Source organism: Salvelinus alpinus, chromosome 4 (genome assembly GCF_045679555.1).
Source record: "Salvelinus alpinus chromosome 4, SLU_Salpinus.1, whole genome shotgun sequence".
Lineage (NCBI taxonomy): Eukaryota > Metazoa > Chordata > Actinopteri > Salmoniformes > Salmonidae > Salvelinus > Salvelinus alpinus.
The window spans coordinates 30125765-30229399 of record NC_092089.1 but is presented as its reverse complement, the minus strand read 5'-3'; the positions used below and the strand labels follow the sequence as shown (position 1 = coordinate 30229399).

Here is a 103635-nt window from a genome sequence, read left to right as displayed (position 1 = left end):
CGAAGACGAAGAACACTTTACAAACTAAACAAAACAACAAACCGACGAACGTGAAGCTATATAAACAATGTGCATACATGCAACATAGACATAGACAATCACCCACGAACTACCTAATGAATACGGCTGCCTAAATATGGTTCCCAATCAGAGACAACGATAGACAGCTGTCTCTAATTGAGAACCAATCTAGGCAACCATAGACATACATACACCTAGACTAGACACTGCCCCATAAACATACAAAACCCCTAGACAATACAAAACACATACATCCCCCATGACACACCCTGACCTAACTAAAATAATAAAGAAAACAAAGATAACTAAGGCCAGGGCGTGACAAGTACAGGACAGAGGCATCCTGAACAGAGGTCATCTTTGTCTAACATGTTTATATGCTAATTAATTTTCTCTTTGCAGACCGATGGCAACTTTGTGCTCTACGGTTGGGGTCGGGTTGTCTGGGCATCAAACACTGAGAACAAAGATGCTCAGAGGCTCATCCTCCAACAGGATGGCAACCTGGTCATCTACACCACACAGGACCATCCCATTTGGGCAAGTAACACCGGCCGTCGCAACAATACAGAAAGAGGTCACCTCACCCTCACTGACGAAGGTACCCTGGAGCTCTACGGAGAACGAGTGGTGATCTGGACATCATAACATCATTGCATCCTCATACCTGTCTACTGTAACACCGACCGGCCCAACAATGCACAAAGAGGTCACCTCACCCTCACTGACGAAGCTGCCCTGATGCTCTACAGTCCCAGAAATGTGGTCTGGTGCTCTCATGAAGACACTAGTAATGAGGCAGAGTAACATCTTCACTTTATCATACCTGTCTATACCACTAAATGTCTATTCAAAAGCCTAGAGGCTTTTTCAAATCAAAATCAAATGTTATTAGTCACATGCGCCGAAAACAACAGGTGTAGTTACGAGCCCCTAACCAACAATGCAGTTTAAAAAAATACGGATAAGAATAAGAAATAAAAGTAACAAGTAATTAAAGAGCAGCAGAAAAATACCAATAGCAAGACTATATACAGGGGGGTGCCGGTACAGAGTCAATGTGCGGGGGCACCGGTTAGTTGAGGTAATATGTACATGTAGGTAGAGTTATTAAAGTGACTATGCATAGATGATAACAACAGAGTAGCAGCGGTGTAAAAGGGGGGGAGCAATGCAAATAGTCTGATTTGATTAGGTGTTCAGGAGTCTTATGGCTTGGAGGTAGAAGCTGTTTAGAAGCCTCTTGGACCTAGACTTGCCCTGCGGTACCAGAGAGAACAGTCTATGACTAGGGTTGCTGGAGTCTTTGACAATTATTAGGGCCTTCCTCTGACACCGCCTGATATAGAGGTCCTGGATGGCAGGACCTCCTCCAAAATCCCCACGAGTTTGATGTTCAGCCTACAACTCCTGCCCTCTAAATTGAGAATTGTAACCCTTTGATTTGGTCAAATAAAGAATATATTGACTTTTAAAGTAGTGGTTTGTGTTATAATTCTGTGCATTGTGACTGTGCTGATTCTCAATATTTTCTGTAGACAATAAACATCACTACTAACTTTTCATTGTGGAGATTGTAGCTTTTTTGGCTCACATAAAATGATACATGAGACCTCAGAAATATTGTATCATGCAAATAAATGGAGGGATACACACATATACATGGATTACAACGTTACAGCTATGTGTGAGGTTGTGTCTGTGTTTGTCAGTTAGTGGGTGTCTGTATCAGTGTGTGTATTGATTGTTCATGATTATGGGTGTGTGTGTGAGTGGGAGGCTGTGTGTCCATGTGTGATGTTACAGGAAGGCACACAGTCTCTCCAGTACAGAAGGGTTTCTGTTGCTGAGGAAGATCATCCTCATCTTTCTTCCCTTCCTCTGTCTGACCTGATGGAGAGAGAAATCTCTCAATCAGTTTAACATGTCACAATCTAAACCATCACAAACAGTGCCAGTGGTGAAAGTGAATATCTCTTACTGTGTGGGTGTTGTAGCCAGTGGCGGTCCAGGTAGTAGAGGTAACAGCTCTCAAACTCCTTCTCACTGAGGGCGCTGGTGCACATGAGTATGGAGTAGAATTTTCAGATCTCATCTCCAAGAATTTGGAAATCTTACATTTTTACATTTTCATTTCCAAGTTTGCCCCCAAAAATATATACACGTTGTTTAGTATATAACACAGGCACTAACTAACAGTGAAAAAGTGAAATATGATGACGGAAACCAACAGAACATCTAATGCAAAGTTTACAAAGACCCAGGCCCAACAAGCAGCAGCTAGCACCATTTTGAGTACTGATGACTACAACTCTACAGCTACCCAGCAACAAGATTCTGCCACGGCCATGTGTCAACAAATGAAAGAGTCTGTAATAAACTATCAACGATCGTTGAACAGGCTCGAAACAATGTTTGAGTCTCAAGACAGCACAGGCCGAACTGAAGGGCTGCATGGACACAGCCGATGAGGCCCTGTCTGATCATGACACCCGGATCGGAGGCCTGGAAAACACCTGAGTGAAGAACGAGCAAAGGTTCTCAATTTAGAGGGCAGGAGTCGCAGGCTGAACATCAAACTCGTGGGGATTTTGGCGGACGAAGAGCAAGGGAAACCCACAGAGTTTGTGTCTAAGCTCATTTCCAAGCTGCTGGGCGACAACAACTTCCCAAAGCCCCTCATCATTGACTGTGCATACCACTCTCTACAGACGAAGCCCTCACCAGGTGCCAAGCCACGCATCATAATCGCAAGGGTACATCACTTTCAGGAAAAGGAACTCATTCTATGACTTGGATGACAGCGAGCTATGGAATACAAAGGCCAAAAGGTTCTCATCTTCTCAGACTACACCATGGAGGTGATGGAGCAACAGCGCACATTCCGAGATGTGATGCAGACCATGAGAGAGGCGGAGGTGAAATAGAGCTTGCGTTTTCCAGCAAAGCGAAATGTTCATCACAAAGGCATGCCAAGAGTCTTCACCAAGCCCAAAGAGGCTGCAAGCTACAAATCAAAACTACAGCAAACCGCCTGAAAGACTGAAATCCCTCGCCACAAAATTCTGGGATATTGACTGAGCAAACAGTGGATTTTATGTTTATTCATGAACGCTAACATATTAATTTGTTTTCCAACAACCGCGGAGAGGGCTGTTAGTAAAGTGTAACTGTTGTTGGCATGCTAGCGTAGCATTGGTCTGTTCTAGCCATCATGACCGGCGGTCTTCATTTACATGAGATGGGGAAAACAGTGCTTAATTTGGGGAAGCATTCGGGAGGGCGGGTTTCTCTGGGGTCTGTTACTGTGTTCTGTTTATTTTAATTCGAACATGTTCATTTGAAATGTTCTTGGAAATGCCAGGAAATTATCATGGTAATCAGTCAGATGTTAAAGGTGTCATATTAGTATCCTGGAATGTGCACGGTCTCGGGCACACGCGCAAAAGGGGTATGGTATTTAAGCAATTGAAATCACTTGGTGCTGACATCATTTTCCTGCAAGAAACGCACATAAAAGCCACAGTGCAGCGGCATCTGAGATCCAACTGGATTTCTCAAGTTTATCAATCACCCTTCTCTTCCAAGGCTAGAGGTGTTGATATTCACTTTTGTAAAAACATCCCTTTTCAACTCTCGTCCTTGTCTACAGACCCACACGGTAAGTATATCATAGTATCAGGGAAAATGAACTATTTCCCTGTCACCCTATTGAACGTTTATGGCCCAAATATTGATGACCCACATTTCTTTCGTAATGTTTTTGATTTACTCCCAGATCTTAGTACCACTAACCTAATAATCAGAGGCGATTTTAATTGTTACATTGATCTGTATCTTGACAGACTGTCTACACGTACTCCACCAAAAGGTTCTAAATAATCTAATCAAATCCAGGAATCTAGTGGACATCTGGTAACTGCAACATCCCACAGACAGACTACTCATTCTACTCTCATGTTCCCAAGTATTATTCTACAATCGACTACTTCCTAATAGATTCCAAATTGATACCCAATGTGCTCAATTCGAAATTACATAGCATCTTAATAAGTGACCACAGTCCAATTATCTTGTGCCTCAATCTTGCTTTACCAAAACAGAATTACAGTTGCCGTTTTAACCCCTCCTTGCTCACAGACCAAGAATTAATTGACTGCATGACAGCCAAGTTCAAGTCCGGGCCCAGGCTGGGCCACTCAAGGACATTCAGAGACTTGTCCCGAAGCCATTCCTGCGTTGTCGGGCTGTATGCTTAGAGTTGTTGGGCTGTATGCTTAGAGTCGTTGTCCTGTTGGAAGGTGAACCTTCTCCCCAGTCTGAGGTCCTGAGTGCTCTGGAGCAGGTTTCATTAAGAATCTCTCTGTACTTTGCTCCGTTCATCTTTCCCTCGATCCTGCCTAGTCTCCCAGTCCCTGCCGCTGAAAAACATCCCCACAGCATGATTCTGCCACCACCATGCTTCACCGTAGGGATGGTGCCAGGTTTCCTCCAGACGTGATGCTTGGCATTCAGGACAGAGTTCAATCTTGGTTTCATCAGGCTAGCGAATTTAGTTTATTATGGTCTGAGAGTCCTTTAGGTGCCTTTTGGCAAACTCCAAATTGCTGTCATGTGCCTTTTACTGAGGAGTGGCTTCCGTCTGGCCACTCTACCATAAAGGCCTGATTGGTGTAGTGCTGCAGAGATGGTTGTCCTCTGGAAGATTCTCCCATCTCCACAGAGGAACTCTGGAGCTCTGTCAGAGTGACCATCAGGTTCTTGGTCACCTCCCTGACCAAGGGCCTTCTTCCCTGATTGCTCAGTTTGGCCGGGCGGCCAAAGAGGAAGAGTCTTGGTGGTTCCAAACTTCTTCCATTTAAGAATGATGAAGGCCACTGTGTTCTTGGGGACCTTCAATGCTGCATGAATGTTTTGGTACCCTTCCCCACATCTGTGCCTCAACACTATTTTGTCTCGGAGCTCTACGGACAATTCCTTCGACCTCATGGCTTGGTTTTTGCTCTGACACGCACTGTCAACTGTGGGACCTTGTATAGACAGGTGTGTGCCTTTCCAAATCATGTCAAATCAATTGAATTTGCCACAGGTGGACTCCAATCAAGTTGTAGAAACATCTCAAGGATGATCAATGGAAACATGATGCACCTGAGCTCAATTTCGAGTCTCATAGCAAAGGTTCTGAATACTTATGTAAATAAGGTATCTGGGTTTTTTATCTGATAAATTTGCAAAAAAAAATGAAAAACCTGTTTTAACTTTCTCTTTATGCGGTATTGTGTGTAGATTGATGAGGGAAAAACGTTTTTAATCTACTTTAGAATAAGGCTGTAACATAACTAAATGTGGAAAAAGTCAAGGGGTCTGAATACTTTCTGAATGCACTGTATATTCTTCCAGATCCGATGCTTCTAGTTCTGATGTATCAGCCTTCTTATATTCCACCAGCCTGACAAAACTTGATGATAGGGCCAAAAAATAACTGCCAAAACTTGATGATAGTGCCAAAAATAACTGCCAAAATTATTGAACTCAAATTTCAAGAGAAAATAATCGAGGCAATAAAAGCTTTCCCACATGGAAAGGCTGCAGGCCCTGATGGTTTCAGCTCTGAATTTTATAAAACATTCAGTGAAGCTCCCGCTCCCCTCTTACTCAGGATGATCACTGATTCAACAGAAAATAATATTTTGCCAAAATCATTGTATGAAGGCAATATTTGCCAAAGCCAGAGAGGTAACAGATCCTACAAATTATAGACCGATAGCATTGCTTAATTTCAATAAAAAAATATTACCAATGTGCTTGAACATGTAGAAAACATTATTCATCCGGATCAAGCAGGGTTCATCTCTGGAAGGTTCTCTTTTTATAATGTGCGCGGGCTGCTTAACATTCTATATGCAAATCGTGGTAAAGGCTCCAAAGCGGCTATTATATCGCTAGATGCTCAAAAAGCGTTTGACCAAACAGAATCGTCATACATGTTCGAAACACTCACTAGGTTTGGATTTGGTCACTTATTAATCACCTGGGTCAAAATGCTCTATGCCTGCACACCATCCTTTATTCTGACCTCCAGTGACAAATCCAGTCCTTACGAACAACATAGATCTGTCCAGCAGGGCTGGCCACTCTGTCCTCCGCTCTTCGCTACTTCCCTTGAACCACTAGCGATACAAATAAGGGATCATCCTAATTTCCAAGGTCTTAAAGTAGGAAACAAAGAAAGCCGTGTTTTGTAATATGCAGACGATGTGCTTCTATACCTCTCGTACCCAGTAGCCTCTGTTCCTAACCTACAAGACTTAATCAATTCATTTGGCAAACTATCTGGCCATTTAATAAATTGGGGGAAACATGATCTCATGCGTATCTCAGATAATATTACAGCAAGCGAGCTAGAGAGGATACCATTTAAAATGGTGCATGACCACTTAATTTACCGGGGACTAAAAATACCTAGAAATCCAAAAACTCATCTTCAAGCTTAAGTTCTGCTGGTAGCCAGAATTTTCAAATGCTTCTTACCTCTTCATTTTTTAAGACATTGGACTCGACAATCTTGCCATTTGCCTGGGGGTTACAAAAACCATCGTATTTGTTAAGCCCACTTGCAAAAGCCCAAGGAAAGTGGTGGTATAGGCCTACCCATCTTTAAGCATTACTACTGGGCTGCAAATGCCAGGGCATTATTAACATACTGCCATCTGCTTTTCCCTGATAAGTCCCTGATAAATTTCCTCTCTTCCAGCCTTGTTTTTCTCCAAATCAGAGTGCCCAAACAAACTGACAGGCGACAACTTTGTTTTGAGAAATTCTTTAAGAATTTTAAACCAGATTAAGCATGTTTATAATGTGCCTGATACCTCTGTATACACCCTGATATGATTGAATCATTATTTTGTTCCATCTCGGTCTGATAAGGTGTTTGTTGAATGGAGGGAGAAGGGACTGGCCACAATTGAAGACTTATAAGCATATCAATAAAATAAATTCAAACTCTCCCATTCACATTTTTTCCATTAATTACAAGTCAGACATTCTATCAAAGGGAAAATTCTAAATGTTGATTCCCTCCCTTTACAACATTCATTTTATGATTTGCTACAGCGCCCTCCCAACTCAAAACACCTCATCTCACATGTTGTCTCCAACTACACAGAGGCCTCTACTAGTCATCTCAAGGAGACCTGGGGTAAAAGAGTTAAATATTGAGCTCTCAGATGATCTACGGGGAGAAGCCCTGTTTAGAATTCACTCCTGTTCCATCAATGCTAGATATCAATTGATACAATACAAAGTCGTGCATAGACTTCATTACATCAAAACCAAATGACATAGAATTTACCCCCAGGTCTCCCCACTGTGTGACAAATGTAAAGCCTCAGAGGGTTCATTAACTCATCTTTTTTGTCTCGGCCCCCTACTTAATAATTTTTGCAGGAACATCTTTGATTGATATTCAAAGGTATATGAGAGGGCCATTGAACCTGACCCAGAACTTGCTCTCTTTGGTTGCTCAGAGTCTGTTCTAAGATCGTCCTATGAGGAACAACAGGCTCTGATGTTTGGAATGGTGGCTGCAAAAAAGAAAAATCCTCACAGAATCAAAGTCACCCACCCCCCTTGCTTCCATAGATGGCTAGCAGAAATGATTAACAGCATTTCCTTGGAAAATATTAGTTTTATTCAGGACCTCCTCCTCCAGCAGATCTATCATGATTTAGAGACCTTCTGGACAGAGACTGACTGTGAACACTAGGAACGCTTACTGTTGTTGTAACTGTCATTGTTGTTCTATTCTTGTCACATGTCTTGCTTAAGCAATACTTCACTTCATATGTCTGGCAGCTGTATTTTTTTGTCATTGTTTTGTACTAAATTGCAAAAGAAAATCCTTTAAAATAAAATATACAGTGGGGCAAAAAAGTATTTAGTGAGCCACGAATTGTGCAAGTTCTCCCACTTAAAAAGATGAGAGAGGCCTGTAATTTTCATCATAGAAGGGAAGGGTGATTGATAAAAACTTTGTTTTTCTGCAAAGGGACCAGGACGACTGATCTGTGTAAAGGACAGAATGAATGGGGCCATGTATCGTGAGATTTTGAGTGAAAACCTCCTTCCATCAGCAAGGGCATTGAAGATGAAACGTGGCTGGGTCTTTCAGCATGACAATGATCCCAAACACACCGCCCGGGCAACGAAGGAATGGCTTCGTAAGAAGCATTTCAAGGTCCTGGAGTGGCCTAGTCAGTCTCCAGATCTCAACCCCATAGAAAATCTTTGGAGGGAGTTGAAAGTCCGTGTTGCCCAGCAACAGCCCCAAAACATCACTGCTCTAGAGGAGATCTGCATGGAGGAATGGGCCAAAATACCAGCAACAGTGTGTGAAAACCTTGTGAAGACTTACAGAAAACGTTTGATCTCTGTCATTGCCAACAAAGTATTGAGATAAACTTTTGTTATTGACCAAATACTTATTTTCCACCATAATTTGCAAATAAATTCATAAAAAATCCTACAATGTGATTTTCTGGATTTGTCATAGTTGAAGTGTACCTATGATGAAAATTACAGGCCTCTCTCATATTTTTAAGTGGGAGAACTTGCACAATTGGTGGCTGACTAAATACTTTTTTGCCCCACTGTATATACAAAAGATATATATAAACTCCTCACTGTAGTTGGAGACTGGTACTGGGACAAACGGGTCCATGCTGTCAAAGCCCTCCTGTAGGAGGAACACAGAGGATGAGGATAGAAGTTTTTATAGGTGAACTTCTGTTTCTATTTGACTGGTCATACAATAACATGAAACATGATGCATGTAAACACGTCAGAAGGGTCTTGTCAAATAACATTGAGATCATTCCCTTAGTCCCTTCCCCCTAATAGCCCTGATCTAAAGACACCAAACGACTGGAGGTCGTTTTTGGACTGGACATACAACAACATTAATCACAACACAACAGTAGTAGGCCTGATTACCAACAATGACGAGACAGCCTACAGGGAGGAGGTGAGGGCCCTGACGGAGTGGTGCCAGGAAAATAACCTCTCCCTTAAGGTCAACAAAACGAAGGAGCTGATCGTTCACTTCAGGAAACAGCAGAGGGAGCACGCCCCTATCCACATCGACGGGACCGCAGTGAAGCTGAAAAGCTTCAAGTTCCTTGACGTACACATCACTGACAATCTGAAATGGTCCACCCACACAGACAGTTGTGGTGAAGACGGCACAACACCGCCTCTTTAACCTCAGGTGACTGAAGAAATTCAGCTTGGTCCCTAAGACCCTCACAAACTTTAACAGATGCACAATTGAGAGCAGCCCGTCGTACTGTATCACCGCCTGGTACGGCAACTGCACCGCCCGCAACCGCAGGGCTCTCCAGAGAGTGATGCGGTCTGCACAACGCACACTGTCTGCCCTCCAGGACACCTACAGCACCCGATGTCACAGGAAGGGCAAAAAGTTAATTGAGGACATCAACCAACCAAGCCACTGCCTGTTCACCCGGCTACCATCCAGAAGGCAACGTCAGTACAGGTGCATCAAAGCTGGGACCGAGAGACTGAAAAACAGCTTCTACCCCCAAGCAATAAGACTGTTAAATAACCATCACTAGCAGGACACCTTAGAGGCTGCTGCCCTAGTCACTTTAATAATGTTTACATACTGCTTTACTCATTTCATGTGTATACTGTATTATATTCTACTGTATTTTAGTCAATGCCTCTCCGACATTGCTTGTCCTAATATTTATATATTTCTTAATTCCATTCTTTTACTTTTAGATTTGTGTGTACCCCTGACTTCGCATTAGACATACAGTTGAAGTCAGAAGTTTGAGTACATTTTTGCCAAATACATTTAAACTCCGTTTTTCACGATCCCTGACATTTAATCCTAGTAACAATTCCCTGTCTTAGGTCAGTTAGGATCACCACTTTATTTTAAGAATGTAAAATGTCAGAATAATAGTAGAGAGAATGATTTATTTCAGATTTTATTTCTTTCATCTCATTTCCAGTGGGTCAGAAGTTTACATGCACTCAATTAGTATTTGGTAACATTGCCTTTAAATAGTACAACTTGGGTCAATCGTTTTGGGTAGACTTTCACAAGCTTCCCACAATAAGTTGGGTGAATTTTGGCCCATTCCTCCTGACAGAGCTGGTGGAACCGAGTCAGGTTTGTAGGCCTCCTTGCTCGCACACGCTTTTTCAGTTCTGCCCACAAATTTTCTATAGGATTGAGTTCAGGGCTTTGTGATGGCCACTTCAATACCTTGACTTTGTTGTCCTTAAGCCATTTTGCCACAACTTTGGAAGTATGCTTGGGGTCATTGTTCATTTGGAAGACCCATTTGCGACCAAGCTTTAACTTCCTGACTGATGTCTTGAGATGTTGCTTCAATATATCCACATAATTTTCCTTCCTCGTGATGCCATCTATTTTGTGAAGTGCACCAGTCCCTCCTGCAGCAAAGCACCCCCACAACATGATGCTGCCACCCCCGTGCTTCACGGTTGGGATGGTGTTCTTTAGCTTGCAAGCCTCACCCTTTTCCCTCCAAACATAAAGATGGTCATTATGGCCAAACAGTTCTATTTTTGTTTCATCAGACCAGAGGACATTTCTCCAAAAAGTACGATCTTTGTCCCAATGTGCAGTTGCAAACTATAGTCTGGCTTTTTTATGGCGGTTTTGGAGCAATGGCTTCTTCCTTGCTGAGCGGCCTTTCATGTTATGTCGATAGAGGACTCGTTTTACTGTGGATATAGATATTTTTGTACCTGTTTCCTCCAGCATCTTCACAAGGTCCTTTGCTGTTGTTCTGGAATTGAGTTGCACTTTTCGCACCAAAGTACGTTCATCTCTAGACACAACGCGTCTCCTTCCTGAGCGATATGGCGGCTGCGTGGTCTCATGGTGTTTATCCTTTTGTAATATTGTTTGTACAGATGAACGTGGTACCTTCAGGCGTTTGGAAATTGCTCCCAATGATGAACCAGACTTGTGGAGGTCTACCATTTTTTTCTGAGGTCTTGGCTGATTTCCTTTGATTTTCCCATGATGTCAAGCAAAGAGGCACTAAGTTTGAAGGTAGGCCTTGAAATACATCCACAGGTACACCTTCAATTGACTCAAATTATGTCAATTAGCCTATCAGAAGCTTCTAGAGCCATGACATCATTTTCTGGAATTTTCCAAGCTGTTTATAGTCACAGTCAACTTAGTGTATGTAAACTTCTGACCCACTGGAATTGTGATACAGTGAATTATAAGTGAAATAATCTGTAAACAATTGTTGGAAAAATTACTTGCGTCATGCACAAAGTAGATGTCCTAACTGACTTATCAAAACTATAGTTTGTTAACAAGAAATTTGTGGAGTGGTCAAAAAACGAGTTTGAATAACTCCAACCTAAGTGTATGTAAACTTCCGACTTCACCTGTAGATCATCTTCCTCAAGTTATAAACCAACGCCAACTCCTCTGGAGCGAGCGGGCAGGCAGGCAGTCTGTCTGTCTGTCTGTCTGTCTGTCTGTCTGACTGTCTGACTGTCTGACTGTCTGACAGAGAGAGAGAAAAAGAGGATGAAATGGAGGGAGAGAAAGAGACAGCTTCTATCTCAAGGCCATCAGACTGTTAAATAGCCATCACTAGCCGGATACCACCCATTTACTCAACCCTGCACCTTAGAGGCTGCTGCCCTAGTCACATTAATAATGTTTACATACTGCTTTACTTATTTCATGTGTGTATACTGTATTCTATTCTACTGTATTTTAGTCAATGCCACTCTGACATTTTAGATTTATGTGTATTGTTGTAAGGAAGCTAGGAACACAAGCATTTCACTACACCCACAATAACATGTGCTAAATATGTGTATGTGACCAATAATTAATTTGAACAGGAGGTAATCATTTTCCCTGAGCTCTCCAATAGACATAGAGGATAACCACTCCATGCAGTTCTCACCCAGTCATTGTTGATCATCTTCCTCAAGTTATGAACCAACGTCAACTCCTCTGGAGCCTCTGGACACCAAAATGGAAGCAATAAATCAGCATCACAGTGACTGACTATTTAGAATGTATTAGTACAGGGCTCTGGTCCTCCTCGAGCAAGGTCCTCCCCTAGAGACCGTTGACTCCATCTACAGCCAAAGCCAGCCTGAAGCCCCCGTCAGCCCTCTCTCCCCACAGCCTGTAGCCTCATCTCCCTCAGCACTACTGCTCACAATGCGTTTAAACTGTGATACATGGTATGGTGTTCTTATAAGAGAAGTGCACTGAACCAATCATCTGGCAGAACTGGAGCCCAGACTAATATAAGGCAAGTTGACACTGAACGATCCATGTCCACTAGCTCCCCTAGTGGCTGTCCCTCAGTGCTCTCTCACTGCCATTTACCATCTGGACAAAAGGAACACCTTTTTGAGAATGCTGTTCGTTGACTACAGCTCAGCGTTCAACACCACAGTACCCTCCGAGCTCATCACTAAGCTAAGGACTGGGCCGCCCCCAGGTGGTGAGGGTAGGCAACAACACATCCGCCACTCTGACCCTCAATACAGGGGTCCCTCAGGGATAGGTGCTTAGTCCCCTCCTGTACTCCCTGTTCACACACGACTGCGTGGCCGAGCGCAACACCAACACCATCATTAAATTTGCTGACGACACAATGGTAGTAGGCCTGATCACTGACAACGATGAGACAGCCTACGGGGAGGAGGTCAGAGACCTGGCAGTGTGGTGCCAGAACAACAACCTCTCCCTCGACATCAGCAAGACAAATGAGCTGATCGTGAATTACAGGAAAAAGAGGGCTGATCATACCCCCGTCTACATCGATGGGGCTGTAGTGGAGGGGATCGTGAGCTTCAAGTTCCTCGGTGTCCACATCACTAAGGAATTATCATGGCCCACACACACCAACACCGTCATGAAGAGGGCACGACAATGCCTCTTCCGCCTCAGGAGGCTGAAAAGATTCAGCATGGTCCCTCAGATCCTCAAAACGTTATAGAGCTGTACCATTGAGAGCATCTTGACTGGCTGCATCACCGCTTGGTATGGCATCTGCTTGGCATCTTACGGCAAGGTGCTACACAGGGTAGTGCATACGACCCAGTACATCACTGGAGCCGAGGTCCCCGCCATCCATGACCTCTATACCAGGCTGTGTCAGAGGAAGGCCCTAAAAATTGTCTAAGACTCCAGCCACCCAAGTCATAGACGGTTCTCTCTGCTACCGCACGGCAAGCGGTACCGATGCACCAAGTTTGGAACAAACAGGACCCTGAACAGCTTCTACCCCCAAGCCATAAGACTGCTAAATAGTTAACAATAGCTATCCGAACTATCTGCATTTACCCTTATTGCACTAACTCTTTTGACTCATTACATATGCTGCTGTTGCTGTTAATTATCTATCCTGTTGCCTAGTCACTTTATCCCTACCTATATGTACATATCTATCTCAATTACCACGTACCCCTGCACATTGACATAGTACTGGTTCCCCCGTGTATATAGCCAAGTTATCGTTACTCACTGTGTATTTATTACTTGTTATTTTACTGCTGCTCTTTAATTACTTGTTTTTAGTTGTCTTTTTTCTCTCTGCGTTGTTGGTAAGGGCTCAAAAGTAAGCCTTTCACTGTTAATCTACACCTGTTGTTTATGAAGCATGTGGAAAATACAATTTGATTAGATTTCTTTGGATTTGCCACTGTTTTTTAACCATTTACATGTACATACTGACCCAACTTATATTGCCTGTCAAAAGACTGTTGATACTATTTGTGCTTTCTGAACTATAATCATTTGAAATTTGCTTAAAATCTCCATAGACTTCAAAGGGAAATGTGGGATTTGCCACTGCTCTTGATCCGTTTCAGCTAAAGACCAACACAACGTTCAAATGTGCAGAATGACTCGACATAGATAACGTCAACACAGCTTTTTGCTCCCATTCATACTTTATAAACTGTAAAGCTTGTTGTATCCCCATTCATTTTAATGGCAGATTGCAGGCTTCAACATTCTTAACTGAAATTCCTGCCACAGAACTTTCAGAATGTTCAAACTAAAACTTAAAAACACATTATATTGCTTAAGATACTATCTGACCCGGCGCCAGGATAAAGTGACTAAGGGGGGCAGTTGAAATCGGCAATGGGGGGGTTTTGCATTGGAATTATATTGAATTCTGATTATACTGTATAATCACACTATACCACAATACACATAAAGTTCAAATGCCGAGACTCCGAGATCATTGAAATGCTTTTGAAATCTGTGATGCGCTGTATTAGCACAAGGGACTGCCCTACAGCTAGGCCTTTTTGGTAATTAATAATACCTAAAAGATCGATAGGGCAATTCACCTATTACAAACAGCCTATGTGAATGCAGTTATACACACAGCTGCTTTACCAAAAATAATGCTAACTAAATGCTGAAAGTTGTAGCCTAGTAGCCATGCCTTGCATGCAAACAAAAATACTGAATAACAGTTTGGCTTAGAATACCGAAAACTGCGAGCAGAACAAAACAAAGGAACAGTGGTACCAACTAGTAGGAGTAGTAAACAAAATATCAGATGAATAAAGGCATGACACAATCTATATTTAGGCTAGTTACATTAACAGTAAATAAACGCAGTAAACCAAAGATGAACGGAGATCCAAAACATAGCCTACAGCAGGTTCCCCAACTGGCGGCCCACGGGACGAATTTGTCTGTTAAGTAATACTGCAAGACAGCACAGCAAATAAATGTACTTTTTGGCCTAAATTAAAACCTACAGGGTTGGGTCAAATCCAATACAACACAGAGTGAAACCCTTTTCTATTTTCAAGTATTGTGGTGGCAGCATCATGTTATGGGTATGCTTGTCATTGGCAGGGATTGGGGAGTTTGTCAGGATCAAAAGAAATATGAAAGGAACAAAGCCCAGGTAAAAAGTTAGTCTTCGGAAAACCTGACCCTGGGATAGTTTTATTTTTCAGCTAGACAATTGCACACATTTTAATGCCAAAGACACACCAGAATAGATTGCCAAGAGGTGACAAGGTTTAAATATCACTTCCCATCAATAATCCCCAACCAACAATGCACTAAGCCAGAGTAATTTTGACAAAATCCATGGATATACTGTGTTACCCTAAGAGTTGTGCAAAATTGGTAGAATCTTAATAAAAATTATTTACAGATGTAATGGCTGCCAAAGGTGCTTCCACCAAGTACTACCCTGAGGAGGGGGGTGGGGGGGGTTACCTATCAAATTGACATTTTCTAGAAAATGTTCACTTTTAAAATGTGGATTAGGTTGTGTAGATCTGTAGGAAAAAATCTAATGTAAACCGTTCTTAGCAAAATGTGAAAAAAGTTCAAGGGGGTGTAGCCTCTCTTTTGGCACTGTATATTTTGCTGACGTACACCAGTGGGTTTTGGCGTACACTATGCTAATATGAAAACATTTAATTTAGGAAATGGTATCACCCTCTAACTTAATTATCCCTTTTACTTAAAAATAATAATTTAAAAGTAAGTGGATCAAGGGAATGCACACAGCAGTACAGAGGCATCCTTTTACGCCAATTCAGTTTATATCTGCAGGCCGATGGCAACTTTGTGCTCTACAGTTGGAGTCGGGTTCTCTGGGAATCAAACTCTGGACACAGATGCTCATCCTCCAACAGGATGGCAACCTGGTCATCTACACCAGGGTTTCCCAAACTTGGTCCTGCTGAGTCAGCTGTGTAGTGCCAGGGCAAAAAAACGAAATGTGCAACCAGGGGGGCCCCAGGACCGAGTTTGGGAAACCCTGATCTACACCACACTGGGCCATCCCACAGGCCACCCAACAATGCACAAAGCGGTCAACTCACCCTCACTGACGAAGATGCCCTGATGCTCTACAGTCCCAGAAATGTGGTCTGATGCTCTACAGTCCCAGAAATGTGGTCTGGAGGTCTCGTGAGGACACTAGTAATGAGGCAGAGTAACATCTTCACTTTATCATACCGGTCTATATCTACCACTAAAATGTGTATTCAAAAGCCTTGATGCTTTTTAACCCTTTGATTTGGTAAAATAAAATGTATTGACTTTTAAAGTAGTGGTTTGTGTTGTAATTCTGCACATTGTGTCAGATACGCTCTATATTCAAGACAAACATCACTACTAACTTTTCATCATGAAGAGAATAGCTTTATTGGCTCATATAAGAGAACATGAGATCTGACTGTTTTTCATGTACATTTTTATTATGAAAAAGACACTATACACTATCATGCATCACACCAGAATCATTTATGGAGGGATACACACATATACATGGATTATAACATTGCAGTTATGTGTGAGTCTGTATTGGTGTTCGTCCCATAGAAAATGATAGAGGCCGCTAGTGGCCTTGATGGTGTGTGGGTAGCACTATCGAGGGCTTCCACCATGCAATTTCAAAGTAGTCAACTGAGTGGGGATTCCTATGGGTTGTAGCCTCAATAGGGCTGCCCATGCTGTCACAGACGCTGTAAAGGCACAGATATAAAGATGAGTCCTCTATCTATCTCTATGGTTTGTCCATGATTATGGGTGTGTGTGAGTGGGAGGGTGTGGGTCCATGTGTGATGTTACAGGAAGGCACATAGTCTCTCCAGTACAGAAGGGTTTCTGTTGCTGAGGAAGATCAGTTCTTTCTTTCCTTCCTCTGTCTGACCTGACGGAGAGAGAGAAATCTCTCAATCAGTTCAACATGTCACAATCTAAACCATCACAAACAGTGCCAGTGGTGAAAGTGAATATCTCTTACTGTGTGGGTGTTGTAGCCAGTGGCGGTCCAGGTAGTAGAGGTAACAGCTCTCAAACTCCTTCTCACTGTAGTTGGAGACTGGTACTGGGACAAACGGGTCCATGCTGTCAAAGCCCTCCTGTAGGAGGAACACAGAGGATGAGGATAGAAGTTTTTATAGGTGAACTTCTGTTTCTATTTGACTGGTCATACAATAACATGAAACATGATGCATGTAAACACGTCAGAAGGGTCTTGTCCAAAAACATCTAGATCATTCCCGCCCCTTAGCCCTTGTTAGCCCAGATCAATAGACACCAGGGGTTAGAGGTCATTTTTGGACTGGACATACAACAACATTAACCAGGATGTAATCATGACCCCTGACCTCTCCCAGCAGCTCCTGGGGCAGGTAGGCAGAGCTTGGAGCGTAGAGAGACCCTGTCTGAGACAGAGTGGCGATGACCGCCCCTCCACACTAAGGAGAGAGAGAGAGGGACAGAGAGAGATAGGGGTGGTGGTGTAAATCACAATCATGTAATTTTTTTATGTCTATTAGACATAGAGGATAACCACTCCATGCAGTTCTCACCCAGTCATTGTTGATCATCTTCCTCAAGTTATGAACCAACGTCAACTCCTCTGGAGCCACCTGACAGACAGGAGAAGAGGAGAGACAGAAAAAGTAGAGAGAAGGGAAAAGTGACAGGAAAAGAGGATGAAATGGAGGGGAGAGAAAGAGATAGGTCAGTCAAGTAAGCAACCTTTACACAGAAATTACAAAGACACAAAAATGGAAGCAATAGAAACCAACATATATTTTTTATAGATCCACAGTGAGAGGTGAATGAATGTATAGGTGTATAAGTACAGGGCTCTTGTCCTCCTTCTTGACCGTGGTCCTTCCCCAGAGACCGTTGACTCCATCAACAGCCACAGCCAGCCTGAAGCCCCCCTCTGTCCCCCCAGCCTGTAGCCTCAGCTCCTTTAGAACCGCCCCCACCACATCACTGCTGCTCTTCACACGAGACACTCCCTGGGGTGAAAAAAACACAGCTTAACAATGATACGTGGTATGAGATTCTTAAGAGAAGTGCACTGAACCAATTATGTTGCAGAACTGGAGCCCAGATGCAAGGCGTCCGCATGATTCCCAGCCAAAACAGGTGGGAACAGTTTGTGCATATATTATGACCACATTGTGATGTTGCAAGCCGAAGTCGGTAGCTGAAGTCTACGCCCCTTCGTTGGTGATTGGTCAACAGTAGGGATTCTGCAATAAAGTCTTTGTTGTCATTCAACAAGAGATTACTTGTTTTCATGCACATTTTTTCATTGAAAAATACTGCACAATACATCTTAGATATAAAATTGCACGACTAAGATCCCCTTGGCAAAAACGTCATAACAGATGAAGTTATTTTAGATTCATTCTGACTACGGCATCTCAAAAATGGACAAACAGCACTACTGACACTTTCTCATTTTTCAAGTGAAGGTCTTTTAAGGGAGCATGCGAGCACACTGGTTCGGTTCGCCTAGCCAAGTTCGACCAAACTGAAGGATGCTGACGCCTTAATAAAGGGCACGTTGACACTGGACTCACCATGTCCACCAGCTCCCCTAGTGGCCGACCCTCCTCAGTGCTCTCCCTCTTAGTCCACACGTACCGCTGCCTCAACTTGATCTAAAACAACAAGGGGAGACACAGTCACAAATACAGGATGCCTCAAGGAGTAAAAAATATGCACCAAAGGCCAGGTAGCTTTTCCTATGGTTCACAAAGGGCACCTATTGGTAGTTGGGTAAAAATACAAATAAAACAGACATTGAATATCCCTTTGAGTATGGTGGAGCTAATATTGATGCACCATCCAAAGTGTAAAATTAAACCCACTTCCCCACAACGATACAGGCGGCAATCCTAACGTAGTTTCCGGAGAGGCAGGAACCGCTCAGGGTATTCACCATGAGGCGATTAAAAAAAAAAGGTGATTTAAAAAAAGTTAGAGTTTAAAGGCTGTGATAGGAGATAGAGGATGGATCAAATTTGTAGTTATTTCACAATACTAACCTAATTGATAGAGTGAAAAGGAAGCCATCCTGTTTGCAATAAGGCACTAAAGTAATACTGAAAAAAAATGTGGCATGAAATTAACTTTTTGTCCTGAATACAAAGCGTTATGTTTGGGGTAAATCCAACACAACAAACACATCACTGAGTATCATGTCATATTTTCAAGAATGGTGGTGGCTGCATCATCTTATGTGTATGCTTGTCATAGGCAAGGCCTCTGGTGTTTTTTTAGGATAAACAGAAATAGACACTGGGAAACAAACACAAAGCCAGCTATACACTGGAATTGCTTACCAAGATGACATTGAATGTTCCTGAGCGGCCTAGTTACAGTGTTAACTTACAATCAGCTTGAAAATCTATGGTAATACTTGAAAATGGCTGTCTAGCAATGATGAACAACCAACTTCACAGAGCTTGACAATTTCCCCCCCAAGAATAATAGGCAAATATTGTACAATCCAGGTGGGCAAAGCTCTCAGAGACTTACCCAGAAAGACTCACAGCTGACATGTATTAACTCAAATCAAAATATTACGGTTTTATTTTCGATGAATTAAAAAAATAAAATGTTTCTTCCACTTTGAGAACTTGTGTAGATTGTTGACAAAAAACAACAATTAAATCAATTTTAATCCCGCTTTGTAACAACAAAAATGTGGAAAAGGTCAAGGTGTGTGAATACTTCCTGAAGGCCCTGTATCTTACTTCTAATGTTAGGATTAGGGTATGGTAAACTGATCCTAGATTTGTTTCTACAGGCAACACGTACAGTACCCGGCGAAAGTTTGGACACACCTACTCATTCCAAGGTTTCTTTAAAAAAAAAAACTATTTTCCACATTGTAGAATAATAGTGAAGACATAAAAACTATTAAATAACATATGGAATCATGTAGTAACCAAAAAAGTGTTAGTCAAATCAGAAAATATTTTAGATTATTCCAAGTAGCCACCCTTTGCCTTGATGACAGCTTTGCACTCTGTGTGTACAGACTTTTGACTGGCACTGTACCTGGCGCCCACTATCTATCTGAGGAGGAGGAGCTACCTTGGAGAGGAAGTGTTCATTGGTAGTTCTGAAGTTGCGTAGCCAGTTGGAGGCCTGTATTGGCTGGTCAAAGCGGGAGGTGTGGTAGGAGGAGGGCAACAACTCCTTACAGTTCTTCACCCACAGGTGGGCTATAGAGAGGAGATTATTATCACAATCATTATTATCATCATTATTTTGTGTGTCTGTGTGTATGCCATGTTGGTGTGTGTGTGTGTGTTACTCACCATCTGGTATGTGTAGTACTAGCCATCCCTGTGTGGAGCAGTGGTGGACAGTATGACAGAGAGACATGGTCTTCCCACTGCCCTTCACCCCATCTACACAACCAGTCAAGGTCAACACCAACATAATTAAACACAACACAGGTAGACAACACTGGTCATAGAGAGGTACGGGGATGACTGTGTGTAAATTAAATGTGTAAAGGTACATTGAGGTGTGATCAGGTGTATTAGGTAGGGTAGGATACAGAGTAGGTAGCGCAGGGTGGGCTTGCTGTAGTCGGCTCTCTTCAGGTGAGATATCAGCTCCAGAGCTGGCTGCCTCACCATCACACAGCCCTCGTTAAACGTCTTCACCTGGACACGGTTACAGACAGTCAGTCATACTGTAATATACACACACACACACACACACACACACACACACACACACACACACACACACACACACACACACACACACAATACCTGTTGTTGGTATCGTGGAGGCAGGCCATGGGGGAAGACAGTGTGGAAGTGGGAGGGGGGCACAGTGTAGTACTGCCCTAGGTGCTGTTCTGACTGACAGGCCTGGGGACAGAGAGATGAAACATCAGTACCCTCCACACTTACTACCACATGCTACAGAATAAAGTGTGATTGATCTTCCACCTACCGGGTCGTTCTCCTGTGTTCTGAAGATGGAGAATGTCTCCGGTCTCGTCTCCATGCCAACCGCCTCCTGCTGCTGGCCACACCCACTGCCATGGAGCGGCCGCACCTGCGCTACCTGTCCGTGACATCATCACATTCCACAGGTAAGAGGCAGGTGTATATGTTGAGCGTCTATCATAGTCCAAAACGTGTACGCCTAAGCACAGCAGTGTTCTAGAATTTAGGACCGTTAGAAGGAACTACAGTACAGTGGTGAAGCACAAAACACATTTTTACTAGTACCAGCACATCTCCAGAAAGACATGTACTGTATATGTATAGTGCTGACTTTTCAAAATGCATTGATCACATGGAAACTGACAACCCAATGCATCTTAAATGTTAATAAATATTCATAGCTAGCACTAGCTCAAGATGTACTCTTAAGAAGCCTAACGTCACCGTTACTCCTTAAGGTCCACGGACCTTATGTTATTTTCAGACTGGCTCTGGCAGCCAAAACCTCTATCTAAACGCCAATCGATTCTCAAATGCGATACTAGAAAAATAAAGCCATTTACTTTTATATCACTTCAAAATAATTAAATAAAAGCAAAATACACACATACTGTACACCACAGGAGGATGATGGCACCTTAATTGGGGAGGACAGGCTCGTGGTAACGGCTGGAGCGTAATAAGTGGAATGGTATCAAATAAATAAAACATGGCTTCCAGGTGTTTGATGCCATTCCATTAGCTCCTTTCCAGTCATTATTATGAACCGTCCTCCCCTCAGCGGCCTCCACTACTGTATATTGTTTTTAAATGTTTTATTTCACCTTTATTTAACCAGTTAGGCTAATTGAAAATAAGTTCTCATTTACAACTGCGACCTGGCCAAAATAAAGCCAAGCAGTGCGACACAAACAGAGCTACACAGGGAATGAACAAACATGTAGTCAATAATACAATAGAAAAAAAGTCTATATACAGTGTGTGCAAATGAGGTAGGATAAGGGAGGTAAGGCAATAAATAGGCTATAGTGGCAAAATAATTACAATATAGCAATTAAACACTGGAGTGATAGATGTGCAAGTGTGCAAGTAGAGATACTGGGGTGCAAAGGAGCAAAATAAGTCAAATAAATAACAGTATGGGGGATGAGGTAGTTGGATGGGCTATTTACAGATGGGTTATGTACAGGTGCAGTGATCTGCTCTGATAGCTGATGCTTAAAGGGAGATATGGGTCTCCAGCTTCAGTGATTTTTGCAATTCGTTCCAGTCATTGGCAGCAGAGAACTGGAAGGAAAGGCGGCCAGAGGAGGAATTAGCTTTGGGGATGACCAGTGAGATATACCTGCTGGAGCGCGTGCTACGGGTGGGTGCTGCTATGGTGACCTGTGAGCTGAGAAAAGGCGGGGCTTTACCTAGCAAAGACTTATAGATGACCTGGAGCCAGTGGGTTTAAAGACGAATATGATGCGAGGGCCAGCCATCAATAGCATACAGGTCGCACTGGTGGGTAGTATATGCGGCTTTGGTGACAAAACGGATGGCACTGTGATACACTACTCAGCAAATTGGATGTAGTCTGTAGGAGGCTAATTTGTAAATGACATCGCCGAAGTCGAGGATCGGCAGGATAGTCAGTTTTACGAGGGTATGTTTGGCAGCATGAGTGAAGGATGCTTTGTTGCGAAATAGGAAGCCAATTCTAGATGCTTAATGTGAGTCTAGAAGGAGAGTTTCTCTCAAATTTGGACTCATCAGACCAAAAGGACAGATTTCTACCAGTCTAATGTCCATTGCTCGTGTTTCTTGGCCCAAGCAAGTCTCTTCTTCTTATTGGTGTCCTTTCGTAGTGGTTTCTTTGCAGCAATTCGACTTGGTCTTTTACCAAATAGGGTTATCTTCAGTATACCACCCCTGCCTTGTCACAACACAACTGATTGGCTCAAACACATTAAGGAAAGAAATTCCACAAATAAACTTTTACCAAGGTACACCTCTCGATTGAAATGCATTCCAGGTGACTATGTCATGAAGCTGGTTGAGAGAATGGCAAGTGTGCAGAGGTTTGAGCTTTTCATTGTTTTGATTGTCTTCACTATTATTCTACACCTTAGAAAATAGTAAAAATAAAGAAAAACCCTGGAATGAGTAGGTGTGTCCAAACTTTTGACTGGTACTGTATATATTTTTTTATTGTTCCTCACTGATATGAAAGATAAGGAAGCGATGCATGTTAATGTTCAGACAGAGCGTTGGGGCTCTTAACTAAACATCCCCATACAGAAGACACCTTCGTCCAATGACTTATGTGTAATGGAAATGAGAGTTGAGAGTCAGCACATAACAATTAGGTATAAGGGAGTATTAGTGCAAGCCTCAAGCTCTCTTCATGCTAATACTCAATCATAGACACTTACCGACAGTTGTGGCTGCTTTGTGTGATGTATTGTTGTCTCTACCTTCTTGCCAATTTGTGCTGTTGTCTGTGCCCAAAAATGTTTGTACCATGTTTTGTGCTGCTACCATGCTGTGTTGTCATGTGTTGCTGCCTTGCAGTGTTGTTTTCGTAGGTCTCTCTTTGTGTAGTCTCTCTTGTCGTGATGTGTGTTTTGTCCTATATATATATATTTTTTTTGCCTTTTGGTAGGCCGTCATTGTAAATAAGAATTTGTTCTTAACTGATTTGCCTATTTAAATAAATGTCATGGGATGTCATGGGATCTTGCACCATGGACTCACCGTTTGTCGTAATCTGAAGGATAGTCTGTGAAGGGCCATGGTCTGGAACATGAATAAGTACATAAACCCAGGTCAGTTTACACAGTTACACTGGTGCCATCTGTACTATTGCAGGGGGGACCTTCACTGTAAAATAATGACTATGTTATTAGGACTAGCAATGTAATCTTAGCTCAATAGCTAGATAACCTTGCATTAGCTAGCTAGATATCTGCTAGCAAGACACTGTAACATGCATCCTTGTTTTACTGTAGGTACACAACAACAATTTACCAACCAATTAATTCATTAAATTCAAAATTAAGATCCAAACAGGCAAGGTCATGTAGTTTTAGACGGTTCAGGTCTATTTTGAAAACACTGAAGAGTTGCACAATTTCGGTCGAACTGTCACGGTGCTAAATCTGTGGCAGTCGCCATTTTGGTTTGTAGACGAAGGATGTTACGTAGAGAGCTCAAATATGCGCATGGTTTGCGCAAATCCAGATGTCATCCACAGTTTTTTTTTAGAGCTAGGTGGTTTTATTTAGAACCAGTCTGATTTAAATTATATATATATATATATATATATATAATTTAATATATATATATATATTAAATATAATATATATATAGATATATATATATATACAAAATAAATACAGTCTACAGTTGGATAGCCGAATGGTGGGTGATGAGAATAGTTGGCCTAAAATAGATTTAAGTCAATGGACCTAGGATTTAGGCCTATAGGTTTCCAATGGTTATGACAGGAGGGGGGGAAAAACTCTACAAACATTCTCAGGATGATTCTATGCAAGATGGTCCCATAAATTTCAAAGTGGAGTATGCGGGAATGAAAACAAAAAATATATTATTTTCGTTTGTAAACATAATTATAGCCTTAGGCCTAATATTTGACATTCAACCACAATAATGCTCGATAGAGATCATTTTTAAAATGAAAAACAATTTTTAAACAATTAAAAAACAGTAGGCTTTGGCTTTATAGGCTTACAGTCTACTGGATCTCCCATTGCGCACATCAATCACCCTTCTCTCCCTCCCTTCTCTCCCGCCTCTTGGAGCTCCTGAAAGAGTGTGCGGTGTGTTGCTTTCAGCTTGTTTGAGACTGCTGTAACCTTCTACTCAGTGCTTCTACTACGGGCGCTTTCCACTCAGAAGCCCCCGTTTTGTGAATGGGCTTCAGTCCGCTCTGACTTCAACCGTGCCCGGGTAGCGCAAGGAACGAATTCAGATATGCAAACAGGTAACTGCTTGGGAAAGAAAGGCCAAGAGAAAGCAAGGCTTGATATGTCGTCGCCATTTTGTTCGTTTTTTTTAATATCATTATGTATTTCTAAATAATTTAGGCTATTTTGTGAACATAAGTTTTAGATACTTTTTCAAATCATTTAGATGCACATTGAACTGTTGAGGTATTTTGTTGTTTCGGTCAACTGCACATATAGCTTCTGAATAGATTTTCTCATGAAAGTTGCCTTTGCTAAGAGATTGCTGGCGTATGTGCTCATCATTTATTACGAGAGAAGCTCGCAACGATGCAATCGAATAGAAAGCCTAGCTGTCAACAATGTTTTGGCACAGAATGACGCAGCCTCACGGGGGGCGTTCACCGTTCTCGAGCACAGTGCACGATCTGATCAGTCTGAAGGAAACAATGTAGCCTAACTTTCCCTTTTCCTGGCTGGCTGAGAAACAGTTACAAAATAAACAAAACAAAACTGGCCGGCGAGTGAAACCCCACCTCCCCCATTTTTTATTACAAAATAAAACATAGGATTTTGTTTATGTAAAAAAAAAAAAATCACAAGGAATTCAGCTACACATTTGTTTAATTTAGGAAATATGTTCCCAAGTATACCACAAATTAAAAAAGAGACATGTCTTTTGTATGTGATCATGTCTCAATGTAATCAAGGTATGAAATTATTGTTATTTTCAAAATACAATATATTATTGGAATTAGTTGTGGTGAATTTGCATCATTATTATAATTATGTCCCGGCCCATAACCATCGACTCCGCCGCTGAATCTAGTTTCGCCTGCAGTACTGTAACTAGCTCTCCACCTAGCTGTCGAGACAAGTTACTACGGAGAATGCTACTGTAGTGTCTTCAACCGAGCGCTATGAAAACCGCGCGCAAATGTTGTTCTCTTCTGTATCCAGCCAGCCTATGCGTAGGGTTTCCTAGGAGGAGTAGGCCTAGCGACTTTAGTTATGTAACCAAACCAATATCTGAATACATCGCATGATTGTTGACGGTTGTCAGGAGGATAGGACAGTATCACCAAGCTCTCGTATCCTGTCTAATGTAGGCTAAACGCAGTTCTGGGACGCGCACGCTCGGTAAGTAGCACGAATATGTCGAATTTTGTAACATATCAAACCATCATGTTATGTTAGTTAGTAAGTATATGCTAGCGTGCTGTATCACAGCGTTGCAACAATATTGCATCTATCATATAATTTATTATGGGGGTGTGGGACCAGGGTTGAATTTTCCCTGCACAGACTGTGATAATATTTATTAAGCCAATGTTGCTGACACAAGTATTATAAGGCAGACAGAGGACAGATGAGGGAGAGGAAAGGGGCATGGACTCATCACACACAAAAAGACTATCATCATAGAGATTTGTGATAACTGACAGACATGTAGTAGTTTAATGGTTAAATTCGTTGTGCAATTATATGTTTTATTGGCAGATGTTCTGTGAAATAGGCTATATGAATGACAACAACAACAATGGCACGTGTCATGTCATCACCTACGTTATGTGTGCACTGTGCGTAATGCCTACAAGCTACCATAGTTCACACGATGCATCGCCATTCGCAAAATAAACTAGTGCGTAATGTTGACATGACAGTGACACAGTAAACGCGGGTAGATCACACAAGTGAGTGCGGTACTGGACATCCCTCCCCTACGCTCTAGATCAGCCAGCCAGTGTAGCGACCAGGGTACACAATGTACGACCCATCGACCAAGAGCCTGAAACAGCCAGTAATAACTGTGAAGAGAAGGGCAGAGAGTGCGCGTGTGTGTCACAACATTAGCTCTCTGAGATACATTGCTAACGAACATGTTAAGACTCCTGGAGGGTACTGATAATCTATTATTGAGAATATAATTGTATTGGATTCATCGTTTGTGTGTTTCTCCTAAAGGTTTGAACCAAGAGTTTGATATCAGACCATTTCTTACATTAATATATCACTTTGATTTATCTTGCCTTCCAGGTCTCCTACTTGGTCATTTTGTAAATATATATTATTTTCTGTAACTACTACATGTTCCCATCTCATTGATATCAGATGATTGGAGATGCACTAGTAGTTTCCACACCCACCATGTGTCATGTGCGTAATGGTCATGTGAGGTGAAATGTGCATATGTTGGGATGTGAACACTCAGTTTGTTTGTTTGACCTTACGAAGATCCGTTTCAGATGGAAACGTTGTCAATAAAGCGGTGAATTGGGAGCTTTAACAGTGTGCAGGCCTTCTTGTTCTTTACTAGTGTTCTTTATTAGCCCAGCACCTATGTTTTTAAGGATGTGCGTATGACCACAAACTTTTCTCTGTGTGTGTCTCATCAGAGTAGCGGTACCACTTAGTATACTGCAATACTATCTCAACCGATCACTATCATGTACACTACATGACCAAAAGTATATAGACACCTGCTCGTCGAACATCTCATTCCAAAATCATAGGCATTAATATGGAGCTGGTCCCCCCCCCCCCCCCCCTGCCCCCCTTTGCTGCTATAACAGCCTCCACTCTTCTGGAAGGCTTTTCATTAGATGTTGGAACATTGATGTGGGGACTTGCTTCCATTCAGCCACAAGAGCATTAATGAGGTCGGACACTGATGTTGGGCGATTAGGACTGGCTCGCAGTCTGCGTTCCAATTCATCCCAAAGGTGTTCGATGGGGTTGAGGTCAGGGCACTGTGCAGGCCAGTGAAGTTCTTCCACACCGATCTTGACAAACCATTTCTGTATTGACACCACTTGTGTTTGGTTGCTCGGCTTGTGTTTGGCTGCTCGGCCAGGGAAACCCATTTAATGAAGCTCCTGACGAACAGTTATTGTGTTGACGTTGCTTTCAGAGGCAGTTTGGAACTCGGTAGTGAGCGTTGCAGCTGAGGACAGACGATTTTTATGTGCTACACACTTCAGCACTCGGGGTCCCATTCTGTCAGCTTGTGTGGCTTACCACTTTGTGGCTGAGCCGTTGTTGCTCCTAGATGTTTCCACTTTACAATAACAGCACTTACAGTTGACCGGAGCAGCTCTAGCAGGGCAGAAATTTGGTGAACTAACTTGATGGAAAAGTGGCATCCTATGACGGTGCCACGTTGAAAGTCACTGCGCTCTTCAGTAAGGCCATTCTACTGACAATGTTTGTCTGTGGAGATTGCATGGCTGTGTGCGCAATTTTATACACCTGTCAGCAACGGATGTGGCTGAAATTGCAGAATCCCCTCATTTGAAGGGGTGTCCACATACTTTTGTATATATAGCGTATAATGGGATGCTCTGTCAGTAGTGTGTTGTCATAGAGATGCTAATGTACTAGTAGTTATGGCTGATAACAGTGACAGTCTGATGGAGATAGTTGGATATGAGAGGGCCATTACAATGATTGAACCCACTGCTTGTTGAGTGCTGAGGATCACAATGATAATAGTGTCAAGTCTATCCATCACTGACATCCGCAATAGCTGTAGACCCGCTGCTTAAAACTTCTTGCGACTACAGGGGGTGCTGTTCCGCATTAGCATATTTGTGTCTCCAAATTAAACTGCCTCGTGCTAAATTCTTGATCGTACAATATGCATATTATTGTTATTATTGGATAGAAAACACCTTCTAGTTTCTATAGAAGTTGGAATTTTGTCTCTGAGTGGTACAGAACAATTTCTACAGCACTTTTCATGACAGGGTTCAGATTTCAGAAATTTTTACCTCTGATCTGGGGTCTGTTTATAAGGCCACAGTGAATGCTATGAAGAAACCGACACTGCCTACGTCTTCCTCTGGGTGTCTGTACGTCATCACGTTTTCAATGAAATCGATGGGACGTTCACAGCCATTATAAATGACAAAAATGTACAGAGACCCCCCTTTCTCAACGTGCGCCTCAAGCGTGAAGGCCATCGGACCTGCCTCGTTCCAAATCGTTTTCTAACCAGCAATATTTCTCCGGTCATGTTTTCAGTCGTTATAGTTGTTAAAAACATCATAATGTAGTGAATTTGAAACGTTTTATAGCAATTTATATCCGTTTAGTGCGATTCTGAGGAATTTATTTGTCGTGCACTCTGAAAGTTTGGACACGTTTTAGGGTGTCGGTCGTTGGTGGTGGACATTTCGAAGGACAGAGGACATCTATCGACCAAAAGACGTTTATAACATAGAAAGGATACATTGCCCAAGAATCTGATGAAAGAACAGCTCAAAGTAAGCAATATTTAATATGATAAATCGTGTTTCTGTCGAAATATTTTAAACGCATATTTCGCCATTTTGTTTGGTATAGCTTCACTTGGCCAACCCTGTATTGAAAAGTAAGGATAATTTTAAAAATGTAAATCAGCGGTTGCATTAAGAACTAATTTGTCTTTCGATTGCTGTCAACCCTGTATTTTTTAGTCAAGTATATGATTAGCTTTCAATTAAACTAGATCACTCTGATAGATGACGTCAGACATATTGAGGCTTGATTTCCTAGTATTTTTATTGTGTAACCACGGTTTTGTATGGCTAAATATGCACCTTTTCGAACAAACTGTATATGTATATTGTAAAATGATGTTACAGGAGTGTCATCGGAAGAATTCTGAGAAGGTTAGTGAAAAAATTAATATATTTTGGCGGTGATTACGTTATAGCGCTCTTTGGCTGGAATCGATGCTCTTGTAACGTTTTCACATGTGGTATGCTAACTTATCGATTTATTGTGTTTTCGCTGTAAAACGCTTAGAAAATCTGAAATATGGTCTGAAATCACAAGAACTGGGTCTTTCCATTGCTATGCTTTGTCTATTCTTATGAAATGTTTTATGATGAGTAAATTGGTCATACACGTTGCTCTATCTAGTAATTCTAGTCAATTTGTGATGGTCGGTGCAATTGTAAACTGTGATTTCTACCTGAAATATGCACTTTTTTCTAACAAAAACTATCCTATACCATGAATATGTTATCAGACTGTCATCTGATGGGTTTTTTTATAGGTTATTGGCTATCAATATCTTAGTTGAGCCGAATTGGTGATAGCACCTGAAGGAGTAAGAAACTGATGGAGTTAGAATAGTGGTGTATTTTGCTAACGTGGTTAGCTAATAGATTTACATATTTTGTCTTCCCTGTAAAACATTTTAAAAATCTGAAATGGTGGCTTTATTCACAAGATCTGTATCTTTCATCTGGTGTCTTGGACTTGTGATTTAATGATATTTAGATGCTACTATCTACTTCTGAAGCTATGCTAGCTATGCTAATCAGTGTGTGGGGGGTGGGGGGTGCTCCCGGATCCGGGATTGATACTCGTGAAAGGTTAAAGGCAGACTGAGCGAAATTACTTTGCCACGAGCAGCACTGGAGATATTGAGATGAGCAAGATGCAAGACTTCACTCTCACTCAGTCACACACAGTATCTGCGCATGTGCAGGGGTTCGCTTCACGCTGTTCACAGCATGGTAGCCAGGGCATCAATACAGAGAAGTTGAGCCAATGCTTAATTACAGTAGTTGTTGCGAAAATTAACCCACTATGCTGTTTACTTTCTGCATCTACGTCATATCGCTGAGTCTACTTTTAATGTTGAGATATCGTCGACTGCTGGTTAGTTAGCGCGACAGACACTTCCTTGGAACAGACAGACAGACTGTTTATAGGACTGAGGGTCATAACATTAATATTTAGTCATAGTGAATAATACGATGAGCTTTTTTCTGTTCTGTATGTATTGGCCACACCTCTTTCCTCAGTCTATCTACATGTAGGCTACGTGTGGGCCTGCTGTTGACTCATGGCACTTGTACTTGTGTTATCTAAACACATAATGTTGCCTATTCTATAATGCCATATTCTGAAAATTAAAGGTATTTCAACCTGTCACTCAATCTAGCCAACTTGACATTGTATTGACAAACAGGGCTATACTATATTGTACTGTAAAACATCTCACCATGTCTTCATGTCACTGTGACCTCCACAATATGTATTCTCTCTCTCTCTGTCTCTGTATCTGTCTCTCTCTCTCTGTCTCTCTATCTGGGTCAGGCTACAGTAGTGGTCACTGTAGAGGTGACCAGTAGTCAGAGAGATACTGAGCTCTATATGATAACATGGTCTAACTGGAAGCCTCTTCAGAGGAGAAGGACAAGGCACTGTTGAGAGACAGATGAGTTGTTTCATAAGAGGCTCTCCATAGAGTAAAGAATGTACAACAGGGTGTGTTTTATTAGGAGAGAGAGAGAGAGAGAGAGAGAGAGAGAGAGAGAAATATGATAGGGAAAGAGTTATAGGAGATGGTGTTTGTTTTGGCGTGTATTGGTCAGCACATAGACTACAGAGCAAGTGTGTATGTGTGAGACAGAGGGAGAGTAGAGTAAAGTATGGCTGTTCAGGGGAACGTTATTGTTGGGTGTGTTACTTGCCATAGCATCACATTAAAAGTCCATTTACAATGGGGTCAATGAAAAGCTTACTTGACTTAGAGGAAACCAGGGGAGGGGGAGGAATTCACACTCGTTTCCAAAAATACGTTTTGCCCGTTCCTACGGATTTGTGTTACACCACTACTGAGAGGGGAGGAGGGGAAAGTTCTGGAGGATGTGAATGGAAGGATTGAGGTTGAAGAGGAGAAAAAGACTGAAGAGAAGAGGGGGAGGAAATCTGTTTTTCATTAACATGGATACGGTGCCTGGTGCTGGGTTGACCGTTTTACTGTGTGGTCTGTTCAGAGAGAGAGAGGGAGTTGACCGTTTTACTGTGTGGTCTGTTCAGAGAGAGAGAGGGTTGACCGTTTTACTGTGTGGTCTGTTCAGAGAGAGAGAGAGTTGACCGTTTTACTGTGTGGTCTGTTCAGAGAGAGAGAGAGTTGACCGTTTTACTGTGTGGTCTGTTCAGAGAGAGAGAGAGAGTTGACCGTTTTACTGTGTGGTCTGTTCAGAGAGAGAGAGTTGACCGTTTTACTGTGTGGTCTGTTCAGAGAGAGAGAGAGAGTTGACCGTTTTACTGTGTGGTCTGTTCAGAGAGAGAGAGAGTTGACCGTTTTACTGTGTGGTCTGTTCAGAGAGAGAGAGAGAGAGTTGACCGTTTTACTGTGTGGTCTGTTCAGAGAGAGTTGACCGTTTTACTGTGTGGTCTGTTCAGAGAGAGAGAGAGTTGCAAAGGGTTGCTGACAGACATGAAACAGAGAAGGTTGGAGAGAAAAGAGAGAAAGGCGGAGTACAGTAGAGGGGAGGGAGGGAGGGAGGGAGGGAGGGAGGGAGGGAGGGAGGGAGGGAGGGAGAGAGAGAGAGAGAGAGAGAGAGAGAGAGAGAGAGAGGGAGGGAGAGAGAGTTGCAAAGGGTTGCTGACAGACATGAAACAGAGAAGGTTGGAGAGAAAAGAGAGAAAGGCGGAGTACAGTAGATGGGAGGGAGGGAGGGAGGGAGAGAGAGAGGGAGGGAGAGAGGGAGGGAGAGAGGGAGAGAGGGAGGGAGGGAGAAAGGTAGCAGGATTGTGGTGTGGAGAGAAGTAGAAGTTGGTATCGAGCATGAGCCCTTAGATCTGTGATCCCTTCACGAACGAAAGAAAGAAAGATGGAGGAAGGGAGGAATGATACCTTTTTAAAGAATTTGAAAAGAGTTTTCCAGTAAGTGCAGGCATTCTTAGAAAAGGCTGCTCTGCTGAGTATGATTGGTCCCCTGGGGTTCCGTTCAGTGAGGTCATCAGTGAGGTCATCATCTGAATCATCTCCTGAGTGACTTTACTGCCATCTGCTTCATACGACCACACACACACACACACACACACACACACACACACACACACACACACACACACACACACACACACACACACACACACACACACACACACACACACACACACACACACACACACACACACACACACACACACACACCATACACACGCAGCTAGGGAAATTGTATTGCAGCATTTTCTTCAGGACTTTGGACGGAGAGAGCGGAGGAAAGAGAGGGAGCTGACTCCAGTTGTAGGGTTTGGTATAGTGTCGGGCTGCCAGGCTGGGTGATGCTGTGGTCAGCTGCAGTGGAGAACAGGACATAGCCTACTTGTAAGCTGACATTTAGCTGGTGTCTTTTTGTCTGTTGTAAGCATTATAGTAAGTGCCATAGAGGCAGTATAGTTTCTGTGTTTTCACGTTCTTGTAAAGTACTTTACATTTGGATTGTCATTCGGTTGTTTTTCAGTAAAGCTGACAGAGACTTCTCCTGTTGTTGTTGTATTGCTGCTACTAATGTCTGATGTCAGTGAAATGACCTCTTTCTCTGTCTGTTTCTCTCTTTCACTCCATCCTTCTCAGTTCAAGCCTGACTGACAGACAGAGAGGGACAGAGCGCTGGACAGTTGGGTCAAGAAAGCCTTTTGATATTTAATCTCTGGACATTACCTGTTCCCTTCCACCCTGGGTGCTGCACCCCCCACCCCTCCCCCCTCACATCTCTGATGGACCAGAGAGCGAAGGGGGGCCCATCTCTACCTCCACCATCCTCACCGCCTCTCCTCCCCACAGCCCCACCACAGCAGTACCCAGAGAAAGAGGTAGGCGGTGGGACGAGGAAGAGGATAGAGAAGGAAGGAGGTGGTGCAGTACTGGAGGTGCTCATTGAGGGGTGCTGTGGTGCTGCAGGGCAGAGACAGCTCCCATTCCCAGGCAGTGAGAGGAGCTGCACTGAAGGCAATGTGAGGCTGAGGATCGGAGTCCAAACGGCCAAACGCACCAAGAAACCCCCCAGGACCCTGGAGGGCTACGAGTGTAAGCCCCCCATCAGGACGTACCAGAGGCCTGGGAGGGGGGCAGCAGGGAGGGGGAGTCAGGAGGGAGGGGGGAGTGGGCAGGGGAACAGCCCTCAGGAGGAGGGGGACGGAGAGCAGAACCAGGGGTCAGACCCCAGCACCACCCAGACCAGGAAGATACACTCCTCCTCGCCTCCGTCTTCATCATCATCATCATCAGCCCCTACAACCACCCCTCCCAGCCCAGCCAACCCTCAGACTGCGCCAACCAAACAGGTAAGAAGAGAACCACTACTACCTCACTGAATACCTGACTTGTTAACCGCTTACTACTCATTTATTACAGTGACTAGTACTTCAGTTCTGTTTTATACATCGGGTCCCCTACAAATCTCTCCAGTGTGAAGAACTATTCACATTTGACACAATTCTATATTATTACAAATTTATCATTTATGTAGGCTTGTGCATGATATGCATTAGTGTTCAGTATGTGTGCTTCCTATTCATCCCCCAGCAGGCGTGTTATCCGGTCCAGAACACTCAGCGGTTCCTAATAATAATAAGGTCAAGTGAGTGATCGTCTGGATAGAGAAACTTAAACAGCAGCAGTAGTTGTGTATTAGAATATAGAGAACATCGCGCACCTTCATAGTCCAGAGAACAGGACTATTTTTTTAATTTAATTTTAAAATTTTATTTATTTTACCCAATTTCGTGGTATCCAATTGTTAGTAATTACTATCTTGTCTCATCGCTACAACTCCCGTATGGGCTCGGGAGAGACGAAGGTCGAAAGCCATGCGTCCTCCGAAACACAACCCAACCAAGCCACACTGCTTCTTAACACAGCGCGCCTCCAACCCGGAAGCCAGCCGCACCAATGTGTCGGAGGAAACACCGTGCACCTGGCTGCCTTGGTTAGCGCGCACTGCGCCCGGCCCGCCACAGGAGTCGCTGGAGCGCGATGAGACAAGGATATCCCTACCGGCCAAACCCTCCCTAACCCGGACGACGCTAGGCCAATTGTGCGTCGCCCCACGGACCTCCCGGTCGCGGCCGGCTGCGACAGAGCCTGGGCGCGAACCCAGAGACTCTGGTGGCACAGCTAGCGCTGCGATGCAGTGCCCTAGACCACTGCGCCACCCAAGGAGGCACCAGAGAACAGGACTATTAATAGTCACACAGCACAGCAACTATTAGCAGCTGATCCAGACATTGGTCCATCAGCTCTTATGACAATCACCCACCCCAGAGAGTAGATTATTGCTTTAGCTGCAAACACACCAGTCAGGCTGCAACAACGCAGCTCCCAAATTACAGGACAAGCATAAAATGCCAAGCCTCCTCATCTCTATTCGTGGCCATTTATAGCTACCAATAGCACAGCTGCCTCTCTCTCTTTCTCGATCGCTCTCTAGTTCTCTCTCTACCCTATCTCTTTCTCTCTGTCTATTTTTACCTCCCCTCTTTTCTCTACCTGCTCTCATTTCTCTTTCTCTCCACCTCTCTCTCTTTCTCGATCGCTCAATTTCTCCTCTTGCCGGGTCAACCTCATTTCAGTCTCCATCACCTCAGCTTCTCTCCTCCCATTTGTCCTAATTTCTCTCTCTTGCTTTCTCTCGCTCTCTCTCTTTGTCTCTCTCGCTCTCTCTCTCTTTTCCTCTCTCTTCCTCTCACGCTCTCTCTCTTCCTCTCTTCCTCTCTTTCTGTTTCTTTCTCTATCTCTCTCTTTGTCATTGTGTCCTTTAGCTGTCTTCCAACAGGCTTGCACCAGCACCCCACCCTTACTGTTTCTCTCTCTTGTTTGCTCTCCTTTTCCCTCCCTCTTTCTCTTTCCTCTCCCTGTCCTCTCTCTGACCCACTAATGCTAATGAACTATGCAGCTCTGAAACACATTACATTTCCATACCTCTACTTCCTTGTCAACAAGGGCACAATGCTGTCAATTATTAGAAAATAGCAATTGTGTAATACATTAACAGAACTCTATCATAGGTCTAACCGGGATTCTTTTGGAGAAATATTTCTTTAAAATATTTTTGATTATATTAAAATCTTTACCTGTAAATTACCTAGATCTTTTCTGATAGATGACATAATAAATGACCAATCTGATCTGATAACAATGTGTTTATAACCATGTTTTCATCCCAGCAGGTCCCTGTGAACCTGGGCTATAAGAAGTCAGACACCCTTCCGGAGAAACCAAGGCACCCTGACCCACCTGATGCCCACAGCAAACTACTCTCACCTGCCCAAATGGACCAGGCAACCCCCTCTGACCCCACAGCTTCATCCCCCCATTCCCCCCCTCCCTCATCACCCCATTCCCCCTTGGTAAAGGACCCTAGCGGTGAGGCAGGTGTTAAGGGTGAGGGACGTATGCTGAATGGGGGAGTACCTACAGTCACCTGCCATCCTACCAGACTCACAAAGGTCAAAGGTCACAAACAGAACTGTTCTTCCTCAGCCGCCCCCACTAACGTGAACTCAACAACAAGACCTCCAGCCTCCAGCCCCCATCAGGCTGACCTTGCAGCCCAGGACAGGACTACAGGCTTCAGCTGCCCTCCTACACCGCCAACATCCACACCCCTACTTCCAGACCAGAGAGGAGCCCCAGTGGCTGATGGGAGACTGAGTCCTGCTGCCTCCCTCACCAGCCTGAGCAAGGGACCATTACTACCGTCCTCTGTGGGAAATGAGAGAGGGAAGGAGGAGAAAGCCAAGAAGAAGAAAGAGAGAGATGACAAAGCGAGGGGTGAGAAAGGGAAGGGTAAGCGAGGGGAGAAGGGGAGAGGGAAGGAGGACAGAGGGAGGAATGAGAGTCCAAAGATGGACAGAGATGAGAGAGGGAAGGAGGGAACTGGGATGGATGAGAGCGGGAGGGATATGACGGGGAAGGAGGAGAGAAATGGGGACGAGGACAAGGAAAGAGAGAAGCCCAGAGACTTGAGGATGAATAAATCGCCCTCTTCTACAAAGTGTCAGATGTTGTCTGATGTTCAAAGCAGGAAGACGGGTACACCCAGCCCAGACCTGACCAGCGGAACAGGGGAATCAGATGATACTGGTGCCCCCTCAAGACCCACCGTCTCTCCCTCCAACCCATCCACTGCCTCCTCTCCCCTCACCTCCCTCCCTCCTCCCCCTCTCTCTCTCCACTCTTCCTCTCCTCCTACCTCCCCCCGAGAGCAGGACAGCCGTCCGCTGAAGAAGCGTAAGACCCGACGGCCAAGCTGGACCAGGCTGGTGAACCGGGCACAGAGACTGGCAGAGAACCCAGGTGGCCCCCAAGATGCCCCCTTAGTTGCCCCACAGACCCCCACTACCCCCCAGACATCCCCCACTACCCCCCAGACACCCGCAACTACCAACTCACCCAACCTTTGGTCAGCTGAGTCATGCCTAGCCCCTTCCGTTCCCCCACCCTCCAGTCTGTCCTCCCTCTCCCCCTCTACCTCCACCCCTGTGAGACCCAGACCAGCAGGGCGACCCCCATCCCCCACCCAGTCTCACATGTTGACCTCTGACCCTAGCCCTTCACCTGGACCTGACCGTTCAGTCTCTCAGGCCAGAAAAAGGGGTCGCCCCAAATCCCTAACCTCGAGCTTGGACGAACCCCAACCCAGACACTCCCCCAAACCTACCCGAGCTGAGATGCTCCCTCATGGGCATGATGAGACTCCGGACCCCCATGTGCTCAACCCATTGCTGGATCACAGTCCCACCCTCACCAATCCCTCTAGCCCCAACCCCACGCCCAGGAAACGAGGTCGCCCCAAACGGCTGCCCCCCTCCCCCCTCCTCCCCAAACAGACTCTCCAGGACCAGAACAGGGGTGCACTGACCCCCTCTGGAGGTGATGAGGGGGGTAAAGACTTCCCCTCTGAAAAGGGGAACAGGAAGCTGAGGATGAGGAGCATCATCGGAGAGATGAAGAGGAGGAAGAAGAGGAGGCTACTCAGGGAAATGCTTTCTGGGTGTGGAGGGGGGAAGGAGGGGAGAGGAAGAGAGGGAGGTAGAGAGAACGCTCGTGGGTGTGCAGGAGGGGTGTGTGGGTCGGCCACAGCACCCTCCCTGTCCTCCTCCTTTGGGGGTAAACTAGGTCCCCAGATCAACGTGAGTAAGAGGGGGACCATCTACATGGGGAAGAGGAGAGGACGCAAACCCAAAGCTCCAGCTATCTCTAACCCTGCCTCTCAGTCCACACTGTTCACCAGTCTCTCTAGTCCCTCTCTCTTCTCCTCTCCCCAGCCCCAGCCCCATCCTCTCCTCTCTCACCCATTCCCCTCCCCATCTCTCACCCACTCCAGTGGAGCCCAGAGCCCTTACAGTGATGGAGGCTGCACAGAACCAGCTCCCTCCCTCTTCCTCCCCCACACCTTCTCCCTCCCCTCACCCTCCTCCTCCTGCGCATCGCCACGTCCTCTCTCCTCCTCCTTCTCCTCCTCCTCATCCCTCTCTCCCTCCCTTAAGAGGAGTTCTCCAGGTCAGGGACGACATCCCCTCTTCCACCATCCCTCCAGCAGACTCTCTTCTCCTCCTCTTCCTCACCCTCTTTACCCCCATCTGCCTGTCTTCCCCACACACCTGAAAGAGACCACACACTCACCTATCAGTAAATCACACAGCAAGGAGATGTTGCCTAGTGACAGTGTGATTGGAATGGACCACAACACTATCTCAGAGCGGGGGGAGAGGAGGGGCCGAGGGAGAGGGGGGGTAACCATGGGAATGACCTCAGATGTCACTAGGTCAGTGTTCCGGACAGGTTTAGGGGTCAACCTGAAGGGTCAGAGACAACTCTCGCCCTCCATGTTACTAGAACACCCCCCCCCTGTACCCTCACCCATCAGAGTATCAGCCTCACCCCCCTCTCCCCCCTCTGCCTCCCCCAGACACACACCTCCTTCTGACTTAGTGGAACCCAGAGACAGGCACAGGCGGAGGGGGTATGAATGTCCCTATACCTGCCCCCCCTGCCCCTGCCTAGGGCACAACCAGCGCTCCCACCTGGCCCTCTGCCCCTGCCTAGGGCACAACACACACAAGAGACAGAAACACAAACGCAAGAGGAAGTACCAGCACCTGCTCATGCATGCGCACGACCCAGACTTCCTCTCTGAACTGGACGATCTCATTGGGCAGTTCAGCGAGGTCCGCATCGGGCGCCACCGTGATTGGGCCAGAGCTGGATTGGGGCAGGATCTCGATGAGAGTGGGGGGAAAAGACGCCACTCTTCCTTATTGTCATCGCAAAATTTCCGCTCAAACGTTTACAGAATCAACTTGAGTGGATACTACTCGCCTCACCCCCTGTCTTACCCCCCTCACCCCTCCCTCTCCCCGCTCCACCCCCACCCCTGCCACGGCCTGCCTTATGGCAGCAGCAAGCCAGAGCAGAGGTTGAGGTGTGGCTGTCCCACCAAGCCCTGTGAGTCCCTAGACCAGGGTGACTGTGGCCAGGGGCGGAGGTGTGCCTTACAGGGTATCACAGGGCACCTCCACCCCTCCTCTCTCAGTACCCCCTTGTCCTCTTCCACCACCCCAATGCCTCTGGGTTTTGGCTACTACAGAGGCTATCCTCTGACCATGGCCCATTACCCAAACCCACACCCCTCCTTTCCCCTGCCTCCCCCTCACCCCTACGCCCCCCACCACCCCCACCTCCAACCCCCTCACCTCCTCCTCAACCCAGCCCGGTTCCACAGGAGGAGGAGCAGGCAGCTGAGGGAGGCTGGGTTGGGTGGAGGTGGAGGTGAGGACGTGGGGGTTAGGGGTGAGGGAAAGAGGGCCGAGGTCCGTTCCTGTCCAGCAGGGTCCATCCCTGGTCGGTCCTGTGTCTATGGGGGGAGTGAACACAAGCTCAGACACAAACATCGTCACAGACAGCGTGATCGTGACGGAAAGGAAGAAGAGGACGAGAGAGTTGCAGGGTCACAGCTAAGGTCAGAGTTCACCACAGGGTCAGGAGGAAGTAGAAAGACTGGAGGACAAGGGAGTGCTGGGTTGATGGAGTCTCCATGGCAACATAGGCACAGCAAATACCCCTCTTCTTTCTTCTCTGCTTCTGCTAAACCAGCCTCTTCATCATCATCATCATCAGAGAGGCTCAAACACACACCCCTCACCTGTCTAGGCTCCTCTCACCTGTCCTCGTTTGGGGAGGGCTGGGGGGTCCGGCAGAACCCCTGGCTGAGGAGAGGGGGGCTGGGGGCAGGATACAGACCCCCCGATCCCACCTGGGGCACTCTGACAGAAGGGCAGAGGATGACCGCTGTGGGGGGGTCAGAGAGAGAGGCGGGGGAGAGACACACACCCTGTCACAGCACCTTCACCCCCCCGACACACACCAACCTCTTCACCTCCTCTGCCACCAGTGGGAGGGGCATGAGGAGCGGAAGAGACAATTGGAGACCAGGGAGTCAAGACGGGTCACTGAGGAGTGAGAAGCCATCACAGACAGAGAGGAGAGGCACAGGTGAGACTGGGGAATGTTGTGAGTGAGTGAGTGAGTGAGTGAGTGAGTGAGTGAGTGAGTGAGTGAGTGAGTGAGTGAGTGAGTGAGTGAGTGAGTGAGTGAGTGAGTGAGTGAGTGAGTGAGTGAGTGAGTGAGTGAGTGAGTGAGTGAGTGAGTGAGTGGGAGAGAGAGAGAGAGAGAGAGGGGGGGGGGGGGGATTTAGAAACACCTTTCCTTCCTGGTGTATGAAGATGGATAGAATGACAGAACGAGAGGAAGATGTAAACCTTTCCAGTGTAAGGAAGGAGGGATGATAAAGAGAGAAAGGGAGAGATGGATGGATAGAGTACCTTCCCAGCGTAGTGGATGGCGAAGTCGGCCTCTTGTCGTATTTGTCGTGGTTTGAAGAGAGAGAGAGAGAGAATTATTGAAGCCAGGCACCCAGGCTAGACATACTACAGTGACAGCAGGTTTTCACATAGCAGAGACAGTAGTAAGGTTGGTAGACTGTCCTTCTCTCAGGTGTATGTAATCAGTACATCAGACATTATATTGGGGAGGAAATTAGTCTCTGTTTTTTTTATTACCACAGCAAGTTAGAGACTTGAACAGAGAACCTGCATGACACATGAACTGTCACACATACACACACACGCAAGCACACATGATTTCCCCCTCATTTGTTGGTTCATTCTCACAGTCTGTTAATAACCCTTCCAGTCCGATCTGCCAGAGATCTTAGAAATGTCTCTGGTTGTGAAGTTGGCCGCCAGCTGTGCTGTTTGAGCCCTGGGCTATGAAGCTATGAGCAGAACACAGTCATTAGTTAACCACCAGTCTCTATGTATAGTCCTGTTCATGTGTCACTGTCTCAGCTGCTGCTTGTCTGCCTGCCTGCATGGCCAACATACTGTACACTGTCTGCCTGGCTGGCTGGTCAACATACTGTACTGTACACTGCCTGGCTGGCTGGCTGGCCAACATACGGTACTGTACACTGCCTGGCTGGCTGGCCAACATACTGTACTGTACACTGCCTGACTGGCTGGCTGGCTGGCCAACATACTATACTGTATACTGCCTGGCTGTCCAACATACGGTACTGTACACTGCCTGGCTGGCTGGCTGGCCAACATACAGTACTGTACACTGCCTGGCTGGCTGGCCAACATACGGTAGTGTACACTGCCTGGCTGGCTGGCTGGCCAACATACGGTACTGTACACTGCCTGGCTGGCTGGCTGGCCAACATACTGTACTGTACACTGCCTGGCTGGGCTGGCTGGCTGGATGGCTGGCCAACATACTGTACACTTCCTGACTGGCTGGCTGGTCAACATACTGTACTGTACACTGCCTGGCTGGCTGGCCAACATACTATGCTGTACACTGCCTGGCTGGCCAACATACGGTACTGTACACTGCCTGGCTGGCTGGCTGGCCAACATACGGTACTGTACACTGCCTGGCTGGCTGGCCAACATACGGTACTGTACAATGCCTGGCTGGCTGGCTGGCCAACATACTGTACTGTACACTGCCTGGCTGGCTGGCCAACATATGGTACTGTACACTGCCTGGCTGGCTGGCCAACATACGGTACTGTACAATGCCTGGCTGCCTGGCTGGCCAACATACTGTACTGTACACTGCCTGGCTGGCTGGCCAACATACTGTACTGTACACTGCCTGCCTGGCTGGCTGGCCAACATACGGTACTATACACTGCCTGGCTGGCTGGCTGGCCAACATACTGTACTGTACACTGCCTGGCTGGCTGGCCAACATACTGTGCTGTACACTGCCTGCCTGGCTGGCCAACATACGGTACTGTACACTGCCTGGCTGGCTGGCTGGCTGGCCAACATACTGTACTGTATACTGCCTGGCTGGCTGGCCAACATACTGTACTGTACACTGCCTGGCTGGCTGGCCAACATACTGTACTGTACACTGCCTGGCTGGCTGACCAACATACTGTACTGTACACTGCCTGGCTGGCTGACCAACATACGGTACTGTACACTGCCTGGCTGGCTGACCAACATACTGTACTGTACACTGCCTGGCTGGCTGACCAACATACGGTACTGTACACTGCCTGGCTGGCTGGCCAACATACTGTACTGTACACTGCCTGGCTGGCTGGCCAACATACTGTACTGTACACTGCCTGGCTGGCTGACCAACATACTGTACTGTACACTGGCTGGCTGGCTGGCCAACATACTATACTGTACACTCCCTGTCTGGCTGGCTGGCCAACATACGGTAGTGTACACTGCCTGGCTGGCTGGCTGGCCAACATACGGTACTGTACACTGCCTGGCTGGCTGGCTGGCCAACATACTGTACTGTACACTGCCTGGCTGGCTGGCTGGCTGGATGGCTGGCCAACATACTGTACACTTCCTGACTGGCTGGCTGGTCAACATACTGTACTGTACACTGCCTGGCTGGCTGGCCAACATACTATGCTGTACACTGCCTGGCTGGCCAACATACGGTACTGTACACTGCCTGGCTGGCTGGCTGGCCAACATACGGTACTGTACACTGCCTGGCTGGCTGGCCAACATACGGTACTGTACAATGCCTGGCTGGCTGGCTGGCCAACATACTGTACTGTACACTGCCTGGCTGGCTGGCCAACATATGGTACTGTACACTGCCTGGCTGGCTGGCCAACATACGGTACTGTACAATGCCTGGCTGCCTGGCTGGCCAACATACTGTACTGTACACTGCCTGGCTGGCTGGCCAACATACTGTACTGTACACTGCCTGCCTGGCTGGCTGGCCAACATACGGTACTATACACTGCCTGGCTGGCTGGCTGGCCAACATACTGTACTGTACACTGCCTGGCTGGCTGGCCAACATACTGTGCTGTACACTGCCTGCCTGGCTGGCCAACATACGGTACTGTACACTGCCTGGCTGGCTGGCTGGCTGGCCAACATACTGTACTGTACACTGCCTGGCTGGCTGGCCAACATACTGTACTGTACACTGCCTGGCTGGCTGGCCAACATACTGTACTGTACACTGCCTGGCTGGCTGACCAACATACTGTACTGTACACTGCCTGGCTGGCTGACCAACATACGGTACTGTACACTGCCTGGCTGGCTGGCCAACATACTGTACTGTACACTGCCTGGCTGGCTGGCCAACATACTGTACTGTACACTGCCTGGCTGGCTGACCAACATACTGTACTGTACACTGGCTGGCTGGCTGGCCAACATACTATACTGTACACTCCCTGTCTGGCTGGCTGGCCAACATACTGTACTGTACACTGCCTGGCTGGCTGGCTGGCCAACATACTGTACATTGCCTGACTGGCTGGCTGGTCAACATACTGTACTGTACACTGCCTGCCTGACTGGCTGGCTGGCTGGTTAACATACTGTACTGTACACTGCCTGCCTGGCTGGCTGGCTGGCTGGCTGGCCAACATACTATGCTGTACACTGCCTGGCTGGCCAACATACGGTACTGTACACTGCCTGGCTGGCTGGCTGGCCAACATACAGTACTGTACACTGCCTGGCTGGCCAACATACGGTACTGTACAATGTCTGCCTGGCTGGCTGGCCAACATACGGTACTATACACTGCCTGGCTGGCTGGCTGGCTGGCCAACATACTGTACTGTACACTGCCTGGCTGGCTGGCTGGCTAACATACTGTACTGTACACTGCCTGGTTGGCTGGCCAACATACTGTACTGTACACTGCCTGGTTGGCTGGCCAACATACTGTTCTGTACACTGCCTGGTTGGCTGGCCAACATACTGTTCTGTACACTGGCTGGCTGGCCAACATACTGTACTGTACACTGCCTGCCTGGCTGGCCAACATACTGTTCTGTACACTGCCTGGCTGACCAACATACTGTACTGTACACTGCCTGCCTGGCTGGCCAACATACTGTACTGTACACTGCCTGGCTGGCCAACATACTGTACTGTACACTGCCTGGCTGGCTGACCAACATACTGTACTGTACACTGCCTGGCTGGCTGACCAACGTACTGTACACTGCCTGGCTGGCTGACCAACATACTGTACTGTACACTGCCTGCCTGGCTGGCCAACATATGGTACTGTACACTGCCTGGCTGGCTGGCTGGCCAACATACAGTACTGTACACTGCCTGGCTGCCTGGCCAACATACGGTACTGTACAATGTCTGCCTGGCTGGCTGGCCAACATACGGTACTATACACTGCCTGGCTGGCTGGCTGGCCAACATACTGTACTGTACACTGCCTGGCTGGCTGGCTGGATGGCTGGATGGCTGGCCAACATACTGTACACTTCCTGACTGGCTGGCTGGTCAACATACTGTACTGTACACTGCCTGGCTGGCTGGCCAACATACTATGCTGTACACTGCCTGGCTGGCCAACATACGGTACTGTACACTGCCTGGCTGGCTGGCTGGCCAACATACGGTACTGTACACTGCCTGGCTGGCTGGCCAACATACGGTACTGTACAATGCCTGGCTGGCTGGCTGGCCAACATACTGTACTGTACACTGCCTGGCTGGCTGGCCAACATAAGGTACTGTACACTGCCTGGCTGGCTGGCCAACATACGGTACTGTACAATGCCTGGCTGCCTGGCTGGCCAACATACTGTACTGTACACTGCCTGGCTGGCTGGCCAACATACGGTACTGTACACTGCCTGGCTGGCTGGCCAACATACGGTACTATACACTGCCTGGCTGGCTGGCCAACATACTGTACTGTACACTGCCTGGCTGGCTGGCCAACATACTGTACTGTACACTGCCTGCCTGGCTGGCTGGCCAACATACGGTACTATACACTGCCTGGCTGGCTGGCCAACATACTGTACTGTACACTGCCTGGCTGGCTGGCCAACATACTGTACTGTACACTGCCTGGCTGGCTGACCAACATACTGTACTGTACACTGGCTGGCTGGCTGGCCAACATACTATACTGTACACTCCCTGTCTGGCTGGCTGGCCAACATACTGTACTGTACACTGCCTGGCTGGCTGGCTGGCCAACATACTGTACATTGCCTGACTGGCTGGCTGGTCAACATACTGTACTGTACACTGCCTGCCTGACTGGCTGGCTGGCTGGTTAACATACTGTACTGTACACTGCCTGCCTGGCTGGCTGGCTGGCTGGCCAACATACTATGCTGTACACTGCCTGGCTGGCCAACATACGGTACTGTACACTGCCTGGCTGGCTGGCTGGCCAACATACAGTACTGTACACTGCCTGGCTGGCCAACATACGGTACTGTACAATGTCTGCCTGGCTGGCTGGCCAACATACGGTACTATACACTGCCTGGCTGGCTGGCTGGCTGGCCAACATACTGTACTGTACACTGCCTGGCTGGCTGGCTGGCTAACATACTGTACTGTACACTGCCTGGTTGGCTGGCCAACATACTGTACTGTACACTGCCTGGTTGGCTGGCCAACATACTGTTCTGTACACTGCCTGGTTGGCTGGCCAACATACTGTTCTGTACACTGCCTGGCTGGCCAACATACTGTACTGTACACTGCCTGCCTGGCTGGCCAACATACTGTTCTGTACACTGCCTGGCTGACCAACATACTGTACTGTACACTGCCTGCCTGGCTGGCCAACATACTGTACTGTACACTGCCTGGCTGGCCAACATACTGTACTGTACACTGCCTGGCTGGCTGACCAACATACTGTACTGTACACTGCCTGGCTGGCTGACCAACGTACTGTACACTGCCTGGCTGGCTGACCAACATACTGTACTGTACACTGCCTGCCTGGCTGGCCAACATATGGTACTGTACACTGCCTGGCTGGCTGGCTGGCCAACATACAGTACTGTACACTGCCTGGCTGGCTGGCCAACATACGGTACTGTACAATGTCTGCCTGGCTGGCTGGCCAACATACGGTACTATACACTGCCTGGCTGGCTGGCTGGCCAACATACTGTACTGTACACTGCCTGGCTGGCTGGCTGGCTGGATGGCTGGCCAACATACTGTACACTTCCTGACTGGCTGCCTGGTCAACATACTGTACTGTACACTGCCTGGCTGGCTGGCTGGCCAACATACAGTACTGTACACTGCCTGGCTGGCTGGCCAACATACGGTACTGTACAATGTCTGCCTGGCTGGCTGGCCAACATACGGTACTATACACTGCCTGGCTGGCTGGCTGGCTGGCCAACATACTGTACTGTACACTGCCTGGCTGGCTGGCTGGCTGGCTAACATACTGTTCTGTACACTGCCTGGCTGACCAACATACTGTACTGTACACTGCCTGCCTGGCTGGCCAACATACTGTACTGTACACTGCCTGCCTGGCTGGCCAACATACTGTACTGTACACTGCCTGGCTGGCCAACATACTGTACTGTACACTGCCTGGCTGGCTGACCAACATACTGTACTGTGCACTGCCTGGCTGGCTGACCAACATACTGTACTGTACACTGCCTGCCTGGCTGGCCAACATACTGTACTGTACACTGCCTGCCTGGCTGGCCAACATACTGTACTGTACACTGCCTGGCTGGCCAACATACTGTACTGTACACTGCCTGGCTGGCTGACCAACATACTGTACTGTACACTGCCTGGCTGGCTGACCAACATACTGTACTGTACACTGCCTGGCTGGCCAACATACTGTACTGTACACTGCCTGGCTGGCTGGCTGGCTAACATACTGTACTGTACACTGCCTGGTTGGCTGGCCAACATACTGTTCTGTACACTGCCTGGCTGACCAACATACTGTACTGTACACTGCCTGCCTGGCTGGCCAACATACTGTACTGTACACTGCCTGGCTGGCTAGCCAACATACTGTACTGTACACTGCCTGGCTGACCAACATACTGTACTGTACACTGCCTGCCTGGCTGGCCAACATACTGTACTTTACACTGCCTGGCTGGCTAGCCAACATACTGTACTGTACACTGCCTGGCTGGCTGGCCAACATACGGTACTGTACACTGCCTGGCTGGCTGGCTGGCCAACATACTGTACTGTACACTGCCTGGCTGGCTGGCTGGCTGGCCAACATACAGTACTGTACACTGCCTGGCTGGCTGGCTGGCCAACATACGGTACTGTACACTGCCTGGCTGGCTGGCTGACCAACATACAGTACTGTACACTGCCTGGCTGGCTGGCTGGCTGGCCAACATACAGTACTGTACACTGCCTGGCTGGCTGGCTGGCCAACATACTGTACTGTACACTGCCTGCCTGGCTGGGTGGCCAACATACTGTACTGTACACTGCCTGGCTGGCTGGCCAACATACGGTACTGTACACTGCCTGCCTGGCTGGCTGGCCAACATACGGTACTGTACACTGCCTGGCTGGCTGGCTTGCCAACATACGGTACTGTACACTGCCTGCCTGGCTGGCTGGCCAACATACGGTACTGTACACTGCCTGGCTGACTGGCTGACCAACATACGGTACTGTACACTGCCTGCCTGGCTGGCTGGCCAACATAGGGTACTGTACACTGCCTGGCTGGCTGGCTGACCAACATACGGTACTGTACACTGCCTGCCTGGCTGGCTGGCCAACATACGGTACTGTACACTGCCTGGCTGACTGGCTGACCAACATACGGTACTGTACACTGCCTGGCTTGCTGGCTGACCAACATTCGGTACTGTACACTGCCTGCCTGGCTGGCTGGCCAACATACTGTACACTGCCTGCCTGGCTGGCTGGCCAACATACGGTACTGTACACTGCCTGGCTGACTGGCTGACCAACATACGGTACTGTACACTGCCTGCCTGGCTGGCTGGCCAACATAGGGTACTGTACACTGCCTGGCTGGCTGGCTGACCAACATACGGTACTGTACACTGCCTGCCTGGCTGGCTGGCCAACATACGGTACTGTACACTGCCTGGCTGACTGGCTGACCAACATACGGTACTGTACACTGCCTGGCTTGCTGGCTGACCAACATTCGGTACTGTACACTGCCTGCCTGGCTGGCTGGCCAACATACTGTACACTGCCTGCCTGGCTGGCTGGCCAACATACGGTACTGTACACTGCCTGCCTGGCTGGCTGGCTGGCCAACATACAGTAAGTGTAATACTATAAAGCTAGGTGTTATTTTAGATTCTGAACTCCATTTTGAATCACACATTAGGAATGTGACCAAAATAGCTTTTTGCCTCCTGAGGAACATTGCCAAGGTGCGTCCGTTTCTCTCTCAGGCTGATACAGAGAGACTCATCTATGATTTTATTACAAACAGGCTTGACTACTGTAATGCTCTCATGTCTGGTCTACCCAAGAAAGCCATTGGTCAACTGCAAAACATACAGAATGCTGCAGCACGGGTACTAACCAAGACCAGACTGAGAGAACACATTACACCGGTTTTAAGGTCTCTGCACTGCGAGTTTTAGAATTCATTTAAAGATTATTCTATTGGTTTTTAAAACAATCCACGATTGTGCACCCCAATGCATGTCAATTAAGTTATGTACCCAGTAGGTCCTCTGGCACTGGCCTTTAACTATCCCAAAGCCTAGGACCAAGAGGCATGGAGAGGCAGCCTTTAGTTATTATGCCCCCTGCCTCTGGAATAGCCTGCCAGAGAACCTGAGGGGGGCCGAAACTGTGGACATATTTAAAATAGATCTTAAAACACCTTTGCTTTTCCTTAGGGTGCTTTTTAGTCATTCAGGTTTTATTGTTATTCTTTAGTTTTTTATCCTTTTATGTTTGTGGTGTAGTAAATATTTTATTTTCATATGTTTTATTTTTTATGTGAAGCACATTGCGTTGCATTCAATGTCTGAAATGTGCTGTGTAAATAAAGCTTCATTTAATTTGACTTGCTGTACTTTGCCTGGCTGGCTGGCCAACATATTGTACAGTACACTGGCTGGCTGGCCACTGCCTGGCTGGCTGGCCAACATATTGTACAGTACACTGGCTGGCTGGCCACTGCCTGGCTGGCTGGCTGGCTGGCTGGCTGGCTGGCCAACATACTGTACTGTACACTGCCTGGCTGGCCAACATACTGTACTGTACACTGCCTGGCTGGCTGGCCAACATACTGTACTGTACACTGCCTGGCTGGCTGGCCAACATACTGTACTGTACACTGCCTGGCTGGCTGGCCAACATACTGTACTGTACACTGCCTGGCTGGCTGGCCAACATACTGTACTGTACACTGCCTGCCTGGCTGGCCAACATATAATACTGTACACTGCCTGGCTGGCTGGCCAACATATAATACTGTACACTGCCTGGCTGGCTGGCTGGCCAACATATAATACTGTACACTGCCTGCCTGTCTGGCTGAGTGGCTGGCCAACATACTTTACTATACACTGCCTGGCTGGCTGACCAACCTATAATACTGTACACTGCCTGCCTGGCTGGCTGGCCAACATACTGTACAGTACACTGGCTGGCTGGCCACTGCCTGGCTGGCTGGCCAACATACTGTACAGTACACTGGCTGGCTGGCCACTGCCTGGCTGGCCAACATACTGAACTGTACACTGCCTGGCTGGCCAACATACTGTACAGGCCACTGCCTGGCTGGCTGGCTGGCCAACGTACTGTACTGTACACTGCCTGGCTGGCCAACATACTGTACTGTACACTGCCTGGCTGGCTGGCCAACATACTGTACTGTACACTGCCTGGCTGGCTGGCCAACATACTGTACTGTACACTGCCTGCCTGGCTGGCCAACATATAATACTGTACACTGCCTGGCTGGCTGGCTGGCCAACATATAATACTGTACACTGCCTGCCTGTCTGGCTGAGTGGCTGGCCAACATACTTTACTATACACTGCCTGGCTGGCTGACCAACCTATAATACTGTACACTGCCTGCCTGGCTGGCTGGCCAACATACTGTACAGTACACTGGCTGGCTGGCCACTGCCTGGCTGGCTGGCCAACATACTGTACAGTACACTGCCTGGCTGGCCAACATACTGTACAGTACACTGGCTGGCTGGCCGCTGGCTGGCCAACATACTGTACAGTACACTGGCTGGCTGGCCACTGCCTGGCTGGCTGGCCAACATATGGTACTGTACACTGCCTGGCTGGCTGGCCAACATACTGTACTGTACACTGCCTGGCTGAGTGGCTGGCCAACATACTTTACTGTACACTGCCTGGCTGGCTGGCTGGCCAACATACTTTACTATACACTGCCTGGCTGGCTGGCTGGCCAACATACTTTACTGTACACTGCCTGGCTGAGTGGCTGGCCAACATACTGTACTGTACACTGCCTGGCTGGCTGGCTGGCCAACATACTGTACAGTACACTGCCTGGCTGTCTGGCCAACAATACAGTACACTGCCTACCTGCCTGGCTGGCTGGTCAACATACTATACTGTACACTGCCTGGCTGGCTGGCCAACATACTGTACTCTACACTGCCTGGCTGGCTAACATACTGTCCTGTACACTGGCTGGCTGGCCAACATACAGTCCTGTTCACTGGCTGGCTGGCTGGCCAACATACTGTCCTGTATACTGGCTGGCTGGCTGGCCAACATACAGTCCTGTACACTGGCCGGTTGGCTGGCCAACATACTGTCCTGTACACTGGCTGGCTGGCTGGCCAACATACTGTCCTGTACACTGGCTGGCTGGAAAAACCCTAGAAGGAAAGGCTGCTCAGTCAGTGTTAATGTTGGGGAATTTTGGAAAGATGGGAAGAAAGGAGATACTTGAGGAGAAGTGATGGATAGAGGGATGGCGGGGGACTGATAGTGAGGGAGGGCAGAGGGAGGGAGGTAGAGAGTTGTTTTTGAGAGGGGAGGAGGGAGGATGGATTTGTTTGGCAGTCGCACATCATCTAACCAGACACATATGTGACTGAGCACACACACACACAGCCCACACACACATTCTAATGTATAATTTGTGTGTGTGGGTGTTTGCGTGTGTGTGGGTGTTTTCGCCCGCGCGTGTGTGTATACGTGTGTGTATACGTGTGTGTATACGTGTGTGTGTGTATACGTGTGTGTGTATACGTGTGTGTGTGTGTGTGTGTGTGTGTGTGTGTGTGTGTGTGTGTGTGTGTGTGTGTGTGTGTGTGTGTGTGTGTGTGTGTGTGTGTGTGTGTGTGTGTGTGTGTGTATACCAGAGGGGGCTTGTGGGAGGAGATATAGGTGAACGGGCTCTTTGTAATGCCTGGAATGGAATCAGTAGAATGGTGCCAAACACATCAAATACATGAAAAGATTGACTCTGTTCCAATGATTCTATTCCAGCCACTACAATGAGCCCGTCCTCCTAAAGCTCACTCCACCAGCCTCCTCTGGTGCATACCGTGCGTGTGTGTGTGTGTGTGTGTGTGTGCTTGACTGCTTGTTGTGATTCCCAGAAGGGGAGTATATGATTTGAGGGGAATACCAGGCAGCAGTGCAAAGGAAGTGTAGAGTCACCCCATCCCAGGGACACACTGAGACAGACTGCTGCTGTTTCAGTTACTGATACATATACACCTCTCCTCTCTCTCTCTTCCCCTCTCTTTATTTCCCAATCATTCCATTTCTCTTCCCTCTGTCTCCCACCTCTCTCTCATCTCTCTCTCTCGCTCCCTGTCCTCGCTCCAATGACTTCTCTCTGGACTCAAGACCCACACTATGACCTGAGCAGAAGGCAACTGAAGTGGCTGAGAACCGGTCAAAGTTTTGGGGCTAAGAGAGGGCCTGGAAGACCCAGGAAGAAACCTCTAGCCTCCCCTTTGGTCTCCCCCTTCCTCTGTCCTACAAGCCAACCAAACCCTCCAACTGAGACAGACGTCCAGAACAGAGACAGAAACAGAGGGGGAGGAGATTCAGTACAAGAGGTGATTGAAGCTGTGATTCAGAGCCAGAGGAGGAGAAGACGGAAGAGGAGGCGCATTGAGAAAGAGGAGGTCGAGCATCCATCCTGTCTCCAAAGGTAAGCCGTCACAACTCACCCTTATCCCAACTGACTCAGCGAGTGCCCTCGCAGATGGTCGCAAAGTTTAACGCAACAACATTTCACTCCCACAGCGATCAAAACGTTACTGAGAAAGTCTAGAAAATGCATGCTATTTTACATACCCTGCAACTAGCTGCTAGATATGCACTGAAGACTTAATACCTCACACAGACAAAGTATATTAACACATGGTTGACAGCACTGTGTGCTAAGCCAGTGCCCTTTCTCTCTCTTTTTCTTTCTCTCTATCCTATCTCTCGCTCTCTCACTATTCCTTCCTCTTAGTTCTGGTGAAGGTGAGCCAGTCACCCACACCCCCTCCATATGCACAGGCCAATCAGAGCTAACCCAAACTCCATCCCTAACCCCGGCCAGCCAATCAGATAAGGGAGCTGACCAGTTGCCTAGGAAGAGGTTTCAGAGGGCGGGACTCTACTCAGATGACTACAAAACTACAGAGTGAGTTATCATGCACCCGTTCATACAAACTAACTTCACATACTCTGAATTGATTTCACAAATGGTGTGTATTCTATTCATTTCATTGTGTAAATGTGTCTCTTCCCCAGTCCCTCCTCTCAGAACCAGCTGAACAGAGAGAGACTGGAATATACACCAGGAGAACAAGACTACAGCCTCCTGCCTGCTCCCATACATGTTGGTGAGGGAGTTTTATTTATTTTTTAAATGATTTCACCTTTATTTAACCAGGTAGGCCAGTTGAGAACAAGTTCTCATTTACAACTGCGACCTGGCCAAGATAAAGCAAAGCAGTGCAACACAAACAACAACACAGAGTTACACATGGAATAAACAAGCATACAGTCAATAACACAATAGAAAAAAAAGTCTATATACATTGCGTGCAAATGGCGTAAGGAGGTAAGGCAATAAATAGGCCATAGTAGCGAAGTAATTACAATTTAGAAAATTAACACTGGAGTGATAGATGTGCAGATGATGATGTGCAAGTAGAAATACTGGTGTGCAAAAGAGCAAAAAAAGTACATTTAAAACAATATGGGGATGAGGTAGGTTGTTAGATGGGCTGTGTACAGCTGCAGCGATCAGTAAGCTACTCAGATAGCTGATGTTTAAAGTTAGTGAGGGAGATATAAGTCTCCAACTTCAGCGATTTTTGCAATTCGTTCCAGTCATTGGCAGCAGAGAACAGGAAGGAAAGGCGGCCAAAGGGGGTGTTGGCTTTGGGGATGACCAGTGAGAAAAACTTGCTGGAGCGCGTGCTACGGGTGGGTGTTGTTAGGGTGACCAGTGAGCTGAGATAAGGCGGAGCTTTACCTAGCAGACTTATAGATGACCTGAAGCCAGTGGGTCTGGCGACGAATATGTAGCGAGGGCCAGCCGAGGAGAGCATACAGGTCGCAGTGGTGGGTGGTATATGGGGCTTTGGTGACAAAACGGATGGCACTGTGATAGACTGCATCCAGTTTGCTGAGTAGTGTTGGAGGCTATTTTGTAGATGACATCGCCGAAGTCGAGGATCGGTAGGATAGTCCGTTTTACGAGGGTATGTTTGGCAGCATGAGTGAAGGAGGCTTTGTTGCGAAATAGGAAGCCGATTCTGGATTTAATTTTGGATTGGAGATGCTTAATGTGAGTCTGGAAGGAGAGTTTACAGTCTAACCAGACACCTAGGTATTTGTAGTTGTCCACATATTCTAGGTCAAAACCGTCCAGATTAGTGATGCTGGTCAGACGGGCGGGTGTGGGCAGCGATCGGCGATGCAGTGAAGTGCATGCATTTAGTTTTACTAGCGTTTAAGAGCAGTTGGAGGCCACGGAAGGAGTGTTGTATGGCATTGAGGCTCGTTTGGGGGTTTGTTAACACTGTGTCCAAAGAAGGGCCAGATGTATACAGAATGGTGTCGTCTGCGTAGAGGTGGATCAAGGAATCACCCGCAGCAACAGCGTCATCGTTGATATATACAGAGAAAAGAGTCGGCCCGAGAATTGAACCCTTGTGGTACCCCCATAGAGACTGCCAGAGGTCCGGACAACAGGCCCTCCGATTTGACACTCTGAACTCTATCTGAGAAGTAGTTGGTGAAACAGGCAAGGCAGTCATTTGAGAAACCAAGGCTGTTGAATCTGCCGATAAGAATGTGGTGATTGACAGAGTCGAAAGCCTTGGCCAGGTCGACGAATACAGCTGCCCAGTACTGTTTTTTATCGATGGCGGTTATGATATCGTTTAGTACCTTGAGCGTGGCTGAGGTGCACCCATGACCAGCTCGGAAACTGGATGGCACAGCGGAGAAGGTACGGTGGGATTCGAAATGGTCAGTGATCTGTTTGTTAACTTGGCTTTCGAAGACTTTTGAAAGGCAGGGCAGGATGGATATAGGTCTGTAACAGTTTGGGTCTAGAGTGTCACCCCCTTTGAAGAGGGGGATGACCGCGGCAGCTTTCCAATCTTTAGGAATCTCGGACGATACGAAAGAGAGGTTGAACAGACTGGTAATAGGGGTTGCAACAATGGCGGCAGATCATTTTAGAAAGAGAGGGTCCAGATTGTCTATCCCAGCTGATTTATACGGGTCCAGGTTTTGCAGCTCTTTCAGAACATCTGCTATCTGGATTTGGGTAAAGGAGAAGCTGGGGAGGCTTGGGCAAGTAGCTGCAGGGCAAGTAGCTGCAGGGGGTGCGGAGCTGTTGGCCGGAGTTGGGGTAGCTAGGAGGAAAGCATGGCCAGCTGTAGAGAAATGCTTATTGAAATTATCGATTATCGAGGATTTGTCAGTGGTGACAGTGTTTCCTAGCCTCAGTGCAGTGGGCAGCTGGGAGGAGGTGCTCTTATTCTCCATGGACTTTACAGTGTCCCAAAACTTTTTGGAGTTAGAGCTACAGGATGCAAATTTCTGTTGGAAAAATCTAGCCTTTGCTTTCCTAACTGACTGCGTGTATTGGTTTGTGACTTCCCTGAAAAGTTGCATATCGCGGGGACATTTCGATGCTAGTGCAGTCTGCCACAGGATGTTTTTGTTCTGGTCAAGGGCAGTCAGGTCTGGAGTGAACCAAAGGCTACATCTGTTCTTAGTTCTACATTTTTTGAAAGGGGCATGCTTATTTAAGATGGTGAGGAAATTACTTTTAAAGAACGACCAGGCATCCTCTACTGACGGGATGAGGTCACTATCCTTCCAGGATACCCGGGCCAGGTCGATTAGAAAGGCCTGCTCGCAGAAGTGTTTTAGGGAGCGTTTGACAGTGATGAGGGGTGGTCGTTTGACCGCGGACCCAGTACGCAAGCAGGGAATGAGGCAGTGATCGCTGTGATCCTGATTGAAAACAGCAGAGGTGTATTTGGAGGGCAAGTTGGTCAGGATAATATCTATGAGGGTGCCCATGTTTTCGGATTTAGGGTTGTACCTGGTGGTTTCTTTGATAATTTGTGTGAGATTGATGGCATCTAGCTTAGATTGTAGGACTGCCGGGGTGTTAAGCATATCCCAGTTTAGGTCACCTAACAGAACGGTGTGTGTGTGTGTGTGTGTGTGTGTGTGTGTGTGTGTGTGTGTGTGTGTGTGTGTGTGTGTCAGGTTTTTAACACCCCCCTTTCTCTCACAGGGAAGTACCTAAGAATGAGACGTATTGACTTTCAGTTGCCCTTTGACGTCATGTGGCTCTTCAGGCACAACCAGGTGTGTAACACACACACATTGCACAAACACACACACACAGAATAAACTCACTCACTTGAATGACCATGTCTCTGTGTGTTCCAGCTCCACAAAGAGCCAGATGTTCCTCTGACCAGAGAGATCTCATCCTGTGAGTACCCTAAAGTCACAGCTGGCTCCTGTATGTGCATACCGTACACAACCTTTATACTGTAGTGTGTACATCAATACTTGACTTCAACATGACTTACCACCCTACTTGGTTGAGGGGGGGGGGGACATCCCACTGTTGCAGTGACACGTTGAAAGTGTTCAGTCTGTGTGGAGGGGTCCATACCTCATTATCTCTCTGTCTGTCTTTGTTTTCCTCCCAGACCAACCAAAAGAGAAGAGCCTATCCAGTCACCAGACAGGGGTGTCCCTCCCTCCCTCTCCCCAAGAGGAGTGTTCCAGTCACCAGACAGGGGTGTCCCTCCCTCCCTCTCCCCAGGAGGAGTGTTCCAGTCACCAGACAGGGGTGTCCCTCCCTCCCTCTCCCCAGGAGGAGGGTTCCAGTCCCAGTAGGAAGCTGTTTCCCTACCTGGACATGGAGCCTATGACCACCAGTGACGGGTAAAGACAGAAGACAACCTGCCATGTTAATACACATGGAGGTGCAGACTAGTAGTTCCTGTGCATTTCTCAAAATAATGATCTTATTTATGTATTTGTTTGATTGTCAGGGTGTTCGTCCTGAAGCACCACGTGTTCCTTTTGAGGAACTGGGAGAGGGTCAGAGACAGACAGATACGCCTGAGGAGGGGGAGAGAGGAGGAACGAGAGAAAGATGGAGGAGGAGTTTCCAGCTATGTAGCTACTGGGGACAACAACAGCCACATCATGTCAGGTCCATGAAGCAAGTGTGTGTGTTAGTTTAAGTTTTTGTAGGTGTGTGTGTGTGTGCCTGTGTGTCAGTGTGTTTTATTTTAAATGTGTTCATTGTCTTTCAGTAGTATTGTACTGAGTGTATGTTTATATGGACATAGATGTGTGTGTGTTCATCTCAGTGCTCAGTTTAGCTCTCTGTTTTACAGTATTTATTGAGCCATATCATGTTCAGCATTACACACACAGCAGTTTTCCAACCACAGAATAAGTGCTTTCCCATTTCTGTCATGTCTTCACTGCCGTCCAAGAACATCCAGCTAGGTTCAGCTTTCCCCATAAACTATCAACCAAAATGTATTTCCAGCAAACAGTCTCCAGCAAAGAACAGACACTCATAAGGGAATTTTAAGGACATCTACTGAATATATATATATATATACACACACACACACACACACACACACACACACACACACACACACACACACACATACACACATACACATACACATGGGCACATACACGTACGCTCATGCGCATACACGCACGCGTACATGCATAACATGACTATAAATGTACACATGTAAATGTTCTTTCCCCTCCCTCTAGGTCGACAAATGGCGGGGAAGAAGAAGGTTGTGTGGACTAGTGAGCCCCTTCGTGATCCCCAGTGCCCCCATAACCCCCTCAGCACCACGCCCCATGTGAGTGCTCTCCTCTGAGTACTCGACTCTGTACTGTAACTGTAAAGATATTCACTCATTAGTGTCTCCCATGAGGGCTGTCTTGAAGTATTCATATGGAGTTCTTTGTCTGTGTCACTAATTGTTATAACTAACTCCTAATGTCGCATCTACCCCACCACAGCTCACTGAGAACAGACAAGAGGAGAAGAAACAGGTGGAGGAGGAGGGCTGGAGGGAGGTCAGGAAGGAGCGACTGAACAACATACTCTTGAAGCTGCGGCAGACATGATTGGTGAGAGAGGACAAGGAAGGAAGGAGGGGGGAAATCTCAGCTCAGTCTCTCTTCTTCTTCCAAGTAGCTCAGTTCAGCTAACTTTGCACTAGTGTTGGGGGGAAAAGCTTCCCTGAAATGATTTGTTATAAAGATGATTTTGGGCTTTGTTTCTGAGAGGAATGAGGGTGTTGTTGTTTACTGTACCATTGAGAATGATTGAGAATGATTGACAGACGGTCAGCAGACCAGTGACAGTCTGATTTAATAGTCAGAGAGGGCGGAAGGGATGGATGGAGACCATAGAGTCTTAAGGCTGGATTAAATTCGTATTGTGGAAGATCCGCGTTATAGCTCGATTTAAATGTAAAGGAAATGTTCCCGTGTTCTCGCTGACTACATTCACGGTAAACGCTGCATGTCGGCTCAATCTGAAATTACCATGACAATATAATTTTTTACAATTTTACCCCCTTTTTTGTGATATCCAATTGCGATGCAATTACGATCTTGTCTCATCGCTGTAACTACCCAATGGGCTCGGACATGTGAAGGTCGAGTCATGCGTCCTCCAAAACGTGACCCAAGCCGCGCTTCTTAACACCTGCTTGCTTAACCCGGAATGTGTCGGAGGAAACACCGGCCAACTGACGACTGTCAGCTTGCAGGTGCCTGGCCTGCCACAAGGAGTCGCTAGAGCGCGATGAGACAAGTAAAGCCCCCCCCCGAGCCAAACCTTTCACTAACCCGGACAACCCTGGGCCAATTGTGCGCCGCCCTATGGGACTCCCGGTCACAGCCGGTTGTGACACAGCCTGGGATCGAACCCCAGGCTGTAGTGACACCGCAACACTGCGATGCAGTGCCATAGACCGCTGCCATACACCGCTGCCATAGACCGCTGCACCACTTGGGAGGCCTACCTCTAAATTTTTATGCAGATCTTCTGCGATACTTCCGCGATACACAGCCCTTCGGGTTTGATTCAATCCCTGATGCTGAAGTTCGGCGCTATAGCGTGATTCAGGTGTAAAAGTGATTTTCAATTGAGCCGACATATGCAGTTTTTACCGTGAATTCAGTCTCCGCTAACGCGGGAACATTGCCTTTAATGTTCTCTTCAGCTCTACGTATTGAATCGAGCCTTTAATGTAAAAGTGCCATGTTGTAAATAAACTGACGCCTAAGTGAGTTCAATCTCCAAAAGCAATACGTCCTGTAAGGATTTCAGTACAATAACTTTAATATCACTACCAGTACCAGCTAGAGACCCTTCTATGTATCAAACCAAGTAGTTTTTATTGCCTTAGTGAATATGATCATTTCAAGATCGTTATATTGTACCAATGATAATGCAGTAACATTGACCTAAGTAATGTAATGAATCAATTTCATAATTGATAGTTATTATCTAAGCGTTAAAGTTAATAGTTAAAGGCCTTCATTTTGCTACAAAGTGTTAAATATTGCTATGATTGTATATGACTTTCTTTTCTTCACCTGTTTACTTTTTCTGACTGATGGAATGTTCTCTTTTTATTTGGTCAGACAATCAGGAAAATTAATTGAATCTGAGATTTGTAACCATTCACTTGTACAGTTCTCTTTGGTGCAGTTTCTAGTTTGACTTTGAACACTAAGTTGAATGTTTTATAGTTGACCTGTGTATTTGCTTCACTCACTATTGCCAATGGGGGATTAGGAATATTATAGCATTCATCAATATAGTGAAGGGTTATTTATGTAGTTTGCATGAAATGTAACTTTGGGCTGGATTCAATCCGTATCGCGGAAGATCGCATTAAAGTGTAAAGGTAATTTCCGATTAAGCCGACATATGCAGTGTTTATCGTGAATGCAGTCTCCACGAACGCGGGAACATTGCCTTTAAATTTAAAAGGAGCTATAACGCAGATCTCCCGTGATACTTCTGCGATGCGGTGAGAATCCAGCCCTTTGTTGTACAATTTAAATTGCTGCTTATAACCTGTCTTTGGAGAAAATACCACAGTTCATCTGACAGAATGTAATTTCAAACATTGACCTTATTATCAATAACAATAAAATTGCGTTTTTGTTTACAAAGCATTGTGGACTTGTTATATTCTAAACCACTTAACCCTTCATACTATCACAGGCCCATGAATATCGCTGCTCCTCCATCCTTATGAAGACGCTGCATAACTGGTGGGATATTCATTACACGTAATGGAGCGACTGCTAAATAACCAAAATGTAAATGTGTGATATACAGCACCATCTGTTGGTGTAAAGCTGAATGACTCCAATGGCCAGGTGATACAGCGTTTTCCTCCATCTCGACCCTCATCTGAGGACGTGACCTCAAGAGGACGGACAGGCAGGACTGAGGCCCTTCTCTCCTCCTTACCTTCAGCAAATCACTGATCTGTATGTGATTATATAGGCTATGTGTAAATGGAGACTGGTGGGAGGAGCTATAGGCGGACGGGTTCATTGTAATGGCTGGAATGGAACGGTACTAAACAAACATATGGCAACCAGTCCGTTCCATCAATTCCATTCCAGCCATTACAATGAACCTGTCCGCATATAGCTCCTCCCACGAGCCTCCACTGCATGTGTGAGCTAAAGCTGCCTAGCCAATCCCTCCCTCTCAGGTCTGTGGGTACTTTAATGAGGAAATCATTTAAAGTATTCAAACAGGGATAGTTTCTCATTTCAGAGAGTAAGTCCTTCCCTCATGCACTCCCCTTCACTGCTCTGACAGAAGTGGCTAGGTCAGATGAAAACATACACTAAGCTCTTTGATTGGAATGGCTTTAATATCGTGGTACCACATACTTTCTAGGCAAGCATTCGCCATAGCTCGATGGAATAGAGCAGGGTTATTCAACTCTGACCCTACGAGGTCCGGAGCCTGCTGCTTTTCTGTTCTACCTGATAATGAATTGCACCCACCTGGTGTCCCAGGTCTAAATCAGTCCCTCATTAGAGGGGAACAATAAAAAAAACACAGTGGAACTGGCTTTGAGGTCCAGAGATGAGTTTGAGGGGAATAGAGAAGAAATGAGACACATGAGAGACTTTGAGGTTTATGTTGATTATTTATTGGGTATTTACAAACAAGCACATGCGGGAGTCGGACACTGACTGACGCTACAGGGACACGGTACACTATGGAACAGTGAGGTACAGGGCAGGCTACATCACACCAGAGATACAGAACCCACTGCTACAGACACACACACACCAGTGGAGGCTGCTGAGGGGAGGACGGCTCATAATAATGGCTAGAACGGAGCAAATGGAAAGGCATTAAACACCTGGCAACCAGGTGTTTAATGTATTTGATACCATTCCACATATTCCGCTCCAGCCATTACCACAAGCCCGTCCTCCCCAATTAAGGTGCCACCAACCTCCTGTGATACACACACACACACACACACACAAAACCCCAGATCGATAGAGAGATAGACGTGAGGGGACAAATACAACAGAGGTATATACCTTTCAGGGACTCCAGGGTCAATAAATACCACATCCAATAAATGTACAACTTTTCATACAAATCAATGCATTTATCATGGATCATCTCACACAATGGAAAATATACCCGAATCAACAACAAAAAAGAACTATAAAATCCTTGTCAACATACTGAGATTGTTACCATCACAGACCATGTGTAATTCCTGAAGTTAGGTTTACCCTTCACCTGCATCTAGGCATGGCACATTGAATGGTGGGCCTTGCTGACACTAACTAGCTCCTCCCTCATACAGCCTAATTTACTACAAGCTGTAATTAAAATACATTATAGATAGCTCTAAAACGACTCATGTCAATTTACAGGCCTAAGAAAGTAGTTGTCTAGCTTGTTTTGATGCCGTGACCCAGCTAAAGCCTTTAGAAAACCAGTGGTTTAGTGTGACTGGCCATGACACACAGTGGCTCCACGGTTGGTAAACATCTATTCTAGCTACACATTGTCTTGAGACACGCAGCGATTTGGATTAGTTAGTTAGGTTGGTGACATACTAGCCAGTGCCATACCATTGCATTTGGTGGAAGATTTGGTAAAGTAGCCTGTGTAATGCAAGTGCAAAGTTACAATGTTTCCAATCTAATGTTGTCATAGGGTTGTCATAGGGACACTAACCCTGTGCTACACCACAGAGGATTGTTGGCATGGTAACCTTTTATATTTTTTCTGACCAATCAAAAGAGCGATATTCCCATTGAATTTGAATTTATGGGTAATATGTTTTATTCTTCATTCCTCAAGTAACCTGAACTCTTCAAGAAGCGCCATGTCACCCGCAAGTGACAAAACAAAAAAAACAGCAAACAAACAGTTCCTTTAAACCAGAAGCCTTTGAGAAGTACATCATATGCATCATCATTACCAAGCCTACAGAATAACTACCAACCAAATCAGAAGATAAACATAGTAATAAACATGATTAATTTAACGTTATTCTACTACCACCATCGTTACTACGGTATTAAAATGATGACCTTACACGGGTTAGCATGACAGGTAGGGAAAGAAGGAACATATGAGAGCTGAGGTATGGTTGGGGGAAGGGCAGCCTCTTCCTCAAACACATAGGCTTGACAGTCGTGGTACCTTCCTACACATACGGTACATCAGGAAGTAGCTTACTGCTTCATCTGAAAGCTTGGATAGTCTCGGTCAGGAACGTACAACTATGGCCCTGGAAACCCACATTGTCTACTGGTCTCAGTAGCCTTTTGAATTAACTTGTAGTCAGACTTAGTAACGCCCAGGTAACCAGTAAAGTTAGATATCTGGGGAATCAAAGATACTAATTGATCTATGAGGTAAAGGAAAAGTAGCCAGACTAGAGTAGATCATCCCTGGGCTGAGTAGGAAGAGACAGGTCTCAAGTCCCTCAGACTGTTTATCTGTCTGTTTATCTGTCTGTTTGTCTGTTTATCTGTCTGTCTGTTTATCTGTCTGTTTGTCTGTTTATCTGTCTGTTTGCCTGTCTGTTTATCTGTCTGTTTGTCTGTCTGTCTGCCTGTTTATCTGTCTGTTTGTCTGTCTGTTTGTCTGTCTGTTTGTCTGTCTGTTTGTCTGTTTATCTGTCTGTTTATCTGTCTGTTCATCTGTCTGTTTGTCTGTCTGTTTGTTTGTCTGTTTATCTGTCTGTTTGTTTGTCTGTTTATCTGTCTGTTTGTCTGTTTATCTGTCTGTTTGTCTGTCTGTTTATCTGTTTGTTTGTTTGTCTGTTTATCTGTCTGATTATCTGTCTGTTTATCTGTCTGTTCATCTGTCTGTTCATCTGTCTGTTCATCTGTCTGTTTGTTTGTCTGTTTGTCTGTCTGTTTGTCTGTTTGTCTGTCTGTTTGTCTGTTTATCTGTTTATCTGTCTGTCTCAAAGCATTGATATTTCCATAAGCACGGAGTAGTATGTGTTAGTGAGGTTTAAGAGGTGTGGACTGATTGAAGTCACAGCATTGCTATGCCAGTAATACTTATATACTGTTGGATACTAGAATGTCCTTTAGATAGATATGTGTCATAGAAATAGATACTCTTCTGCATTCGAGGGTTGGGCTCAATTCGAATTGAAGGCTGCCAATTCAGGAAGTGATTTGAATTTAAAATCAGCTCATTAAAAAACATAAATAGCTTCTCCTTTTCAATTCATTAAGAAGTCATTAAAAATAGAGGACCCTATTTCAATCATCGAATTGGAATTTCAGTTTACTTCCTGAATTGACTGCCATATTGAGCCCAACCCTGCTGCATTCACTCAAAGCATTCATTATACAATAAATACAGTGTAAAGGTATGAGACTAAATCTATCAGGTTATGATGAAGATATGAAGGATATGAAGTCAAGACAATGCATACAACACACACTAAGATGAAGCCACTGGATTCCAATAATTGACAAAAACACTGGAGCTGTCCGTGTGTATAATGACTATAGAGTAGTGACTGGTGAGGTGGGGATAAAAGGCCAGATCACTTATCAATTTGATTCATGATCAACCTTATCTATAGTAACGTTTGACTATCTGTTTTCTCTTGGTTATCTATCTATCTATCTCGGTTAAAGTAATCTATATTCATATACCTATATATCATGTATGTATATTTATGCAGTCAAATAGTTATCATTTTTAAACTGACTATTAATTGTAGTGGGAACATGTCAAACACACACACACACACACACACACACACACACACACACACACACACAGAGAGAGAGAGAGAGAGAGAGAGAGAGAGACCAAGCGAAAGAGGTGAGAGATCAATAGGGGTGAAAGGTCACATAGAACACAGAAAACAACTACATTTCACTATGGTACTGCGTTACGTAACAGGGGCTACGCTCCAATACTCTACCATGGCTCCCTTCACCGGTTAGCCTAGCGGCAAGGTCTGGGTCTGAGACCAAGGAGTTGGCTAGAGCAGAAACCTGGCTACCAGGCTATAAATCTTCCCATAGTGACTGCTGATCTGAAAGTGTCTGGATAAGCTGAATGCATTGGTTGCATGTTTCGTCACAATATTGTTTTAACGTTCGTTTGGACTGATGCCCGACTGAGCATTATACTCAATGCATCGTCAATAAGCGCGGATGAAGATTTCATCGAAAGTGCATTTCAGTGGCCTGGAAATACAATGACATTCAAAAACAGGCAAATAATTATTAGGAAAATCTTTCGTCATCATTTTGATGTCACCAGATAGACTTTAGATACAGTATAACATTAACTAACTAGCTTAAATTGAGGGGAGGCCACCTGATTGTAACTAGCTAACGTTAGCTTTGCTAGCTATTTTTGCTAGATGATGATGTTGCCATCTGTCTAAAGTACATTTGACGACATGATCATGCTGGAAAAGTTGTTTCCTACTACATATTTGACTACTTTAGCAACGTCACCTTATTTCCACAGGCACTATATTGTAATTTAGACTAAACAGTAGTTAAGCCCAGTCGTTCTGAACTGAGTCTATCACCACTTTAGGGCACCGCCGATGGCGGCTTGAGAAAGTTCATAACAATGGCATGACGTGACGGAGGTGCAACCTATGAATAGAATTCTACAAAGCTTTATCCTTCTCAGATCAGTGGTCACCAAGAGAGATGATGAATGCAGGACATTTAAAGGGATAGTCCACACCAAGATAAGTGTTTGTCTGAAGTTTTCACACTTCAAAAGTGGTCTGAAGTCGTGCTGGGTCCATATTCCACACCATCTGGTGAGCTAATTTAAATCTTCATTAAATCCCCCTAATTAGATGGCATTAGATGGTACCGTTCTTTAGGGATTGAGTTTTGCAGATTTCTACCAGTGCATATAGTGGGATCTACACAACAGATGGTGCTGTGTAAGGACTGAACTAAATCACTTAGACCAGAGATCATCAACTAGATTCAGCCACGGATGGTCAGGGGGCTGGAACATAATCACAAATCATTTGTAGATGCAAATTGACCGCAAGAAGCCCAAACAGATATAATATTTGACTAAAATATAATCATTTCAAACCTTGCTTAGATTTGTAAACAATCACATCTCTCTATCTCTAATACTTTGGAACAGATTTCCAACATTTACTGATTTTAGTATTTTATGTCCAACAAGTAACCCTAACCCTTTGCTCAGAAAACTTGAGGGCCAAATAAAATCATGGGCCGCCAGTTGGGGAACCGTGACATACGACTTTGGACCACTTTAGAGATATAAAAATGTGATTTGAACTTAGATTCGGGGGTGAACTATTTCTCTGAGAGCATTGGGACTTCGCCACAGCCTCTCTATGGTTGCCTAAATACATTATAGCTTTATGACTTCATTTTCCCTCCCCCAGATATATTCAAACAATCAAAACTCTCATCAGGTGTCTGAAATCACAGGATCAGTGAGGCGTAGCCAATGGGTACTAGCCCCTCTCGGTCTCCCTGACGACAGCGAATCCAGTCGTGATCGACACCCCCTAAAACCACTAACTCCTCCCCTTTCTGGAAGCTTAGCTCCGCCCCTGTGCCAGAGCGGTCGCATAGTGTTCTGACTGACCTGAGAAAGAGAGAAAAATAAGTGATACTGCTGTGAAAAAAGTATCATAAGAATGACGTAAGACCGTCATAGACAGTCATGACAACTGAACTGATGTCTGAACTGAACAAATTAAACATGTAATCTAGATATATTTCCAAATATTTACAATACCTGAGGGGTCTTGGGTTGTCCCATGTCTCCTCCATCTCTCTCTCTACCACCTCTTCCACCTGCTGGGGCTCCAGCGCCCTCCTCTGGTTAGCGCTGGAACTGCTGCTCACCATCCGGGTCAGAACAGACACCCCTGGAGACAACCACTGAGACGGACGTCTGGGGAGGGAGAGAGATACATCAGTGATAAGAGTAAGATACTTCAACTGTCTAGTATCAGAAAACTCTATCATACAAACACGTACACACACACCAGCGCACCTGGTTGGAAGTGTGGGTATCGTGGGGTTATTGGAGGCTCCAAACAGCCGTCCCAAACCCCAGGGGACTGCCAATGCTCCATCGACCTGAGGAGGGTCACTCCTGGCCTGGGTTCTGGTCTGGGGCTCTGGGGGGTCTCTGGATGTCCCCTCCTGATTCTGTACTGCAGACAGGCTGAGTTCAGCCAGGTTCTGGCCCAGCTTGCCCCTCCAGCGTAACACAGCCCCCCATCCCTGCTGGATCACCTAGGGAGAGAATAACAGCTCAGAAAAGTGCTGTGTGGTACGGACAGTCACCCATGCATTCAAACAAAGAGACAAACACACACACATTGAATTGTGCTCACCTGTCCTGCCTGTTGAGAGAGACTGGCCTCCTCAACATTAGGAGGTGCTAACTCCCTAATTTCTTTCTCCTGAACCCACATCAGCTGAGGACTTGTCTCCGCAAGACCCCCAGAGACCTTCGCAGGCCCCACACTGAGACTCGCTGGCTTCAGTGACTCCACCAACCCTCCCACCCCTGAGTTGGCCAGGGACGACGAGCTCGCATTATGATTGGTCACCTCGGGTTCTGTTCTCCCAAAGTCCAGCTCTGATAGGCTCTCGAGATAGCTGCTGCCCCTGCCTTGGGAAGCGAACCCCCGGGGCGAGAGCCTGAATCCCAGGTCCTGATTGGGTGGGCTGGGGATCTCTGGGCCGTGATTGGCTGGATCCAGGTGGTGGTGCTGGAAGAGCAGGTCGAGGTTAAGGGTCAGGAGACTAAGGGGCTGCAGCAGGAGGAGGAGCTCCTCAAACAGAGGCTGGCAGGAAGTCAACGACAAACGCATGAAGGAGGAGGGCCGGTAGAATGTCACCAACACATCTGACAGAGAGAGAGGGAGGCGAAGGAGAGAGAGAGACAGAGGGGGAGAGAGGGAGAGAGGGGGGGTGGGGTGAAGGGAGGAGTGAGAAACAATGTTGTAACATATTAATATACAAACAGATGGATTGCGGACATGAACTTCAGGCTTCAGAGACTTACCACTGCATGACTGGAGATGGGACAGCCAGAAATCCATAAGCTTGATGCTGAACCAGAGAGACAAGAAGCAGGTGAGAATTGGAATTTAAAAAGTCAAACAGAAAAACCCAAGGAGAGAAGTGTCAGGTCTTACTTGAGGAGGCCGAGGAGGAAGGCGTTGAACCTGTGTTTGTTCTGCCGGAGCTGGGGCTGCTCTCCTATTCTGGCCTGGAGGCTGTACAGGGACTGAGTGCTGGGCCCTGGAGGGAGAAGGGGAGCAGAGATGAGAGAAAGAAAGGCTTTGGTTAAGCTTTGGCACAGAGAAACAAATCAATATCTAATCAACATGTTATGTTACCTTTGACCTGAATTGACTGAAATTGAAATGAACAAGTACTGAGTCAATGAAATAACCCTGATCAGCAGAGTAGTGGGAAGGAGAGAATAAGCGGGAATAGAGGGGAGAGAGTGATAATCAGAGAGAGTGAGATAGAGAGAAGGATGACTCAACACTGCAGAATAATGAGTGCCAGACTAGAGCGAGAGAGGAGAGGAGGAGAGAGAGACTGAAAGTACTATGAACCCACATGATGTCTGGGAGGGTGAGAGAGATACACATTGGAGAGAAGGAAAGAGGAAGAGAGAGATTGGCTATGTACTTCCATCATGTCTGAGAAAGAGAAACAGAGAGAGATGGATATAGAGAGAGATATATAAATAGATGGAAAGGCAGGGGGTATAACACCCACAGCCCTCCTATGCTGTCTATGCTCTCTTGTAACCCACCTCTGTACTGTGCTCCAGAGTTCCTACCTGGCCTGGTGGAGGCCTGGACCAGTCCCCAGGCTGAGTTTGGCCTCCTGCCCGAGATCAAATCACTCTGGTGGGGCTTGAGGCCGTCAGAGAGCAGGCTCCGCAGGGCGGGGCACAAACACTGCAGCACCAGCCGGCCCAGAGACGGATTCACACTGCTGTCTCCTGATAGGGCCTAGAAAGGGGAGGAGGAGAGGAGAAAGGAGAGTGGCAAAATAGAGGCAAGAGAGAGGGAAGAGGGAATAAATAGGGGAGGAGAGAGGGAAGAGAGGAGAGGGAAGAGAGGAGAGAGAGGGGAAGAGAGGAGAGATAAAGGGGAGAGGGGAGAAATAGAAGAGGAGAGAGAGGGAAGAAATAGAGGAGAGAGAGAATAAAGGAGAGGGGATGGGAGAAATAGGAGAGAAAGTGGGAAGATAGGAGAAATGGCAGAAGAGAGAGATTGAAGAGGGTATAAATAGGGGAGGAGAGAGGTAAGAGAGGAGAGAGGAGAAATGGGAGAGAAGAGAGGGAGGAGGGGAGAAATAGAGAAGAGAGGAGAGGGGGAGAAATAGAGGAGAGAGAGGGAAGAAAGGAGAGGGTGTTATGGATAGGAGAAGGATGAAAACAGAGAGATGGAGATGAGAAAAGGAGTAGAGAGAAATATGTGGGAAAGAGCGGTGTGGAAGGATGGAGTTAGTACCCAGAGGTTCTGACTACTGAGCCAAAGATAGAAGACAACCTAGCACCTTGTTAATGGAGGCAGACTATGGATATCTGAAGACAACCTAGCACCTTGTTAATGGAGGCAGACTAGGGATATCTGAAGACAACCTAGCACCTTGTTAATGGAGGCAGACTAGGGATATCTGAAGACAACCTAGCACCTTGTTAATGGAGGCAGACTAGGGATATCTGAAGACAACCTAGCACCTTGTTAATGGAGGCAGACTAGGGATATCTGAAGACAACCTAGCACCTTGTTAATGGAGGCAGACTAGGGATATCTGAAGACAACCTAGCACCTTGTTAATGGAGGCAGACTAGGGATATCTGAAGACAACCTAGCACCTTGTTAATGGAGGCAGACTAGGGATATCTGAAGACAACCTAGCACCTTGTTAATGGAGGCAGACTAGGGATATCTGAAGACAACCTAGCACCTTGTTAATGGAGGCAGACTAGGGATATCTGAAGACAACCTAGCACCTTGTTAATGGAGGCAGACTAGGGATATCTGAAGACAACCTAGCACCTTGTTAATGGAGGCAGACTAGGGATATCTGAAGACAACCTAGCACCTTGTTAATGGAGGCAGACTAGGGATATCTGAAGACAACCTAGCACCTTGTTAATGGAGGCAGACTAGGGATATCTGAAGACAACCTAGCACCTTGTTAATGGAGGCAGACTAGGGATATCTGAAGACAACCTAGCACCTTGTTAATGGAGGCAGACTAGGGATATCTGAAGACAACCTAGCACCTTGTTAATGGAGGCAGACTAGGGATATCTGAAGACAACCTAGCACCTTGTTAATGGAGGCAGACTAGGGGAGAGGAAGAGGGAGAGACAGAAAGAGACAGACAGATATGTCCTGTTATTCAATGGGTGATTCATATATGGAGGATTCATATATAGATATAGAGCCACTAACAGGCTGTTTGAGCCATCAAGTGTCACAAGTTATTAAGTTCCAATGAGCTGAATGCAACCACCGGTGCTACAGGCCTACGTCTAATTTCAGAGACACGGATACAGAAATCCTATAAGGAAATGAAGTCTTTTGGGAGTTTGAGCTGGTTGATCTTATGTCTGTCTGTTTTTCACTTTGCCTGTCGGTGTGGAAACCCTGTCATAGCAACAGTTGACAGTACGTCGTTAGGAGCGGTAGCTAGGTATTATAAACGCGGGGGTGGAGGTTTGTACTGATTGGATTACCTCCCCTGATCTAAAACCAAAATGTGAAATCGGAGGAAGATGATTGGCCCTATTGAAATGAATATACTTGATTGATCCACAGAGGAGAAGCTGGGTTTGCTGCCAGCATCAGACAACAGCGAACAGTAGAAACAAACAGGCATGCCCTCAGAAATACATCATTAAAGTACAGACATAATGAATATAAACTCAAGCCCATTTTCCATCTCACATAATGTGGTGTGTATACCATGTTACTAAAGAGACAGTGTTAAACATGGTGTTAAACATGGTGTTAAACGCAGAGACAGTGGAAACTGACCTTCTGCACCAGGGTCCGTGAGGAGCTGAACTGAGCCAAAATGGCCTCCACTGCCACACTGACTGCACTGAGCAGAGCTGTGGACAGGAGCAGTTAGACATACACAAACAGCATTTCTCTAACAGTGTAAATGTACATGAATAAATGTACTGTATGTACTGTATATCACTAAGACTGTATATAGCATGGTGCTTGCAACGCCAGGGTTGTGGGTTCGATTCCCACGGGGAACCAGTATGAACATGTATGCACTTAAGTCACTCTGGATAAAAGCGTCTGCTAAATGATTAAAATGTAAATATATACAGGTATATCGTACCTCTTTTTTCCAGCAGGCACAGAGAGGACAGCCCTAGGCCTCTCAGAGGGGCCTTCATGTCATCGCCCATCCAGGAAGTCCTGCCTCTCTGTACAGAGCCGGCGAATGAGACGCTACGAACCGCTGAGATTGACAGAGATAGAGGAAGGATCACTTACAACCTACTCTACTCTAATCTAATCAGTGGTGGACTCACAGACAGGAAGAGCAATGTTACTTGGTATTTCTGTATTACTGTTTCAGTATTAGTGATATTAGTTGTTAAAGCAGTGGTAGAGTAGCTGTACTATCAGTAGTAGTGTAGTAGTGATAGCATAGTGATAGCATAGTGATAGCATAGTGATAGCATAGCTTAGTTTGTTGAAACATCCCAGTCAAATATTTTTCACAGATTCTAAAATGGTTGTCTTGTACAATTTGCTTTTCCAATATTCTACACAGGACATGGTCCCTTCTGAGGGTGATACATTATGTGAATGGGAAGCGAATGCATTAACCTCGACAGACACAGGAAGCATAAAACCTATTGGAGAAGACCGCCATGCAGAAGTCAGCTATCAGTCACAGGTTGGTGGCACCTTAGTTGGGGAGGACGGCTCGTGGGCATGTCTGGAGAGGAATGACTGGAATGGTATCAAATACATCAAACACCTGGTTCCCATGTGTTTGATGCCATTCGCTCCGTTCCCGCCATTATTATGAGCCGTCCTCCCCTCAGCAGCCTCCTGTGGTATCAGTACGGTGTGAGAACATTCCTTAGTCTGACCTCATGATGAAACATTTAGACACTATAGAAGGTTAGTGTTCAGCCCAGTTTATAGCCATTCACCGCTACATTAAACACATGGTGTATAGTCATGCATACACTACAGAGTGATAATAATCCTCACAGTGATTATCATGGTTCAACAGAGGCTGAAGGTCATAGCTTTATTAAGGTGAGGTGTCTATTTCAGCACTCCATGCAACACAGACACACAACAGCATGGACAGACAGACTGACAGAGTGACAGACAGACAGAGATATAGATAGACAGACAGACTACAGACAAACAGACAGACTGATATACAAACAGACAGACAGACAGAGACTGACAGGGCGATAGATATACACACTCAGACAGACTACAGACAGAGACTGACAGGGAGATAGATATACACACTCAGACAGACTACAGACAGAGACTGACAGGGAGATAGATATACACACTCAGACAGACTACAGACAGAGACTGACAGGGCGATAGATATACACACTCAGACAGACTACAGACAGAGACTGACAGGGCGATAGAGATGTAGATAGACAGACTAACAGACAGGCGAGCAGGGTGTTAGACAGACTAACAGAGTGACAGACAGGCGAGCAGGGTGTTAGAAAGACTGACAGACAGGCGAGCAGGGTGTTAGACAGACTGACAGACAGCCGAGCAGGGTGTTAGACAGACTGACAGAGTGACAGACAGGCGAGCAGGTTGTTAGACAGAGTGACAGACAGACGAGCAGGGTGTTAGACAGACAGACAGTGACAGACAGGCGAGCAGGGTGTTAGACAGAGTGACAGACAGGCGAGCAGGGTGTTAGACGGGGAGGGAGTGTGAGAGAGAGGGCTCTTACTCAGCGCAGGCGGCAGCGGCGGAGCCTGGATGAGTTTTGGGGGGTCTGAGGTTTTCCTGGGGGGGATAGGGGGGTAGAGAAAGGGGTAGTAGAGGGGGGCGGCCAGGGCAGGGAGGGTGTGAGAGCGGGGGAACAGGGGTGAGCTGAGGCAGGACACGTCCAGGCCCGGAGGGGGGGCTCCAGAGCGATGGGGGGGGTCGAGAGCCCCGATAGGGGAGAGGCGGGGAGGGGCACCCCTGTGGATGGGACAGTTTTTGGGGTGGTAGAGGTACCAGGTAGGGAGGCGAGGGAGATCTTTAGAGGTTCTGCTCTGGCCAGGGCGAGAGGTGTGTGTGTGTGTGTCAGTGCGACCAAGGGAACCGACGGTGTGTGTTTTGGCATATGCCATCATCATCGCGTCAACGTTTTTATATGGGGTGGTGCAGCCTTGAGTGTGTGTGTCATTGCTGACGAGTGTGTGTGAGCCAGTGTGAGGCTGTTTATCAGTGACGTTAGCGGTGCAGTAGAGGGAGTCAAAGTCAGTGATGGATTCAGAGCCAAAGCCATACTCCAGCTTTTCTTTAGTCTTGGAGTCATTCACATAACGATACAAACTATCAATGTTGCTCTTGAAGTCCTTTCCAAAACGATGTGCAGAGTCTAGGCCTCCATCCTTCTTAAAATAGTCACTATATCCAGAATCAATATCATTCTTAGAATAAGTTCCATGGCTGTCTTCATTTAAATCTGTGTGAGTGTATGGTGTAGCAAAGGGGTTAGATAACTGGGTAGTGTAGGGGTTAGGGGCCGTGGCTGTGGACTGGGTAGTGTAGGGGTTAGGGGCCGTGGCCTGGGTAGTGTAGGGGTTAGGGGCCGTGGCCTGGGTAGTGTAGGGGTTAGGGGCCGTGGCTGTGGACTGGGTTTCAGTGTGGCTGTGAGGTTGGGTCCTGGGGACTGGTCTCGTATGAGCACCACAGTATCCTGGGCGGTAAGGGGGGATTACAGAGTGGAGGAAATAGGAGGAGGGCTGGGAGTGGGCCAGGGAGAGAGGGGGTGAGGACACTGCCCAGTCAAAAGGGGCAAAGGGCAGAAGGGGAGAAGGGAGAGGAGTATGAGTAACAGGGGCAGGTTGAGGTGGAAATGGGGATTTGAGGTGGACAAGGGGGGCATTCAGGGGGTAGGAGTGTGAGTAAGTGGTGTGTGTGGGTGGGGGGGGCAGGTTGGGGGTAGTGGCAGGTTGGGGGCCAGTAGGGGTAGTTGGGGGCAGGTAGGGGTAGTTGGGGGCAGGTAGGGGCAGTTGGGGGCAGGTAGGGGTAGTTGGGGGCAGGTAGGGGTAGTTGGGGGCAGGTAGGGGTAGTTGGGGGCAGGTAGGGGTAGTTTGGGGGCAGGTAGGGGTAGTTTGGGGGCAGGTAGGGGTAGTTTGGGGGCAGGTAGGGGTAGTTGGGGGGCAGGTAGGGGTAGTTGGGGGGCAGGTAGGGGTAGTTGGGGGCAGGTAGGGGTAGTTGGGGGCAGGTAGGGGTAGTTTGGGGGCAGGTAGGGGTAGGTAGGGGTAGTTGGGGGCAGGTAGGGGTAGTTTGGGGGCAGGTAGGGGTAGTTGGGGGCAGGTAGGGGTAGTTTGGGGGCAGGTAGGGGTAGTTTGGGTGCAGGTAGGGGTAGTTTGGGGGCAGGTAGGGGTAGTTGGGGGCAGGTAGGGGTAGTTTGGGGGCAGGTAGGGGTAGTTGGGGGCAGGTAGGGGGGGTTGGGGTAGTTGGGGGCCGGAGGACAAGCGAAAGCGGAGGAGAGGAGAAGGTAAAGCAGAGCCATGGACAAACGTTGGAAGGAAGGATGGGATAGAGGGATGAGAACAAGGAGAGGAGCAAAAATGTATGTTGCAAATAAATTGGGAGAGAGAGAGAGATGGAGAGAATGTTAGTGTCTGTTGAGAGAAGAATGCAATGTAAACCAGTAAACCACCACAACATGCAGTAACGCAGTACACCACCCAGTACCCACACAACAACATATGTCCAATAGTCTGACCCAACAGACGCACACAGACTGACCACAATACATCACAGAGTCAATGGAGGTGGTTCATGAACAGAGGAGTCGAAGTTCAGGTTTAGAGAAGCCTTTCTCTTTCGTTTCCTACTCTCACAGTCATTCACCATTATTTCAACCACGCTCAAACCTTTAAGCTAGTGGTTTCACGTTCTACTCTTCCGTCAGTGTGTATTCTGTATTATAAAACGGATATGTGCAAGTGACTGGCAAAGATGAGGTTATCACTGTCCATAGCTGGTGCCAATCTCTCTCTGTACAGTAGTGGTATGCTGTTCTCTCTCTCTCTGTACAGTAGTGGTATGCTGTTCTCTATCTCTCTGTACAGTAGTGGTATGCTGTTCTCTATCTCTGTACAGTAGTGGTATGCTGTTCTCTCTCTCTGTACAGTAGTGGTATGCTGTTCTCTCTCTCTCTGTACAGTAGTGGTATGCTGTTCTCTCTCTCTCTACAGTAGTGGTATGCTGTTCTCTATCTCTCTGTACAGTAGTGGTATGCTGTCCTCTCTCTCTCTCTGTACAGTAGTGGTATGCTGTTCTCTCTCTCTCTGTACAGTAGTGGTATGCTGTTCTCTCTCTCTCTGTACAGTAGTGGTATGCTGTTCTCTCTCTCTGTACAGTAGTGGTATGCTGTTCTCTCTCTCTCTGTACAGTAATGGTATGCTGTCCTCTCTCTCTCTCTGTACAGTAGTGGTATGCTGTCCTCTCTCTCTCTGTACAGTAGTGGTATGCTGTCCTCTCTCTCTCTCTCTCTCTGTACAGTAGTGGTATGCTGTCCTCTCTCTCTCGCTCTGTACAGTAGTGGTATGCTGTCCTCTCTCTCTCTCTGTACAGTAGTGGTATGCTGTCCTCTCTCTCTCTCTGTACAGTAGTGGTATGCTGTCCTCTCTCTCTGTACAGTAGTGGTATGCTGTCCTCTCTCTCTCTGTACAGTAATGGTATGCTGTCCTCTCTCTCTCTCTGTACAGTAGTGGTATGCTGTCCTCTATCTTCACCTTCTCTCTCTCTCTTTTTCTTTCCCTCTCTCTAGCAGAGAAGAGTACCGTTGGTTACGCTGAGTCAGGCTATGGAGAGTTCTGTTCTTGCCTGGCTGCGCACTGTCTATCTCTCTGTCTCCTTGGAGATGATTGGATAATAGCCTATGCTGACTAGAAGTCCATTCTGCACAGAAATACATTGTCTTATTTAATATCACTGTGACAGAGAGATAGAGGCTCCACAGAGCGTGTCAACTACCATACCTTGGTTTAGCCTTGAGTTGATCGGACTGTCTCTCAGATGCAGCCACACATTACACTTCCTGTTCTTTTTTGTGCTACTGTGAAATAAGTCTCTGCCATTGGTTGGTAGATGGAGCCCCTCCTCTTTGGTTCTTAAAGCTGTACACGCACACGTGACAAATAGTCTGGTCTGGATTGTATTATTTGTTTACAGTCTGTGGGTAGAAGTTGGCCCTACATAACCTTGGATAAGTTTATCCTACTGCTGTGACGGGCTGACCACACAGAACTCCTTCTATGTTTACAAATACCATACAACTTGGCTTTTACATACACACAGAGGGAAGCACACTACACACACATTCACACACACACAAACATTCAGCATTTCTCCTGAAATGTACATTGTGACTTTGATTAGAAAAATATATATTTCAGACAATAATCACATAATGAAATTACTTAATGTAAATTGTTATCAAAACAATAAAGCTGTGTAATTGAAATACAGATGAATAGAGGTATTCAGCCTATGGAACTAAGAACTAGAGGTCGACCGATTAATCGGAATGGACGATTAATTAGGGCCGATTTCAAGTTTTCATAACAATCGGTAATCAGCATTTTTGGACACCGATATTGGCCGATTACATTGCACTCCATGAGGAGACTGCGTGGCAGGCTGACTACCTGTTATGCGAGTGCAGCAAGGAGCCAAGGTAAGTTGCTAGCTAGCATTAAACGTATCTTATAAAAAAACAATCAATCTTAACATAATCACTAGTTAACTACACGTGGTTGATGATATTACTAGTTTATCTAGCTTGTTATGCGTTGCATATAATCGATGCGGTGTGTGTTAATTTATCATTGAATCACAGCCTACTTCGCCAAACGGGTGATTTAACAAGCGCATTCGCGAAAAAAGCACTGTCGTTGCACCAATGTGTACCAAATTTTAGTTAATATTGCCTGCTAACATGAATTTCTTTTAACTAGGGAAATTGTGTCACTTCTCTTGCGTTCTGTGCAACAGAGTCAGGGTATATGCAGCAGTTTGGGCCGCCTGGCTCGTTGCGAACTGTGTGAAGACTATTTCTTACTAACAAAGACAGCCAACTTCGCCAAACGGGGGATGATTTAACAAAAGCGCATTTGCGAAAAATAAACAATCGTTGCACGAATGTACCTAACCATAAACATCAATGCCTTTCTTAAAATCAATACACAGAAGTATATATTTTTAAACCTGCATATTTAGTTAAAAGAAATTCATGTTAGCAGGCAATATTAAATTAGGGAAATTGTGTCACTTCTCTTGCGTTCATTGCACACAGGGTCAGGGTATATGCAACAGTTTGGGCCGTAAGGCTCATTGTGAACTAATTTGCCTGAATTTTACGTAATTATGACATAACATTGAAGGTTGTGCAATGTAACAGCAATATTTAGACTTATGGATGCCACCCGTTAGATGAAATACGGAATGGTTCCGTATTTCACTGAAAGAATAAACATTTTGTTTTCGAAATGATAGTTTCCGGATTTGACCATATTAATGACCTAAGGCTCATTTTTCTGTGTGTTATTATGTTATAATTAAGTCTATGATTTGATAGCGCAGTCTGACTGAGCGATGGTAGGCAGCAGCAGGCTCGTAAGCATTCATTCAAACAGCACTTTCCTGCGTTTTCCAGCAGCTCTTCCCAATGCTTGAAGCACAGGGCTGTTTATGACTTCAAGCCTATCAACTCCCGAGATTAGGCTGGCAATACTAAAGTATAATCACCATTAGGTGCAAAAACCTGACTTACCCAGTTGCGGCTCACTTTTTGGAGGCAGGCCACTTGATTTCGTCTCTGCGTTATATTGGCATCGAACATGTCACCCTCCCTAGGAGAGGGGGTGACCTTGATAATTTATTGTTAAAACGAGAGGCTGCCTGGATCTTTAACTTAAAGACCCTTGCTCCCTTCGGTCTCAACGTAGACTTTGATCTGAAGCCATTCTTGTGATTATTGGGACTTTGCCATTGTAATTGTTTGTAAGCTTGTGTAGTCTGAAATGAATCTATGATCGTATGCTATCCATTTGTTTTTTGTATGCTGCTCTTTGTATGCCATTTTAATATTTGAGAATTAACCAATGATATTAGGCCACTCTTGGCCATGATTACAGACACCTGTGTGTCTTGACACTATATAAACGAGTCATCCCGCAGTGTTTGTGATTATACCCTGATGAAGACAGCTTGGCTGTCGAAACGTTGGTAATAAAATGTTTGCATCTGAGCTCTTAGAGTGTGAGGCTCTCCTTTATTTTTAAGTTTTCTACTCCGCTAGCCAGCACCTCGCCTAAATAGGTGTGCGTTTCTTTTTATTCTAGATTGGCAATACTAAAGTACCTATTAGAACATCCAATAGTCAAAGGTATATGAAATACAAATGGTATAGAGAGAAATAGTCCTATAATAACCTCAACCTAAAACTTCTTACCTGGGAATATTGAAGACTCATGTTAATAAAAGGAACCACCAGCTTTCATATGTTCTCATGTTCTGAGCAAGGAACTTAAACGTTAGCTTTTTTACATGGCACATATTGCACTTTTACTTTCTTCTCCAACACTTTGTTTTTGTATTATTTAAACCAAATTGAACATGTTTCATTATTTATTTGAGACTAAATGGATTTTATTGATGTATTATATTAAGTTAAAATAAAAGTGTTCATTGTTCATTCAGTATTGTTGTAATTGTCATTATTACAAATATATATATATATTTTTTAAATCGGCCGATTAATCGGTATCGCCTTTTTTTGGTCCTCCAATAATCGGTATTGGTATCGGCGTTGAAAAATCATAATCGTCGACCTCTACTAAGAACCACTCTAAAGGTAGCCTATAGTATGAGTAATCAGATTTGAGCTGAATCTCAGCCACTCTGGGAAGGGGAGAACAGTCTGGAAAAAATAAAGATGGAAGATAGAGGAAAAAGGAGTGAGTGAGAGGTCAAGGACAGAAGAGAGACAGGAGGAGGTAGGCAACAAAACATGAACCAATGACTCACCAGATAGTGGAGAGAGAGAGGGCATGATAGAGGGAAGGGGAGACAGAGAGAACGGAGTACAGTGTATAAACAGTGAAAAGGATAGAAAGAGAATGAGGGAGGAGGAAAGAGACAGAAAGAGGAAGAGAGATATACAGAGAGAGAGCTAGAGGGAGATGGGGAGAGAGAGAGAGAGAGAGGGAGATGGGGGGAGAGAGAGGGTGAGCTAGAGGGAGAGAGCTGTGGATACTCCATTACTTTCCCCCGGTCTGCAGATTACATGAATAATTTAATAAGGCAGTGATGACATCACACCAGGCCCACAGGAAGCACTGAAGAAATTCCACCATCTCTTTCTCCCTCTCTCCCACTCTGCCCCATACACTTACCTGTCCATCCCTGAAAAAGAATGAGTGCAGCCCATCTAATCCTATCTCTCTCCTCCTTTCCATCTCCATCATCTATCTGTCCATCCTAGATAGAAACGACATTCCACTGCACCCATCTATGTATGCATCTCTCTCTTGTTCCCCTTCTCTGTCCCTCTACTCTGGAATGCGGAGAATTCTCCCCGTGTTTTTGTCACCCTTCTCTCTGCTGGTTTAGTTTTTATTCCCAAGAGAGGACAGTTTCAGACGTGGTGTTGTGTACATAATATTAGATGGAAGGTGGCTTCAGTGAATACTGTAGTTTGTTACTACCTCCACATTTTCACCCCAAATCAGCACCTCAGTCAGCAACTAGGCCTATAGTCATCATCATCATCATCATCTAACTCACCTGTAGTTCTTGACTCCCAGGTTCTTCCTCCATCAGCTGTTCCTCTCACCTGCACCTCTTCTTCCTCTACCTCTTCTTTCCTCTTTTCTCCCTCCTCTTTTCTCTGTCCATCCATCCTCCACAGGTTCCCTTCACTGGCTGAGCACCCAATCTGCTGCGAGGGACATAACTCTGGTTGTCCAATCGCATCCTCTGCTTTCTGGAACATTTCCCTAAAAGCAGCCAATGAGGTGAAGGGAGGTGGTTGCAGGAAGGTGGCCTGGGCCTGGGAGGTGTACTCCCATTGGATTCCGTCGCTGTCCGTCTTTTCCCTTCTCCACTTGAGGTTGTAGAGGAAGTCAGGGTCAGGGGTTACGACTGTGGGATCAGGATCCGGTTCAGTTATTAGTTGGTAGGCCGGGGAGCTGTGTTTGCTACGGTTACGCAGTTCCTTGAAGGTCATCACTTTTGAACCCGACCCTGACGTTGACCCAGATGAAGAGGTTGACCCGGAAGTAGATTTCTTCAGGGTTTCCTCATTGGATTTTCTAACTTCCAAGGGCGGGGGTAGGGTCAGGGTTTCACCATCGGGGGAGAAAGCCATGAGCCAATCAAATCGCTCAGGGCGTAAAGAGTTGGCGAGAACTTTGAGGGGGGGCAGGGTAGGGGGGACAGGGGGTAAGGGACGCGGGGGAGGAGGGGGAGGGGTTTCGGAGAGCACAGGGGAATATTTGAAAGTCTGGAAGTGAACATTGTTAGAGGTGTTGGTATTGCCAGTGCTGTAGTAGGAGTCAGATGCTAGGCTAACGTTAGCCCCAAACCCACTGTTTCTCTTCCTCCTTCTCGCCATGTCAGTGAAAGACGTGGTTCTAAACACATCTCTGCTCTCCTCTTTCTCTCCCTCATCCTCCTTTACTCCTCCACATATATCAGTCTCTCTATCCCTCTCCAGCCCTGACCTCCCACCTCCATCTCTCCAGCCATCCACAGCCAACCCATCTATATCATACTGCTCCTTAGCCCTCTTCTCTTTTCTCCTCATCCCTAGATCTTGTGTCTGTCCAGGCCTGGAGGTGTGGTGGGTCTCTCCCTCTCCCTCCTCCTCCAGTGCCCCCACACAAACCCCCAGCTCTGGGCTGAGTTTGAGGAGCTCAGCCTGGGTCAGTCCTGCTAGCACCAGTAGCTTACGGATCTCATCATCCAATGCATGGAAAGAGGGAGGAGGGGGGAGAGAGGGTGGGGGAGGGATGGCAGGGGGAGTGGTGGAGTTGGAGATGGTGGGGGCAGGGGGGAGAGGAGGGGGGCGAGAGGTGGGAGGGGGGAGGGACAGGGGGGTCTTCCCGCATCCTGCTTGGAGGGTGGCGAGACGCTGAGCCTCCTTACGGGCTAGGTGCTTCCTCCGAGGGGGAGGGATGGGGGGAGTGGAGGAGGGGAGGGAGAATGGGAGAGGGGAAGATTTGTAGAGAGTAAAGTAAGGGATGGGCTGACAGAGAAGAGGAGGGGGGACGGAGCGTGGGGAAGGAGGGAGGGCCTTCTCACACCTGAAGGTGTAGAAAGTGGGGGATGAGGATGGAGAGGTGCAGACAGAGACGGAGGGGGTGATGTCACGGCTGATGTTGATGTAGGTGTGGAGTTCAGAGTTCACGCTGGCATAGCGGGCAGGGGGTTTGGGGGGTCTCGGTGGGGGCTCTATGGGCGAAGAGGTCTCTGATTGTGAGACCAGGGGCTCGTCACAGTCTGAAGGTGCTGTCAGGTCCACTCCAGCATCAGAGAACTCCTGGGAATCTCCCAACGACCCCCCCCGGCCCTTATACAGCTTCCAAGACATATCCACGTTCCCCATCTCATCCAGAACATCAGAGAGATCCTCCTTGCCCAGATCGCCTAAATCCAGTCCCTTCTCATGGAGCCTGGCGATGTGGGCCAGCTTCACCTGCCTGTTGACACTCTCCAGTCGGTCCAGGTGATCCAGTCGATCCCTCAGTAGATCCCCCTGAGGATCCCCCTCCAGGTCCCAGCGAGCCACCTGAATCACCTGGCTAAAGCGCTCCATCTTTCCAAAGTCTCCCACTGACTCCAGGAAGTCCAGGAGGCCTAGTTTGGCGACCTCTGACCCTAAGCCTGTCTGACCTTTGACCCCCAGGTAGGAGGGGGAGGCGGGGGCGGAGGGGTAGCCCTCGTCTGAGGAGCAGGCGTGTGGGGGGGGGGAAGGGCAACGAGAGACAGAGGGGGGTTTGGGGTTGAGGAGCAGGACAGGGGGTGAACGGGAGGCTGGGTAGCGTTCAGGAACGTGAATGAGAGTGTCGTCCTGAGAGATTGACAGATCAGCGTTCCACTTGTGGCCAGAGGACGAGAGAGAGGTGGAGAGATCGGCGCAGTCTGACTCCAGATCGGAGCAGGAGCTGATGGAAGTGGAGGATGAGGAGGTGGAGGAGGTCAGGGAGAGATCCAGGAGAGAGGGAGGGCAGTCGCAGCACGATGGGACCAACGTGTCATCATCATCATCATCTCCCTCCTCCTCATCATCAACTTCAACATCCACACTGTTTTCCTCTTCCTCCTCTGTTTCTTTCTTGTTATCCATCTCTTCCTCCGTTTCTTTCTTGCTGTCTATGACCACATCTGTGTTCTTGTTAACATCTGCATTCTCCTCATCTTTTTTTCCTTTCTCCAGTTCCAGGGCATTAGGGGGGCAGGCCGGGGCCAGGACCTGAGGCTGGGGCTTGGGCTGAGAGGGGCTGGCCTGTGTCTTGGTCTTGCCCCCTGTCCCCTCCTGTCTCTGGGGTAGCAGGGGAGGAGGTGGAGGGGGCTGAAGCTTCAGCTGCTGTCTGATGGAGATGGTATTGTTGTTGTTGTGGTTGTGGTTGAACAGACTGTTATTGTCCTGGGGGGAATGGCCGTCGCAGCACAGACAAGGCAGGCTGGGTTCATTACAGTTGGGGTCCAGATGAGGAAGAAGAGGAGGAGGAGGGGCGCGTTTCGACACAGCTGCTGCTGCACGGACACTTTTGGGTTTGGTCGTAGAGAGGGGAGCTGTGTTTCTCTGTAAACCCAATCTGGACTGACCCAAGGGGGCACGAGGCTGGACCCCCACCCTGGTCCTGGAAGACTCAGGGGTCGCTTTGGTGGCGCGCCGAGGAGAGGAAGAGGAAATGGTGTTCATGTTTTTGTCTTCCCTCTGGGAAACAGGGCCGTGTGGCTTTGGTTCCGCTGCGGTGGTGGTCCGCCTGCTCGTGTCGATGCGACGAGGCCTCAAGGGCGGAGCGAAGGTTCGGCTAGAGGAGTGCATTTTAGGAATAATAGTTTTATAATTGTCAATTATTTCTGTTTCTATAGAAACAGGGGTTCTGTTTTCTATCTAAAGGATGGAGAGATCCAAAACATGACGGTCACATCTAGGCTTGACTCCAAAGACCCTGCAACATCAAAAGAGACATGCAGTCAATAGAGGCACAGCAGATAATAGAGATGAGAGGAGTCTGTGCTTCCATGTTCCTCTAACTGCACAAGGGACCAGCTTGTTCTTGTTCATAAGAAATGTTAGAAGTTAAATCATCCCCTGGTTTGTTCCATAGAGCTATTGGTCCTTTTCTGCTGTATAATGACCTCCTCAGTGCTGGGACTAGTTAGATGAAAATTAAATCCATCTCTCCTCACTCCTATCCTCCCTCCCTCTCTCTCTATATATATAAACAGACAGAGAGACAGACACATGTACACGCACACACACGCAAACACACACACCTAAATTCAATGTCAGTGATAGAGAGGAGATCCCCATGAAAAGAGTTGGGAACTAATGAAGGATTGTCATCCTTCAGCATCCCAGTCTGAGATTCAGCTTGATGGAGTGATGACGTTAAACCCTTGAGAAAGGATGTACTGTAACTCTCACTCTGACAAATAGGTTAAGTATAGGCCAAGTAAATTGAATCGTGATAAATCAAAATTAACTCTCAATTCAAAGCTTATTTGCATTAAAATAAATGCTGACATTTATTTAACTAGGCAAGTCAGTTAAGAACAAATTCTTACCTACTATGACTGCCTTGCTCAGGGGCAGAACGACAGATTTTTTACCTTGTCAGCTCGAGGGATTCGATGTAGCAACCTTTCGGTTACTGGCCCAACGCTCTAACCACTAGGCTACCTGCCGCCCCAACATATAGCCTAGTACAAACATCTTTAGTAAACAAGATCAAATTATTTAGAGCAGAAAATCCTCAGTTGCGCAATGACTAACGTACAGGCAGTCGTTTAAAACTCATCCACTGCCAATGCTAAACACACTGCTCATATTCCTCCACAGCAGCACCGTGCCCTTCACATCAAACGGGGAGAAGAAGGTAGGCCCATATAAATCATAACCTGAACAGCGCTTAGATCGGGCCTGGGACACGTCGCCTTGTTCAGAACCGTTAGAATAACGCCCCGTAACCGCAGAGCACATCTGCTGAATTTTCGGTATTTACCATCGGATTTATCGACCTGAAGTGGCGGATGGAGACCGTGGAAAGGGGGAGGGGGGGTACCTCAAGCCGCATCGTCCTGACACAGCCACCCCCCCCGCTACTATGACAAAATGTATCGCAATGTTTATTAAATGAACTATAACATGATTATGTCTGTCATTCTAGTAAACAACGGTAGGCTATAAATCAAGAAAAGGGCTATTGACATTGGTTAACTGGATCTGGGGATGTGGGCAGGTGTTGAAAGCATAGCAAAACGTATAGCCTAGATCTGGGTAAATAGAGAGCATTTGATCAACAACACCTATAATCATATGATTGTGAGATATTTGACTCACCATCGGCTCGGTTGAGGAGAAGATGGAGATGCTGGATCCCGTTCTCGGTAAACGGATGCGAGCGCGCGCAACCCCGTCCGACCAACGAACCGCCTCTCCACGGGTTAAAGCGAGAGCTCTCTCCTCTCGCGACCACCTCCTTATCTTTCGTCATCCGCCTCTTTCTCTAGCTCCTCCGCCGGGACCACACCCCTCTTCTGCCTCACCAATCAATCTCCCTCTCTGTTCATCTGTCAGCTCCTTCCATCCCTCTCAGCCTTCGCTTCCTCCCTCCAAGAAAAAGACAATCACTACGGAATGTTCTACCGTATTCTCTTTGATCTCTAGTATTGGAATCATTCTTCCTATCCGCCATCACATTCCCTCAATCTTTATTATTCTATTTCATTCTCAGTGGAAATGGAAGGTAACATGGTAAAAGCACATGCTGTATAGTAATCTATTCACACTGACCGAGGAAGACAGGGCTACACTGTTTCCCTATTAAACACAGGAACCGTGAAAAATAGACTCATTGTCTTTATGAATCATGATGGAAAGCCATACACAATGTCAGAGCTCGCTGTACTATATATTGTTTTCCACAAAAGGTCTGAATTCCAAACCCATGTTGGTCACATTTCTTTATTAAAAGCAATAAGATGCCATATTGTCAGCAGCAGGTAGATGTACAGTAGTAATTAGACAGAAAGAGATGATTATACACAGAGGGATATAGAGAAAACAAAATACAAAGACAGAACATGGTGTGAGAGACAGCAGGATTGTTCCTTTCAGGAAGCTTCCTACTCGAGTCCATTCACTCTACTGATAGACTACACTCTACTAAACCATTCTGCCGGTAGAGACCAGAGCCCCCTGCCGGTAGAGACCGGAGCCCCCTGCCGGTAGAGACCGGAGCCCCCTGCCGGTAGAGACCGGAGCCCCCTGCCGGTAGAGACCGGAGCCCCCTGACGGTAGAGACCGGAGCCCCCTGCCGGTAGAGACCGGAGCCCCCTGCCGGTAGAGACCGGAGCCCTCTGCCGGTAGAGACCGGAGCCCTCTGCCGGTAGAGACCGGAGCCCTCTGCCGGTAGAGACCGGAGCCCTCTGCTAAACAGGGCCCCAGGTTGTCATCCTGATTGATGTGATCATCAACCAATAATGATGTCTCTCCCTTCCATCATCATCATCAAATCCACAGGATTCTAGAGCAGACAGTACCTAACAGTGACATGATGTCATACTCACATCATCATCAATAAATAAAGAGATTGATACATACTTTTTTGATGACATGGTATTCCCAGTTTGAGTAATCAGTTATTCTGTACATAATTGAAAATGATATTATGGAGAACAAAATGGGCACACACAGGGGTTCTTAAAGACCAGGTTTAAGACTGACTGGTCTAATCTCAACCAGGCTCACTCGCAGTCCAAACTAAAGCCAAGTTCTATTTAGGTCCCTAGACCCTTAACCTAACCCAGGGCTCTCCAACCCTGTTCCTGGAGAGCTACCCTCTTGTAGGTTTCCACTCTTATTACAATCAGGTGCGTTAGATTAGGGTTGGAGCGAAAACCTACAGGATGGTAGCTCTCCAGGACCAGGGTTGGAGAGCCCTGCCCTATCCCTTAACACCATGGTGTTCACTGAATGGGTAGGAGCAAGGGGAAGAGGCAAGGGACCGAAATGGAAGCAGCCACACCAACTAGCCCTCAGTCCAGCTACAGTGCAACACACACTAAATAAAAACAGTCCCCTCATCATAGTCTTCACTTGTTTCTCTTGTAGATTTTCTTGGCGAAGTTGAGGAAAACTGCGTGAGGAAGGTTTTGGGCGTGACGCGCGATGAGTTTCTGTAAGCGCTGATAGCTGTCGTCTTCGTATTGGTGGTACAGGGTGGGCATCTGTAGGGTGTTGTACAGTGCTTTCACCTTCTCCACACTGTCACGCCGACCATAACATGACTGGAAGAGGAAAATAAAAGTGAATTATTTCTCACCAGAGTGTCTAGTCAGAGCAGTTTACTGTAAAGAAGTGAATAAATGCATTCATTCCCTTAATCCTCCATCCATCATGGCTTGACTTGTGTGTTTACAGTTCAATGGTCAACTGTGACCTCTCACCTCCAGCTCTGCCCTTTGTTCCGGGGTCATGACCCCTAGAGCGGTCACCACCAGCCAGCCGCATTTGTTGTCCTGGATGTCTGTTCCAATCTTACCTGTCACAGCCGGGTCGCCATAGCAATCCAGGTAGTCATCCTGGCAACAGAGAAACATTGTAAAACAATGCTGTTATGACATTGTTCGTGTGTGTGTCAGTCTCATAGAATCACTGTGGTCTCACCTGTATCTGGAAGAACTCTCCCATCTCCAGTAAGATGTGTTTGGCGTTGTTGTGTTCCTCTTCACTGTCGATGCCCGCCTGGGAATGATTCATTATTTCTATAAGTTACAGTTTCTGCACCTTGTATAATGAGACTGACCAGACGTTACAACACTAAACACTCACCATGTACATGGCTGCTGCCACAGGGAGGTAGAAGGAGTAGAAGGCAGTCTTGTACTTTACTATGGCCTTATATCTGACAGAGGGAGGGAGAAAGAATAAAGATTATACCCTTCCAAACACCAACAGCCATACACTCATTCTATCAACAACACCCAATCACCTGTACCTTAAATCTCCATATACCCCTCCATCTCTATACCCCCCCCTCCCTCTCTTACAAACCTCTCCATGGTGAAGCGGTTGAGGTCTATTTGACCAGGAGGAGCGGTCATCAGGTCCAGTGCCTGGCCCAGCTCTGTCTGGAAGGACGTCTGAAACACACAGGAACAGAGAAACAATAGTCAGCTACAGCACAAGAGTCAGCTGTGTAAGTGTGTGTGTGTGTGTGTGTGTGTGTACCTCAGTGAAGAGCTCCAATAGGTGTACGTAGTAGGGCTGTGCCCTGCAGTGTCTGCGCAGTAGTCTGTAGATGGATCCCTCCAGGAGGAAGGAATCATTGATGGCATCCAGACCCACTCTCTCCTGAGAAACAACAGCTATGTTACTGACTGAGCAAACTCTTTAAAGCCTACTACGTTAACAGGGACACATGGTGATGTTGACAGGTGATGCAATATGGAAGTTGATGTAAGCTTACAGTTAGTTTTGGGTAAACCAGTTGGCTGACCATAACAATGCTTTTAGATTAGACTACAATTCTTGTGAGAGCGATAACATTAGTCAGTCTCACCCTCTTGTACCAGCAGGGCTGACCTCTCCGAGTCACTGAAGCATCCATGATGTCATCAGCTACCAGGAAGAACGCCTGGAGCTGAGAGAGGAGAGAGAGAGAAATAAAAAGTCAGTGTTAGTCACTTCACTGTGGTACCTCAGCAAAGTGCTAATTGATGCAATAACTGAGTGTGTGTGTCTCTCACCAGCTCAATGCACCAGCCAACCAGCAGGGCCCGTCGCACAGCATCCTGGGTCAGCTCAGTGGGAGGAACAAGCTCCCTCAAAGAGCCAATCACAGACAGACCTCTGTTTCTTTTTCCTCCAGGAGTGTTGTAATGCAACACCTAAGAGAAAGAGCGACAGAGAAATAGAGATGAGTTGTATGGCATCTTTGCACATCTCAATTTCTCAAATCAAACCCTAGCAACTACCCCTAGACACTTCTCATAGATCTGAAGGAGAAAGAGTGTTTTTTTAAATTCCTATGGTCTCACAACCCCTACCTCTCGGAGTCTGTTGAGAGCGTCAGCGAGGACAGAGTCTGTGAGGTCCTGCTCTGTGAGCTCGGTCACCAGCTCCTCAAACTGGGCCTCAAACAGCTGTGGGTCTGACTGCACCGCCCCCGAGTGGTGGGTCCCGTTGCTGCAACTACTGTCACCCTGAGAGCAGAGGACATTTCAGATTGTGAGGGAAAGTCAAGGAGATAGAAAACAGCATTAGTTTCCAAAGAATCACATTTTAGTACAAGGTCTGGTTTGTACTAAAAATGCTTATACAGAAACATATTTCACATTGTCAACAACTCAGTTTGTTAGCTAACAGTACTAAGTTAGCTCATTACACACACAAGCAGACAGGGTGAACATCTTTACAGCAAACTGCACAACTAGAGTAAATGACAGCTAACAACATCCCAGCGGTGCTGTCAGCAGTAGCTTCAACAGCCTGTTCTCTGCAGTAATGTGACGAATTTGAGGTGAAACTATAGCTAACAGTCTGTGTTCACTATCTCGAAAGACCCAGATAAACAAAGTCTAATAATAGAGATGGCCCACTAACATTAGTAAAAATAGCAAGTTACCTTGGCTAGAATACAAATAGCTAGCTAACGTTACCTAGCTACAGTAGACAGCGCTTAGTCTCCAGATAGTTATTAACTTGTCTGGCTAGCCATTTACGACACAGAGCGATATCAAGCCTGAGAGTTAGATCCCTTTCATGAATAGATTACTAGATAAGCAATTACACACTAGGTTGCAATATCTGCAGCCCTTCTTACCATGATTATCTTGTCCTTGCTCGTAGTGGCAGTCTGTTTGGCAAATCCCTCTTCACTTGTGTTTCTTTACCTGTCAAATGGGAGAGTATTTCGCACACAGAACTTGGGAATTCGGTGTATTGTAGTTTTTGACCACGTTGGCGTTTATTTTATCGCATAGCTTCTGAACTAAACGTCCCGACAGCCTTCGCGAGTGATCGCAGGGCCGTGGAACCACAAGGCTTCATATGACATCGAGCCTTTTGATTCGATAACGCCATCGAACCAGGATGGGCTTTCGGGCTGACTAACCAATAGAAATCCGGAAGAGGAGGAGTTTAGATGTCTGATGTTTAGAGAGTTTGTGGTGAAAGGAACTGCCTTCAAAATATGTACATTAACCCAATCAATTGCTTAGCATGAGTTAAAGGTTTCTTGGCTAATAGTCTAATACATGAAACAATATACACTGCTCAAAAAAATAAAGGGAACACTAAAATAACACATCCTAGATCTGAATGAATGAAATATTCTTATTAAATACTTTTTTCTTTACATAGTTGAATGTGCTGACAACAAAATCACACAAAAAGTATCAATGGAAATCAAATTTATCAACCCATGGAGGTCTGGATTTGGAGTCACACTCAAAATTAAAGTGGAAAACCACACTAAAGGCTGATCCAACTTTGATGTAATGTCCTTAAAACAAGTCAAAATGAGGCTCAGTAGTGTGTGTGGCCTCCACGTGCCTGTATGACCTCCCTACAACGCCTGGGCATGCTCCTGATGAGGTGGCGGATGGTCTCCTGAGGGATCTCCTCCCAGACCTGGACTAAAGCATCCGCCAACTCCTGGACAGTCTGTGGTGCAATGTGGCGTTGGTGGATGGAGCGAGACATGATGTCCCAGATGTGCTCAATTGGATTCAGGTCTGGGGAACGGGCGGGCCAGTCCATAGCATCAATGCCTTCCTCTTGCAGGAACTGCTGACACACTCCAGCCACATGAGGTCTAGCATTGTCTTGCATTAGGAGGAACCCAGGGCCAACCGCACCAGCATATGGTCTCACAAGGGGTCTGAGGATCTCATCTCGGTACCTAATGGCAGTCAGGCTACCTCTGGCGAGCACATGGAGGGCTGTGCGGCCCCCCAAAGAAATGCCACCCCACACCATGACTGACCCACCGCCAAACCGGTCATGCTGGAGGATGTTGCAGGCAGCAGAACGTTCTCCACGGCGTCTCCAGACTCTGTCACGTCTGTCACATGTGCGTGTGAACCTGCTTTCATCTGTGAAGAGCACAGGGCGCCAGTGGCGAATTTGCCAATCTTGGTGTTCTCTGGCAAATGCCAAACGTACTGCACGGTGTTGGGCTGTAAGCACAACCCCCACCTGTGGACGTCGGGCCCTCATACCACCCTCATGGAGTCTGTTTCTGACCGTTTGAGCAGACACATGCACATTTGTGGCCTGCTGGAGGTCATTTTGCAGGTCTCTGGCAGTGCTCCACCTGCTCCTCCTTGCACAAAGGCGGAGGTAGCGGTCCTGCTGCTGGGTTGTTGCCCTCCTACGGCCTCCTCCACATCTCCTGATGTACTGGCCTGTCTCCTGGTAGCGCCTCCATGCTCTGGACACTACGCTGACAGACACAGCAAACCTTCTTGCCACAGCTCGCATTGATGTGCCATCCTGGATGAGCTGCACTACCTGAGCCACTTGTGTGGGTTGTAGACTCCGTCTCATGCTACCACTAGAGTGAAAGCATAGGAACTGAGAAGTGGTCTGTGGTCACCACCTGCAGAACCACTCCTTTATTGGGGGTGTCTTGCTAATTGCCTATAATTTCCACCTTTTGTCTATTCCATTTGCACAACAGCATGTGAAATTTATTGTCAATCAGTGTTGCTTCCTAAGTGGACAGTTTGATTTCACAGAAGTGTGATTGACTTGGAGTTACATTGTGTTGTTTAAGTGTTCCCTTAATTTTTTTGAGCAGTGTATAATATGCAACATTAAATCTGTGGTTCCATAAGAATAGAATAAAATGGAATAGCGCATTTCTATAAAATGTTTAGCCTAACTACACATTTTGAACACATTACACACATGAACACTTTCATGTTGTGGATAATTTATTCAATATGTTGAAATACATGACTTGCATTAAAAGTTCTTGCATTAGAACATTTATGTATCATATTTGAAGAGAATAATATGTTTATTCAGTTAGGCTCTATCACTTCAAGCCATACAATTATACAATGTGCAAAATAGGAGGTAGAAATTATAGCAACATTTTTAACACAGCTCAGTGATTCTGTGTGTTTGAGTGTGTGTGTGTGGTTGTGTGTCTGTGTGTGTGTGTGTGTGCATATGTGTATTGTGTTTAAATCAGTTACATACATAATTGTGTGTATATTCAAAACTTAAGTCTTCACAATATCGCCATTGAGTGTATAACTCTTGTCCGACTGGGTTGAGGTTAGCCAGCTTTCTAGTCCAATCCAGACAGTATGTCCTCTAAGAATACTGCACGCTTTATGTCGTTCAACCTCCAGTATCAGACTATAATATCCAGATTCTCATAGTTCCCACTAAGTCTTGCTGGAACTACCATCCTGAATATCTGATCCCCAACATCTATACAAACGTATCTGTACATTTATTGCAAGAATCTCTTTAGTGCTTTTGGAATCATACTGAGGTGTAATTTATCATACATAACCGTTCAGCCAGAGCCAGACACATCACAGAGTTCATGGATGATAGTTAGTTAGAACTCAGTATATCTACGGCTCTGGGTTCAAGAGTACAACATTGACCCTTCACTATATATCAACACATTTCCAAAGGCTCAGAGCAACTAGGTTTTGGGTGCAAGAGAGAGAGAGAGAAAGGGAGAAAAGTAAGAAGCATTGCCAGAACATGCAGCTAAAGTCATTCTTAGGGGGAGGTTAGTTCTTTTGTACGATTTGATACACAAGGAGGGAAGTTGTAGTATTTGAACAAGGCTCCTGTTTCATTTGGAGTACATTATGGGGGGTTGTAGCATAACATACAAATCAAATCGCTATGTCCAAGGTCATCTCAGAGACAGGAAATCCCGAGTTTGGGAGTATGATTTCTTAGACAGGTGTAATAGTTAGTTTTGAGTTTGGGGTAGATGGTGTGTGTTTTGAGTTTGGGGTAGATGGTGTGTGAGTTTTGAGTTTGGGGTAGATGGTGCGTGAGTTTTGAGTTTGGGGTAGATGGTGTGTGAGTTTTGAGTTTGGGGTAGATGGTGTGTGAGTTTTGAGTTTGGGGTAGATGGTGTGTGAGTTTTGAGTTTGGGGTAGATGGTGTGTGAGTTTTGAGTTTGGGGTAGATGGTGTGTGAGTTTTGAGTTTGGGGTAGATGGTGTGTGAGTTTTGAGTTTGGGGTAGATGGTGTGTGAGTTTTGAGTTTGGGGTAGATGGTGTGTGAGTTTTGAGTTTGGGGTAGATGGTGTGTGAGTTTGGGGTTTGGGGTAGATGGTGTGTGAGTTTTGAGTTTGGGGTTGATGGTGTGTGAGTTTTGAGTTTGGGGTAGATGGTGTGTGAGTTTTGAGTTTGGGGTAGATGGTGTGTGAGTTTTGAGTTTGGGGTTGATGGTGTGTGAGTTTTGAGTTTGGGGTAGATGGTGTGTGAGTTTTGAGTTTGGGGTTGATGGTGTGTGAGTTTTGAGTTTGGGGTAGATGGTGTGTGAGTTTTGAGTTTGGGGTAGATGGTGTGTGAGTTTTGAGTTTGGGGTAGATGGTGTGTGAGTTTGGGGTAGATGGTGTGTGAGTTTGGGGTAGATGGTGTGTGAGTTTTGAGTTTGGGGTAGATGGTGTGTGAGTTTGGGGTAGATGGTGTGTGAGTTTTGAGTTTGGGGTAGATGGTGTGTGAGGTTTGGGTTGATGGTGTGTGAGTTTTGAGTTTGGGGTAGATGGTGTGTGAGTTTTGAGTTTGGGGTAGATGGTGTGTGAGTTTTGAGTTTGGGGTAGATGGTGTGTGAGTTTTGAGTTTGGGGTAGATGGTGTGTGAGTTTTGAGTTTGGGGTTGATGGTGTGTGAGTTTGGGGTAGATGGTGTGTGAGTTTGGGGTAGATGGTGTGTGAGTTTGGGGTAGATGGTGTGTGAGTTTGGGGTAGATGGTGTATGAGTTTTGAGTTTGAGGCACCTTTCTTCTGAAGGCAGTTTGGAGATGGACTAGGTAAGGGGTGTGAGGATTACATGTTGATTTTACCTCAAGAAAATTAACCACAAAAAAAAATACTAAAATAATAACGATGTAAGATTGTAAACATACGGCGACACTAGCAGGCCATTAAACTTTCACTGTCAGTGGGCAAAACGAGTGTACATTTTTCTGTACATTTTACCGTGTCATCAGGAGAAAAGGAAGGTTAACCATTTCACGAGTGGAAGACAAAAAGGTGAGTTCCTTGAACACTTAAAGTGAGTTTCACTCCGGATGAAGAGCTGGACAAATGAACGTACATTTGAGTTTTGAAAAAGAGTGAGGAGTTTAATGAGAATATGCGGTTTGTGTGAGAGTGATGTTCACAGCTCCAGAAAAGTGTTTACCTTAGACACAGATCTAGGATCAGCTTATGCTCCACTGATCCTAGATTTTAACCATTAGGAGGAGAAACACTAAACTGACCATAGCTCAGAGTCTAGGGGAAACTTTATTATCCTACTTCTCTCCATCCTCTCTAGTCTTGAAGTTAGAGAGAGATCCCAGAGAGTTGGAGAGGACAGATAGAGTTGTGGTCAGTATGGCTAGGTGGAGGTTGAAGATAGGAGGTTAGTTGAGAGGTCAAAGTTCAGGAAAGGAAGGCCAGGCGCAGGTGCAGAGGAGGGCTCCAAGGGGAAGGAGGAGGGAAGGAGGAAGGGAAAGAGGAAGGATGCATGTTGAAAGTATTGGAACAAGGCTGTAGCAAAGGTCCAGTCGTTCCCTCCTCATAGTGCTGACTCCCTCCACCGCCCATCAGGATATGTTAGTAGCCTGTTCCTTCATCCTTCCTCTCCCCTGTCTAACTCATCCCGCCATCCTCCACCTCTCCTCCTCCCTTTGTATCTCTCCTTCATTAGACCATACCATGCCTCCACTCTCCTCTGTGTGGGTACACTTTCTGCCTCCTCTCCTTTTCCTCCCATCTTTCCTCGCTCCTCCCCCTCTCACAGGGCTGACTCTGTGTACAGTGCCCCTGATGACCCGTGAGGGGGGTTGGGCGTCAGTAATCGCCATAGCGACGCAGAGGAGGAGGAGCTTAAGTCGCCGCAGCTGCGCAAGTGGATCCCCTCCGTCACAGGGGGTTGGTTGCTATGACGGCGGTTGTGGCGGCTGTCGCTATGGGAGTGGTGGTGACCACGGCGATGAGGGTGTGGGGGGTGGGATCCCTGGCTGGCCCCCCAGGAGTTACGTAACACCTGGAGACAGACAGACAGACACTAGTGTGAGTGTGTGTGTCTGTATGTGTGTGTGAGTGTGTGTGTATTTACTGTATGTGTGTATATGTGTCAGTGTGTGTTACCTGCTCTAAAGGAAGATGGTCTGTCCCGTTGCCCTCTACTCCGCCTCTCCTTTTCTGACCCTGTCCCGTGTTCCCAGAATGCTCTGCGGCGGACGCCAGGTTCCGTTTGGAGCGCTGCAGGAAGCGAGCCACCAACCCCCTCGTCACCTGACAGGAAGAAAAGGAGACAGGATGAGAAATGAGGACCTGGCATAATCGTTCTACATACAGCATGTCCATTTCTAGATATAAGTATCTTTGCAGAGTATATGGCTGCTGTTATTAGTCTTTTTCAGCCATTACACACCTTGAGGTCCCCAAGAGAGCGGTTGCATTCTTTGGGCAGGTGCAAGGGAGAGTTGGCGGGGCCTTTGGAGAGGGGCAAGGTGCGCCCCATGGTGGCTGCCTTCACACTGCCCTTCCTGGGGAGGAGGGCTGAGGGGGGCACCAGAGAGGAGCGGGGCAGCAGGCATGCCTCGGAGGACGGACCTGGGGAAGACAGACACAAACTATAATCTGTAGTGTCTAACCCAAAGGTGGTCAATACTGCCTTCTCTAACCGCTAACCTTTACCTTCTCACCTGTGTCTGTAGAGGTCTGAGAGTTCTCCCTCACTCCTTTACTGCCCACTGAGCCACCACTGAAGTCAACTAGATCAGAGAGGGAGGGAGAGAGCAGAGAGGGAAGGAGAGAGGAGAGCGGGAGGGGAAAGAGGAGAGAGGGAGGGGAGAGAAGAGAAGGAGCTGGGAGAAGGGAGGGAGAGATGAGAGAGGGAGGGAGAGTTGAGAAAGGGAGGAGAGAAGGAGGGAGAGAGGAGAAAGGGAGGGAGGAGAAAGGAAGAGAGAGAGAAGAGAGGAGAGAGGAGAAAGGGAGGGAGAGAGGAGAGAGGGAGGGAGAGAGAGAGGAGAGAGGGAGGGAAAAGAGGAGAGCGTGAGGGAGAGAGGGAGGTATGAAATAGATATGAAATGCAAACTATCACCACGTCTTTCTTGCATAGTGTATTCATAGCGTGTTCATAGAGTGTTATATAGTGTGTTCATAGTGTGAGTTGTAAATCACTAACACTGGATGTCTGTACATGTGTGTTGTGTGTGTGTGTGTGTGTGTGTGTGTGTACCCACCAGTATCAGCAGAAGAGCTGAGACCAGGCTCGCTGTGTGACCTCACTAGGGGCAGAAGACCGTCACTATCCCCCCTCTCGCTCCCTCCGCCCTGACGACGCAGGTACAACGGCTGTAGAGGGAGGGGCACCCCGTTGCCCTGACCACCCTGCTGATTGACAGCTGAGGATGAGGAAGTGGGAGGAGCTGCAGAGGCAGAGGCAGAACCGCGTCGTAAAGGGGTGCAAGGCCCGACTCGTTTCTCTAGGATAGAGGAGCGCTGGTGAGAGGTGGCGCCCCCTAGCAGCTCCAACTGGGAACAACTACTGGCCAACATAGCCTGTCGCCTCAACACTGGAGACCTGCAAAGAGGGGGGAGAGGGAGGGTTGTTCTCTTTTGAGAAGGAGCTGTAAGAAAGTGGCTGTGAACTGTGTGTGTGATTGTCCTTGTATTTACCTGTATGTAGCTGTAGCAGTGCTAGACGAGGAGCAGGAGTTGGACCTCTCTCCTCTGTAGCATCGCCTGGCCCTGGGGCCCACCAGGGGACTCTCTACCAGGGGACTCTCCGGGGCTTGGGGAGGGGGGCCACGGAAGCTCACATACTCCCCTCCTTCTCCCCCGTCTCCCCCCTCCACTCCCCCGGTGCTCCCTCTCTCCCCCCTAGCCCTCACCCAGGAGTCCTCTGAAGGTGAGGAGTCATCTGGGATGTCAATGATCTCCGACATCAACAGAGAACCACTGTCCATGGAGACTGGAGGGAGGGAGGGAGACGGTTCATTTACTTGTTTATATTAGGCTAAATTTATGAATTGGCAGTGTTGCCTGTTTACAGATGAAGTCGGAAGTTTACATACACTTAGGTTGGAGTCATTAAAATTTGTTTTTCAACCACTCCACAAATTTCTGGTTAACAAACTATAGTTTTGGCAAGTCGGTTAAGACATCTACTTTGTGCATGACACAAGTAATTTTTCCAACAATTGTTTACAGACAGATTATTTCACTTATAATTCACTGTATCACAATTCCAGTGGGTCAGAAGTTTACTTACACTAAGTTGACTGTGCCTTTAAACATTTTGGAAAATTCCAGAAAATTATGTCATGGCTTTAGAAGCTTCTGATAGGCTTCTGAGGTGTACCTGTGGATGTATTTCAAGGCCAACCTTCAAATTCAGTGCCTCTTTGCTTGACATCATGGGAAAATCAAAAGAAATCAGCCAAGACCTCAGATTCTTTTTTTTACTAGGATTAAATGTCAGGAACTTGAGGAACTTGAGTTGATAATGTATTTGGCTAAGGTGTATGTAAACTTCTGACTTGAACTGTAGGTAAAGAACCAGAGTCAATGGGCCCTTCATGGGAACTCTCCATTCAATACCAGACTGGTAAAAACGTGATAATAGAGCTGAATGTAGCATATGTGACTCTCACCCTCTCCGCTGAAGGCAGTGGATGTGGCCCTCTCTCCAGACAGCTCGTTCCCATGGCTGTCAAACACCGTGGCCTAAAGACAACCACACCGGACATGTGTTTAATAGACACACACACATCTGCATGCACACACAAACAAACATACACAGAGGCAATTGTCCTGTATTCCTGCTTAGCACGTTCACTCTCTCTCTCTTTCACTCAGTCACTCAGTCACTCAGTCACTCAGTCACTCAGTCACTCACTCAGTCACTCAGTCACTCAGTCACTCAGTCACTCAGTCACTCACGCACGCACGCACGCACGCACGCACGCACGCACGCACACACACAGACACACACACACACACACCAGCAAACATGTCCAGATTCCCCCACTGACCTGGCTAGCTGCTCTCTGTCCCATCACTAATTCGTAAGGAGGGGGACAGTCAGTGGGGTACAGAGGCACTGGACTCTCCATCGACCCGTTATAGGTGATACTGAGGACATACAGATACACAGACAAACAATGAAGACTGATTTTATTGTCTATTTACAAATGCTAGAGTGTGTGTGTAATAATAATATATTTGTCCTGTTACACACAAGTGTTTACAGTTTTTTCCCAATTGCTAACATGCATTGGTCAAAACTGAAGTCACATTGTCAAAACTTTTCACACAGTCAGCGACACAGAAATGTATTTGGACCAAACTGTGAATAATTTTTCATTGCTTTCACACAAAATGCATCAATGACCACATTCTCCAAAATCCATGAACTCTTTTCTCATTCATACTCCACCCCCTGTAAAACTATATATTTGCAGCACGTTTTCAAATGCTAACACACTGTTTCCAAAACTGTTAAAAACACATTCAAAACAGAATGATGGCAAATGCCGTGCATTTCTGCAGTAACCAGATTGAAACATAGAAAAACTCAGCAGAATATTTAATAATGCCAAACACAGCTGATTGCAATTTCAGCTGAAAGCCTACCCAAGTGTCCTGTTTTTGGTCTCGCTACCAAACAGACAAAAGAGGACGGCTTCAGAATGATTTAGTTTGGAAACATGGATCAAGGAAGACAGGTTGGTGGGGAAAGAAGTGTGACAGGGAGAGGGAGAATGCGTGGAGGACAACGGATAGGAAGACAGGTTGGTGGGGAAAGAAGAGTGGCAGGGAGAGGGAGAATGCGTGGAGGGCAACGGAGAGGAAGACAGGTTGGTGGGGAAAGAAGAGTGACAGGGAGAGGGAGAATGCGTGGAGGACAACGGATAGGAAGACAGGTTGTTGGGGAAAGAAGAGTGTCAGGGAGAGGGAGGGCAACGGAGAGGAAGACAGGTTGGTGGGGAAAGAAGAGTGGCAGGGAGAGGGAGAATGCGTGGAGGGCAACGGAGAGGAAGACAGGTTGGTGGGGAAAGAAGAGTGACAGGGAGAGGGAGGACAACGGAGAGGAAGACAGGTTGGTGGGGAAAGAAGTGTGACAGGGAGAGGGAGAATGTGTGGAGGACAACGGATAGGAAGACAGGTTGTTGGGGAAAGAAGAGTGGCAGGGAGAGGGAGAATGCGTGGAGGACAACGGAGAGGAAGACAGGTTGGTGGGGAAAGAAGTGTGACAGGGAGAAGGAGAATGCGTGGAGGACAACGGATAGGAAGACAGGTTGTTGGGGAAAGAAGAGTGGCAGGGAGAGGGAGAATGCGTGGAGGACAACGGAGAGGAAGACAGGTTGTTGGGGAAAGAAGAGTGGCAGGGAGAGGGAGAATGCGTGGAGGACAACGGAGAGGAAGACAGGTTGGTGGGGAAAGAAGAGTGACAGGGAGAGGGAGAATGCGTGGAGGACAACGGATAGGAAGACAGGTTGTTGGGGAAAGAAGAGTGTCAGGGAGAGGGAGGGGAACGTAGAGGAAGACAGGTTGGTGGGGAAAGAAGAGTGGCAGGGAGAGGGAGAATGCGTGGAGGACAACGGAGAGGAAGACAGGTTGGTGGGGAAAGAAGAGTGACAGGGAGAGGGAGAATGTGTGGAGGACAACGGATAGGAAGACAGGTTGTTGGGGAAAGAAGAGTGTCAGAGAGAGGGAGGGCAACGGAGAGGAAGACAGGTTGGTGGGGAAAGAAGAGTGGCAGGGAGAGGGAGGGCAACGGAGAGGAAGACAAGTTGGTGGGGAAAGAAGAGTGGCAGGGAGAGGGAGGACAACGGAGAGGAAGACAGGTTGGTGGGGAAAGAAGAGTGGCAGGGAGAGGGAGAATGCGTGGAGGACAACGGAGAGGAAGACAGGTTGGTGGGGAAAGAAGAGTGGCAGGGAGAGGGAGAATGCGTGGAGGACAACGGAGAGGAAGACAGGTTGTTGGGGAAAGAAGAGTGTCAGAGAGAGGGAGGGCAACGGAGAGGAAGACAGGTTGGTGGGGAAAGAAGAGTGGCAGGGAGAGGGAGAATGCGTGGAGGACAACGGAGAGGAAGACAGGTTGGTGGGGAAAGAAGAGTGGCAGGGAGAGGGAGAATGCGTGGAGGACAACGGAGAGGAAGACAGGTTGGTGGGGAAAGAAGTGTGGCAGGGAGAGGAAGGGCAACGGAGAGGAAGACAGGTTGGTGGGGAAAGAAGAGTGGCAGGGAGAGGGAGGGCAACGGAGAGGAAGACAGGTTGGTGGGGAAAGAAGAGTGGCAGGGAGAGGGAGAATGCGTGGAGGACAAAGGAGAGGAAGACAGGTTGGTGGGGAAAGAAGAGTGGCAGGGAGAGGGAGGGCAACGGAGAGGAAGACAGGTTGGTGGGGAAAGAAGAGTGGCAGGGAGAGGGAGGGCAACGGAGAGGAAGACAGGTTGGTGGGGAAAGAAGAATGACAGGGAGAGGGAGAATGTGTGGAGGACAAAGGAGAGGAAGACAGGTAGGTGGGGAAAGAAGAGTGACAGGGAGAGGGAGAATGCGTGGAGGACAACGGAGAGGAAGACAGGTTGGCGGGGAAAGAAGAATGACAGGGAGAGGGAGAATGTGTGGAGGACAACGGAGAGGAAGACAGGTTGGCGGGGAAAGAAGAATGACAGGGAGAGGGAGAATGTGTGGAGGACAACGGAGAGGAAGACAGGTTGGTGGGGAAAGAAGAGTGGCAGGGAGAGGGAGGGCAACGGAGAGGAGGACAGGTTGGTGGGGAAAGAAGAGTGGCAGGGAGAGGGAGGGCAACGGAGAGGAAGACAGGTTGGTGGGGAAAGACGAGTGGCGGGGAGAGGGAGAATGCGTGGAGGACAACGGAGAGGAAGACAGGTTGGTGGGGAAAGAAGAGTGACAGGGAGAGGGAGGGCAACGGAGAGGAAGACAGGTTGTTGGGGAAAGAAGAGTGGCAGGGAGAGGGAGAATGCGTGGAGGACAACGGAGAGGAAGACAGGTTGGTGGGGAAAGAAGAGTGGCAGGGAGAGGGAGAATGCGTGGAGGGCAACGGAGAGGAAGACAGGTTGGTGGGGAAAGAAGAGTGTCAGGGAGAGGGAGAATGCGTGGAGAACAACAGAGAGGAAGACAGGTTGGTGGGGAAAGAAGAGTGGCAGGGAGAGGGAGAATGCGTGGAGGACAACGGAGAGGAAGACAGGTTGTTGGGGAAAGAAGAGTGGCAGGGAGAGGGAGGACAACGGAGAGGAAGACAGGTTGGTGGGGAAAGAAGAGTGGCAAGGAGAGGGAGGACAACGGAGAGGAAGACAGGTTGGTGGGGAAAGAAGAGTGGCAGGGAGAGGGAGGGCAACGGAGAGGAAGACAGGTTGGTGGGGAAAGAAGAGTGGCAAGGAGAGGGAGGACAACGGAGAGGAAGACAGGTTGGTGGGGAAAGAAGAGTGGCAGGGAGAAGGAGGGCAACGGAGAGGAAGACAGGTTGGTGGGGAAAGAAGAGTGACAGGGAGAGGGAGAATACGTGGAGGACAACGGAGAGGAAGACAGGTTGGTGGGGAAAGAAGAGTGGCAGGGAGAGGGAGGGCAACGGAGAGGAAGACAGGTTGGTGGGGAAAGAAGAGTGGCAGGGAGAGGGAGAATGCGTGGAGGACAACGGAGAGGAAGACAGGTTGGTGGGGAAAGAAGAGTGACAGGGAGAGGGAGAATGCGTGGAGGACAACGGATAGGAAGACAGGTTGTTGGGGAAAGAAGAGTGTCAGAGAGAGGGAGGGCAACGGAGAGGAAGACAGGTTGGTGGGGAAAGAAGAGTGGCAGGGAGAGGGAGAATGCGTGGAGGACAACGGAGAGGAAGACAGGTTGGTGGGGAAAGAAGAGTGGCAGGGAGAGGGAGAATGCGTGGAGGACAACGGAGAGGAAGACAGGTTGGTGGGGAAAGAAGTGTGGCAGGGAGAGGGAGGGCAACGGAGAGGAAGACAGGTTGGTGGGGAAAGAAGAGTGGCAGGGAGAGGGAGGGCAACGGAGAGGAAGACAGGTTGGTGGGGAAAGAAGAGTGGCAGGGAGAGGGAGAATGCGTGGAGGACAAAGGAGAGGAAGACAGGTTGGTGGGGAAAGAAGAGTGGCAGGGAGAGGGAGGGCAACGGAGAGGAAGACAGGTTGGTGGGGAAAGAAGAGTGGCAGGGAGAGGGAGGGCAACGGAGAGGAAGACAGGTTGGTGGGGAAAGAAGAATGACAGGGAGAGGGAGAATGTGTGGAGGACAAAGGAGAGGAAGACAGGTAGGTGGGGAAAGAAGAGTGACAGGGAGAGGGAGAATGCGTGGAGGACAACGGAGAGGAAGACAGGTTGGCGGGGAAAGAAGAATGACAGGGAGAGGGAGAATGCGTGGAGGACAACGGAGAGGAAGACAGGTTGGCGGGGAAAGAAGAATGACAGGGAGAGGGAGAATGTGTGGAGGACAACAGAGAGGAAGACAGGTTGGTGGGGAAAGAAGAGTGGCAGGGAGAGGGAGGGCAACGGAGAGGAAGACAGGTTGGTGGGGAAAGAAGAGTGGCAGGGAGAGGGAGGGCAACGGAGAGGAAGACAGGTTGGTGGGGAAAGACGAGTGGCGGGGAGAGGGAGAATGCGTGGAGGACAACGGAGAGGAAGACAGGTTGGTGGGGAAAGAAGAGTGACAGGGAGAGGGAGGGCAACGGAGAGGAAGACAGGTTGTTGGGGAAAGAAGAGTGGCAGGGAGAGGGAGAATGCGTGGAGGACAACGGAGAGGAAGACAGGTTGGTGGGGAAAGAAGAGTGGCAGGGAGAGGGAGAATGCGTGGAGGGCAACGGAGAGAAGACAGGTTGGTGGGGAAAGAAGAGTGTCAGGGAGAGGGAGAATGCGTGGAGGACAACAGAGAGGAAGACAGGTTGGTGGGGAAAGAAGAGTGGCAGGGAGAGGGAGAATGCGTGGAGGACAACGGAGAGGAAGACAGGTTGTTGGGGAAAGAAGAGTGGCAGGGAGAGGGAGGACAACGGAGAGGAAGACAGGTTGGTGGGGAAAGAAGAGTGGCAAGGAGAGGGAGGACAACGGAGAGGAAGACAGGTTGGTGGGGAAAGAAGAGTGGCAGGGAGAGGGAGGGCAACGGAGAGGAAGACAGGTTGGTGGGGAAAGAAGAGTGGCAAGGAGAGGGAGGACAACGGAGAGGAAGACAGGTTGGTGGGGAAAGAAGAGTGGCAGGGAGAGGGAGGGCAACGGAGAGGAAGACAGGTTGGTGGGGAAAGAAGAGTGACAGGGAGAGGGAGAATACGTGGAGGACAACGGAGAGGAAGACAGGTTGGTGGGGAAAGAAGAGTGGCAGGGAGAGGGAGGGCAACGGAGAGGAAGACAGGTTGGTGGGGAAAGAAGAGTGGCAGGGAGAGGGAGAATGTGTGGAGGGCAACGGAGAGGAAGACCTAGAGCGGTGGTCTCTGATGAGTTAAGGGCCACAATTATTGACCATGTTGTAAACCATGGTCTCTCTTGAACTATATATTACAGTACAATACAGTATGTTCACATTTTTCATGTACTGACATTTGGAAATATATTGATTGTTTTTTGTTTTTCAGTAGGATCCAAAGGTTGCCTCCCACAGGAGGGAGAGGCAGAATATTATCAGATGGGCAGGATATTGCCATTGTTGACATGATAGTTGGAATAATGCAATAAAACTGTGGGAAATTCAGGACAGGGTGCTGGCAGACAATATCACTTTTGGGAATGTGAATACGGTCAGCACAACGACAATGGCCAGAGTCCCAGAGAAACATAAGATAAGGATGAAGCAGTTGTACTCTTTGAGAGAAAAGGTGAACCTGTGAGAGAACTCCGGTATCAATATGTCCAGGTAAGATGTCTGTTCAATACATACACATGTAAAGTACTGTAAAGCTGTGGATTTACTGTATTTTAGAGAGTAATGGAGTTGGAAGCCAGGCAAACTGCACATACATTCATCTTTGTGGATGAAACTGGATTCAACCTGGCAAAAACACGCCGCAGGGGAAGAAATGTGATTGGACAGAGAGCAACCGTGGATGACCCAGGCCAGAGAGGAGCTAACATCACAATGTGTGCAGCACTGTCCAATGATAGTTTGCTGTTACACAAACCACTCATTGGTCCCTAAAATACAGACAGACTCATTTATTTTCTGGATGACCTGCATAATCGACAGCGGAGGAGAGAGGCAACAAACTCCCCTACCTTTGTTGTTGTGTGGGATAATGTGGCATTCCACCACTCTGCTGCAGTCACAGACTGGTTTACTGCTCATCCCAGGATGTCAGTACTATTCCTGCCTCCATACTCCCCCTTCCTAAACCCCATAGAGAAGTTTTTCTCTGCGTGGAGGTGGAAGGTTTATGACCACTATCCACATGACCAGATGTCCTTACTGTACGTGAATGCGGGGTGTGGAGACCCTTCTCCTGAAGACTGCCAGGGTGTGGAGACACTTCTCCTGAAGACTGCCAGGGTGTGGAGACACTTCTCCTGAAGACTGCCAGGGTGTGGAGACCCTTCTCCTGAAGACCGCCAGGGTGTGGAGACACTTCTCCTGAAGACCGCCAGGGTGTGGAGACACTTCTCCTGAAGACCGCCAGGGTGTGGAGACACTTCTCCTGAAGACCGCCAGGGTGTGGAGACACTTCTCCTGAAGACCGCCAGGGTGTGGAGACACTTCTCCTGAAGACCGCCAGGGTGTGGAGACACTTCTCATGAAGACCTCCAGGGTGTGGAGACACTTCTCCTGAAGACCGCCAGGGTGTGGAGACACTTCTCATGAAGACCTCCAGGGTGTGGAGACACTTCTCCTGAAGACCGCCAGGGTGTGGAGACACTTCTCCTGAAGACCGCCAGGGTGTGGAGACACTTCTCCTGAAGACCGCCAGGGTGTGGAGACACTTC

The 103635-nt window shown here is 47.1% G+C and overlaps 5 protein-coding genes across 14 annotated transcripts in view; 1 reads left to right on the top strand and 4 right to left on the bottom strand.

The window, feature by feature from the left end:
• Positions 1 to 16293: 16293 nt before the first annotated feature.
• Positions 16294 to 24080, bottom strand: LOC139573273 (small ribosomal subunit protein mS29-like). 3 transcript variants are annotated; one of them, XM_071396544.1, is made up of 13 exons: positions 23861 to 24080; positions 23584 to 23625; positions 20849 to 20962; positions 20662 to 20763; positions 20442 to 20550; positions 20197 to 20289; positions 19970 to 20100; positions 18448 to 18528; positions 17713 to 17877; positions 17434 to 17493; positions 17230 to 17319; positions 16863 to 16980; positions 16294 to 16769 (listed from the first exon to the last, which is right to left on the bottom strand). In XM_071396544.1, exons 2-13 carry the CDS (start codon positions 23620 to 23622, stop codon positions 16684 to 16686), a joined length of 1188 nt encoding a protein of 395 aa, XP_071252645.1. In that variant the 5' UTR covers positions 23623 to 23625; positions 23861 to 24080; the 3' UTR covers positions 16294 to 16683. The 3 variants fall into 3 exon arrangements, with proteins under 3 accessions (XP_071252645.1, XP_071252644.1, XP_071252643.1); XM_071396543.1 differs by having other exon boundaries at positions 23584 to 23709; positions 23861 to 24028; XM_071396542.1 differs by having other exon boundaries at positions 23584 to 24028.
• Positions 24081 to 24607: 527 nt separating this feature from the next.
• On the top strand, positions 24608 to 59633 carry LOC139573272 (histone-lysine N-methyltransferase ASH1L-like). Of its 4 annotated transcripts, none has more exons than XR_011674572.1 (12): positions 24613 to 24832; positions 33163 to 33872; positions 35754 to 40083; positions 51750 to 52059; positions 52369 to 52542; positions 52653 to 52744; positions 55672 to 55745; positions 55830 to 55875; positions 56099 to 56336; positions 56447 to 56619; positions 57201 to 57295; positions 57459 to 57501. XR_011674572.1 is itself a non-coding variant. In XM_071396540.1 (12 exons), exons 2-12 carry the CDS (start codon positions 33306 to 33308, stop codon positions 57564 to 57566), a joined length of 6198 nt encoding a protein of 2065 aa, XP_071252641.1. In that variant the 5' UTR covers positions 24614 to 24832; positions 33163 to 33305; the 3' UTR covers positions 57567 to 59633. The 4 variants fall into 4 exon arrangements, 2 of the variants coding, with proteins under 2 accessions (XP_071252642.1, XP_071252641.1); XR_011674571.1 differs by having other exon boundaries at positions 56447 to 56623; positions 57459 to 57498; XM_071396540.1 differs by having other exon boundaries at positions 24614 to 24832; positions 56447 to 56610; positions 57459 to 59633.
• A 981-nt stretch (positions 59634 to 60614) lies between these two features.
• LOC139573276 (uncharacterized) lies at positions 60615 to 84048 on the bottom strand. Of its 4 annotated transcripts, none has more exons than XM_071396547.1 (13): positions 83841 to 84048; positions 79052 to 82446; positions 71985 to 73025; positions 70368 to 70490; positions 70049 to 70125; positions 68602 to 68619; positions 67804 to 68005; positions 67172 to 67277; positions 67039 to 67085; positions 66362 to 66879; positions 66016 to 66260; positions 65755 to 65913; positions 60615 to 65601 (listed from the first exon to the last, which is right to left on the bottom strand). In XM_071396547.1, the coding sequence occupies exons 2-13, from the start codon at positions 82317 to 82319 to the stop codon at positions 65436 to 65438; spliced, it is 5970 nt and encodes a 1989-aa protein (XP_071252648.1). In that variant the 5' UTR covers positions 82320 to 82446; positions 83841 to 84048; the 3' UTR covers positions 60615 to 65435. The 4 variants fall into 4 exon arrangements, with proteins under 4 accessions (XP_071252648.1, XP_071252650.1, XP_071252649.1 ...); XM_071396549.1 differs by having other exon boundaries at positions 67831 to 68005; XM_071396548.1 differs by lacking the exon at positions 68602 to 68619 and having other exon boundaries at positions 83841 to 84047.
• Positions 84049 to 85199: 1151 nt separating this feature from the next.
• On the bottom strand, positions 85200 to 88525 carry LOC139573271 (farnesyl pyrophosphate synthase-like). Its single transcript, XM_071396539.1, has 10 exons — positions 88327 to 88525; positions 87551 to 87706; positions 87251 to 87391; positions 87064 to 87144; positions 86733 to 86855; positions 86556 to 86644; positions 86334 to 86406; positions 86169 to 86246; positions 85949 to 86083; positions 85200 to 85789 (listed from the first exon to the last, which is right to left on the bottom strand). Exons 1-10 carry the CDS (start codon positions 88327 to 88329, stop codon positions 85595 to 85597), a joined length of 1074 nt encoding a protein of 357 aa, XP_071252640.1. The 5' UTR covers positions 88330 to 88525; the 3' UTR covers positions 85200 to 85594.
• A 1899-nt stretch (positions 88526 to 90424) lies between these two features.
• LOC139573270 (protein ENTREP3-like) overlaps positions 90425 to 103635 on the bottom strand; it is a 41165-nt gene continuing 27954 nt past the window's right edge. For both annotated transcript variants that reach the window (XM_071396537.1, XM_071396538.1), the window contains 8 exons: positions 96743 to 96842; positions 96362 to 96434; positions 95385 to 95679; positions 94949 to 95289; positions 94409 to 94477; positions 94135 to 94316; positions 93849 to 93995; positions 90425 to 93744 (listed from right to left, as the gene is read on the bottom strand). In XM_071396537.1, coding sequence (XP_071252638.1) covers positions 93493 to 93744; positions 93849 to 93995; positions 94135 to 94316; positions 94409 to 94477; positions 94949 to 95289; positions 95385 to 95679; positions 96362 to 96434; positions 96743 to 96842 — 1459 coding nt within the window. In that variant the 3' untranslated portion in view covers positions 90425 to 93492. The remainder of the gene's footprint in view (positions 93745 to 93848; positions 93996 to 94134; positions 94317 to 94408; positions 94478 to 94948; positions 95290 to 95384; positions 95680 to 96361; positions 96435 to 96742; positions 96843 to 103635) is intronic.

Coding starts and splice junctions, on each gene's coding strand:
- LOC139573273 (XM_071396542.1), bottom strand. CDS start 23,646: ATGTACTTATTCATGTTCCAGACCATGGCCCTTCACAGACTATCCTTC. Junction 20,963..23,583: donor CCTTCAGATTACGACAAACG/GTGAGTCCATGG, acceptor TGTCACGGACAG/GTAGCGCAGGTGCGGCCGCT. Junction 18,529..19,969: donor ATGAACACTTCCTCTCCAAG/GTAGCTCCTCCT, acceptor TTGTTGTTTTAG/ATCAAGTTGAGGCAGCGGTA.
- LOC139573272 (XM_071396540.1), top strand. CDS start 33,306: ATGGACCAGAGAGCGAAGGGGGGCCCATCTCTACCTCCACCATCCTCA. Junction 40,084..51,749: donor GACAGAGAGGAGAGGCACAG/GTGAGACTGGGG, acceptor TCTGGACTCAAG/ACCCACACTATGACCTGAGC. Junction 55,746..55,829: donor GGCTCTTCAGGCACAACCAG/GTGTGTAACACA, acceptor TGTGTGTTCCAG/CTCCACAAAGAGCCAGATGT.
- LOC139573276 (XM_071396547.1), bottom strand. CDS start 82,319: ATGCACTCCTCTAGCCGAACCTTCGCTCCGCCCTTGAGGCCTCGTCGC. Junction 73,026..79,051: donor CTGGGAGTCAAGAACTACAG/GTGAGTTAGATG, acceptor TTGACTGGGCAG/TGTCCTCACCCCCTCTCTCC. Junction 70,126..70,367: donor GTGCCTGCTGGAAAAAAGAG/GTACGATATACC, acceptor TCCTGTCCACAG/CTCTGCTCAGTGCAGTCAGT.
- LOC139573271 (XM_071396539.1), bottom strand. Junction 86,407..86,555: donor AACCGCTTCACCATGGAGAG/GTTTGTAAGAGA, acceptor TCCCTCTGTCAG/ATATAAGGCCATAGTAAAGT. Junction 86,084..86,168: donor GAGAGTTCTTCCAGATACAG/GTGAGACCACAG, acceptor CTCTGTTGCCAG/GATGACTACCTGGATTGCTA.